The 131,287-nt window shown below is 42.2% G+C and overlaps 8 protein-coding genes and 9 non-coding genes across 22 annotated transcripts; 6 read left to right on the top strand and 11 right to left on the bottom strand.

The window, feature by feature from the left end:
- Positions 1-1,140: 1,140 nt before the first annotated feature.
- LOC115147033 (probable G-protein coupled receptor 34) lies at positions 1,141-4,367 on the bottom strand. The gene is made up of 2 exons (XM_029689024.2): positions 3,919-4,367; positions 1,141-3,680 (listed from the first exon to the last, which is right to left on the bottom strand). The coding sequence occupies exon 2, from the start codon at positions 3,591-3,593 to the stop codon at positions 2,595-2,597; it is 999 nt and encodes a 332-aa protein (XP_029544884.2). The 5' UTR covers positions 3,594-3,680; positions 3,919-4,367; the 3' UTR covers positions 1,141-2,594.
- A 19,776-nt stretch (positions 4,368-24,143) lies between these two features.
- LOC115101296 (55 kDa erythrocyte membrane protein-like) lies at positions 24,144-42,705 on the top strand. 2 transcript variants are annotated; one of them, XM_029620666.2, is made up of 12 exons: positions 24,144-24,583; positions 35,840-35,968; positions 36,122-36,200; positions 36,377-36,462; positions 36,608-36,676; positions 38,026-38,222; positions 38,761-38,864; positions 39,003-39,083; positions 39,199-39,279; positions 39,374-39,576; positions 39,687-39,761; positions 39,941-42,705. In XM_029620666.2, exons 1-12 carry the CDS (start codon positions 24,461-24,463, stop codon positions 40,115-40,117), a joined length of 1,404 nt encoding a protein of 467 aa, XP_029476526.1. In that variant the 5' UTR covers positions 24,144-24,460; the 3' UTR covers positions 40,118-42,705. The 2 variants fall into 2 exon arrangements, with proteins under 2 accessions (XP_029476526.1, XP_064860901.1); XM_065004829.1 differs by lacking the exon at positions 24,144-24,583 and adding an exon at positions 26,592-26,656.
- LOC115101295 (H/ACA ribonucleoprotein complex subunit DKC1) lies at positions 41,077-49,003 on the bottom strand. Its single transcript, XM_029620665.2, has 15 exons — positions 48,906-49,003; positions 47,782-47,843; positions 47,583-47,669; positions 47,139-47,230; positions 45,368-45,552; positions 45,190-45,254; positions 44,679-44,805; positions 44,448-44,578; positions 44,025-44,168; positions 43,792-43,912; positions 43,475-43,593; positions 43,156-43,259; positions 42,771-42,810; positions 42,474-42,626; positions 41,077-41,554 (listed from the first exon to the last, which is right to left on the bottom strand). The coding sequence occupies exons 1-15, from the start codon at positions 48,919-48,921 to the stop codon at positions 41,498-41,500; spliced, it is 1,503 nt and encodes a 500-aa protein (XP_029476525.1). The 5' UTR covers positions 48,922-49,003; the 3' UTR covers positions 41,077-41,497.
- Positions 43,665-43,742, bottom strand: LOC115101494 (small nucleolar RNA SNORD83). The gene has a single exon (XR_003859298.1). It is a non-coding gene; the product is annotated as a small nucleolar RNA SNORD83 (small nucleolar RNA).
- Positions 44,256-44,388, bottom strand: LOC115101500 (small nucleolar RNA SNORA36 family). Its single transcript, XR_003859304.1, has one exon. It is a non-coding gene; the product is annotated as a small nucleolar RNA SNORA36 family (small nucleolar RNA).
- On the bottom strand, positions 44,878-45,062 carry LOC115101505 (small nucleolar RNA SNORD17). The gene has a single exon (XR_003859309.1). It is a non-coding gene; the product is annotated as a small nucleolar RNA SNORD17 (small nucleolar RNA).
- Positions 47,012-47,091, bottom strand: LOC115101495 (small nucleolar RNA SNORD83). The gene has a single exon (XR_003859299.1). It is a non-coding gene; the product is annotated as a small nucleolar RNA SNORD83 (small nucleolar RNA).
- Positions 47,316-47,528, bottom strand: LOC115101504 (small nucleolar RNA SNORD17). Its single transcript, XR_003859308.1, has one exon. It is a non-coding gene; the product is annotated as a small nucleolar RNA SNORD17 (small nucleolar RNA).
- A 513-nt stretch (positions 49,004-49,516) lies between the features above and the next one.
- On the bottom strand, positions 49,517-58,920 carry tmlhe (trimethyllysine hydroxylase, epsilon). 4 transcript variants are annotated; one of them, XM_029620667.2, is made up of 9 exons: positions 58,808-58,920; positions 58,602-58,700; positions 58,250-58,427; positions 54,813-54,989; positions 53,865-54,144; positions 52,947-53,066; positions 50,819-51,055; positions 50,351-50,489; positions 49,517-50,174 (listed from the first exon to the last, which is right to left on the bottom strand). In XM_029620667.2, exons 3-9 carry the CDS (start codon positions 58,419-58,421, stop codon positions 50,043-50,045), a joined length of 1,257 nt encoding a protein of 418 aa, XP_029476527.1. In that variant the 5' UTR covers positions 58,422-58,427; positions 58,602-58,700; positions 58,808-58,920; the 3' UTR covers positions 49,517-50,042. The 4 variants fall into 4 exon arrangements, with proteins under 4 accessions (XP_029476527.1, XP_029476528.1, XP_029476530.1 ...); XM_029620668.2 differs by having other exon boundaries at positions 58,250-58,424; XM_029620670.2 differs by lacking the exon at positions 58,250-58,427 and having other exon boundaries at positions 58,808-58,919.
- A 9,038-nt stretch (positions 58,921-67,958) lies between these two features.
- LOC115101294 (uncharacterized) lies at positions 67,959-78,947 on the top strand. Of its 2 annotated transcripts, XM_029620662.1 has the most exons (6): positions 67,959-68,383; positions 75,234-75,332; positions 76,094-76,151; positions 76,405-76,437; positions 77,586-77,743; positions 77,932-78,947. In XM_029620662.1, the coding sequence occupies exons 2-6, from the start codon at positions 75,240-75,242 to the stop codon at positions 78,601-78,603; spliced, it is 1,014 nt and encodes a 337-aa protein (XP_029476522.1). In that variant the 5' UTR covers positions 67,959-68,383; positions 75,234-75,239; the 3' UTR covers positions 78,604-78,947. The 2 variants fall into 2 exon arrangements, with proteins under 2 accessions (XP_029476522.1, XP_029476524.1); XM_029620664.2 differs by lacking the exon at positions 75,234-75,332 and having other exon boundaries at positions 67,963-68,383.
- A 239-nt stretch (positions 78,948-79,186) lies between these two features.
- Positions 79,187-79,268, top strand: trnal-uag (transfer RNA leucine (anticodon UAG)). The gene has a single exon. It is a non-coding gene; the product is annotated as a tRNA-Leu (tRNA).
- Positions 79,269-79,734: 466 nt separating this feature from the next.
- trnat-agu (transfer RNA threonine (anticodon AGU)) lies at positions 79,735-79,808 on the bottom strand. The gene has a single exon. It is a non-coding gene; the product is annotated as a tRNA-Thr (tRNA).
- A 399-nt stretch (positions 79,809-80,207) lies between these two features.
- On the bottom strand, positions 80,208-80,289 carry trnas-gcu (transfer RNA serine (anticodon GCU)). Its single transcript has one exon. It is a non-coding gene; the product is annotated as a tRNA-Ser (tRNA).
- A 339-nt stretch (positions 80,290-80,628) lies between these two features.
- Positions 80,629-80,762, bottom strand: LOC115101493 (U8 small nucleolar RNA). The gene has a single exon (XR_003859297.1). It is a non-coding gene; the product is annotated as a U8 small nucleolar RNA (small nucleolar RNA).
- Positions 80,763-91,146: 10,384 nt separating this feature from the next.
- On the top strand, positions 91,147-101,205 carry LOC115101292 (vesicle-associated membrane protein 2-like). Its single transcript, XM_029620661.2, has 5 exons — positions 91,147-91,434; positions 96,339-96,441; positions 96,689-96,847; positions 97,027-97,078; positions 97,259-101,205. Coding segments are annotated over exons 1-5 (333 nt in total). The 5' UTR covers positions 91,147-91,432; the 3' UTR covers positions 97,276-101,205.
- Positions 101,206-108,433: 7,228 nt separating this feature from the next.
- LOC115101289 (period circadian protein homolog 1-like) lies at positions 108,434-118,133 on the top strand. Its single transcript, XM_029620654.2, is given in 18 exon segments — positions 108,434-108,607; positions 109,662-110,294; positions 110,427-110,680; positions 110,793-110,914; positions 111,036-111,237; positions 111,359-111,598; positions 111,601-111,738; positions 111,853-112,006; positions 112,160-112,400; positions 112,570-112,684; positions 112,832-113,101; positions 113,200-113,358; positions 113,483-113,791; positions 113,917-115,037; positions 115,140-115,305; positions 116,048-116,225; positions 116,451-116,601; positions 116,767-118,133. Coding segments are annotated over 17 exon segments (4,467 nt in total). The 5' UTR covers positions 108,434-108,607; positions 109,662-109,965; the 3' UTR covers positions 117,085-118,133.
- A 6,663-nt stretch (positions 118,134-124,796) lies between these two features.
- Positions 124,797-129,716, top strand: LOC115101290 (procollagen C-endopeptidase enhancer 2-like). The gene is made up of 9 exons (XM_029620657.2): positions 124,797-125,062; positions 126,467-126,575; positions 126,675-126,933; positions 127,085-127,209; positions 127,405-127,541; positions 127,997-128,373; positions 128,469-128,546; positions 128,915-129,085; positions 129,238-129,716. The coding sequence occupies exons 1-9, from the start codon at positions 124,959-124,961 to the stop codon at positions 129,366-129,368; spliced, it is 1,491 nt and encodes a 496-aa protein (XP_029476517.2). The 5' UTR covers positions 124,797-124,958; the 3' UTR covers positions 129,369-129,716.
- The last annotated feature ends 1,571 nt before the right edge of the window (positions 129,717-131,287 follow it).

The following is a 131,287-nucleotide window of genomic DNA, read 5'->3' as shown; positions in this document are numbered from 1 at the left end:
TTAACCCTTTTTTTTCATTTTAGAGAGATGGAGAGAGCTGTGTGAGTGCGGAGTCCATCTGATCCCGAAGTACGATTCAGATAAGCATGAAAACAAAGAAGGTTAGTGGACCTATGTCTCTGGTGTGGACAGATTAATACTCCAGAGAATTGGTCCGAACAGTAATGAAAAAAATTATGGTAAAATATTATGCCACATGCTGATTTAAAGACCGTATGAACAACCAGTAGGGGGAGCTGAAAGTCCAGAACTGGTGTTACTGTTAACAAAAACACAAGAAACAACCAAGATTAGTGCTGTGACTGATTTAACAGAAGGGTTTTAATTTACCGGTTATTAGATATTGTACTCCATAGTCAACTCATCCGAAATGCAAATATCCTAAATATGCACCAATCAGTATTTATCCAAGATTTGAAATGTCTTTGTTCTCTGTAATGAAAAGCTGCTGATCATCTGGCAGAGAAATCATCAATGTGAATGTCTGGCTTTGAACAGCGGGTATATCACTCTTTCCTCTGCTCCTCCATTTCAACTGGTAAGTCTCTGTGATCAATCTATGCTGTCAGTCGAAGCCGAGCTTTTTGAGCAGTAGGTAATAAAACAAACTAATTCAAGCCATAATTGACTTGATAAATCAGTGAATAACAGAGTGAATCCTAACAGTATTTGGATAAATCTACTTAAAACGTAGATAATGTATTGCCTCTACTATACAGACTACTCACATACTTACTTAAATTGATCAGTACTCTCTTATCATTTAATATCAATGTACTTTAATATAAATGTTTTGAAAGCAAGAGAACAATGATTCCATAATAATTACAGAATCTCAAAGTGTTTTCTGAGGAGATAATCCATCATGAACATCAAATTAAGTTTAATTCCAAAACACTACAGTGGGGAGAACAAGTATTTGATACACTGCTGATTTTGCAGGTTTTCCCACTTACAAAGCATGTAGAGGACTGTAATATTTATCGTAGTTACACTTCAACTGTGAGAGATGGAATCTAAAACAAAAATCCAGAAAATAACATTGTATGATTTTTAAGTAATTCATTTGCATTTTAATCTGCAAAATCAGCAGTGTATCAAATACTTGTTCTCCCCACTGTATATAGCCATTTTCAGGACTGTTGGTAAATTAGCTTTTATTGTTTAAAGAAATTCTGAAAGAGATTGGTGTGTTTTTTTCCCTATCCAGTCATTACATGGGGTTGTTCAATGACAGATATGTTTTTGTTTTAAACCTGTCACTTGATGGTTCCATTTCAGTGAGACAACTAATCATAATAGAGAAATGCTATATGTCCACCTCACTGTCAGAGAAATAAGTAGTACTGCTAGGTTTTACACAGTAACAAATATTAACTTTTTAAAAATAAATATACAAATTATACATTTGTGCCATCAACATTAAAATGATGAAATACAATACTATGAGATCTGTATGTAAAACGTTTATTTTTCCTTCTCTTTTCCCACTAGCACTGACTTTGATGATAAATATATGTTGAGGGAAAATGTACTTGATACGAATGTGATGTGTTGTTGTCTCACCTAGCTGTCTTAAGATAAATGCAGTCATTTTAAGTCGCTTTATAGAAGAGCATCTGCTAAATTACTAGAATGTAAATGACATGTTAGTCATTTAGTAGATGCTCTTATCCAGAGCAACTTACAGTGAATGCATTCATCTTAAGATAGCTAGATGAGACAACCACATATCACAATCAAATATACATGATACAAACATTCCATTAGAGCTAAACAATGGATTTATAGCGTTTTGGGAGAAGAAAAAAAACGTTTTTATACATACAAAAAAATCTGAGAACGATAATATTTTACACAGACATGAAGGTACACCTAAGCAATCCTTCTGATGAAAAACACAAACGTGGGAAATTGGTTGATATAGAGTTTTGGAAAGAAACTCTTCAAATGAAAGCAACGTTGGTGAACTTAACTAATGCAATTGCAAAAGACAAATAACTTCACGGCTCTCTATCGTGTGAAAATATAAATGTACTGATCCCATGTCAGAAAAAAAACATTATTTTAAAAAGCGCACAAGACTGACACAAGCCTTTGTCAGTGTACTTAATTTAATGAATACATTTTCCGACAGCATAGGGTCGGAAAATCATAGGGTGAGTATGTAGGTCATTTACATGAAATGAAACAGCATACTCGTCTTGGGGAATCCTTGTGCGTAAGACATTTAAAAGGTCATGTTGTATATTGCCCTTTTAACCATGAGAACATAAGGTCACCCTCCATAAGTGTGAGTAACATACTCAAACAAAAAAGATTGCACAAATTCTCATAAAAAAAAAAAACATTCTTACTGGACCAAAAATTATACAAAGTCCAGTAAGAACTTGATAACAAGAGTTCATATTTATATATATATATATATTTCATAATGTACATTCAATAATATCCTTCTTTTCTTATTTTATAGTCAATAGTATTAACAGTATTAACGCCTATTATACATGATCTTTTTCAGTTAATCCAACTTGTCCATTATCCAAATTAATTTGTGCAAAATGTTAAAACTCCCTGCCTTAGATACTGTAGCTCTATATCTCTGTAATAGATCGGTTAATACTGATGCGTCTGCGGTTAACAGCGTACATGGTCTTGAACTGCCCCTGCAGGGCAAAGAGGATGGTCCTCCTGTAGGTACAGGACATTAAGTAGTAGATGATGGGGTCCAGACAGCTGTTGAGGGCAGACAGGAGCAGAGTGAGCTCGTTGAGGATGTGGAGAATCTGCTTACTGCCCAGGGCCTGGATCACATCCATTTGGGCCAGCACGTAGGGCACTCTCACCAGGTGGTATGGCAGGAAGCAGAGTGTGAAGATTACCGGCACCACAAAGGTCTTCAGGATCACCCTGCTCTTCCTCTGCTGAGCCTTGGGGTCCCGGTTGCCTAAAGACATGTTTCTCAGCTTGGTGGTTATCCGAGCATAGAAGCAGATAAAGAGGAGGAAGATAGCATAAAAGAAGGCCACCACGGTGAGGTTGGCCATGCCCCCCAGGAGTCCTTTGTGGTGGAAGTGGAAGCAGATCTTATCACAGGGGCGCTCCTTGTCTTTCCTTAGGGAAAAAAGAGACATGGCCAGGACAAGACCTGCCCACACGGAGAAGGACACCCGGTGGCTCCACCGCACCTTGTGGATTCTCAGGACCCACACAGGCTTGATGATCTTCAGGTAGCGATCCAGACTGATCAGGCTGAGGAACAGGATGCTGGCATACATGTTGACGTAGAAGAAGACGCCCAGTACCTTGCAGAGGTAAAAGGGGCCCGGGCTGTTGTGGTAGTAGACCCGCAGGGGAAGACACATCACCAGCAGGAAGTCAGCCATGGCCAGGTGGTTCATGTACACAGCCATGGACGAGTCAGAGTGTTTCCTCAGGAAGAATACAAATATGGTCATGATGTTGCTGACCAGGCCGAAGAAGCAGATTATTGAGTAGAGAATTGGTAAGGCAGGAGAGAGGATGCTGTCATGGACCTCACAGGAGGTGCCGTTCACATCAAGCCCACTGGAGTTGTCTCCTAGGTGCCTCATCGTCCCACTAACAGGGTGGTATTCAATCTAGTCCCACTGGCCGAGACACAAGCCGAATCACAAGGACGACGCACTCTGATCAATCACCTAAAGAAAGGCAAAGGTGTAATTAAAACCCATGCATTTCAAGGACAGCATTTTATAAACACCATGTATATGTGGATTTTCTTTCAATGGAAGGAAACAAATGTTGATCAAATCAAATCAAATGTTAAAAGTGATGAAAGTTGCAATATTTGTAAAATATATGCTGTGCTGATTGAAGTCTGCAATAAACTATTATCAAGCCATGTTATTACAACAGGACATTTAAGTGAGAACTTACCTGGGTAGCTGCTCTGCCCTTCGCTCCGCTCCACTCTCAGTCTCAGACTGAAATGAATGAGTTCCTGTCCATGAGCAGTGCTTTCGACAAAACTAAGTCCCATCAAGGAAGTACTGAAGTGAGTCAACCATCAAATATCCCCTGTCGCGGTAGCATCTGTGACTTCCTCTATCGCACAGCTTTCAGCAAAGGGAAAATGACACAAATGTTTCTGAGTGCCCTGCCTTGACGTTGACATAGCTAGATGTGGAGGAGTAATTACTTGAAGAAAAAACAACATTGTCTTGACATCATTGTTTTGGGGACAATAAAAGGTTATGATATTCAGCTCCTGGGTCTATGGAGTACAAACATTATGCAGCAGATTCCTTTGCTTGTCATATGTAAATATGATTATTAAATAATATTACACATTATTGGAATACAGGTTATGTTTCACCAAGGGAAATACTACATTTACAGAAGTATGACAAGGCACAACGATTTACCATAATCAATTTACCTCTGCTGAGAACACTATGGTTCATATTCCATCAGCACAACTACCTCTTATGTAACTTATTCATAAAGAACAGTGATTTTGTATGTTGTTGAGGAACACAAGAAGAGCATACTGGAAGTTCTAACTTCTGCTCAAGAAATGATTGGACTATCATATGTCATATTTAAATCTCCACAGGACTGGCCACCCCTCAGAGCCTGGTTCTTCTCTAAGTTTCTTCCTAGTTTCCTGCCTTCTAGGTAGTTTTTCCTAGACACTCTGCTTCCACATCTGCATTGCTTGCTCTGGGATTTTATGCTGGGTATCTGATGTAAAAAAGGCTTTATTTAGGACAATTTTATTTGACTGATTTTGAGTTGGGCCTCACAATTCAAAGATTGTGTCAGCTTTTTCAAAGACCGTGACATGATGACTTGATATCTGCCTTATTCAGACAATAGTATGTCCTATCAAGCATCACTAACAATGAATGACCAATGGCACACAACTATTTATGAATAGGAGGAACAAGAATATTACTTCCTATGCTTATTAAATACTAAAACAGTCTCAATAGTAAATCTGATCATGTAAAGGGAAGTTGGAGATTTGTGTGAATATTTGGATGCTTCAAGTGACTTCCTACTTCATGAACATTTCATCAAGATATCATGAGAGACTAAACTATGAATCTTCAGTGTCTTGTTACAGGATGTAGCAGCATGCTGTTTTCTAGATACACAGTCTCACTTCCCGTCAAGACAAAACCTCAGACCCTTCACCACACTAACCTGATAGAAGATATAGCTGGACCTGCAGTGACCATCCTATGTTGCCTAGTTAAGTAAAGGTTAAATAAAAAATACATTGGGATATAGAAGGGATACAGCTTTCGTCAGATTAACGTCAAAAGCTGTTTTTTTTTTGCATTTTAGCTAACCATAACCCGAACACTTATCCTAACCTTAACATAATTATCCTAACCTTAACATAATTATCCTAACCTTAACATAATTATCCTAACCTGCTATGTTCATTTTCCTAACCTGCTGAGTAAATTCTCCTAATCTGTTACGAAATGTCAAATCTGACAAAAGCTCAAATTTCTATAGGAGTGTTTCCCAACTCCGATCCATGACTACCCCCAACAGTAAATGTTTTGTTGTGGCCCCCGAACAAGCACACCTGATTCTACTTGTTGACAACTAATCATCAAGCCCTTAACATGTTGAATCAGGTGCTGTTGTCCGGGGCTACAACAAAAATGTGTGCTGTTGGGGGTACTGGAGAACTGGAGTTGGAACATACTGTCTTATAGGATCCAAGGTGATGTCCACATGCTGCCATCCCTCCAGTGTAGTCTGATTAATCCAGCTGTAATACACAATTCATTGGTTTATACAGCCTGAAACGAATACCTCCAGAATCGTGTAAATGTTCCTTAAAAGCCAGAATGTTGAATAAAATGACATTTAAAATGACTCTTACGCTTGTCTGTGCAGTTTGTCCTTCAGCTGATTAGTCAGACTACCTCCAGAGTAGCTACTGACCCGAGTGGCGCAGCAGTCTAAGGCACTGCATCTCAGTGCTAAGAGGTGTCACTAGAGTCCCTGGTTTGAATCCTGGCTGTATCACATCTGACTGTGATTGGAAATACCATAGGGTGGTGCACAATTGGCTGGGGTAGGCCATCATTGTAAAAAATAATTTGTTCTTAACTGACTTGCCTAGTTAAACAAATCAAAAATACAGACAGAAGGCCAACAACCTTTGTGGTGGGTTTGATTCTGCTGATGGTGCATCACTTTACGTGCCGGGTAATGACAGACAGATTTCCTGTTCAAGAGGATGTTAAATGGAAGTTTTCAGGGGTTTTTCATTTGTGGTATAGCAGCTTGAACCTTAAACTGGATTAGCAAACCGCATATTGAAAAACAAACATGTAAAAGGAAAGTACATGCCCTAGCAGTCTGCAAAAGCACAAAAAAACGAAACATTAACAACAGCCCACTTTTTGTTATCTTTAAGTCTGGTTTCAACACCCTCACCACCCACATGCTAAAACTCCCCGAGTCACCTAACGCCAAATTCAGTCATCAGATAAGTCTATGTTATCTATAGTGCCTTGCAACTTTCCTTCTCATAGTATTTACAAGAGGTGAAACTACTTCATACACCAGTATGTTTTCAGCAGTTTCTCTTCTCAGTGGTCTTCTGGAATTCCGGAAGCATACTTTAGGCATCTGGAAGCATTTATCATTTGTCATCTGATAGAATGGACTGTGGTCAGGGAAGTATCTATATTCGGTGGGGGGACCTCAGTCGGCAACTCAACAACTGTTGAACGCTAGAATAGTATAATATACAACATGCAATTTCTAAACTTGGTTGCTCATCAGCAGTTTTCCTCGTTATATATCAGCCACTGATAGTCATTCAATTAGTCCATCAGTTAAAGGTAGACTCAGCGATATTACGTAGATGCAGAAATTAAAAAACATAGTGGGTAAAGCGTGAGGCTCAACTTCTCCACTGTTTTGGTCCCGTGGCAACCAAGCTACGAACAGCATGAAGCAAACCCTGCTCATACACAGATACTGTGTGTGACTGTGTGAGAGTGACGTCTTGCATCTCACTCATCTCAATATCTGCGGTCCTGCTCGTTGCAATGTCATTTCTCTGAGTCGACATTTAAACATTTTTAGATTGATAAATTAGCCTAGTTAGTCTAGCCAACTATCTAAACTTGTAGTAATCATGGTCGAATTACCGATCAGGCACGCAGGGCAGGTGCCCAGCGGACCCCCATTGATTTTGTTAGTCACTCTCACTCAGATATCATATTAACATGACATAAGTGATGGCAAAATGTGTAGAATTGCAAGGAATTTGCGCTAAAACTGCAACAAAAAAAGTTATGCAAAGCAAAAATACCTCACTAAAACTCAGACCCTGGCTACAGACCTACGACTGTGACTGGGGATTCAACCTGTTTACACCTTGGTCTGCACTGACACACCCACAGAGGATGGCCACCAATCTTTTTAAGATACACCTACCCGAGGTAGAGCAAAACACAACCATGTTTTTTCACATCTCTAATGTCTCCTATGTATGAAATAAATGGTTGTGTAAAAAATATTTTACTGCAAAGTGGTTAAATTGATAGATATTGTGACACACCCCCTAAACTAAAAAAAAACAGAATAATGCCTGGCTGGAGGGGGGATGGGCCACATAAAGAAGTGTAACCCAATATTCCAAGCTCTGATCTTGATAAAATGTGGAATTCAAGTAGTCAGTTGTCTGCACTAAATACACAAACAAACAGCATCAGGATATCTTAATGCATCTTGGAATTACAGTCCTGTAGACACAGAGATACAATAGGCAGAAATTTCAACCATTAATATTTATGATGAATGTAAGCTTTACGTTTTTGGTGGCTAATTAATAGGCAGGTCAGATTTTCTATCTTTCAGTACTGTTTGGTCCTGCCTGACAAAAATACACTGTATTTTGATGTTGTGGCTATTGTAATCGGGTCTAAGGAAAACAAGTGGGCTCAGACATCGGAATTACCTTTTTGGGGCTCCAAGGTTCCTTGAAGGGTTTTCTATCTTTAGCCGCTACTCCTGTAATTTAGTCAGGGGGCCATCACAGATTATCTTTGGGGCCACCCTGCCTCAAATCCAATATGGCATCTAAAATGCAATATGGCTGCCATAATATCATTTGATGGAAGTCAAATAACATGTAAATATGAATTTTATTGATGAATTGTGTACAACACTCATGCCCTTAAAGACTGTTTTGGTGTAAATACAATATGGCCAACATAATTACACTCAGACACCTTCGCATGCATATAAATTGCCCTGGCTTATTTAGTATTGTCATGACATCCACTGACGTCGGCTCCTCTCCTTGTTCATTCGGTGTTCGGCGGTCCGGCCTGGCTTTCTAGCCATCGCAGCTCCATTTTTCATGTATCCATTTGTTTTGTCTTGTTCCCTGCACACCTGGTTCATTCCCCAATCAATTCATATGTATTTATTCCTCTGTTCCCCAACATGTCTTTGTGTAGGATTGTTTGTGTTACGTGTATTTTGATTTTGTGGATATTGTTACGCGCGTTACTTTTTGTCTATGTTCCATGTTTTGGGCACATTTTTACATTATTTTGTGCTGTCATAATGACCGGAATAAAAAGTGCTCCTGTTCACTACACTCTGCTCTCCTGCACCTGACTTCGCCTCCGATACACACTCCTAACAGGATCCTACACCTAACCATGGAGTCAGCAGGAACAGGTACCCCGGTCAGAGGAGTCGACGAAACCGGCTATGTTACATCATCTCGGTGCCATGATGGATCGCGTTGTCCAGACCATGGACCGCTGGGAGAGACAGGAAGTCTCGACCAGCTCAAGTGGAATACGTCTCTCCCTTCCCAGGGAGTATGATGGGACGGCCGCACAGTTCCAACTGGACCTATACCTCGCCACTGTTCACCCAGCTCCCTCAGGAAGAGAGAGAGTATCCGCCCTCATCTCATGCCTCTCGGGGAGAGCTCTGGAGTGGGCAAACGCCGTGTAGGGAGAGGAAGACGTGGCGTTGGACCACTTCGAGGAGTTTACCTGTCTTTGACCATCCGCCCGAAGGTAGAGCGGCGGGTGAACGACTCTTCCATTTGAGGCAGGGGATGGGGCAGGATTTCGCACTGGAGTTCCGGACCTTGGCCGCCGGTGCAGGATGGAACGACATGGCCCTCATCGAACACTATCGATGCAGCTTACGTGAGGATGTCCGACGGGAGTTGGCCTGCAGGGATGCCACCACCTTTGACCAACTGGTGGATATGTCCATCCGGTTGGATAACCTGCTAGTCATCCGTGGACGTCCTGAGGGGGCTCTGTCGGTTCCATCTCCCAGCACTCCTGCTCCGATGCCCATGGAGTTGGGAGGGGCTGCAAGTAGGGAGGCTGGAGGAGGGGCCTTCACATGCACCATCTGTGGCCGCAGAGGGTACACTGCCAGTCGGTGCCTGGTTGGTCCCTCTGGGAGTCGAGGCAGCAGGCAGGGCACTCTGACGTCACACAAGGTGAGTATGCCCCACTCTCATCCAGAGTCCTCTGTTGTCCACCTGTTTGTTTCACGCCGGTGGCGTGCGGAACTATGATGTGGGGGACCGGGATCTGTTGGCTGAGGTTAAGGCTTTCAAGGCGTGGAGACATTGGCTTGAGGGGCCTAAACACCCTTTCCTCATCTGGACTGACCACCACAACCTGGAGTACATCCGGGTAGCTAGGAGACTGAATCCTCGTCAAGTTTGTTGGGCCATGTTCTTTACCCGTTTTGTTCCCAGAATGTTTAGGCAGACGCATTGTCCCGGCTGTATGACACAGAGGAGCAGCCCATGGATCAGTCTCCCATTCTCCCTGCCTCCTGCCTGGTAGCGCCGGTCATGTGGGAGCTGGACGCAGGCATTGAGCGGGCATTGCGTACTGAACCCGCTCCACTCCAGTGTCCCGTCGGACTTCAGTACGTTCCGTCTGCTGTCCGTGACCAGTTGATCTATTGGGCCCACACATCACCCTCCTCGGATCATCCGGGGATCGGTCGGACGGTGCGCTGTCTGTCTGAGAAGTACTGGTGGCCCAACTTGGCTCGGGACGTGAGGGTTTATGTTTCCTCCTGCTCGGTGTACGCCCAGTGTAAGGCTCCTAGACACCTGGCCAGAGTTAAGCTGCATCCCTTACCCGTTCCACAACGGCCTTGGTCACAACCTGTCGGTTGATTTTCTAACGGATCTTCATCCCTCACAGGTTAACACCACGATCTTGGTCGTTGTGGATTGTTTCTCTAAGTTCTGTCATCTCCTCCCTCTGCCCGGTCTCCCTACGGCCCTACAAACTGCAGAGGCCCTGTTTACACACGTCTTCCGGCACTACGGGGTGCCTGAGGATATAGTTTCTGATCGGGGTCCCCAGTTCACGTCTAGGGTCTGGAGGGCGTTTATAGAACGCCTGGGGGTCTCGGTCAGCCTCACCTCAGGTTTTCACCCCAGGTGGAGAGAGTTAACCAGGATGTGGGTAGGTTTCTGCGGTCCTTCTGCCAGGACCGGCCGGGGGAGTGGGCGGCTTTCATCCCCTGGGCAGAGATGGCCCAAAACTCCCTCCACCACTCCTTTTCAATGTGTACTAGGTTACCGTTGCATCAGAGCCAGATTGAAGCACCTGCAGTGGACGAATGTTTTCGGTGCTCGGAAGAAACATGGGACGGTGCCCATGTGCGCCTGCAACGGGCCATCAGGTGGCAGAAGGCGAGCGCCAACCGCCACCGCAGTGAGGCCCCAGTGTATGCACCGGGGGATCGGGTCTGGCTCTCGACCCGAAACCTACCCCTTCGCCTGCCCTGCCGGAAGCTGGGTCCGCGGTTTGTGGGGCCATTTAAAGTCCTGAGGAGACTGAACGGGTTTGTTACAGGTTACAGCTCCCTCCTGATTACCGTATCAACCCCTCGTTCCATGTGCCTCAGGCTTGTCCGCTCCAGCAGTCTGAGGTGCGGCAGGTTCCTCCACCCACTCTGGACAACGAGGGGGCCCCGGCATATACTGTGCAAGCCATTATGGACTCGAGGCGTTCGGGCCAGGGGCCTTCAGTACCTCGTGGAGTGGGAGGGGTACGGTCTGGAGGAGAGATGCTGGGTGCCGGTGGAGGACATCCTGGACCCTTCCTTACTGCAGGAATTTCACCGTCTCCACCCGCATCGTCCTGCGCCTCATCCTTCGGGTCGTCCCCGAGGCTGGTGTCAGCACGCTGCTGGAGCCATGTGTCAAGGGAGGAGGGGGGGTACTGTCACAACTTCCACCAAAGTTGGTGCCTCTCCTTGTTCTGGCAGCATTCAGCGGTCGACGTCTCCGGCTTTCTAGCCTCCACCGATCTACATTTCTTTTTCCATTTGTTTTGTCTGTATTGTACACACCTGGTTCCCATTATGTTTGAATTATTTCCCTATTTAACCCTCTGGAGCCATCGTGGTTTTGTGCGTGTTTATTGTTGTCAGTTGTCTCATTTATTTTCGTTCTCCTTGTTGGAAGATTGTTTTTGAGTAAATGTACTATTATTACTCATCTCTGTGTCCTGCGCCTGACTCTGCCTTACCCACATCACCTAGACTCTGACAATGCCATAATTGAATAGATCATGCTAAACGAGGTTGAAATGTTGTTATATAGTAAAATCAACAAAAGACAATCATTTCTCTGTTGAAATCACACTGGATGTATTTGACTTTAGAATTGCATTGGGGGCATACTAATTTCACTGTACAGCCTTGCCTATGAATTATGGATCAATGACATGGGGTATCAGTCTACTCAGTGACACCCAGAGAACATTAGCATTGTAGCTCTTATTGCGGGACTCTGAAACAACTGTGAATTGAGCCACATATATTGTCAACCTACTATGTGTATTGAACACTATTCAAGAGAAAAAACAATACTGAGTGGATGTTTTGGAGTCTGATAACTCTTGAGAAGAACGATGGGTAAAAATATATTTGGTATTGAGTGGACTGATACCCCATTTCATTGATCCCCAATCCTTAGGTAAAGCTGTACAGTGCAATATGAATGTCAATACACACAATAGGCTGACTGGGGAGGTGATATTTGCGTAAACTCTTCACAGTTGTGTTCTGTGGATGTCACCTAGTAGACTGATACCCCATTTCATTGCTTCACATTCCAACCTTGTTTAACATTATCTAGTCTTAATATGACATGATTCCACCAATTGTAACCTTCTGCATCACTTTCAAAGAGTTCCTTTTATTTTGAAGGCAAACCTCAAATTCCACTATTGTGCCTAATCCTTATTGTGGCTAGCTTCACAACACATTACCCGGTCCGGTCGTGCCTCACTAACCAGATGAAGCTAGCTGGCTGCTTATAACATTAGCTTTTGGCAACAGGATTAAGTTGCTGGCTAGCTATTTATTTTCATGAACTGAAGTTCAATGTCAATAAGCGAACAACAAGTGGCTACCTAGCCAATACTACGCACAAGGATTCCTAAATCATTGCTAAGAATAATGAAAATGACTGCAGTTTCTAATGGTCATTGTTTTCAGGCTGGTAGTATTGGTGCTAGCTAGGTACCAAGCTAAAGCTAGCTAGCTACCCCAGAAGTTGCGGTCGAACAAATAATGTCATATTTCCAATGATCGTGGCCGGTGTGTGCTTGCAGACGCCTTTTTTTGTACAGCTTTGACAGTGCTATTGATAGTAGTGGTAGTGCTTGGCTTGCACATGCAAATTCGGCACACATAACATCCTATAATAGTGTAACGCTGGTCGGTTTGGGTGGGCCAGTCTCGGACAGCCCCCACATTGTCCTCCATGGTGCTGTTCCTTTCCTTCCCCACTCTGTGGCCCAAGAAGGACACCTCTCTCCTCATGAAGTGGCACTTCTCTGGGTGGAGCTTGAGACCTGTGGCCTCCACCCGCTCCAGCACACGCCATCAGCGCTGACCGGAAGGAGCTGCCATGGGCCAGGATGTCATCGAGGTATACCAGACACTGCTGTCGGGGGATGCCATCCAGCACCCTGTCCATCAAACGCTCAAAAGTAGCTGGAGCATTGGCACAGGCAGAAAGAAGCACAGGACCTTGAACTGCCAGTGTCCTCTGTTAGTGGAGAACGCAGTTTTGGCTCTGGCCTCTGTGGAGAGGGGCACCTGCCAGTAGCCACTGCGGAGCACAGAACCTCAGCTTGCCCCCCTTCTTAGGAACCATGAGGACTGGCGCCGCCCAGGGGCTGTCTGAGGGCTCGATGAAGTCTGCCCGCTGCATCTCCAACAAAGCCTTGTCTGCAGTCTCCTGGCGTGCCAGCGGGATACGGCGGGGACGCATCTCTATGGGTCGAGCATCACCTGTGTCGATCTCATGCTGCACCAGATGAGTCTGACCCACATCTTCCTCACTCAGCGCAAAGCTGTCTCTGAACTCAAACAGCAACTGCCACAACCGTTCCTGCTGCTCGGGGTCAAGACCAACACAATTCCTCCCCCATATCTCTCTCACTGCAGACAGTGTCCTCTCCTCTCCCATCTGGGGTAGCTGGGCTGGGGGGGCACGGCCCGGGCTCACAGAGGGCTGTGTCGTGGGGGTAGCTGGGGGAATTTAACACACAGCCATAGGTGACAGGGGGTTTGTGGAAAAGTCACACAGATGTGGGGGAGGGGGGGCAGCCATGAGTCTCTGCTTGCTTTAACTGTTGGAGTAGGGTTTGTTGGGTTGAGTGAATGTGACATTAGGGGGGCCATGGTGACTGCCGGCCCTCCCTGGAAGCTCAGTGTGCCCCCATTTAGGTCTAACTGGCAGCCTGTGCTCCTAAGAACGTCCAACCGCAGGATACAAGGGTTCTGCACAGCCGCCACCCACACAGGATGATGCACAGTCCTGCCCCCTACTGTCAGAGTCATTATTCCTTTCCCTTTCATGGGTGCCAGCTCACCTGTGACTGTGCAGAGCTGCACAGTTGTGTGCTCACACTGAGTCCAACCTGGCACAATATCCAGCCTCACCAGAGTTACTGCGGACCCAGTGTCCACCAGGGCAGAGCAGGGCACCCCCTCCACAGTGACAGTCCCCAACACAGGTCCAGCCCACCACAACAACAGGCTCCAGCCGCTTGCCCTCGTCTGCTTCTGGGGAAAGTGGAGCCTTGCTTACCTGTCTGTGCCGGTGGGCTCCCCCTGAAGATGATGGTGGTTGGGAAAGAAAGCCAGGGGTCCGCACTACCCGGTCTATGCAGACCCCGAGCCGTTTCCCTGAGCTCTAGGGAACATGGGGCAATCCCGGCGCAGATGGCCTGGCTGGCTACAACCCCAGCAGACTCTGGGACCAGGGTGTGTGTTTAGTGTCGCCTGTAGCGACACAGCACGAATGAGTTCTGTCATTTCAGCCACCCATGCAGGCTTTTCCAGCTCTGGGCTGCTCTGCCCCACAGCCCGCACAGAGGTTATGTCTCCCTGCACCCCCACCAAAGCACCAGCTGAAGCCCCAGCCCACACCAGATCCCTCTCCAAAGCAATCTCCAAGTCTATCTGCGATGACTCAGGATGAGCCAGCTGGATCTGTATGCGCAGCTCCGTAGGAGAGAGCGCCTGTATGAACTGGTCCCGTGCTAGCTCGCTATGCACGGAGGGGGGCATGTGAGCATATGCCCACCGAGACAGGCTCTCAATGTCATTAGCTAGCACCCGTAGAGGCTCTCCAGGCTGCCTGTGTCAATTACTCCGTTCGGAGCGCAGCAGCCCGGGATGTACACACTGTCCATAGCGCCTCCTCAGTGCTCCCACTAAAGCACAATAATCATGTCTGTCCTCGGGGCTAATCAATATCAAACAGGCCAGAGCATCATCCGTGAGGCATAAAGCCAACTGCAGTGCCCTTTCTTCATCCGACCACCCGCTAAAATGAGCTAACAGTTCAAAGTGGGCATGAAAAGCTTCCCAATCCGCCTTACCGGAATACATCGGGGTTTTAACTGATACGGACACAGCCGGGAACTGGGCGCCGCCATGTTTGTTTACATCCTGAGCCCCAGATTCCTCGTCCCGCAGCGTCGATGTCACCCCTTCGGTCCGCCCACCAGAATCCGCGTGAAGCACAGTCGACGAAGGACTCATGCCCACTTCAGCCGCCATCACTCTAACGTCCTCCCTCAAGCGGCCTCTGGGCTCCGACACCTTGGCGATCTCCTCAGCCAGATCCTCCGACATCCATGCACACGCACCTCATTGGCCATAATCATCCCCTACCTACACCTTCACTTTCGGATTCCCTCAAAAAATGTTCAACCCCCGTTCTCACCTACGGTAGCTAGCCACAGAAGCCACCTACCTAGCTGACTAACCTTTAACAACATTTTTACTTCTGACACCAATGTAATGACCTGACTAGATCATAAAGGAACAATTGTCCAGACTGAGGATTGAGTTTACGAATTGACGGTTTATTAACCCAACTTTACACAGGCTACTGTTTGTCCGTAGCCCACGCCAAATAAATGAAGGATACTCCACAAACCAACCGTGACCTTCTCTTGTGAAGCCCAGACGTAAGAGAGAGAACAATGGCTAAACCTGGTCTTAACTTCCAATGCTCCATCCCCCTGCCCAACCCCCCTCCACGCCACTCCGCCAACTGCCAGGATGCCCGGCATCAGAACATTCCAGGCATTCCCGTGATTGGCAGATAGCAGGTTGATTGGCATGTTGGACACCACGAACACTGGTAAGTACAACACAACCCACTAATAGCCTAACAGAGAACACACAGCTGTCTGTGCGGGTCGCTACAATAGAATTTTGTTATTTGACGTGTCAAATTAAAAGCTTATTTAACACGTCAAATATTTGACGTGTATCTTTTTTGACTGGCAAAGACCAAACGGCGTTCCATATTCCAACTCCTAATTGACCTGCGGTTGGAGTTTTTAATGTTGAATGTTGCAAAAAGTCCTGCCATTACTCACGTTCGAAATATTCCTTTGGAAGTCGGGTAGGATGATTATGATGCTAATATTTGCTGTGGTTAGTTGGCTGTGGTCGGGCAGGAGATAAGGAGAGTGACAAAACCAGTAAGGGCAACCTCAGGTGAACTAGAGATTACTTCGATCGTAGGTCATAGAGTACGGCTAAGAACCATTGTGAGGCACGTAGCACAGCTCCACACACATACATTTGAAGATGATCGCTGGGCTTTGATTGACAGCAAAGGGGTTGCAGAAGTGGTGGAGCCTATCAAGCAGCCACCATACATGATGACATACAGCATCTTTGTTTATGTTTGTGTCATGCCCTGATCTGTTTCACCTGTCCTTGTGCTTGTTTCTACCCCACTCCAGGTGTCGCCCATCTTCCCCACTTATCCCCTGGGTATTTATACCTGTGTTTTCTGTCTGTCTGTGCGAGTTTGTCTTGTTTGTTCAAGTCAACCAGCTCCTGTTTTCCCCAGTCTCTCTTTTTCTCCTCCTCCTGGTTTTGACCTTTGCCTGTCCTGACTCTAAGCCCGCCTGCCTGACCACTTTGCCTGACCCTGAGCCTGCCTGCCTGCCATCCTGTACCTTTGCCGCTACTCTTGATTATCGACCCCTGCCTGCCTTGACCTGTCGTTTGCCTGCCCCTGTTGTTGCAATAAACATTGTTACTTCAACACAGTCTGCACTTGGGTCTTACCTGAAACCTGATAGTACGAACTGGCCATGACTGACCCAGCAGACTTGGACCAGCTCTGCAATGCCATCTCCTCCTAAGGAGCCATCATTAGTAGACACAAGGAGTTGCTTTGCGGTTTGATGGAAGGGTTCCAGGACATGGCTGAACATCACGACCTAGCATTGGCCACATTGCGGGAGCAATTTCATGGGTTTCCTACCAGGCAGCCTACCACGATGGTAACCTCCCAGCCCCTCAGTAACCCGGCTGCTAGCATCGCTTTGACCCCGGTTTCCCGGGAACCCCGCTTACCTCCCCCGGAGTGCTACAATGGTGATTCCAGAACGCGCCGGGCCTTTATCTCCCAGTGCTCCCTCGTTTTCGAGCTGCAGCCTTCTTCGTTCCCCTCGGACTGCTCAAATATTGCGTACATTATTACGCTGATGTCCGGGAGGGCACTCGCCAGGGCATGGCGGTGTGGGAGCAACAATCCACCGTCTGCCTCAGTCTGGAGCCTGGGATTTGTGGCGGAGGTGAGAAAAGTTTTCGAGGCTCCGGTGTCCGGGAGAGAGGCTGCCAAGAGGTCACTCCAGCTTTGGCAGGACACCCTCAGTGTGGCAGATATTGCGGTGGAGTTCTGCATGCTAGCAGCGGAGGGTATCTGAAACCCGGAAGCGCTGTTTGACACGTTCCTGCGCGGATTATCGGAGGAGGTAAAGGATGAGCTGGCAGCCCGAGAACTACCGTCGGATCTCGACTCATTCATGTCATCGGTTTAACCATCCGGATCGATGGTCGGCTACGGGAACGTAGGAGGGAGAAGAGTTCCGATTGCAGTCCCAATCGCTCACTCAGGGATCCCACCTTGCATCTGATGAACTCCGGATGTCCCCAGTGTCTGCACCCTCTGCGTATGTAATCTGGTTTCCGAGCTGGTCATGGGTGCACCTCAGCCACGCTCAAGGTCCTAAACGATATCATAACCGCCATCGATAAGAGACAATACTGTGCAGCTGTATTCATCGACTTGGCCAAGGCTTTCGACTCTGTAAATCACCACATTCTTATTGGCAGACTCAACAGACTTGGTTTCTCAAATGACTGCCTCGCCTGGTTCACCAACTACTTCTCAGACAGAGTTCAGTGCGTCAATTCGGAGGGCCTGTTGTCCAGACTTCTGGCAGTCTCTATGGGGGTGCCACAGGGTTCAATCCTTGGGCCCACTCTTTTCTCTGTATACATCAATGATGTCGCTCTTGCTGCTGGTGATTCTCTGATTCACCTCTACGCAGATGACACCATTCTGTATACTTCTGGGCCTTCTTTGGACACTGTGTTAACTAACCTCCAGGCGAGCTTCAATGCCATACAACTCTCCTTTCCTCATGGACTCCCAACTGCAAGTAAAACTAAATGCATGCTCTTCAACCAATCGCTGCCCACACCTGCCCGCCCGTCCAGCATCACTACTCTGGACGGTTCTGACTTAGAATATGTAGACAACTACAAATACCTAGATGTTTGGTTAGACTGTAAACTCCCCTTCCAGACTTACATTAAGAATCTCCAATCCAAAATGAAATCTAGAATCAGCTTCCTATTTTTCAACAAAGCATCCTTCACTCATACTGCCAAACATACCCTTGTAAAATTGACTATCCTACCGATCCTTGACTTTGGCGATGTAATTTACAAAATCCAACACTCTACTCAGCAAATTGGATGCAGTCTATCACAGTGCCATCCGTTTTGTCACCAAAGCCCCATATACTACCCACCACTGCGACCTGTATGCTCTCGTTGGCTGGCCCTCGCTTCATATTTGTCGCCATCTTAGCTCACTGGTCACCATAGCAGCACCCACCCATAGCACGCGCTCCAGCAGGTATATTTCACTGGTCATCCCCAAAGCCAATTCCTCCTTCGGCCGCCTTTCCTTCCAGTTCTCTGCTAATGACTGGAACGATCTGCAAAAATCACTGAAACTGGAGACTCATATCTCCCTCACTAGCTTTAAGCACCAGCTGTCAGAGCAGCTCACAGATCACTGCACCTGTACATAGCCCATCTGTAAATAGCCCATCCAACTACCTCATCCCCATACTGTTATTTATTTTACTGTAAATATACTATTTCTATGGTATTATTGACTGTATGTTTGTTTGTTTATTGTTTATGTGTAACTCTGTGTTGTTGTTTGTGTCGCACTGCCTTGCTTTATCTTGGCCAGGTTGCAGTTGTAAATGAGAACTTGTTAGTAATATATAGTAATGCCCTTATTTGGCAACAGTTACAACACGCCTATCTGATCTAATTCAAATCAGTTTGTTCTACATTGTATATGTGGTGTAGATTTAAAAAAGACAATAGAGTTCTCTTTGAGATGCTCAGCTATATAGAATGAATAAATACTGATTATTTATGAGGTGGAAATGTAGTCATAATTCATGCTCAAGGGGAAATCCTGCCGATTCCCGTCTTTCAATAAGAAACTCATTTGAATTTGATCCGATAGGTGTGTTGCAAATGTTGCCAAATAATGACACTCAAATATTTTGTTAAGTGTGAGAGTAGGGTGATTCCCCTAGCGCAGAGTTCCCCAACGGGTGACCCAAGGGCCAAATTTGGGCTGTGGGTCATTTTATTTGCTCCCCAAAGTTTTCTGAGCCCCTCCCAAAAAAGTGTTTACTATTTATACTTTATTGTCGGACATACAATACTTTAAAAACAACAGCAAATCAGCTCCAAGTGATTTTAATTTTAGAAATCTGTTCCAACGTATTCCCACCCATAATAGAGAGATACACTGAGTATATCAAACATTAGGACACCTCCCCCTTTTGCCCTCAGAACAGCCTCAATTTGTCGGGGGATGGACTGTACAAAGTGTTCCACAGGGATGCTTGCCCATGTTGACTCCAATGCTTCCCACAGTTGTGTCAAGTGGGCTGGATGTCCTTTGGGCGGTGGACCATTCTTGATACACATGGAAAACAGAGTGAAAAACCCAGCAGCGTTGCAGTTCTTGCCACAACCAACCAGGCATTGTACTGCACGTTTTGAGTTTAGGGGGTGTGTCACAATATCTATCAATTTAACCACTTTTTCAGTGAAATATTTTTCCACAACCATCCATTTTATAAAGGAGAGACATTACAGATGATAAAAAATCATGGTTGTGTTTTGTTTTACCTTGACTACGGGTATATCAAAAACTAAAAGGCCTTTTTTAGGATTGGCCACTAGCATATTTTATGTGGTGGTCACTGTGACAAGCGCTGACCATGGGTGCATTAACGTAATTAAACCACAGGATGGCAGACAAGGGTTAATTACCAAGAACAATCGGATATGAAATAATGTGACAGGGCTTTTCTCAAATCAAAATCGAATCCAATTTTATATGTCACGAGCTTCGTGAACAACAGGTGTAGACTAACAGTGAAATGCTTACTTCTCAACAACGCAGAGAGAAAACATTTGAAATAATATAATAATAATAACACTAGGTATAAATACAAGAGTAACGATAACTTGGCTATATACACAGTCGATGTACAGGGGTATGAGGTAATTGAGGTAGATATGTACATATAGGTAGGGATAAAGTGACTTGGCAACAGGATAGATGATTAACAGTAGCAGTAGCGTGTGTGAGGAGTCAAAGAAGTTAGTGCAAAAAGGGTCAGTGCAGGTAATTAGTTAACTATTTAGCAGTCTTATGGCTTGGAGGTTGAAACTGATCATGGTTCTGTTGGTTCCAGACATGGTGCATAGATACCGCTTGCTGTGTGGTAACAGAGAAAACACTCTATCACTTAGGTGGCTGGAATCTTTGACAATTTATAGGGCCTTCCTCTGACACAGCCTGGTATAGAGGATCTGGGAGACAGGGTGCTCTGACCAATGATGTAATGGGCCGTACGTACTACCCTCTGTAGCGCCTTGTGGTTGGATGCCAAGCAGTTGCCATACCAAACGGTGATGCAGCCAGTCAAGATGTTCTCAATGGTACAGCTGTAGAACCTTTTGAGTATCTGAGGCCCCATGACAAATCTTTTCAGCCTCCTGAGCGGGAAGTGGCGTTGTCATGCCTTCATCACTGCTGTGTTGGTGTGTGGACCATGATCATTCCTTAGTGATGTGGACACTGAGGAACTTGAAGCTTTCGACCCGCTCCACTACACCCCCAACAATCTGGATGGGGATGTGCTCGGCTCTCCATTTCCTGTAGTCCACGATCAGCTCCTTTGTCTTGCTGACGTTGAGGGGAGGATGTTGTTCTAGCACCACACTGCCAGATCACTGACCTCCCTATAGCCTCTCAAATAGGCTTACTTTGGTAAACTCATGAAATCCTTGGTAATGTTTCATAACACACTTACTGAGTTATTTATCATAGGGTCTATTTATCACACTATTTATTAACATAGGCAGCCGATACTGGGCGCTAGATCTGCACTTGTCACGCCCTGACCTTAGTATTCTATGGTTTCTTTATTGTTTTGGTTAGGTCAGGGTGTGACATGGGTGATGTATGTGTTTTTGTACTGTCTAGGGGTTTTGTAGGTTTATGGGGTCGCTACTATCTAGGTGTTTATGTATGCTTATGGTTGCCTAGATTGGTTCTCAATTGGAGGCAGCTGTTTATCGTTGTCTCTAATTGGGAACCATATTTAGGCAGCCATCTTCTTTGGGTATTTTGTGGGTTATTGTCTATGTCTATGTCTATTTGCCTGTGTCTGCACTAGTATTATTATAGCTTCACTTTCGGTTTGTTGTTTTGTATAGTTTGTTAAGTGTTCTTCGTCTTCAATAAAAGTATGTATTCATCTTACGCTGCGCCTTGGGGTATGCTTAGGGTATGCAACATTTTAGGTTGTCCGAAAATCTGAAAATGGTGGTGGAAATGGTGTTTTATTAAGATGGCTTGCCATTAAAGCTAGTTAAGGAAAAATATGCCTTTGCATCTTAAATGGAGGATGCTATACGAGTGTGTTACGGGCTAATCAATAATAGAAGACAGTGCAGATCTAGCTTCCACTATCGGTTGTCCCAAACTATTTATTAGTGTGGGGCACATTTGTGTAGACTAACCTACGCCTTTTCATATCCTAGGCATATTTATAATTTTCTAACCTCAAATTACATAAGCAGCTGCTTCAAATTGGCTGTTTTCAACAGTAGTATATACCATGGTTATTAGGCCTAGGCTATATGATGCAAATGTTTTGAAGGTCCCAAACAATCATTCTGAATCCCATGTAAAATAATATTTAGAGTGACTAAAATATCACTCATAATATTTTGGGGGGATCAAAATACTGAACTTTTTTTTTCATGTATGGCTAACTAAGGTGAAGTTTAAGCTCAAGCTGAGTGGGCGGGGAGCTTAAATGAATGAGCTTGCGTTGACTGACAGTTCTTTGAAAAGCCTACAGTGCCTTCAGAAAGTATTAATTTGTCCATTATTCCTTTCAAAATTCTTGAAGCTCTGTCAAATTGGTTGTTGATCATGGCTAGACAACCATTTTCAGGTCTTGCCATAGATTTTCAAGTAGATTTAAGTCAAAACTTTAACTTGGTCACTCAGGAACATTCACTGTCTTCTTGGAAAGCAGCTTCAGTGTAGATTTGGCCTTGTGTTTTAGGTTATTGTCCTGCTGAAAGATGAATTAATCTCCTTGTGTAATTGGTGCGTGTTGGTGGCAGGGAAGTCAGGTGCAGGAGAACGAACTTGGTATAAACGGAGTCGTTTAATAAGTGCTGACAAAACTCCAAAAACCAAAATATACAAAAATAACAAAAGTGGGTACAAAACCTATCGCACACCAACACAACTTACACATCACATTCAATCAAACAATCTCCGACAAGGACATGAGGGAAAACAGAGGGTTAAATACACAACATGTAATTGATGGGATTGGAACCAGTTGTGAAGGAAGACAAGACAATACCAATGGAAAATGAAAAAACGGATCAGTGCTGGCTAGAAGGTCGGTGACGTCGACCGCTGAACACCGCCCGAACAAGGAGAGGGACCGACTTCGGCAGAAGTCGTGACACCTAGTGTCTGGTGAAAAGCAGCTTTCCTGTGCCTAGCTCCATTCTGTTTATTTTTTATCCTGAAAAACTCCCCGGGACTTAAAGATTACAAGCATATCTATAACATGATGTAGCCACCACTATGCTTGAAAATATGGAGAGTGGTACTCAGTAATGTGTTGTATTGAATTTGCCCCAACCATAACACTTTGTATTCAGGACCAAAAGTTAATTGCTTTGCCACATTTTTTGCAGTATTACTTTAGTGCCTTGTTGCAAACATGTTTTGGAATATTCTATTCTATACAAGCTTCCTTCTTTTCACTCTGTCAATTAAGTTAGTATTGTAGAGGGACTGCAATGTTGTAGATCCATCCTCAGTTTTCTCCTATCACAGCCATTAAACTCTGTTTAAATGCTGAATGGTTTCCTTCCTCTCCGGCAACTGAGTTAGGAAGGACGCCTGTATCTTTGTAGTGACTGGGTGTATTGATACACCATCTAAAGTGTAATTAATAACATCACCATGCTCAAAGGGATATTCAATGTCTGCTTTTTTTGACCCATCTACCAAAAGGTGACCTTCTTTGCGAGGCATTGGAAAACCCCCCTGGTCTTTGTGGTTGAATCTGTGTTTGACTGAGGGACCTTACATATAATTGTATGTGTGGGGTACAGAGATGAGGTAGTGATTAAAAATGATGCTTGCCATAAGAAAGGGGTTGAATCATTTCGAAAAACATAATTCCACTTTCAAATGATGGAGTATTGTGTGTAGGCTAGTGACAAAAATGTTCAACTTAATCCATTTAAAATTCAGGCTGTAACACAACAAAATGTGGAAAAGGTCAAGGGAGTTGAATACTTTCTGAAGGCACTGTATCAAGAAATGTGGATGCAGTAAGCAGTATTGCAGTAAAATCACCTCAAGCAAATGTGTTGATACACAAAGCAATTCAAACAACACTGAAATTGCATCAATTATGTCATTTTGTTTCGCAATGATGTCACCTTAATCCTTTAATAATCATGCCTCCTGAATCCAGGTGTTTGACATGGGGGAGGGGACCAGTAACTTTATGATCAAACTTTATCAATGTTGTAGCAACATTTTTCCTACTTTGGTCATCATACTTTGATCTGGTTTAATCCAAATATCTTCTAATTTCATGAAAAACATGATTTTGACTGTTATTTACCTTAAACTTTCTTTCATGAGCATTATTGGTTTCAGTCTTTTGCCTTGCAACATTGGCGCACTTGTACAGTTTTTCAGTGTATGTGACTGGCTGTCTGCTATGGTGTCTGCTGCGCCGAGATGAGAAGAAAACACCATTTCTGAGGGGTATCCTCTCGGCTAAAGTGGTCTTTACTGGTGTTCGACATTTCCCAGGTGTTTCATATAGCAGTCCGATGTAAAAAAAAAACAAATGACGCTGTAATACCGCCTTTATGCATGAAGGTAGCCTCTCGTAGCGTATTCGCCTCTGCCCTCAGCAGCACGTAAGAGCTCTACCACTGAGGAAGCTGCATTGAGCCAGCCTTCTTTAGCACCGGAATGTTTTCTTGCTTTGTCAGCTGTGTCCTTGCAGCCTATAATGCAATATAGCTACCTCCGTATTGATCAAAACCACGGACTTTAAACTAGAACAGCAATTGATCAGACCGCCAGGGTTCGTTATCACTCATTTCCCCTGGCCCAGCTACACCTAGGACCAGCCTATTGCGGACCTTGAACAAGGGCGCTTCACGTTCACTTTTATTTTTTTGCTAACCGGTAAAGATGACTTTAAAATCCAATAAAAACGAACCTGCTGTCATACTTGAGCGGGTCAACAGCGCTCGAACAGCCCTCTCCGACCTGTACCTGGAGCAGCTCCTCCAAAATAAACCAAAGCCGGAAAAGGTAAGCGGTCTACTCTACAATACATTCATACCATTGCCATAATAATATAAAATGTCTTAATCAAATCAGCAGTAGGCCTATACGCCTATATGGAAGGCTGTATGTAGCCTACATTCATTCCTTGGTGATGTTGTAAAGCAATACAGATATGTCCATCAACTTCATTGCATCAGTTCAAGACGCAGGGGGTATGCGCAGGTCAGCGCTGATTTACAACCCGGTTTAAGACGATCATCTTGGTGTTCATGTGCTTTTTGTGTTTTTCATATACATGATTAAATATAGGTTTAATGCTATTCTTCACATTTTGCCATGAGGATGAGAGAACATTTTGCATTTTTTAAGTAACTGTTCAGTGAATATTCTGTTAACTCATTCTCAAATAATGTTGTTAGGAAAACGGCTAACGTCTTGCATTTCAACACATTTTGCCATGGAGCAGAGAGAAAAATGTGCAGTTTTATTGCTCATCTCATGCTGTTCTACACATTTCGCCATGAGGATGAAAGAACATTTTCCATATTTAAAGCAAATGTCCTGCTACTCTACAAATTTGGCCATGAAGCTAAGAGAACATTTTTGCGGTTTTAAAGTAACTGTCCGGTGAATATCTTGTTAACTCATACCCAAATAATGACCCATCCTATATTCATATTTGTGGCCAAAGCATAAATTGTAGAAAAAAAACACTTAAATAAACCCATCTCAAGCAGACCATTTAAAAAATGCTTGTTATTTCCTCATAGAGGATGGCGTCATCCTCCTGAGGAAGTTGAGCTGGCCAGTCAGCGGTCTACTCGCATTAATATTTTGAATGGCCGGTATAAACCCACACCATTCTGGTGTTGGAGTACACCCACGCCATTCCATAACAGAAAACCTGCTTTTAACATAATTAATTACCTTTTTTGGAAGGAAAACTGTAATTAATTATAGGCATATTTCATAAAAATCTGGAAACACTGGACAGGTACTTTATAGGTCGACTTTGGGCAAAAACGCAAGAGTAACAGCTTTAAACTATATTTTTTAATACATTTTTTATTTCACCTTAATTTAACCAGGTAGGCCAGTTGAGAACAAGTTCTCATTTACAACTGCGACCTGGCCAAGATAAAGCAAAGCAGTGCCACAAAAACAACAACACATAGTTACACATAAACAAACGTACAGTCATATAACTGACAAATGCGTCTTCATACCAGGTCATTTAATGCAACAACAAAAAAAGGTAATGAATAAGATATTTGGCTACAGATCTTATCGATCTCTACAGCTTCCATCCAAAAACAAATGCTGTGAAATGACGTCAACACATACTGGAGGAGTTACTGGCTAGCTACAAGTGGCTAGCTTAGCTAGCAAACTAGCTACGTCGGTCGCGGTGCGCATTACCAGAATTACACATCACTGAACCACCAAAGGCACACTCCATTTCTGTTTGGAAATTGAGAAGTAGGGGGGCGTCAACTTGACCTGAATATCGGGGCGGGACATGTGGCAATTTCACCTATGTCATGCACAAGTTTCAGTCTAGGTCACTCCCAAGACATTACTGCATCATGAAAAATTCAGTGCTTGTCAAATCCCATCTTAATTTGCACCAGACAAGTCATAATAAGTAAGATTCAGTTCTGCTATTTCTCTAACAAGGAACAGAAACCACACACCAGGCACATAGAGGAAACAGGTTAACTGTTTCACAGCAATAGAGAAGATACATGTGATGTCTACATAATGGATAGTTGTATCCTTTAGAAGAGGGGACTGACATTGGTACTCATAGACAGTATAGGCCTACTACTGTTTTTAACACTTCTTTCCACTTGTTTAGACATGTACATTTGTTGACCATGTACAGCATCTCATTTCAACAATGTGTTACGCTCCTATAATAATTACATCAAGGGATGTTTTCCAAACTGAGACACCTGCTCTGGATGTTTTAATATGGATTTTCATCTGTCTTCTTAATTATTTGTGATAGACTTCCACTTGTCTTTTAAGGGTCTTACAGTACTAGTATGATCCCATTCCAACCACACAATTCACCATGGACCTTTGACCCCACAGGTGAGGACTTAATGTTATCAGCCTCTTGATGAGGCACTACTGTAGTAGATTAGCCAGGCAGATTGTTAATCCCCTCAGTCCCCTAGATCAGGTTGACATTCTCAAATCCTTGTCTTTGTTTGCTTGCTTGAGTGAAATGCAGAGCCAGGTGTACCTATTCAACGCAGGCAGGAGGTTAACAAACAAACCCCTCTTCTCCTTTGTCTGTCTCAAGGGGGGATTTCTTGGCATGTGATGATTGGACAATAGGCCTGGTCAGGGTCAGAGGATTAGGGTTAGGGTGCATGGTAGAGCTGGACGATAGGGACAAAAATCCATATTGCGATAAATTGCCTGAATTGATGCAATACTGATCGATATAAGGATACATGTATTACATGAATGTGCACCCCATTAATGTGCTACTACTAGTTTGATGGTTGTAGCCATCAGTTGTCCTATTAACAATCACCCATATTCGCAAACTCTAGTGCCCTGTAGGGCCCATACTGTCTGGAGTTTGATGGGATTTACTTGAGGAATGGGTCACCCCTCTATTTTAGGCTCCTGAGTGGCGCAGCGGTCTAAGGCACTGAATCTCAGTGCTAGAGGCATCACTACAGACCCTGGTTTGAGCCTTGGGCAGTGCAAAATTGGCCCAGCGTGGTTAGGGGAGGGTTTGGAGGGGTGAAATAAGAATTTGTTCTTAACTGACTTGCCTAGTTAAATAAAGGTTCAATAAAAACATTTTTAAATGGACGTTTATTGTCCGCGTACACAGTTTAGCAGGTGTTGTAGCGGGTGCAGCGAAATGCTTATGTTACTAGCTCCTAACAATGCAATAAAATGTCAACCAATTCAAATGCAATGGACAGAAAAAAATACAAGAAATCAAGAACGATGGGATAAATCTGATTAACAAGCCAAATAGCACTTGTAGGAGTAATCCAATTCAATCTATATGTATGAGCACAGGTGTCTGTATATAGCCTTGCTACTCTTTTTTCAAATGTCTTTTTACTGTTGTTTTATTTCTTTACTTACCTACACACACACACACACACACGCATACCTTTTTTTTCTTTTTTCGCACCATTGGTTAGAGCCTGTAAGTAAGCATTTCACTGTAAGGTCTACACCTGTTGAATTCGGCACACGTGACAAATAAACTTTGATTTGATTTGATTTGAGAATTGATACAAGATCAACTAATAATGATATGGACAGCAGAAGACGTATTAGAGTAAGCAATGTCAAGAATCCAGTGTATGAATAAATGTACTGTGTGTATAAACAGTGTAATTAAAATACAATGTACAGTAGTAGAAATATTCTGATGATCTACGTCGGGGATACAATATTTAAATATGCAGTGTGAAACGGGAAATGACCCGTGGTTCAATGTCTCTATAACATAGGTTCCAGTGGCTCACTCTGCTTGATCAGTGAAGGAGGAGCAAACGAGCGAGGGAGAAAGTCATGTTCGAAAGAAGTCATGATACTTCCAAAAAGGAAAACATGTCCTCTGATTGATACGTTAAACAAAGTATGTCTGAAAGTGACATTGAAGTAGCAACTTCAACATTGTGAAACGTTGAGTGCTGAGAAGAGAAGCCTTGCATGGACTCTTTCCCTGACATCATGGGTAATAACCTAGTGCAGAGCCTCATGTTAAAGTGTACCTCAACGAGAAGCTGAAATGTGAAATCTGCATCTATTGTGAAATCTGGAATATCATAGAGATGAGTGCTGGTGTCTCGTTGTTTGCATGTATGTGTGTGTGTCCAACGTTGACTTTACTTTTCCATCTTTGTGATGCTTGCCTTGGACTGCAAGTGTGTATTTTGTGTCTGTAGCTGAACTGAAAAGCGACTCTAGCCAGATCGATTAGAGTGCAGTATGTTTGTAAGGCTTCCTGTGTGTGTTACCCACCTGCCGTGTGCAGACTCAGCCTGCTCCTGCCTGCCACACACTGAGTCATGTTTCACTAGAGACTAGCCTAATCATCCAGGCTAAAGAACTGCAGCTTTCTATAAATAGACACATAGCCACGTCTGCCTAACACACAATGTCTCCCATCCTAAACCCCTGTGTCATTGGTGCAGTTTAACCCTATCAGTCCCGAGACCCCAGCAAAAATCGTCTTTTCATTTCTCTGACTTTCATTTATCTGCATGGTCCAGCCCTTATATTTAATAGTCATTTTGGAGGTGCTTATATTTGTCCTGTTATAGACAAGTGTGTAATGGATATGTGTTTTTTCCCATATCCCAACTCCCCCTGAGACACCCGCAGAGAGTGGGGTCACGGCCAGGGTCGCCATTGTACAACAATTAGGATTATAAGTGCCGTGCTCAAGGGCACAGCAACAGATTTATCACCTTGTTGGCTCCGGTATTCAAACCAGCAACCTTTCAGGTACTGGCCCAACGTGCTAACCTCGAGGCTACATGCCAATGAAGTCCTTTTCAGGACAACCATGGCTGCAAGTAGAACACAAAACAATTTGACATAAACAGTTGCAGTCATGAGTATTATTGACAAATGTAAATAAATCAAAAATAGGTCCGCCAAAGCAAAAACCTGATAAAAATGAATTTATTTGAATGCTGTAAGTATATAAATTGTTTGCTCAATGGGAAATGAATATCCAACTAGTTAGTGACAACTGTTTGGAGTTTGTGACAGCAACTATGTGAGCTTATTGCAAAATTAGAGACACTATTTCCTGGGACTTCCTATGAACTTCTATAGAAGAACCCCTTACTTTCTAACGACTCTTGTGTAGCTTGTGAGCATCATAGAGCAGAACAAGTGCAGGTTCGTCAGCCTCAGCTTTTCATAGTGACAGTAGCTTTTAATAGTTCGTAGCTCAAACCATTCGGGCCTCTACAGACTTTTTGTACATACTTACGGGCCCCTTCGGGATCCGTCCTTGTCTCACAAACACCACTCTAGCTCAGCCCCCGTAATCACACAGACAAATGTTTGGTATCTACAGATGCAGAAGAAATAGACAAATCCAATGGTACAACAAGTTAGAAGTCCAAAACGCGCAGGCGTTACAGTGGGACTCATTGGATTAAACAGGGACAGACAGACACTAGAACATTGTGAATGTGCTTGTGTTACATCCCCTCATTTAAACAAAAAACATGGCCCCATGAACAATGTGGCTCTCTGATTTCATATCAAACTTTGCTGGCCTTGTTATCCCTCAAACATGATTACAGAGACATTAGATCCAGTTTCCACCTTAAACTATTTGTCTAGCAGTATTGTGCTGTTCATGTTTCACTGGAACACTTATTCTTTCAAATGGTGTATTCACAGCCATCTTCAACACTGGATTAGATTATGGGAACCACAGACAAATGGTGTATTCACAGCCATCTTCAACGCTGGATTAGATTATGGGAACCACAGACAAATGGTGTATTCACAGCCATGTTCAACACTGGATTAGATTATGGGAACCACAGACAAATGGTGTATTCACAGCCATCTTCAACACTGGATTAGATTATGGGAACCACAGACAAATGGTGTATTCACAGCCATGTTCAACACTGGATTAGATTATGGGAACCACAGACAAATGAAAGAACACACAACAGTGAGCCTTATAGCTGTCTTGTAAAAAAAAACAGCCCTGTTGTTTTTTATACCCCTCCCCCACTTTTTCCTTTTCCCTTTCAATAACCAAGCTTCCTTCAGAGATGGAAGAGGAAGCGAGAAACCCCACTCACTGTTTTCTTTTCTCTGTTTTTTTTTCTGGTTCAATTAAAGTCAATGAACTTAGTCGACCAGACCTAGCTGCTATTGCATTGGTGTCTATGGGAGACACACCCAGTTAAGTATACCGGAACAGACCATTTTTTTCAATGGTAAATGGCCTGAGTGAACTATCTTCATTTGTGAACATGTTTACTTACATTGATCCGTACATACTTTGTGTCGGTCACTGGTGCACGACTACAACTCCCAGAGGCCTCTGTTCACACAATGAGATCAGGGGTCAGCACCAATGACTCACTTGTACAAAAAAAAACAAGGATTCAAGACAGCTTGTTTTTCTTTGACTCGGAGATCACGTGACCCCCCTCCCCTCTGACACGGCTCAGTGCAGTGGAAGTAGGAAGCCACAGAAGAACAGAGTGTTTTTCTTCTGGGAGACTGTGAGTGCCAAGGAACTGCCCAGTTGAATCCACCCTGGCACGTTGGAGCCTGTAACTGTTTTTTCAGATAGCGTATCAAACTATGTTGCATTCCTGACTCCTTGACTAGTTCAGCAATATGAGATAAAGGGGGTTATTGATAATACTTAGTCTCCAACATTAGGAGGGATAATACAATGAGTAGCTGTAATATTTTAATAATGCTATATTCAAACTTTGATACCTGCACGAGGAGGACTACGCAATGTGTTTACTGTTAAACTGCCAATACCTACAGTGGGTGCCTGCCTAATTTCACTGTAACAGCATAACGAATTCCATATTTCACATTAGGTAGTAGCAGGACTCTTTTGGCCTGAGGCACTGTTTGGCCTTGTCACCGGGATATGGTGCCAGTCATTTATTATGTTAAAATAAAAGAAGATACTTTAGCTTTAACTGGACTGGTTTGATAGCTCACTTGGTAAATTCGTTTTCAAACTTTATTGGGTATTGAAAGGTTGTAAGCTCTCTCTCCTGTTATGTCTCACTTTAGACGCACACCTTTTTGATTCTTGTTTGTAACTATGGAAATGGGATCTTGTTAAAAAAAAAACGAAATAAACTTGGTCCTCACTTCAGAAGTTCCAAAAAACGCTTCAGGAAAACTGGAGCTTGTCAATTATACAAAGGTGATCTTAAAATCCTAGCCCAGTGGACAGACAGTTAATTGACTATGGGAGGTAAAAGTGGGAACCATGTGTGCCTTGGTCATCATTAACACAACATTGGAAAGTAAAATGTTTTTGCAACTTTGTAAGTTCAGCTTATTCAATCAATTACAGTGCTGTGTGTTCTCCTGCTATTCTCGGCTGTTTTCTGCTATTACATATATTAATTATCCAGATGATACCAGTTGACCTTTAGACCAAAGTCTGACGGTTTCCTTTAGACATGTGACTTCCCTCTCAGTCCAACCAGGGTCAGCACTTCGCAGGAGGATTTATTGGAGGCTGAGTGAGCCCTCCCTGTCTCTTTATGACTCAGTTCTGTGTGCTGAACAATATGAGTAATGTAATGAACGTTCAAGGCTTCAACCTGTTTGTCTGTATGATGGTGAAACTGTTAAGCCCCAGGTGTCTCCTACAGGACTGGTCCGTCTTAGTGGATAAGCAGCATACTGCGCTCTATGCACTCTTTACTGCATTCTATGCCCTTGTGTGGGGATGTCTTTTCATCAGAGTTTATCGAGGGATGCAGTACAGAGAGAGCTCTACTACATTGATGACAGGGACTGTTTCTACTCTCCTATTACTGGTGTCCTGTAAATATCTATATTATGTTGCAAAGTAAACAACATGTTTACTTACATTGACCATAAGACACCTCTAAGCTTTCCTTGAACACTGTGTGTGTGTGTGTGTGTGTGTGCGTGTTTGCGCGCGTGTGTGTGTGTGAGACCTTGTTCTGTTCCATCTCAGACAAACGGTGAAGGGAAGAGGAGGGGGAATCCTGACTCTGCATGACTCATGTTAAGAGGAACCACCAGCTTTCATATGTTCTCATGTTCTGAGCAAGGAACTGAAACGTTAGCTTTCTTACATAGCACATATTGCACTTTTACTTTCTTCTCCAACACTTTGTTTTTGCATTATTTAAACCAAATTGAACATGTTTCATTATTTAGTTGAGGCAAAATTTATTTTATTGATGTATTATATTAAGTTAAAATAAGTGTTCATTCAGTATTGTTGTAATTGTCATTATTACAAATATATTTTAAAAAATCGGCCAATTAATCGGTATTGGCTTTTTTGGTCCTCCAATAATCGGTATCGGCGTTGAAAAATCATAATCGGTCGACCTCTGGTACATAGTGAGAGACGGTTCATAGTGAGGGAGGGTCCAAAGTGAGATAGGGTACATAGTGAGAGAAGGTACATAGTGGGAGAGGGTACATAGTAAAAGAGGGCACATATTGAGAGATGGTCCATAGTGAGAGAGGATCTGTAGTGAGAGAGGGTACATAGGGGGAAATGGTAAATAGTGAGTACTTAGTGAGGGAGGGTCCAAAGTGAGAGAGGGTACATAGTAAAAGAGGGTACATATTGAGTGAGGGCCCATAGTGAGAGAGGCTAGATAGTAAGAGAGGTCCCATATTGAGAGAGGGTACATAGTGAGAGAGGTGGTTCATAGTGAGAGAGGGTACATAGTGAGAGAGGGTACACAGTGAGAGTGTCCAAAGTGATAGAGGGTACATAGGGCGAGAAGGTACATAGTGAGAGCGGGTCCGTAGTGAGAGCGGGTACATAGCGAGAGAGGGTACAAATAGTGAAAGAGGGCCCATAGTGCGAGAGGGTACACAGTGAGAGAAGTTCCAAAGTGAGAGAGGGTACATAGTGTGGGAAGGTACATAGTGAGAGAGTGTTCATAGTGAGACAGGGTCCCAAGTGAGAGAGGGTACATAATGAGAGAGGGTCCATAGTGAGAGAGGGTCCATAGTGTGAAAAGGTACATAGTGAGAGAGGGTCCGTAGTGAGAACGGGTACATAGTTCAAGAAGGTACATAGTGATAGATGGTACATAGTGAAGGGGGGTACACAGTGAGAGAATGTACATAGTGAGAGAGGGTACACCGTGAGAGAGGGTACATAGTGAGAGAGGGTACATACTGAGAGAGGGTCCATAGTGAGAGAGGGTACATGGTGAGTGAGGGCCCATATTGAGTGGGGGCCCATAGTGAGAGAGAGTCCAAAGTGAGAGAGGGTCCGTAGTGAGAAAGGGTACATAGTGAGAGAGGGTACATATTGAGACATGGTACATATTGAGATATGGTACATAGTGAGAGGGGGTCAATTGTGAGAGAGGGTGCATAGTGAGAGGGTACACAAGTGAGATAATGTACATAGTGAGAGAGGGTACATAGTGAGAGATGGTACATATTGAGAGAGGGTACGTAGTGAGAGAGGGTACATACTGAGAGAAGGTACGTGGTGAGAGATGGTACATTGTGAAATACAGTCCATAGTGAAAGAGGGTACATAGTGAGAGAGGGTACGTAGTGCGAGAGGGTACATTGTGCGATGGTACATAGTGAGAGAGGGTAAATAGTGAGAGAGGGTCTGTGGTGAGAGAGGGTACACAGTGAGAGATGGTATATATAGTGAGAGAGGGTCCAATGTGAGAGAGGGTACATTCAGTTACAAGGAACAAGGAGAGACTAAAACAAATAAGATAAAGGAAATGCCTTTGTGAAATTATGAGGATGGAAGTAACAGGTCATTGCCATTGGAGTTGTTAATCATTTTTATGGCCTTGTAGTTTTCTCTCAAAGACATCATCGCCACCTCCCGTACCTTTAGCCAGTGGATCTGACTAGACTAGACAAAACTACTGGCGTATTGATTTCCATTCATATAAAAAACTATGACAGATTCCCCCTTCTTATAGGCTTAAATATTTTTATGTGAGCGGATAACTGTGAAAACAAAGCTGTCAGAGTCACTGAGAATTCATTTGTGTCAGCATTGTGTGGTCAAACACATTGAACACATTCTTAACCTATCTAAAAAGAAAAGTTGTTTCTGTTTGCATGGTTGACGAAGTCACCTTGTGATTTCTCTGAACTAATTTTATTACTTTCCATGTCCCTATACAGCCTGAGATCGCAAACAGTAAAGGAACACTAGCAGTTATCTATGAAAAGATAATCAAACGTATCTATGTTAGATAACAAACGTTTGCCGCCGTAGCTGGCAGCATGTTCCTACAGGGAGTATAGGAGACTTCATTTCATTATTGCACAATAATGCTGGTAAGTAACCTTTGTCACCCTGGGGTCCATGTACAGAACAGTCAGGGGCTAGATTAGTATGATGGCCATCCACGTGAGTGGTTTTACTCATCCCTGGCAGGGCTAGCAATGTGATAAGGCCCATGTGGCCGGGGGCAGTGAAAGGGATTTAGCTAATGTGATAAAAGCATGTGTAATGGAGGGACATCCAGACAGCAGAACAGGCCAAATCCCACAGGAGGTCCCACTTCAATTATTGCTGTGTGGAATTCAGGAAAGGAAAGACTCCAATCTGGACTAAAAGAGTCTCATGGTGTACATTTGGATCCATGCTTTGAATTTGCTGCTGTGGTATTTCATGGTCATAAAAAGGTCATTAACATAGTGTACTTTTGGTGTACTTAAGCATTTGGCATTGGATTCAATCAAACCTGGTTGAAATGGAACGGTTGGAGTGGAGGGATCACCAGTAAAGGCCACATTCCTTTGAGTGACATTACACACCGTTTAGTGTTCTCACAGCCAGACAGCGGTCAAATAGTCAAGGTTGTTATTTGTGGGTGTAATGTATGTCTTCAACTTTACGAGCGATTTGTTTTTTCATATCAATACTTTTCTTCTTAACACGATTTCACTCAGGCGTAGTAGCCATGACAACCTTTTGTGTACCAGAGTAGCGGACATGGGTTGTCCCTGCCTAATGAGCTGGTGAAAAAGTGGAGTTAATTTTCAACCTCGAACAGATGCTGAAACTGCAAATGAAACATGGCTGTTGGGGTGCAGACGAAAAAAGCTTTTAATAACGCCACTGGAAATGCCGGTGTTCTAATTATGAAACATCAGATGATCAGGACGTTTTAGCTCATTGTAACAATGTATTTATTTATTCCTAGTCCACAACATTTTACAAATTGTAGCTGTACTGCTGCAACTGGCAATTATTTATCATTTTGAGTTGTTTGGGTGCTTGGCACGAGATAGTAAAAACTTTTTTCATGATTGCACTGCCCCACAATTTATAAAAGAAATAGGGCCAACCATTGACACCTAGTAACCTTCCAAACTTGGATGTTTTGGACGGATTATGAGATTTTTGCCAAGATGATAATCCAAAATGGCATTTTGTATAGGAGGAGTGCATTCCAGTTGTGTGCACAGTGTGTTTTTCACCCCAGTTTTTCACCCCAGTAAGCCATGTTAATGAATCCATCTCCTATGCCTATTGATGTTAAGTGTTGACATGTTTTTCCGTAGGGGCTTATGCCAGCCTATAAGACAACGGGAGCTGAAGTATACACCAACGGCAGTGCTGGTCACATGAACGGAACTGAGCCAACCAGGATGCGTGAGGTGGCGTTTGAAAAAAATCCCTCAGAGCCCATGGTAAACCATTCAGATGCCAATTCCACTCTTTTTTTCTCTCTCAGTCCCTTTCTGGCTATCTCTCGACGTTATTTCCCTCGTCTCTCGTGTCTATCTCTCAGTGACTCAATCTGTCATCTTGAGGAAAGATTGTCATGTGTTTTTTGCCTTTAGGGGGTGACTCTAAAATTGAATGGAAAACAGAAGTGCACTGTGGCCAGAATATTACATGGGGGCATGATACACAGACAAGGTACAGAACTCAACCACACTGACTGACATACTGAAGTGATTGTAATGAATTTGTATTAGAAAAGGAACAGTATTCCCATACTTGTAAAGCAAATAGATATTAGTTATTTGCCTGATAACACTCTTTGGTCATTCTGATCCTCTGTACTGTGCTGATCATTTGTTGTCCATCTCCAGGTTATCTAAACGTCGGGGATGAAATAGCAGAGATCAATGGAAAGAGTGTGGCCAACCAATCTGTCGACCAACTGCAAAAGATCCTGGCAAGTCGCTACCATCTCTGTTTTAACACAAACTGTACTGAAGAGCATTCTGCCCCTGAGAGAATGGGTGACATGTTGTAATCTCACAATCCTAGTTTTGATAGTGTGGAGTGTAAGTAAAATGGTCGCCATCCTCCCATTACAGAAAGATACCAACGGAGTAGTCACAATGAAAATCATCCCCAACCAACCAAGGTGCTCTCCTGTGTGTGAGGTAAGCCAATAAATGACCCATTGGATCTGCACATTTTCCCCTTTATGAATGGACTGATTTGATCATTTTTATGCACCCTGACATCTAATTTCAACTGCATGCATGATCAAAGAAATGGTTCCTATTCAAGCAGGGTTACACTCTTTTTGTTGTACTAGTTCTGCCATGATATCCCAAATGATTTCATCAGAGAAATACACCAGGTATAGTACATAGTGTAATAGTATACCCTTTAGTTGACAAGGGGTTGACAGTCATTACAGAGGGCATCAGTCACTTTATTTAGTCATCTATTGGTGACTCATAACCTACTCTGGTCACATGTTATATCGTCATCTACATACTGTTCCTATTCTATTTTGACCATATCAGCAAATTCCTGGATTATTCACTACCACCATTGTAATAAGACAAATAAACATGGTTCCGCGGTGTTAAGGTTCTTTCTCTACGATACCATGCTTGAAGCGTAACCACGTCTTTGATACGGTACCATCCTGTACCTCCAATCATCTCTTCTCCCAAATTCTCTGGATTAAATCGAGTTTGTCCTTTTGTCAGGCGAACCCTACCCTTAAGACAATGAAAGACACAGATGACCATGCAACCATTAGATTCCCCTAATGGTCTAATATACAGATCAGCAGTCATGTTAGACTGGCGAACTGAACTGAAACACGTTGGCAGTGCTCAGCGTTTCACTCTGCCATCTGCTGGTCACATTATGCAATCATATCTCCCCCATCAATCTGCCTCTCAACCTAGAATAATTCAACATTTCGAGAAATGAGTTTCATTTATGAATGTGAACTAATTGGAAAACAGTGTTATAGCATGCATGTTTGTCAAATCCATAATAACAGAAGCATGTCCATTGTCCAGGCATTTTATGATAACTGCACGAATAGTGTGGTCAGTGATGAGAGTCTAATTCTATGCCCTTTGGCAATTGATATATTAGTAGCATGTCCTAAACTATATTGTAAATATATACAAAACAATAAACTTTTACAGACCCAATCCCTCCTGTGGATGCTGCTAGATCCTCTGTGGGTTGCATCATAGAGCATACCACAAGGAAGGATCAATAAATATTACTCACTAACATCTAGGATGCTGTTTAGACAGGTACATTTAATCTGATCCACAGTACTATCTCCTGAGTTCATTCAGAATAATATACCATTTTGCACCATATGCTGGAAACTGCAGTGCTACACTTCATTGCAACAACCATATCAACCACAATGCACAGATGGCGAACATGATTTCCCAGTTTCCCAGACAAGGCATCGTGTCATTTCAGCCATCTCTATGTGTGCAGCAGTTCTGTGTTACTTCCTCCACAGATGTACATGAGGGCTCAGGTTGACTACGACCCTGCCAAAGATGACCTCATCCCATGCAAAGAGGCAGGGCTGAAGTTCAAAACGGGTGACATCATTCATATCATTAACAAGCAGGACCCACATTGGTGGCAAGGCAGGGTGGACAGCTCTACCGCCGATTTCGCTGGACTCATCCCCTCCCCAGAACTTCAAGAATGGTAATGGTACACAAAGTAGGAGAGTACACCCACTCTGATTACCTGTAAAAAAGCTTGTGCCTGAACGTTGCTTTAAGCACTGAAATTGACATGCATATTATTAATGTTAGCTCTCTGTGTACATCCTAGGGCCAGCCGTGCTGCCCTGTTCTGAGCCAATTGCAATTTTCCTAAGTGCCTCTTTGTGGCACGTGACCACATGACTAAACAGTAGTTCAGGTGCGATGAAACTAGGGCCTGTAGGACCTGCCTTGTTGATAGTGTTGTTAAGAAGGCAGAGTGACGCTTTATTATGGACAGACTTCTCCCCATCTTAGCTGCTGTTGTATTAATATGTTTAAGCACTGAAATCACTAGAATCCTAATTTAGTTTGTTGAGTGAGTCAGTGACTGACATAAGAGAAAAACTGCTGACGCACAACTAGAATTAGAAAATGCACCTTGTGTATTATATTACTCTAACTCTCAACATTACGTTGAGACCCGCTCTAAAATATTCAGTGTGTGAGTAACCCCCAGTCTCTCCTCTCTGCTCTAGGCGGATGGCAAGTAAAAGCAAGGCCACAGAGGGCACCCAATCCTGCAGCCCCTTTGGAAAGAAGAAAAAGTGCAAAGACAAGTATCTGGCCAAGCACAGCTCTAGTAAGACTTGCCATTTGTTTATACCCAATACAATCTTGAGAACTACCTATACTAACTAGATGTATAATGTTTTTGACATTGCATGGCATTGTTTTAGATCCCTAAACCACCAATTTATATTATTTTCTCCCTTGTTAGTCTTTGACCAATTGGACGTGATTTCCTATGAAGAGGTTGTTCGGCTCCCTGCCTTCAGCAGAAAAACCTTGGTGCTTATTGGTAAGCCCCATATATGATCATCATAAGCGAGACCTGCCTGCCTTAACCCTAATTTTAAACCCAATATTTGAGATTGTCACACTAAAAGTGGTTAGATGAACCTCTCTCTGTGCAGGTGCACCGGGTGTAGGAAGGAGCCACATCAAAAGCCTGTTGCTGACCAAATACCCAGGGAAGTTTGCCTACCCAGCACCACGTAAGTAAGGCCTTTACTTCTAATGGTCTTCTATCTGGTTTGAGAGCAATTGGTTTTCCAAAACCCACCATTAACTGTGGCTCGATCCAAACAGACACCACCAGACCCCCACGTAAGGACGAGGAGAACGGGCAGGAGTACTACTTCATCTCCAACGACACCATGACCAAGTGCATCACTGAGAATGAGCTGTTGGAGTATGGCAGCTTCCAGGGGTTCATGTTTGGAACCAAAATAGAGACTATCCAGAAGATCCATGAGCAAGGAAAAATCGCTGTGCTGGATGTTGAACCACAGGTAGGCATAGAAATAACTATTTACACAAACCCAAGGTTAGCAGAGCAAGGTATTTGTTTCAAGTGTCAGATGAATAACAAGATGGTTTGGCTTCTTTTGTTGTTATGCAGACATTGAAACTCTTGCGGACGGCAGACTTTGCACCTCTGGTGGTTTTCATTGCACCCACCAACTCAGCTACTCAGGTACGCTACTGCTCATTTCTTACATCCAGGAATGAAGGTGATTTCAGTTAAGGACCATTTACAATATGGCTCTCTCCAACCAATCACACTACGGCATCAACATTTTCAGTCTGTAATGAGATGCTGAACCCCTCAGGAGTTTGACTTTGTAGTCTGATAACTTGTACCTTTCCTTGTAGTCAGAAGCGGTGCAGTTGATCCAGAAGGAGTCAGATGCCATCCTCTCCAGCTACAGCCACTTCTTTGATGTGCAGCTGGTTAACAATGATGTTGATGAGAGTGTGAAAGGAGTGGAGGAAGAGATGGAGCAAGCCACCTCCACCCCACAATGGGTGCCTGTTTCATGGGTCTACTGACCTGTGTACCCCTGAACAACTATCATATATTTAACAAAACCTGGGCCAATATCCAGTGTCTCTGCGTGCTGATCTAGGTTAAACTGCCTTTTAGATCAGAATGGGAAAAGATTATGGCCAGACTAGTAACCGAAAGGTTACAAGATCAAATCCCCGAGCTGACAAGGTCAAAAAAAAATCTTTTTCTGCCCCTGAACAAGGCAGTTAACCCACTATTCCTAAACCACCATTGAAAATAAGAATTTCTTAACTGACTTGCCTAGTTAAAGATAAAATAAATCAGCACTCCTACTCTTGAGCGGCTTTGTGAATACAGACCCTGGCAACTCATACACCATTCTTTGCATAGCAGCTAATCACTACGTAATTGTAACTAAGTTTCACACAGAAGCAAAACAAAAGAGCAATAGATATTTTATTTCAGAGAAAGGACAATGAACCCAACCAAGGGGATCATTTAGATGTTTGTAAAAACCTTAGTGAATCAGGCTTTTTAGGTGCCAAGTGATTGGTACCATACGACTGCAGATAGGATTGTTAGTCTATTAACAATTAAAGTGGACCACTACTGTGAAGGCAATGCCACTACCTGACAAGATTATCAGTATCCTTAACTCTGGTTTAATAGTCATGAGATTTTGCATAGCTGTATTAATATATGGTAATGTATCAAAATACAGGGAGACAGGTTCTACATGAAATTGTCAAGTCTGTCATGTTAAGTGAACAATTTTTTTGACAACCTCAGTACTGGTCTCAACTCAGAAATATATACCTGTCATGATGTAAGGCACTATCAAACCCCCACCACCCCATATTACTGATTGAAGTTTCACACTCATTTGGTGCGAAAGGTAGGTCCGAATAAGAAATTACATGAATTATTCACTCCATCCTTCATTACACTAGAAAATAGCCTCAGATCCCAGCAACTGGGTAGAAAAACGACACAAAGGCAGTTACAAAAAATAATATTCATTTCAAACGACAATTTATGATCATAGCTGGTTTCTGTATTTACAGTACAATATAAAATAAAACCGATCGCATGTAGAGGTACACAAATACTGCTGTCAACACAGGGAGCACTTAAAACATTTAAAAATGAAATGTCACTGCCATGAGTACAAAAATATGGTCATACCGTGGCGGTTGAGATGGCAACCATTAACCGCATGATCACAAGCCTTACCTAGTCCAAGCCCCTTATGATTATCCATGTGCGGCCATTCTGGACAGACTTGATTAACATAAAAGGTTTAAAACTCTGGGTTCTTGCTATGCCTGCTGCCTCTTCAGCGCCCATTGCATCTGTTAGGTAAATATCACCAGGCATTCATTCTATGGTCCTTTTCATTGTCCGTGTGCTTCATAAGCTTTTCACTCTGCTTCTGCTTCCTTCTTTTTCTTCTTCTTCTTCTTGGCACTCTCACCAACCTGTGCATATAAGAGATTTGTTATTCCTTTGACTAATGTTTAAAGCAATTCAAGTGTCCTAAGTGAAAATGCCCTCTACAGTTTGAGGCATGTTGGGTGTAGCTGTAGTGACTTTGCTAACAAAATAGGTGTAGACAGCCACCACTAACATTGAGTGGCTGCTGCCAACACACTGACTCAACTCCAGCCACTTTAATAATGGGAATTGATGGGAAATATATCAGCCACTTTAAACAATGCTACCTAATATAATGTTTACACACCCTACATTATTCATCTTATATGTATACGTATACACTGTACTCTATATAATCTACTGCATCCTTATGTAATACATGCATCACTAGCCACTAACTATGCCACTTTGTTTACATACTCATCTCATATGTATATACTGCACTCAATACCATCTACTGTATCTGCCTATGCCGCTCTGTACCATCACTCATTCATATATCTTTATGTACATATTCTTTATCCCCTTACACTTGTGTCTATAAGGTAGTAGTTTTGGAATTGTTAGCTAGATTACTTGTTGGTTATTACTGCATTGTCGGAACTAGAAGCACAAGCATTTTGCTACACTCGCACTAACATCTGCTAACCATGTGTATGTGACAAATAAAATTTAATTTGATTTAGAAGATGTAAGGAACCAACATGACCAAATGCGCATGCTAGAAAAACACCCGCAATAATGTAGCAGACTGACTCCCTCTGAAGACAAGTAGGTTGGAAAGGGATAACTTTCTGCATGGGATATATAAATATTCCAGTGCAAGCACCAGTCATAGGGAAGGCACTCCATTAACTGGATGTATATTAGAAAAATACTGCTGAAAACCACAACATGTCTCTCCCTGTGACCAGAGCCACAAGGTCATACTGCTGTCTATTCAGACCAGAAGGAGAAACACACCTCTCCGTCCGTCTCTGCTGCTGGCTCCGTATCAGCTTCTAGTTTCTGCTTCTTTTCCTTCTTTTTCTTCTTCTTCTCTTTCTTCTCTTCTCCCGACGGAGTGGAAGGAGCCGAGGGTGCTGCTGCATCACTGTCACTGTCTTCGCGCTTCCTCTGAAAGACAGAGACAATGTTTAGTCCATCTCATTGTGCGCATAAGTTCATACATGGAATAAACTATACCTTCTTTGGAGTGTGTCCCAATACTGATCAATATCAAATCAATCAATGCCAGAGTATCAACTCATGTAAGCATACCTTTGCTTCACCATTTCCATCAGCCTTGGATTTGGACGCACTGAAAAGAAGAAGGCAACATGTCACTCTGTGTATTAGACTTCCTTAAGAACGATTAACAAAATGCACCTACACGCACAAACTACTAAACAACTGTTGACAAACATTTGGATTGCAAGTTACCACACATGAGTGGAAATTAGTAGCTATGAATGTTCACACAGCTCAGCTGCCAGCCAGGCAGAATGCATGACCAGATCTCTGCTGAGCTACGAGAGTTGATGTTGCAGACTGACTCCCTCAGAGACCACAGGGCAGACCAGAAAGGGATAACTGTCTGCTGACTAGAACCACAACATGCATACCAAACTGCTCCCTCAAGGCCCCTACCAGACTGGTTTCACACCTGTAATCTACGTAGCCCTCCTTCCAGTCTGATGGAGTGCTGCCGTTGGCTTTGCCATGTTTGTCCAGCAGACCCTTCTGGATCATCATCTTCTTCTGGCTGGCCTGTTCATTACAAATCAGAGTTTGAATCTTCCTGATACAGGACTAAAAGCATAAACTGTTATAGTTCCATGTGGCTCACACACCAGGGTCGTGGGTTTGAGTCCCACGGGGGACCAGTATGCACTCACCACTATCAGTCACTCTGGATAAGAGCAGCTGCTAAAAAGACAAATGTAAATGAGTAGACTACCAATAGTTTGCACAAGAGACATTACCTTTGGGCCTAAGCCCCACTTGCGGGGATAGGTGTCTCGTTCCATGATGACTCTCTTGATCTTGGCCACCACCCCATGGTCACATGTGGAGATCACTGCAGTCGTCATGAGGGCAGTAGCTGGAAAATTGAAAGGAAACAAACTTGAGATGGGAACATAAATATGCATATGGAGAAATGTGGTTTTTCAAAGCCATCAGTCAAGGGTGATAGATAATAGGTCATCTTTGCACATAGTGCTAATGCCATCTACAAGATCATCATGTGGCCTTTCGAAAAATCACCTGCGTTGCAGAACAGCATACTTCTATTGCTCACCTATACAAATGGCCTCTCCTTTGGTCGTTATAACCACAATATCCTGGTTGATCTCAATGCCATCCTCATATCGCAGGACACCAGGCAGCATGATCTTTGCGCCATAGCAGATCGCATTCACCTGGGGAGAAAAATCATACAACTCATTTAAAGACTTGTTCCGTCCTCTACACAGGGTCACGCTTGGAAAATGACAGTGACTGTCAATTAAGAGTCAGAAAACAAAAACTTACTGCACTGTCTTTCATGACCAGACGCTTGTGAGATATTAGAAGCTTTTCCAGTGGGTAGATGACTCTGCGAAGGTACGTCTCGTCCTTGTTGTGGTCATACTGCCATTGAGCATCTAGCACATCGTGCATGGTCACCAAATTGTCCTGCAGAGAACACATTCCAACATCGAATGAGTTCAAAATACATGACGCATTAAGCAGAACATAGGCCTAAGTATCAACATTCCCATAACATGTTGGCTAGAGTGGAATCAAGTGGCTGGCATGACCACTTTCTATTCAGAGCCACTCTATGCCATTTCTGTGCCAAAGAATAATTACCAGGACTGGGGAGAGGCCCAGAACCGAACTCAACACTTTGGACCGTACAATGTAACCAGACAAAACACAGCCAAAGGAGTATGAAAGAGGTACGAGACTCACCCTCTCTCCCAGAACACCAGAGCGAACTCTCCTCAGCTCCTGCATCTGACCACCAACACCCAGGAGGAGCCCCAGGTGGACACACAGGGTCCTGATGTAGGTCCCAGCCTCACAGCTCACCCAGAAAATACCTACAAACAAACAATACGGTTAGATTAGCATCTCTAAAACAGCAGTACTGACAAAGATTTTTAACCTCCGCATAGGGAAATAAATAATTGGATTCCTCACCTAATCTCCTCTCTGGGTCATACTCAATGAGTTTGCTTTCATAAACGGTCCTAACTCTCAACTGCCGCTTTACAGCTGCGATGAGTGGTGGTCGCTGGAACAAAGCTCCTGTAAGGGTTTCAATACCCTAAAGAAAAAAGCGCAGGATTACTCACTATGTCCCACAACACTGGTATAACACCAATTTCTTTACTAATGTGTGATCAGGTGTGTCAACTCGTCTTTGTTATCGCAGGGCCCTCCAGTCCTGCCTCTTTCTCCACCACAAGCTGCCCCAGTAGAACACTGAGGTGGCAAGAGTGGCTAAAACAGGCATGAGCACCACAGAGAAAGTAGGACCCTAGCAAGCACTCAGAGAATGGATAAACACGTTCATCATCTCACATCCATGTCAAGAGGCAGTAACTACGTATTAAAAAAGCAGTCACCAATTTATTGGCATACTTTTACAGTTAAATTACAAACTCTGAACCATGCTAAGAGTAAAAACTGCATTAACAAGAGAACTCACCCTAGCAAGTGTGTGCTCATTCTCAATAGCATTGTGCAGCCGAACAATTCCCACATACTCTTTGCCTGAAACAGACGGCAGAAGAGTAGTAAGTAGAGGCCAATCTTAATGTGTTTACATCACCATCAGGAAGTAAACATTCAGAGCAGGAAGGGGTTGGGCATACAAAGGATCTCACCTGCACTCTGCTGGGACTTGACCAGTCGTGTGGCTCTGTCCACACACACAATGAGGCAACCTGTCACCTTGGGGTCCAGGGTGCCACTGTGGCCAGTCTTCTCCACTCGCAGGATACGTCGGATCCAGGCCACCACCTCATGAGAGGAGGGATTGGCAGGCTTGTCCAAGTTGATGAAGCCAGTCCTGAAAGTCACATGGATCGAGATGGGGTTTAGAGTGGAGCCAAATGAAATCAGACAACGCTTCAATATTTTAAAAGGGCATCAGTTGCAGAGCCTAAAGATCGGACGATTATTATTTTTCAGCACCGATGCCGATCATTGGAGGACCAAGAAAAGCTGATATCGAATAATTGGCCGGTTTTTATATACATTTGTAATAATGACAATTACAATACTGAATGAACACTTATTTTAACTTAATATAATACATAAATAAAATCTACTTAGTCTCAAATAAATAAACATGTTTGATTTGGCTTAAATAATGCAAAAACTGTGTTTGATAAGTAAAAGTGCAATATGTGCCATCTAAAAAAGCTAACGTTTAAGATCCTCGCTCAGAACATGAGCATATGAAAGCCGGTGGTTCAATATTCCCAGTTAAGAAGTTTTAGGTTGTAGTTATTATGACACGTCGACTATTGCTCTCTATACCACTTGTATTTCATATACCTTTGACTATTGGAATTTCCTATAGGCACTATAGTACTGCCAGCCTAATCTCAGGAGTTGATAGGCTTGAAGTCAAACAGCGCTGTGCCTCAAGCATTGCCAAGAGCTGCTGGCAAAACGCAGTAAAGTGCTGTTTGAATGAATGCTTACGAGCCTGCTGCTGCCAACCACCGCTCAGTCAGACTGCTCTATCAAATCATAAACTTAATTACAATATAATAAACACAGAAATATGAGCCTTTGCTCATTAATATGGTAAAATCCGTAAACTATCATTTCGAAAACAAAATGTTTATTCTTTCAGTGAAATATGGAACTGTTCCGTATTTTTACGAACAGCCGGCAACTCCCAAGTCTAAATATTGCTGTTCCGTTGCACAACCTTCAATGTTATGTAAAATTCTGACAAATTAATTACGTTCTTCACACAGTTCACAACAAGCCAGGTGGCCAAAACTGTTGCATATACCCCAACTCTGCTTGCACTGAGCGCAAGAGAAGTGACAATTTCCCTAGTTAAATATTGCCTGCTAACACTAATTTCTTTTAACAAAAAACACGGGTTAAAAAACACTTCTGTGTGTTGCTGTTAAGGCGAGGGGTTTATGGTTAGGTACATTCGTGAAACGATTGTGGTTTTTCCGCAAATGCACTTTTGTTAAATCACCCGTCAATAATAATCAATGCGGTGCCTGTTAATTTATATGCAGCGCAGGACAAGCTAGTTGACCTAGTAATATTATCAACCATGTGTATTTAACTAGTGATTATGTTAAGATTGATTGTTTTTTTTACAAGATAAGTTTAATGCTAGCTAGCAACTTACCGTGGCTCCTTGCAGCCACAAGGTCCTTTTGACGATGCACTTGCAGTTTCCTCGTGGACCGCAATGTAATCGGCATCCAAAAAAGACGATTACCGATCGTTATAACTTGAAATAGGCCGTAATTAAAACCGACCTCTAGTGGAGCCATCAGACAAGGGTGATAGATAAGGAGTCATCTTTGCATATAGTGCTAGTGCAATCTATTTACATTCATCATGTGGCTCCATAACTGTTTTTACAAGACTGAGCCAAAAAAGACCAAAAGTTACCTGACATAATCCTGAATGTTCCTCTTCAGAGGGTTGGAGCCATTTGGCAAGGGTGTGTAGTGAGCTGTCCTGATGTTGAGTTTGTCAAAATTCTGCATGACAAAATTAGTCAAGGGGGGAGAATTAGAATTAAGAATTTACCTTACAAATAACCAAATGTAACTGCATGGAGGGGATGTGATCAGGAGTTTATGCTCGTCTTAGTTGTGGCCGGTCCCTTAACCATTGCACCAGCACACCTGCCCCCAACGCAGTTAACCCCAGTAGAACACTGGGGCAAAAGCATAGAGTCAGGCCGCTGAACCCCCTGAGTCAAGAACAGACACAGGGTGCTGCAAGGCCAGGGCCCAGCAGCACTCAGCGAATGGATAAACAAGTTCATCATTTCAAAAACAACATCCTGCTTTTACAGATAGATGACAGGACAAGAGTAGGCAAACTCACTTTTAGCAGCAAAGGCCATTGAGACGTGTCCAGACTAGCAACTCTGGACTCTGGTTTGATGAGGAAATCTCCACTCTCCTGAATATCCTGTATCCCAAAAATTAGGAATTTAGGAAAAATGTACCCAGACGTTTATACCATTTGAAGTGAACAAAGCTTGTAGCAACTGGTGCATCAGTCAATTACTGTAAGGACTTACCCCAACGTCATCAACAGCAACTGTCTTTTCCTTCTTCTTCTTCTGCTTTTTCGCAGAGTTCACTTGAAAAAAACAAATGGATAATATTACTTGCCAGCAACAAACATGTTTTGTTCCCTGACGTTTCCATACTGGATTATTCCCCTTAGTTTTCAACAGAAGTGAATTGTCGAGAAGAAACTTGTACATAATGTATGCACTTCGTTGGATGTATACCCATGCACATCCCGTAAATACGACTAATACAACTAAACCCAATCCGGAGGGTTGAGTTTACCCGGCTAATTGAGATAGCTAATAACTGTGTCACCAGCATACCAATACTCGATTTGGCAACGCGCTCCCACGTGGCAGACACGACCGGCACGTGGTACTTTGTGTGAATGTGCCTTCACCGGTAAATTTTACCCAATTATGTACGGTGTCCGCAGTTACAGAAACGTGTATAACGACACATATACAACTCAGATATTGCAAGTAAGCAAGTTAACTTAGTCGTTAATTAATATGAATGAATTCGCGGTACCGTTTCAGACCACGTGGCCACCATGCTTTCAGCGTCTGGATGAAACCTTTAGTTGCGTGTGATTATTAACAAAATGGCGTAACGCTAGCTAGCTAGGATAAAGTTCCGAGGCTGCCGTTGAACACGACTGTTACACAACATCGTGTACTTTGATAGTTAGCTAACTTCGTCATTAGTTACTTCCCACCTAGATGTGTACAGTGTACTAACGGTATTACTTACGGTATTTAGTAACTACGTTACCTATGACGACTTAGTGGTTAAAGTTAGCTAGGCATCTTACCATCATAATTCAGCACTATTGCAATACCATGATCCGGGAGTATGCGCATGTAACTTAAACTAGATACATCAATTAATATACTGCTATAAGTGTAGCTAGTTTGATAACCACATGGTTTACGATGGGTCATGCGAAGTTAATGGGAACGTGGCCGCCTGTTTGATCATGCCTCAATGTTGGGTGCAGTGCTGCTAGTAGTATTTCACAATTTCCTAGTAAATAAACATATACAACAAAGACCTAAAATTCCACAGCAGTTGTAGCTGGCTACTTTGAAATAAGATTGTACTCTTAGACTGTGCAGGGGTTACTTACTTTGTACGTCCGCCATCTTCGGTCTGCTGTGCAACTGACTTGAGACAACGTGCGTGTTCAATGGGATCCCGGATGGCACGGAACGTGTTCAGTACGCATGACATTTAAAGAAAAGGCCCTAGCGCCTCACCAAGCCTCGCGATAGTTCATTCCAAATCCAACCAAACGAGAAAAAAATAGGTCGAACAGTGAGCGTCGCTTCAACAAATATGGTAGTATGTGTAATGCTATGCGCTCGAGAGACAACATAAAATAAATGTTCTGTTAACATGCTACCTTTATATATACACGGTCTATGCATGACAATCAGACCAAATAACTAATCTGGGGCGCGTTCAGCAGGATTTAACGTTTTGGAACGTTCAACTTCTGATAGCCTAATTCAATGTAGGTCAAACATGCCTCTCTGACATGTAGACTAAGGAATCACATCGGCTCTATACATGGGTTTGCGACGTTCGAGAACATTTTGCCAAGTTAACATGGCTCTGTACTTTCCTTTTAATGTTGGATATGGCTTCATCAGAGATATGTATAACCAACTCCCTTGTTTTGTCTGGGAATGACGATTTTTTTTTTTAAAGTCACCCAATATAAATCAGGAAAAAAGGTGCTGAAAAAACACCCAATTTATTTCATTAAGTAAACAAGGCAACATTTCCTAATACATTCATAAACAAATGACTAGCAAAAGTACTTCAGAAATACTAGAAACTAATCCCTATAAAACAAAGCCAAAAATGTATTTAAACACCTCAATATGTTAATAAGTTCCAGTTCAAAAGATGATTGTTGTGACAAGAGCATAATGCATGTCAACAAATCTTAAATCCCAAACAGATCACAGTCCATTTTCTTGACTCCAACAAGTCTTAACAATATCTCATGTAAAATATTTTTGGGTGGAGAATATTTCTAAAGTACAGTACAATTTAGTTCCGCATTAACAATATATAACTGCATTCATGCAGTGGAAATACTTGATTTCACTCAGTAAATGCTCATACAAAAACAATTTGATTCTACAAGACTTTTCGATCTCCTTAAAACATGTATGACTGATTAGGTGATGGTGTTTTATTTCTAAAGGACTTTGGTGGTGTCTGGAAAGGTTGAAGACTCAGGGTGGCTCTTCACTTAGGCGTGCAGACCCAAGGAGCGGGCAGTGTTCAGGAAGTCGTCTCTGGTCAGGTAGCAGCCACACAGTTGCCGCAGGCCTGTGAAGGACTCCCGGCCATGCAGGACACGCCAGTTATCAATGAAGAAAACCTTACAGAAGAAGAGGGAACATATTTTTTGTAAGACTGCACCCATCACCTACAGCTTAATCCTGGTTTACAGTTAAGTGTGGGAAGGCCCCCCCAATGTCAATATCTAGCTCAACTGATCAAGTAGTGCTAAATCTTTTGTCTCGATCAATGAAAAAAGCAACTATTTTTCCTTACCTTTCCAGGCTTCAGTTTGATCCACAATTCATTCTCCGGCTTCCTCAGCTCTGTGGTCAACTCTCTGTGAGCCACATACCATCGCTTGACAATGTCATGGGGAATTGTGTTTATGATTGCACGGTCGTAGTTATTGTATCTGTACGCGACCAAACAGAAGGTGATACCATATTAATACTCAATATCAGATCATATAATTCATAACATTGATCTCAAAGGAGCTGGAATAACACAAGTTTCGCTGCGTATGAGCGCCAGATCCTGAGCCTTCTACTAAGAACCTTCCAAAGTGAGTTAATTTGTATTGATGGGTGTATAATTTTTCAAACGCATACAACATTGTAAGTTAATAGGTAACCAAGGCTGGTTAATGTAAGGTTGTATGGCCAATGACGTTGGAAGATATATGTTTAAAGCAAGACATTCAGGGAGACATACACATCTCAAATGACAACAGACTGGTCATACCGGATCATGTACACCTCATTGTTCCAGGGATACACGTTGAGCACAGGGCCAATGCCGATCATGTGGTTATGGTGGTCGCTGACATTTTCAATGTACTCGTGCTTGATAGGAACCTGTGCTAGCAGCTCAAAGTTCTCAGGCGTCTTCTGGAGCACTTTGTCAGCAGAATAGAATCCATCTACAAGTAGTGTTCTTCCTCCTGTTCCCTCATGCCTAAGGCAATGGAACACTTGGATCCTGCAAGTCAAAGTCAATGGCATCAAAGTAAGTCACATGTTATTATGAAATGCCCAGTAGGTGGCTATTGCCCTGTCATTTGATGGGAGGCCAAGGGAGAGCTTAGTTTCATGTTGTATTATAGCTTATTTTATCAAGATGTCTGTGGCATAGCAATGTGCGTCTGGCTTGTGTCTTATCAGTTGAAGAGATTCTCCGGTACTTTTGTATACTTTTTAGCCAGTAGTTCAGAAAGTAGCGCTCACAAGCCAAAAGTGGTCCCAGAAAATGGCCTACCATATCACATATGTGCACCACATCATTGCTCTCGCTCTGCTGTGTGTGCGTTAGTCTTTCTAGCGGTCACTCAAAATGGCGAAGGGCTAAATCTCATTGGCTAGAACTCAAATCGCTAGTAGCTGGCCCACGTGGGGGAAAAAGCAGGGAAAATGACTTCCAGAAAATAGTCCCTTTCAAACTAGGGATTTCGTGGCTAATTGAGATAAGACAGTAATGTATATATGAACTCCACATTGACACATTCAGCCCAAAGTGGGAGGTTTTAAAAATACATACAAGTCGCCAAAGCTCTGGAGCATGTCTTTAAAAAGCCAATGCTGGATCTGTTGTTACAACTGTCAATTTTTGTAACATCACTGTAATAGCCTAACACAATAACCGATATACATACACTGCCTTCAGAAAGTATTCAGACCCTTTGACGTTTTCCAGGTTACAGCCTCATTTTAAAATATATTAAATTGTCCCCCCCCAGCTACTTTCAGGTCTCTCCAGAGATGGGTTCAAGTCGGGGCTCTGGCTTGGCCACTCATGGATATTCAGAGATTTGTCCTGAAACCATTCCTAAGTTGTCTTGGTTGTGTGCTTATTGTCATTGTCCTGCTGGAAGGTGAACCTTCGCCCCAGTCTGAGCAGCAGGTTGTCATCAAGGATCTCTGTACTTTGCTCCGTTCACCTTTCCCTTGATCCTGACGAGTTTCACTGTCCCTGAAAAACACCCCCACAGCATGATGCTGCCACCGCCATGCTTCACCATGGGGATGGTGCCAAGTTTCCTCCAGATGTGAAACTTGGCATTCAGGCCAAAGAGTGGAATCTTGGTTTCATCAGACCAGAGAATCTTGTTTCTCAAACTCCAAGCGGACTATCATGTACCTTTTACTGAGGAGTGGCTTCTGTCTGGCCACTCTATCATAAAGGTCTAATTGGTGGAGTGCTGCAGAGATGGTTGTCCTTCTGGAAGGTTCTCCCATCTCCACAGAGGAACTCTGGAGCTCTGTCAGTGACCATCGGGTTCTTGGTCACCTCCCTGACCAAGGGCCTTCTCCTCCGATTGCTCAATTTGTCCGAGCAGCCAGCTCTGGGAAGAGTCTTGGTGGTTCCAAACTTCTTCCATTTAAGAATAATGGAGGCCACTGTGTTCTTGGGGACTTCAAAGCTGCAGAAGTGTTGTGACCCTTCCCCAGATCTGTGCCTCGCCACAATCCTGTCTCGGAGCTCTACGGACAATTCCTTCTACCTCGTGGCTTTGTTTTTGCTCTGACATGAACTGTCAACTGTGGGACCTTATATAGACAGGTGTGTGCCTTTCCAAATCATGTCCAATCAATTAAATGTACCACAGGTGGACTACAATCAAGTTGTAGAAACATCTTAAAGATTATCAAATGGAAACAGGATGCGCATGAGCTCAATTTTGCGTCTCATAGCAAAGGGTCTGACTACTTACGTAAATAAGGTAGTTTTTTACATTTTTAATACATGTGTCTTTATCTGAGGAATCTCAACCTAACCAATAGACAGATGTACTGCCTTGCTACTTTGACCTGACATGATTACTCCAATACAGTTCAAATAACACCCATCTATGTGTGAACATCTAAATACATACCCACATGGCTCCTGGAAGTATGAGGTGTCTGTATGACGGTCCAGTGCCAGTTTGGTGTAGGCAGTGTCTCCTCGGGAGAAATCAGATGTGAAGTTCCACATCTTCCCATACATAGTCTCCCTAGTAGGAAACAAAAATGAAAACAAAAAGTAGAGTCAAAAGTGATACCTAAAACATTATACAGTACAATAACAATACAAACAAGATTATAATGGCAACTGTGATCCAAATAGTGAGTGATATTTTATTTATTTGGGGTGTCAGGAGGGCGGCAATTACTTCTGATAACCAAATATACTCACTGCTAGAATAAGAAAATGCCCTCATCTGGCAACCACGAGCAATGCATTTCTTATAACACGCTGCTTCCTCCCTCCCTTCACCCCAAAGTAGAGTCCAGTACAAAGAGGGATTAGTGCGCTTGCTCAGGCGTTTGAAACTTCAAAACCACACCACCTGCAGAGTCCTTAATGAACAGACCTGGTGGATTAATGAGGGCAAAGTACCTCTCCTTTCTCACTGCACTGGCAGAGGAGACACTGTCAAAGTGCAACAATGCCCATTCTTTTGACAATTCTACCCTCCATTCCAACTGCAGAGAGAAGTCTGTTGTGCATGTTAACTTGACAAATGTATCAAAGTTGATGTTAAGGAAACCAAAACCCTTCTCTGTAGCACTGTTACATTGCAAAACAAAGAGTGTAAACAAGCCAACCCTGAGAAATATCAAGCTTCTTTAATGCCTTCCAAAAATAGATATCTGGGGTGTTTATTCTCAATCCTTATTAAATAATCCCCCACTCTAAAACCATGCATCTTTTGTATGCATTGTGGTGGGTGGTATGCCATTACCTTTAAGCCCCCTCAACCCCACTTCTCATTCCCTACCCCAGGCAATCACAGAGGGGCTTACTATACCTGATGAGGCTGACCCTCTGGGTAAGAGTCTCTGTGGCCTCAACAGTCGGCGGGACGCCCTCCACAAAAGCAATGCCGTACAGCAGAAAGCGCCCAAGGAACTTTTTCAGTTCATCATCACAGCTCATAAACTTGTCCCAGTTAGCAGAGGGCACCTTGGCACTGGTATAGATGTCAGAGTTCCAGATGATGTGTGGCTGCATGGCACTCTGCTTCTGTCCCTCATAGCTGTTCTGAGCAAGCCAGCTCAGGTTGTACCTTGTCACATGACCATCAGGCCCTGAGGTAAACAAAAAGACAATTCCATCTATTATAGATTCAATAACGGTTAAAAAGAATGGATGAGTAACAATAGGTGCATAGATCACAGTTCTGCCATATAGAAAATGGGATTGCGGTTCACCATTGAAAATTATCAAATGATAGGCTTAACTACTGGCATTGATTTAGAGTTCTTGACAACATCAAACTGACCTAGATTCAGTACCTCACTGAGTAAGTGAGAACGGTTACAGTTTAACCAATGGCTTGTGAAAAGATGTACCATTGTACAAACATGTAATTCAAATAAAGCATATGGCAGCAATATCAGCAGTACATTTACAACCTTTTTTTGAAGAGTCAAAGGTCTCCACAAAAGATACTTGTTTTTCAGAAGATAACTATCTCAGGTTTGGCAGTGGAGAAGATCATTTTTAGGCTAGGCTACTCCATAATGTGGCCTTCCAACAGGGTCTAAAAGGGAAAAGAACAAGCTCAATTCTTCACTTTGGTTCCAAAGAAAACGGTTTCTCATGCCAAAACCACCTGTAGCTATTGGAGAATTATTATTATTATTATAAAAAATAAAAACAAAGAAAGCCACCTACTGTATGTGATGTGAGAAACTGGGTAGAAAATATTTTCCATCCCTCAGTTGGGAAAATACATCTTCAAACCAAGACTTACATGTGAGGAAGATATTCTCGTCATCCACCCTGGTGTTGGCAGGACGTATGTTTAGCTCCACATTTGCTGTATCCAGGTTCCTCTGGTTGGTCTTGCTGTTGAAGCAGGAGGCAGAGTGGCAATGATCCCGTAGCCACACATAGGCAAAGTGCATCACAAGCCCTCCATAGCTGAGCTCTGCCAAAACCAAAATGTCCGATTTACAAGTACATATTAGCCTATAATGTAAAAACTGGCCAATTCAAGTGTGAAGTGCCAGTTCCAGACTAGGATTTAATATGTAAAATATATATACACAAACACACAATAATGATACATTATGATGTCAAAGCCTATAGGAGGGTATATTAAAAACAAGAAAAGGAACAGGAAGGCTGTTGGTATCTGGCACTGTGGGTCCTGCATGAAGACTGTTGCTGTAGGCGCCTGGACATACAACACAACGTCTGCAGTCACAGTGAAGTCGGCCATCAGGAGACTGAAGGAGCTGAAAGACCAGCAGACTGTTACTGGAGGATCAGACTCTCACTGTTGTGTACAGTTTGACCTGGACACTGTGTCGAACATCTACCACAATAAAAAGCAGTCTAGAGCGAGAAAAAAATTGTTAATAAAAAGAAAAAAAAAGAAAAAAGGAACACTCCTCATTGAGACCTGCTGAGGCAAGAGTGCCCAAGTGGTCCATAAGTCATTTTCCCCCATCTCCTCCTCACATTGTGGTTGCGAATGGAGCTCTTATACTCAAAAATCCTTGTCTTAAGTTCACGTTTGGTCTTCCTTATCCACATAATAAAAATTCAAAGGAACAGTACAGGACTAGAATAAGATGAAGACGGCATTTGCTTCACTTTATGAAGATTGAATGGTTATGGGTCTGTAAATAACTGCTATAGCCTATCGCCATCGCGCATTCTCCCCACTGGGCAAAAACTGGTTGAATCAATGTTGTTTCCATGTCATTTCAACCAAAACAATAATAATGAATATATATATATATATATATATATATATATATATACATACACGTTTTTCTATTGGGTTCAGGTTTGGAGACTGGCTAGGCCACTCCAGGACCTTGAGTGGCTCCGTAAGAAGCATCCCCTTAGTTGCCCTGGCTGTGTGTGTTTCCGGTCGTTGTCATGCTGGAAGACCCAGCCACGACCCATCTTTAATGCTCTTACTGAGGGAAGGAGGTTGCTGGCCAAGATCTCGCGATACATGGCCCCATCCATCCTCCCTCCCCTCAATACGGTGCAGTCGTCATGTCCCCTTTGCAGAAAAGCATCCCCAAAGAATGATGTTTCCACCTCCATGCTTCAAGGTTGGGATGGTGTTCTTGGGGTTGTACTCATCCTTCTTCTTCCTCCAAACACAGTGAGTGGAGTTTAGACCAAAAATCTCTATTTTTGTCTCAGACCACATGACCTTCTCTCATTCCTCCTCTGGATCATCCAGATGGTCATTGGCAAACTTCAGACGGGCCTGGACATGCGCTAGCTTGAGCAGGGGGACCTTGCTTGTGCTGCAGGATTTTAATCCACGACGGCGTAGTGTGTTACTAATGGTTTTCTTTGAGACTACGGTCCCAGCTCTCTTCAGGTCATTAACTAGGTCTTGCCATGTAGTTCTGGGCTGATCTCTCACCTTCATGATCATTGATGCCCCACAAGGTGAGATCTTGCATGGAGCCCCAGACCGAGGGTGATTGACCGTCATCTTGAACTTCTTCCATTTTCTAATAATTGCGCCAACAGTTGTTGCCTTCTCACCAAGCTGCTTGCTTATTGTCCTGTAGCCCATCCTAGTCTTGTGCAAGTCTACAATTGTATCTCTGATGTCCTTACACAGCTCTCTGGTCTTGGCCATTGTGGAGAGGTTGGAGTCTGTTTGATTGAGTGTGTGGACAGGTGTCTTTCATACAGGTAACGAGTTCGAACAGGTGCAGTTAATACAGGTAATGAGTGGAGAACAGGAGGGCTTCTTAAAGAAAAACTAACAGGTCTGTGAGAGCCGGAATTCTTACTGGTTGGTAGGTGATGTCATGCAATAAAATGTCATGCAATAAAATGCTAATTAATTACTTAAAAATCACACAAATGTGATTTTCTGGAGTTTTATTTTAGATTCCGTCTCTCACAGTTGAAGAGTACCTATGATAAATATTACAGACCTCTACATGCTTTGTAAGTAGGAAAACCTGCAAAATCAGCAGTATATCAAATACTTGTTCTCCCCACTGTATATATATGATGACTTTGAATCAATGTGGAATTTAATCAATGTTTTACCCAACTTTTAACCTAAATCCAATGAAACGGACATGTTTTGTTGATTTCACATTAGTTGACTACTCAACCAAATGTAAATTAAAACTAGACATTGAACTGACGTCTGTGCCCAGTGGGTCTCTTCTTTCAAAAACTCTGTGTTCCTTTGGCTGCTGTATTTAAACATTCAAATGGACTATTACAGGGTTCCCCAACTAGCGGCCCGAATTTGTCCCACGGTCGGTTTTATTTGGCCCCCCCAAGAGTGAGCAAAGCTGTCATCAAAGCAAAGGGTGGCTACTTTGAAAAATCTCAAATATATTTGGATTTGTTTAAAACCTTTGGTTAATACATGATCCCATATGTGTTATTCTATAGTTTCTATGTCTTCACTATTATTCTACAATGTAGAAAATAGTCAAAATAAAGAAAAACCATTGAATGAGTAGGTGTGTCCAAACGTTTGACTGGTACTGTATATATATTTTTTAATATAAAAAACATTTGGGACATACGACTAAAAAGAAATCAGCAATAAGTGATTTTAATTTAGGAAACCTGTTCAAATATTCCCACTGATGGGTTCTGACTTGAAAATATGAAATATATAAATATTAAGTCTAAGAAATAAATGCCCGCCGCCAAAAAAGTCAACAATCTAGTCTAGATCTAGTCTAGTCTAGCGTTCAGAGACGCAGGTAGCCTAGTGGTTAGAGCGTGGAACTGAAAGGTGGCTGGATCGAAACCCCGAGCTGGCAAGGTAAAAATCTGTCGTTCTGCCCCTGAACAAGGCAGTTAACCCACTGTTCCCTGGGTTCCCTGGCAGACCGTCATTGTAAAGAAGAATTTGTTCTTAACTGACTTGCCTAGTTAAATAAAAGGTTACATTTTAAAAAATGACTCCACAAGCGCTTAAGAGAGAGGCCAGCGGAGAGCAAGTGCGCAAAAGTGAAGTTGCATGCTTATGCTTATGAATATACATACAGCATATTTAAGGTCCCTCAGTCAAGTATTGAACTTCAAGCACAGATTCAACTACAAAGACCAGGGAGTTATTCAAAAGCCTCAAAGGGCAGACACATATGGAGCTGTATTCAAAAACAGACTATAGAGCAAATAAAATGTTCATTTAGAGTTTGGTAAAGGGCTGATACAACGAGTAATACTTACCAAGGCTGTCTTCCTGAAGCTGCCAGTGACAACTCGTCGATTGTGGAACAATATGCAGCCAATGTCTCACTTCAATCTGGGTTCGTATGAATCCAGAGACCAAAGGAGCCCGTGCTTTCGATATGGGTTGCAAATAGCCATTTAAACGGCAAAACATCCGAGCCAAAGACATTGTCTGCTAATGGAAAATCAAATGTAGATGGAACACTGTTCATGGACAAATTCCGAACACAACTATAGGAGTTATTTGATTGAGTCTGACATTGACTCCGCACAAATGATAATTTCCCCATCTTAATTGCTGTGGTTAATAACAATTCAGCTTCTGTTGATCTGATCATGCAATACTCACACAACGGAGCTCGTGTGGATTCCAGTCAGTTGTGTTTATGTAGCTAGCAGCACTAATTACTGTGACCTGGAATGAAGACTTCTTGGACCTTCGATGAAGCTACATTGACAATCGATGAGATAAATTATTGAGCAAGTTAGTTTTTTCCAAGTCGTTTATACACTTTGCAGGCTAGCATTGCAGGATAGTAAACATTGGACACGTACCTTGCTAACGTTGACGCTAAGAACCGCTAGTTAGCTACTACCAAAGAGGTACAGTAGCTACCAGCATAGAGGAAGAGACGAAGCGAGAGGATCCACTCTTCTTCTTCTTCTTCTTCTTCTTCTTCGATATAATGGCGGTCCGCAAACCAACGTTAAAGGTATATGCCGCCACCTACTGTGCTGGAGTGTGTGGTCAATCACGGTTTACAACATTCCTAAATCCTCCTACCTAACTCAGTACTGAGAAAATAAAAAAGAGCCTTACTAACTTCTAAGACCCTCCACCATCCCCCAAATCCCTTCCAACTGACCTCAATGACCCTAAACTTCAATCTTTCCCTCTCTTCAACATACTTACAACAATATAACAACACATGATCCACTGTTTCATCGACCATGCACTCCAGGCACAAACCATTCATATGCTTGCCAATCAAATGTAATGAAGAGTTCAATGTACAATGTCTTAAGCGGAATTGAGAGAATGGGTGTAGTAGTGGCATATTACATAATTTATGCAGCACCATACAATACATTTTTGGACTCACCTTGGCGGCAGACCGTGGGCAAATTTGTCATCAAAGTCTGCCATTCTCTGGATTTATGGTGCTTTCAAGACAACTGGGAACTCAAAACGTATTTTCCCAGTCCTAGCTCGTTTTTCCCAAGTTCCCAGTTGTCTTGAACTCACTAAAGTCAGATTTTGCAGTTCTGAGTTAACAGTTGTTTGGAGTACGGCACAAATCATGCTCCATTGACAGCATGGCCAATGTTGAATGTTTATAATTTTAAACTAGGAAAAGAAACCCTTAATCTTAGACTTGGGACCACACAAACACAAACACAATAGCAGGCTAATGATTGCTTTGCAATGCTTGCACTTAGCCACTGATTCCTTCCAAACCACTCATTGTTGAATTTGCGATTTCCAACTTGTTGTGTAATGTTTATGTCCATGGCCGATGAGCACCGATACGTTTTATCTATAAATTCTCTTCATTATTTCTCTTCATATGATAAGGATTAAAAAGGATTTGTCAGTAGATTGTCGACTTGATTCATGATGATGACTGCTAGCTAAGATTTAGAAAGTATGATGTTGACATGATCCGTCCAATCAAAGCTACTGTAGATATAAAGTGATTTGGCATCATTTTATCTGTGGCCAATGACTTTGAGCCTTCTTGGATGGGCACTTCTAATGTAACTCTATGGCAGCACCCAAGGAGCTAGAATTTTCGAGCTCTACCTTCGACTTGGCGTTGCTAATCACGGTGCAACGCTCCATATTTTTTTGCAAACTGATATGTGACATGTATTAATGCCAAAATATCATGCAAAACAGGCCAAATATGTAGGGCTCAAAACTGTCCTGAATGACGGGTCACCACTGGTAATTGTCAACCAGTTTTCCTATATCACTGACTTCTGACCAATCTTTCATTTTCTATACCAAGGTTAGATCAACAACAGGATCTGGGAGTAACCATGGAGGAACATCCTCTATCACCACAGAAGGGCCAAACTCCATCTCCCTCAAACCACTCATCAGCAAACTTTCCAACTTTCCAACCAAAACCACTGCCTTGTCTACTAGTATATTCCCAACAGTCATCTAGAACAGTAGCAGTGGGATGCTCAACCTCACATCCTTTCAACCTAACCCAATAAGCTAATTACATTTTTTTTAAGCCATATATCCAAAGGCATCTCACCTGCATCCACTAGTAAGGCACATACATATGTTGATTTAAATGCACCAATACATATCTTTAAAGCCATATACTGGATCCTGTCCAGCTTCTGAAACGAAGTCTTTGCTGCTGTTCCATAAACTATACATCCGTAATCAATTGTTTTCCTGATCAGAGCTCTATAAATATCCATCAATGATTGTCTGTCAGCACCCCATTCATAACCGGAGACCAAGTGCATAAGATTCACCACGTTCTTTCACTTTGTTTAAACATTTATGACATGATCTTTCCATGTATATCACTCATTGAATATTTGTACTTAGAATATTTGCACTCCCCATAGATTATCCATACAGAAACAACTGTATATTATCAGCAACTTTTATTCTTCAAGAAGAATATACAGCAAGACTTTGCCACAGACAATTTAAAACCCCAGTCAATTGACCATCTGTCAACATCCACTGTAGCTTGTTGAAAAGATTTGATCACACAAGAGACATTCCTTCCCCTCTTCCAAATAGCTCCATCATCAGCATATAGGGAAGCCCCAATACCCCTGCCTATATTTGAAAACACATTGTTTATCATAATGTTGAACAAAATAGGACTGATAGCACTGCCTTGAGGAATTTAATTGTCAACTCCATAGTCATCAAATAAAATGGATCCAATTTTAACTCAAAAAGAGCGATTAAATGAGAGGACCAAAACCCAGTTATATAATCTCCCACCAATACCAAGTCTTTCCATCTTAATCAATAAGCCTTCTCTCCACATAGTGTCATATGCCTTTTAAATGGAGAAAAAAAACCAGTAGCCATCACTTTTTTCATGACCTGAGTTTTTTCAACTTCATTTCTCATCTTTACTAATGCATCCAAAGTAGATCTACCTTTACTGAATCCACTTTGACATTGACTCAATAAACCTCTATGCTCCAGGAAATATGACAATCTATTGACTATCATCTTTTCATAAGTTAGAGTCAGTGCTATTGGTCTATAACTATCAGCACCATGAAGGGTTCTTACCAGGCTTTACATAAGGTAATATTACTGCACGTTTCCAACCAGAAGGTATAACCCCCTCACTCCAAATCTTATTAAATAATCCCAGGAGAACAATTGGCATGACCTCATCAGGTAAATGCTTAAAAATTACAGCACAACTGATCACAAAATGGGGCTTTATCTCCAAAGCCTATTAAGGCTGAACGCATCTCATTTTTGGTAAAAACAGCATCCAAAGAAGAGGCAACAGTAGCACCATATCTCTCTAGAGCCCAATTCTCCTGCTATTTCATCAAACATTGCTTCAGGTAGTTGACGACAAGGGTTGTAAAAATTGTGTAACTTAATATTACTACCTGCACTGTAGATTTCCACCGTCACACATTCATATTCAAATGGGGCAGTTATATTACGATATACAAGACCTTCTCTTATGAATGTAGAAAAAGTACCACCCTGTCCAATTGATATATCAGACCTGATTGAAAAAAAATAACCAGGGATAATACAATCAAGATGTGGTCAAAGTCATGTTATTGAACACAAATCACATCAGGTTGGATCTCTAAATCTATTACATATTTCTTACAACTCCTGACCGTTAGCAATAAGGCTTCTGGCATTCCACTGAAGGATAACAAAAACCATAACTCTTATTAACATCATACTGAGACATTCTATCATTAGAAGTCAACATATCAACTTGGCACGTCTGATAACCTTTCCAGTGAAGGCTATTGAAGTCAATCTGATGAACTATTAAGGTGTCCTTTGAAACGACACATTTGTGAGAGCAAGATTTCTGAGCAGGTCTCGTATCCGTGTCTGGACCAACATAAGCAACATTTCCTACAGTAGGTCCACTTATTCCAGGACGGACCCTATGGTCTCCATCATTCTGCCTAATAGTTCCACCAATCTGCCTTGCAGCCTCTGCATAAGAGACATTATGAGTGATTTTATATCTTTGGGCATCTCTTGCTTCTTTCTTCACCTGGCATCCACCAAATGCTAAACTGTGTTCCCCTCCACAATTACAACATTTAACCTTAACATTGTTCCCACATTCACCATAATCATGTTCCCTTCCACACTTTGCACATCTTTTATTTCCTTTGCACAGAGCCGCTACATGTCCCATTCTTCGGCATTTAAAGCACCTTAGTGGAGGTGGGACAAACTCTCTAACAGTGAAAGCCAGGAAGCCTATCTGTACTTTCTTAGGTACAACCTTTTCAAACATTAATAATACTGACAAGCTTTCACTCCTCAAATCAAATCAAATTGTATTTGTCACATGCACTGAATACAACAGCTGAAATGCTTACTTAAAAGCCCTTAAGCAACAATGCTTAAGAAGTTTTAAGAAACAATAAGTGTTAAGTAAAAAATAGATAAGTAAAAAATAGAAAATAAAAGTAACAAATAATTATACAACAGCAGTAAAATAACAATAGCGAGGCTATATACAGGGGGTCCCGGTACAGAGTCATTGTGCGGGAGCATGGGTTAGTCAGGTAATTGAGGTAATATGTACATGTCGGTAGAGTTAAAGTGACTATGCATAGATAATAAACAGAGAGTAGCAGCGTAAAAGAGGGGTCTGGGTATCCCTTTGATTGGCTATTCAGGAGTCTTATGGCTTGGGGGTAGAAGCTGTTTAGAAGCCTCTTAGACCTAGACCTGGTGTTCCGTTACCGCTTGCCGTGCAGTAGCAGAGAGAACAGTCTATGACTAGAGTGGCTGGAGTCTTTGACAATTTGTAGGGCCTTCCTCTGACACCGCCTGGTATAGAGGTCCTGGATGGCAGGGAGCTTGGCCCCAGTGACGTACTGGGCCGTACGCACTACCCTCTGTAGTGCCTTGCGGTCGGAGGCCGAGCAGTTGCCATATCAGGCAGTGATACAACCATGCTCTCGATGGTGCAGCTGTAGAACCTTTTGAGGATCTGAGGACCCATGACAAATATTTTCAGTCTCCTGAGGGGGAATAGGTTTTGTCGTGCCCTCTTCACAACTGTCTTATTGTGTTTAGACCATGATAGTGTGTTGGTGATGTGGACACAAGGAACTTGCAGCTCTCAAACTGCTCCACTACAGCCCTGTCGATGAGAATGGGGGCGTGCTCGGTCCGCATTTTCTTTCTGAACAGCCTTTTGGCTTCAACCACTATGCCCCCCTCTACATTTGATTTTATATCCTCTATGGACATAGATAGTAGAACCCCAGAAATGACCCCCCTCAAATTAGCTGAAGCTCCAGGGACATGACTTGTGATTTTCTTCCCATTGAGAGTTTTCATGTTCAGAATCTTCCCTTGCTGAACATGGTCAGAACAAAATATTATATACATATATAGTATATACATTCTACCATTACCAATGAACTGGGCTAATGTGACTTCCCCTATATCTTTCTTAACAGCATTGGTTAATCAAATAGGGTGTAGATGAGACCCGTGGTCGCATCAAACACGATTATAACTTTCCACTCCGACACATCATTACTTCTGTTTTTCACTTCCTTCACCCTCTTCACGTCCTCAACACTAGAAGTACCACTGCTGTCAGCAGCGCTTATGGTAGGGCCATTTTCTTCCCCTTTTCCTTTTCACCACAGACCATCCAGGTCCATGACTTTCATCATCCCACCCATACCATCAGAACTATCTGTCCAAAACCGTTCAAATCAAATCAAATGTCCAGCACATCAGCTGATATCTCAAAGTGCTAAAACCCAGCCTAAAACCACAAACAGCAATATGGGTGTAACAATAGAACAATGGATTATATTTTGCTTCCTTGTTTGAAATCGAACCTGTGTGTCCAAGTTTTCTGTTACAGGCTTTTGAGTTTGTAGTTATTATGGATCCCCATTGGCAGCAGCCACTCTTCCTGGGGTCCAGCAAAATTAAGGCAGTTAATACAATTTTAAAACATTACAATATATTCACAGATTTCACAACACACTGTGTGCCCTCAGCCCCCTTCTCCACCACATATCTAAAGTAATAAATTAATGTGTATGTATAGTGCATACGTTATTGTGTGTGTGTGTGTGTGTGTGTGTGTTGTCACTCTGGCCGAGAAAAACGTCCACTCCAGTCAAAATCGGCCCAAGCGGGAATACACCGCGATAAACAAACGACCTGCCTTCCCGCCTTTGGGGCAACGACTCCCATTTCTATGGAGGAGACAAGATCATCTCGTTATTATATGCAGCATCTCTGCTATCAGTTAAAACATTCCATAGTCCTCCGGTTTTCTTCTGCCTCCCTCTGGTATACTACACTGGCATAATCCAGTTTTGGTCCAGGTTCTGAAATGTTTATTACTTAAATGTATTTGAGGCAGGGCTGATATTAAAAGGAAAATGAAAAACTATTCTTGAATTTCTTAAACATTTCAGAACTGCGCCTCTAGGTTTCCACTAGTTACCACAGCCACAAAGTCTAAATTGGATATATCGTAAAAATTGATCAAAACACAAATTCGAATTTTGGTCTTAATTTAAGAGTTAGGAGTTAGGGTTAGGTATAAGGTTAGGTTAAAATCACATTCTAAGAAGATAAATTGTAGAAATGGGCGGGGGCTGTGACCCCTCTAATTAGATTAGCATTACTTGGGGCCAACCAAGTGGCGCAGTGGTCTAAAGCACTGCCACTAGAGATTCTGGTTTCGAGTCCTGGCTCTGTCGCAACCAGCTGGGTTGTCCGGGTTCGGGGAGGGTTCGGGGAGGGTTTGGCGGGCAGGGGTGTCCTTGGCCCATCACGCACTGCCGGCAGCAGTGCCCGCTGACCCGGTCGCCAGGTGTACGGTGATTCCTCCAACACATTGGTGCGGCTGGCTTCCGGATTAAGTGCTGTTTGGTTGGGTTGTGTTCCGGAGTACTCACGGCTATCGACCTTCACCTCTCCGAAGTCCATACAGGAGTTGCAGCGATAAAACAAGACTTTAACTACCAATTGTATACCACGAAATTGGGGAGAAAAAGGAGTCAAATAAATATGTATACTAGATTAGCATTACTTGTCGAATACATTGCACGCTTTCGCTCTACTATAGGCCTAATGGTAAACAAATGATCTGCGAAAATAGTCTTAATTGAATAGTGGGCGAGTGAGGGTAGCCTATGTTGGAGCCATCATTCTCATTGACTGTTTCCCACAGGTATGAAGCACGCACGAAAGAACACGAGGCCAAAATCAGGCTTATTTAAGCGATTTTTCATTAATATGTAACTGTTAAGGGAATTTTTTATCTATAATGACTAATTATGTATACATTTCAATCAGGATGTACTAATCAGAATACTATTATGTTACTGTATATGTACTAATCAGAATACTAAATGTGACTGTATATGTATGCATTTTCTTTCTTGATCCTGGTACTGAATATAATGTGTGTGAATGTGGTCAAGAGTAGAACAATGACTGTCTGTTCCTTGGTACAAATTAATCAGACTGGCTAGAATGCTTATCTCATATCAAAACCTTGATCTCCTAATCCTGTATTAAATTGGTAGGGGACCGGATGTGGAAGGCTATTCTGGCCCCGGTGGTGTTGGAACTAATGACGTCATTTTCAGTATATAACCTGTGGTAACCTGTATCGTGGCAGTACTCTCTTGAATAAAGGCTGCTATTTGACTTTAAGACCGGGCTCTGTCCATTCCTATAAAATAAGGGTCTTACAAATTCTTATGAATTGACAGAGTGTTTAATTTTAATTGGGAATTAAAACAGAGGAATTAAATTCCTTCAATAGTAACATATAGAAACCATTATTGTCCTATATCCTATTATCTCACACAACAAACACTTGGTATGCCCAAGAAAGATTCACAAAATAAATGTTTAAGTGCCCCACAATATAATTTTACAAATGAGAGAGGTGCCAGAGGTACTTAGTATTTTAAGGGACTGCAATTAACTGACTTATCTCATATCAAAACATATAAGATCTCCTAATCCTGTGTTAACATCAGACCTTAAACACTATTCTTTCCCCGTAGGAATGGCCGAAGAAACTCTTTTTTTAGGACTACTAAACTGGCGAGCTGTATAGAGGATACAATATTGGGAATGTTTGAATGGTACGGCTGAAGCACCCGACTGCAGACTACAGTCGAGTGAAATCGGGGAAGGTGCATAAGCTACAGCTGAAAGTCGGACACTGATGTGTTTTTTTCAACAGCAAGGCTCAGTGCTGCCATTGTTGATACACGTTTTTCTTAGTAATGTCATAATCAACATGTCTCCAACCCCCATATCACAGACTCCCGATTTTGTGCCCAATAGAAATGGTCATTTTGGAGTATATAAGAAAATAATGTTTCTAAACACTCCTACATGAATGTGTAATGAATACTCAGGGAGAAAAAGGTGTAGATTCACATGCAGGGGGCAGCAGGTGTTTATTACACATTCGCAGAAAGCTGGCAATGGCCATAAACAGGCAGGCGAATCAAAACTAGGACTGAATGCTATAACTGGTTCTCACAAACGAGCTAGGAAAAGGTTTAGTAGAGTCAAAACGAACAATACCTCACAAAGGCACAAGTAGAATGAATCAAACTAAATAAGGAGCTGATGAGACCAGGTGAGTAACTAACACAGGTGAAATCAATTAACAAAAATGAAAGACAGGGCTAAGTTCAAGAACCCAAAGAAACAGAACACAAGTTTGACTAATAAAATAAATACAGAACCTTACAGAATGTGGATGCCACCATGACTACGGATAGTCCTGAATTCATTTTGAATAATGATGAGTGAGAAAGTTACAGATGCCCAAACACAAGTGGATGCTATTGTGATTATGGATAATCCTGAATGGGGGATTCAGGATTATCCATAATCACAATAGCATCCACTTTCATGTAGAAGTGTTTCTTATTTACAATAAAAGTGACTCCAAAAGGACATAATGTACCATTATCTTCACAAAATAATCTGAAACACAACCAAAACAAAGAGCACAAACTCGATGAGGTCATTACGGGCTACATATATGAGACCAAATACTACTTTAATAGACATACCTTTGTCCCAATACATTTGAACCTCTAAAATGGGTTAAGAACATTATTTGGGAATGATATATTGTTATTAGGGGATGACCCGCGAGCGATAAAATGTATTTAAAAAAGTACAATCGAAGTGTTGTACGTAGTTACTGACCCTATGCGTCACTCTGAGGAAGTTCGATTAAGTGCACCGTGACATTAATCAAATCCCCTCAAGATCCATCCTGTACGCGCGGGCAGGGATCTCTGCGGACGACTCACTGCTCGCCCTGGGGTGTAATTCATCACGCTAATTATGTTGCAAAACGTTTTGTCTGTTGGTTTTGTAACGGAAACATTATACCATTTACTTTAGGAACCAAACGGAAGCAAACAACGTCGAACGGAACCGGGAGGGGTTTACCTGCATTTGACCCAATATAAGCTATCGTTTCCGTTTGAAGTAAACGGGTTCTGTTGCCAAATGTTTGGCAACGGAATCTGAGTAATGAATACATTCCTGTTTTGCAACATGGAAAAAGCATTTTGAAGACGTTTATATTTTTGCAAGTAAAAATGTATTGTTTCGTTGATAAAGTACGGAAGTTTCACTAAAGCAACATGTTTTGAGATGTCTGAAAGGTCAAAAACATTTAGAGTGCAGATACTAGCTATTTGATGAGCGGAAGAAAATAAGAATATCGCCATGGTTGTGAAGCCATGTGCTTCTTTGTTTACCAAAACAGCGGCTGTTGGAGCGATTGTGTGAATGGTTCTGTGAAGAACGTGGAATTTGGGCTGGTAAGAAGTGAGCCGCACAAACGGCGGCAAAGTCTGCGTTTTTAAGTCAAGTTAAAGGTTAGTAACGAATTGTTTTTGGTTTGGCATGCGCGCCTATTTTCGATTGTTTTTGTTGCCTCGATGTTGCTTTGATCATCAAACTAAATTGTTTGCACGCTCAAGTCTTTAGGCAATTTGAGCTATGGAGCTTGTCCACAACTTGGTTGTATCAGGCGTGTAAACCTAAACGCGCCACTATCCATCTTGCTAACGTTAGCTAGCTAGCTACACAACAAAGGGATCTCTGAGCTAGGAGTGTAACGTTAAATAGCTACCCCTGAAGAAAGTGGCACAAATGTTAGCTGAATTTGTAAGGACAAATCTCAATAATCCCAACGTTTGTTTAGGTCTGAAAGTGCATCACCAGGTTAATTTCATCTAGCAAAAATTACCTAACGATAGTTATATTGTTTTATCTGTGATGTGTAATCTATTACCTAATTTTAGAAGTGTACTTTCACAATCAGTGTGTTGGCAAATAATTGACTGCTCACTGAAACCTATTTATTCGAAACCAGCTAGATTTTCGGAAATATATATACTGGCGCTCTAATAAGGTTGCATAGCGCATACATTTATTACTACATGACTGTCAGGTAGATATATGCGAGAGGGAGGGGATAGTCACGTGTGTGAAACGCTTGTTTTACAATCAACCTCTAACCAACTCCCCACCCCAATTAGTTCAAGCCAGGTTCATGGCTACAACATTTTTTTTTTACAATGAATGTTGTATTATTAAGGTTCTTTGAGATTGTGGTCTCATTAAATGCTATTCAGTCCTAAACATGCCCAATGTTGTGGATACAATATTATTTCCCCAGTACCTGCACCTGGCCTGGATCTGTGGGACATACAGTGCTTTCAGACAGTATTCACACCCCTTGATTTTTTCCCACATTTTGTCTGTCATAGTTGAAGTGTACCTATGATGAAAATTACAGGCTTCTCTCATCTTTTTAAGTGGGAGAACTTGCACAATTGGTGGCTGACTAAATACTTTTTTGCCTCACTGTATCTTGTAATTGAACAAAATAGTAAGGTGGCCAATAACTGGGGATCATATGCCAATAATGTTTTTTTTTTGTGTTTTTTTTGGGGGGGTAAACCGTTTATCAAAAAGCTTATAGTAGTAATGTTATTTCCACTGACATTTATGACATCAAAAATCACAAAACATTGATGGCTTGATCACAACACTATTGAAGGTAAAATATTTCTTAAACGCTGTTGAATATGCCCGATGATACGTGGTGCTACGCTAGCTAAAGTTAGGCTCTGTGTGTTTAGCTTGCTAAATAAATAGATACATAAATATATATGCTAGCCTATTAGCCACATGAATGACTTGTGATCATTGCCTTTGCTAGTTTCATTGTATTGACAATCCCAAGCTTTGTTACATTTGTCCGTTTTTGTCCAATATATTAAGTCATTGAAACCGTGCATCCCAAATAGGTGAAGGCAGCAAACAATGTACCAGGCCAGCTGTGATTTACAACCCAACAGCAATATTTGTTGGACTACCAAGAAATGTAGTGGTGAATTATATTAATCGTGCATTGAACTGCATCCATCTATTCTGCCAACAGTGCCCTACTGTACGTCATGGAATTTTTTGTCAAATATAATGTATTTTTAAAACCTCTTATGAAGTTGGTTTTGTAGCATCAACTGGGAATTGGATATTGTTGACTGGTATTATGATTGTCTGTTTTGTTTTATTTCTGAAATGTAGTTAAAACACTTTCAGTTCCTCTTTAAAGGCACCATTCTCCTCATGGTGAAATCCTTGAATGGTTTTCTTCCTCTCTGGCAACTAAAGGAAGGACGCCTGTATCTTTGTAGTGACTGGGTGTATTGATACACCATCCAAAGTGTAATTAATAACTAAACAATGCTCAAAGGGATATTGAATGTAGGCTTTTATTTTTTTTACCCATCTACCAATCGGTGCCCTTCTTTGCGAGGCATTGGAAAACCTACCTAGTCTTTGTGGTTGATTCTGTGTTTGAAAATCACTGCTCGACTGAAGGACCTTACAATTATCTGTATGTGGGGTACAGAGATGAGGTAGACATTCAAAAATCATGTTAAACAATATTTATTGTACTCCACAATACTTACTAAACACTATCATGCAACTTATTGTGTGACTTGTTAAAACCTCTTAGTGTTCCCTTAACGCGCCAATCCTGTTAGCGGGATAGATTTGACAACATCCGGTGAAATTGCAGAGCACCAAATTCAAACTACAGAAATATTAATATTCAACATTCATGAAAATATAAGTGTAATACATCAAAATAAAGCTTAACTTCTTGTTAATCCGTCCACTGTGTCAGATTTCAAAAAGGCTTTATGGCGAAAGCACACCATGCGATTATCTGACGACAGCGCCCCGCAAACAAACACATGAAAATAATTTTCAACCAGGCAGGTGTGACACAAAAGTCAGAAATAACGATATAATAAATGCCTTACCTTTGAATATCTTCTTTTTGCAATCCCAAATGTCTCAGTGACACAATGAATGGTCGTTTTGTTCGATAAATTCCTTCTTTATATCCCCAAAAGGTCCATTTATTTAGCGCGTTTGATTCAGAAATACACCGGTTCCAACTCGCCCAACATGACTACAAAGTATCTAATAAGTTACCTATAAACTTGGTCAAAACATTTCAAACAACGTTCCTAATCCAACCTCAGGTATCCTAAAATGTAAATAATCGATAAAATTTAAGACGGGATAATCTGTTTCCAATACCGAAGAAAAATAACACGGAGCGCGCTCCTGATCACGCGCATCAAAATACTAGAGACCTTCCGAGTGTTGTTGACATCTAGTGGAAGCCATATGAACTGCAATCTGGGCCCTAATAAATCAGGTTTCCCATAGAAAATCATTGGAAAACACAATGACCTCAACAAAAATGTTTCCCTGGATGGATTGTGCTCTGGGTTTTGCCTGCCAAATCAGTTATGTTATACTCACATACATTATTCTAACAGTTTTAAAAACTGTGTTTTCTATCCAAATCTACTAATTATATGCATATCCTAGCTTATGGGCCTGAGTAACAGGCACTTTACTTTGGGCACGCTTTTCATCCAGACGTGAAAATACTGCCCCCTATCCCTAAGAAGTAAGCACATTTCTACTCCTAAATGTATGTAGGCTTGCCATAACAAAGGGGTTCAATACTTATTCACTCAAGACATTTCAAAAAACATAATTCCACGTTGACATTATTGGGTATTGTGTGTAGGCCAGTGACAAGAAAATCGTAAATTTTATCCATATTAAATTCACAACAATACGTTTTCCACAATACGTGGAAAAAGTCTCAAGGGGTGTGAGTGAATACTTCCTGAAGGCACTGTATCTGCCAACTCGATGCCTGGTTTCAGATTCCTAGGATTGGTTCAAATTGACCATCCGTAAGTGTTGTGGACTGTGGAAAATTGGAAGAGTCTATACATAAAACATTTCCTTTCATCTTTTTAACACTTCACCCCCTAATTAGATGACATTTCATTGAATGAATGTGTGGAGACCCCTGATGCTTCACAAGGTTTACTGAGAATGTTCTGTGCTGGTGCTTTGTGGGGAGCGTGTCTACTGTGTAATAAAGTGCTTACAGTGCAGGTAATGGTTATTCCCTATACCTACCGCAATGTGAGCACTTCTGTCACAAAGCAGATGTCCTATCTGCTAAACTCTGACGTGGTCATCCAACAAGAAGTCTACTTCATTCTATTTGTCCAATTACATATTTTCTGAAATTGATGGCATCCATTGAACTAGTTCATTATGCCCCTTGGTGTCCAAAGTGCTGTTTGTGCAAGTAGATAAACTCATCAGACCTAGTGCAAAACCAGCATTTTCTGACTCATAAGGTGCACCACTCAGCCAGTTCCACCAGAGGGTAAGAATTCCTTGGTCACAGTTGGCGCAAATAACATTGCCAGGGATCTCTAGTGTGAACATCCCAGCAGTCATTTCTGTTTTGTCTAATTTGTTGGAATTTAGTGCAACTAGTTGCTGATCATGTGCTATGCTTCTAACTATGCTTCTATGTGGTTTTACATTCTAAATGGGGCCACTAAGACTAGCTTGTGTTGAGAGGCGGAGTCGTGGGCAATTGCCAGCAATCTTAAGGGGCATTGCACTTGTCTCGGTCTGACGGCACTGGCCGAGCACGACCACTGGAGCGGAACTACAGCTGTTGTTTACGAAGCATGTGACCAACATGGGAAGGGACAGCGCAAACAGGCCCGTAAACTCATACAGATAGGAGTTTAGTGTAAGACCGTAAGATCACATGACAAACACTACACAAGGTATTAGAAATGTGAAGTGTATGTTTGGATGAAGAAGTGATAAATAAAGTGTTTGTTCAGACCCTATCCATCTTGCATTGAGACTCTGTCTAGTTGTAGTTTACCACCCCAGGTGTTGTCGAAGTATGGCGTGAACTCGACTGTAGCTGGAAGGTATTTTATAATAATACAGCTTTGAATGTTGACTCGTAAATCAAAGTAGCACTTATTATTACGTTGACAACTAACCAAAGTTTTCGCAATAACAATCGATTCCCTTGATCGTGACGAGGATAGCAGTCTCCTTGCTACAACATCCCAACTTGTAAGGCCAGTGACGAATAACATATTTTGAACTTCATTCCATATTGATGTTTATATCTATCAATCAAATCTAAAAAAGGTCTTTTAAAATACATCAGCAGTCACAAAGTGCTTTACAGATACCCAGCCTAAAACCCCAAATACTATTGACCCCCAGTGTTTTATCCCTAATGTGAAGCATTGTAGAGGTATCAAAAACACATGACTGGAAAAGACTACCTTTTAACAGTATTATCACAAAAGTATATATTAGTCATCTCTACTGTCTGCCATATAATGGTAGTATGTTGTCTTATTGTACGCCCCAAACATTTCCTTGGAATGTTTGTTTTTTGAAGGGGGTGGGGGATATACTGGTTAGGACAGGTTGGCCATGAAAGTGGTTTATAATCCACTGCTGTATCATTACAGGATATTATATATGATTATTATGGTGAGAATGTTTCTTGTCAGGGTCTCCCCACTGTTTCAGTGCATATCTCAGATTCCTACCCCACCCCCCTCACACCTGTTTTAAGCACCTCTTTGAGATGCCTCCGCCTCCTTAAAGTGCCTCTCTTGCCTGTTCAGGGGGCCTCTGCCACGACTACAACCCAGATGAAGTCCCTTACTGACATATTGCCACCCCTCAGTCCCGCTTTTCCATTCATGTAAAAATACATTTTTTAAGAATCATTTCTATAGGTTTACAAATAGGCCTAATACTAATTTTATGTGTTTTAGATTGTAGTGACTGTGTTATCAAAGTAAAGATGTAAACATGGAGGCCCCTTGCCACAGCGCCTGTCTGGTTTATGAAGAGTAGTGATTCACTGTGCTTTCTCAATTCCCGGTGGAGAACATGATGACAAGGTACCTGTATTTTCCTTAAAGATCACAGACGTACAATGTTTTTCTGTGATATTTGTCTCCCTCAGGGTGATCGTAAAGTAGCGCAATGTAATCTCTGACAGCAATTTGACAGAAGCTTGCTGTGTGTGTGTGTGTGTGTGTGTGTATCCTTCTATGCTCATTTCTCTCATGTAGACTCCTTTCTACCAATGCCCCAGGGCAGTGATTGGGGACATTGCCTTGTGTAGGGTGCTGTCTTTCGGATGGGAGGTTAAACGGATGTCCTGACTCTCTGTGGTCACTAAAGAGCCCATGGCACTTATCGTAAGAGTAAGGGTGTGAACCCCGGTGTCCTGGCTAAATTCCCCAAAGCAAGGGTAAAAAAGAAACGTAACCTAGAGCCATAGAATTTGAATGTCTGACAGTGCAAACTGTTACTGATGACATATATGGGTGCTATGTGGTTATGTTCGATGTACTTTTAGCCGGTCTTAAATATTTACTTGACTATCAAAGAAACGCAGGTGTTGTCATTTCTAGTAACAAGGTGGTAAAGAGCGGTTTTGATATACTTTTTAAGCAGTATTTACTGAAACAGAAGTCAACCGTACACCCACAACCAAATGTTTCATTTGCCAAGTAACAGAAGTTAAAACGGAAAACTCCATCTGTTTTGTGAGAAGGGGTTACTTTTGCCGTTCAACCAGGTTTCATCAGGAAAATAGCTGTTTTGTATTACCCCCTTCCGAGTCCAACACACATCTGAACAGAGCTTAAAGGCCCTGTGCAGTCAAAAACACGATTTTATTGTGTGTTATATATATTGTCATACTATGAGGTTGCAATAATATGTGAAATTGTGAAAATAATGGTAAATCCCTTTTGTTTGAGCTGTTTGAAAAGACCGTCTGAAATGTCATGGTGGAAGGGAGTTTTGGCCTTCCATGGTGACATCACCATGCGGCAAATTAGTTAATAGACCAATAAGAAAGATGGTTCCAACCCCCTCTGCTAATAACAGCTAATTTTCCGTTTTCCCCTCCCCACTCAGAACACTCCCTGACAGTCCTAGCAAAATTCTTGCTTGAGAAATTGCTTGCTAAGAAGCTGTTTTTGTTTGTTTTAAATTAAAATGGTCAAAAAGAATCACAGTAAGATACTTAATTCTTACCCAGAAATGATTTGATATTGAGATAAAAATGGCTGTATTTGACCTTTTTGAAAAACTTGGGAAAGTATTCTGTATTGGGAAATGTATGAACAAATTTGACCTACATGCATGCGTCAGGTGATGAGGTTCATGCCATACCGTACTGGTAGTGATATGACATAAAGAGGTGGCCTACAATGTATTTGTGAGTTGAGATCTTCTTCTGAGTATTTCTAACAGGACCATATGCTGCTGGAGTGGGGCCATAACATCAAGGAACCTTGCCTCCCCGTGCACGTTTTCAGCCCTCCGCGGGTGCCTGGATGTCACCATTGTACAGTGCGTTGGATTTCATTTGAAGTTTGACTTCATTACCCTTGTGTACGCACTTATAATAGCGCTTAATGAGCGCTTTAATAATTTCCACATATCAAGAAGAAAATGATGGTGGAGGTACAAGGGGTGGAGTTACTTGGGGTCAATAGCCAATGGAAAGCACCCAAATTATGAGTGGTGTTGAGTACAGTATTTATGAACTGTAAAGTTGTCTGGCTGAGACTAGACTGTGAAGAGATCCAAGTACAGGTAAGTAAGAATATGATTTGCAGATGATGTACTTAATATGATATATACTTTGATCATTAGGGTGGTCAAGAGGCCTGGCTAGGTTAATTCAATTCATATATTTATCATTATTGGGAAAGGTTGATTGCGTACCTAAAACAGCCTTTTCTGTAGTGAAGTGGGAAAATCTTTATATTCCAGTTTAGGCTCCTGTGTAATGTAATTAATCTGTTATAAGAACAACAATGATGATTGAAGTGATTTGATTCATGGGGTAAATTAAAATCTTGTTGTGAAGTCATCTAGATTAGCTATTATTTTATGCAGGTAGTACAGGCTAATGTCGACGTAGTTTCAAATATGAGAGGAACTGGAGCATTGTGAATTGTCAGTTTATCTCTGATCATCCTGGCACATGCAGCTGGTCTGTATACCAGTACAACTCTACTGGGTGAGCATGTTAGTGTGTTCTATAATCAAAACAGAATTCAAGCTATATTTTACGCCAGTCATGCTTCTTCCTGTGTCTTCTCCAGGGCGCAAGGATGATTGTTCAGGTTCTCCTGACGGGGACACTATACTGCCTACTGCCAGGTCTGTTTCCACATTAAACCAACATTTATGCCTAGATGGCAACTAAATATAGCCTATAGAATGGGGTATTATCTTTCTATTGCAAAAGTAAGATTCTTTCAGTAGATGCAAGTGATAATGCAAAGAGATTTTTATGAAATAGAAAATGTTATATTGTTTTCATAAAGTTCTGAGTGCAGATATTTCCGGAGCAAAAGCCACCTCTCCTCCTCTGACCCTGTTTGTTTCCTCTACCCCTGATCCCTCTCTGCAGGTTTGCTGGATGCTACACCTCTGAAGGCTAGAAGTAATGAGTCGTTCCACCAATTGTGTGCATTTTGAGAAGTGTAACTTGGTCAAAAAACTTGATTGGAACGTTCTGTCATAATGAGCACATATTCAACTTAATAAAAAAACACATTTTCCCATCTCAAAAGGTTGAAAGACTTAGTGCCTTTTAAGTGCTAATTAAAGTAACCATTGACTGCAAGCTGCACAAAATAAATGAAATTGTGAAAACATTTCTAGCCTGTCTATGGGTAACAGGGTTGATGTGTTAGCATGTCTATGGGTAACAGGGTTGATGTGTTAGCATGTCTATCAATGGGTAACAGGGTTGATGTGTTAGCATGTCTATGGGTAACAGGGTTGATGTGTTAGCATGTCTATCTATGGGTAACAGGGTTGATGTGTTAGCATGTCTGTCTATGGGTAACAGGGTTGATGTGTTAAGCTTGACACCCTCAGTTTCCCACCACAAAACACCAAAAAATGGCCAAAACAGCTCACCTGCATTTACACTATGATTTGACTATTAGATGTTCAAAGTTTCTTTTGAAAAAATGAGAAAATGTTTCACCATATTAAAACGAGAGTTCAGTTCACAAAACAGGGTTGACCTTAAAATGAGGGAAAAACGTAAATGAACACTAATCACATGAAATAAATAATAATCTTCAGAAATAACTTTGTCAAAGCAAAATAATAACTAGGGCTTTACAAAGATGGTGAAACTTTGGGGATTAAATGGGTTAAAATCTTCCTAGAAGTAACACAGGGTTGATGGAGGGACATGTCAAAATGCTAAATGCTTTTTCGTATTCAAAATCAGATTTATTGAATTCTCCATGTAGTCTATATTAAAATGCACTTCATTTAATATAGCAGGTGTTTAAAATTCGATATATTTTTCTACTTAAAATATCTAAGGGATGCAGAAGGCACTCATTTCGTGGAATGACCCTAATATTAGAAAATACAACATCGGCACATGCTTGTTTTACTGGGTAGCCTACTCTTTGATTTGTGTGTGTGTGTGTGTGTGTGTGTGTGTGTGTGTGAGAGAGAGAGATTGTTCACGCGTGTGAGAAAGAAAGAGGTTTTCTAATTATTTTGCTTAAATGTTTTGTCTCCATCCACCCTCTCTCCCACCATGATTCCTGTCATTAAATGCAGCTGTAGGGGAGGTCAGCATCGACTCTGCTCAGGCTCATGGCTTCCTGTCTCAGTCACGCTCCAAACGGAACGTCAACCCGGACCCCAAGTGGCACCGCGGCACGCCTGATTTCCAGTCCTACTACAAATTCTACAACAGCATCGGCCATATTGAAGGAGTGAGTAAAGGGAGCACATCATGAGATTTATTTGAATTTTATTGCAGCATTATAATGAATCTTAAACCATATTTAATTCAGGTTCTTGTCATCTGTCCATCCCTCAACCAATCGGATTACTTATTTTCTCTTTCCCTCCCTCTCATTCTCAAATCCTGTGTGGATCTCTCTCTCTCCATTTCTCCCAGCTGTATGAGATTGACAAGATCAGGATACTGTATCAGCAGATGCGTCACCTAGAGCAGGTCTATGGGCCAGACGCCTCCAGCTACCAGAATGCCCTGGGTGTGATAACCCCTCCACCTACCACCACCACAGTGCCTCCTACCACTCAGCCCCCTCCTACTACACCAGCATCACTTTCTCTAACTGAGGCTGATGTCCTTTATCTGTGTAACCCCAAAGACCCCCTCTGTAAAGCTCACATCGTTTACCTGCCTTCAGGGGCCATCCCAGTCCTCTGTGACCCACGCTACAACCCTACCTGCAAACCCCAAACCGGCAAGGTGGTCATAGCCGCTGCCGGACCTGCGGAGCCAGCTGTTGAATCACCTCTCCCACCTCCACCCCCTCCTAAGAAGTCTCTCCCACCTCCTTCTCCCATTGTCATTAAAGGGATGGAGTATGACTGCGACCCTTACTGGGACCCTGACTGCCTGATCGATCACCCACCTCGCTCTGTCCAGGTGACTGAGCCACCACCACCCCCTACTTTCCCACTTGTTGTGGTGGCCCCTGTTGAGGAGGAGGAAGAAGAAATGGCTACCGAGGAGACAGTAGCACCTTCTGACCCTTATGATTGGGGGCGTGACCTTTTTGACCCTTACCACTATTCCGACCCAGCACCTGACCCCCAGTAGACATTTTTTTGTTTTGTTTATCTAAGTACAAACATAACACATTAGTACTGCAATACAACAGAAGGTAATTTAGGTCGGACTGTGAGCAAAACCATAAACACAATTGTACACAAACACAACAATTTCCCCACATGTTATGACATTTCTCAGTTCCATCAGAGAATATTGTTTTGAGTTGTAGAGACAACGGACTTATAATATATTGTATTCAACTTGTGTGTCTGTTATCAATTAATATTAACAAAAATTAAGTGTCACGTCCCATTTGAAATTGTTTGTGGTAAAAGGTCGCCCTCCAGCGGTGAGAACTGAAAGTATAAATTAAACGATCTATCTGGACAGTCTGTTTTGTAGATTTAAAATGTGTAGGAATAGTACTACTTTTTTGTGTGCATTTTGTTAGATTTGGATGCTGTTTCTACAAACTAATGCTAGCTAGAGTAATTAGCAGGACGACATACAGTATGTGTGTGCCAGTGAGTATGTAATAAGGGACAATGAAGCAACACAAAAATTATTAACTTATCATGAAGCTAGCTGACTGACTTGTGTTTTGAAAAACATTTCTCCTGACTTTCTGTAAGGTAGCGTGGCCGAGCGGTCTAAGGCGCTGGATTTAGGCTCCAGTCTCTCAGGAGGCGTGGGTTCGAATCCCACCGCTGCCATTTGAGTTTTTAGGCCAGGCCACCCGTGATTCAAGTCATTATTCGACCGCCATTACATCTCCGAGGACGTCGGGAGATTGGGGTTTGCAGTGTGTTATTTTGAGTAGGTATTGTTTTTGCTGGGGTAAACTGCTGTTTCCGGTTGTATGTTCGAATCCAGTGATAGAAAGTAGTTTTTTTATATTTTTGTTTTAAACCTAAATCTTAACCCTTACCTTACCTTAACCATTCGGAGTTCATGCCTAAACATAACCTTAAAAATCCGGAGTTAGTGCCTAAATGTAACCTTAAACACTTCGAAATTTGACGTTTGAGAATCATAGATGAACATATATTTCTGTGAGAGTTTGTTCGTTCAGTACCATGTAAACATGGTGGAATACATATAACAGCGACTGTAGGAATATAGCTAGTGTATACTTCAAAGCACTTAAAAATGACTAATTTAGCAACATTCTGTTGTAAAAGGCACCGCTGAGATTCGAACTCAGGATCTCCTGTTTACTAGACAGGCGCTTTAACCAACTAAGCCACGGCACCACTGGTGAAAAAAAGAAGCGAAATGTTTTTTGTACGCTGTCCATCCATTTAAATTTTACGACATTATAGCGTAATTCAGTCTATATTTATTAATATAATGTTATTTATTACAGGTCACGCAATAAAGTAGCCGTCTGCATTTCAATTGTATCGCTATGACCCAGTCTTGTAATTGCCGTAGTCAAATATAGAAAATGTACCTGATTTATAAAGGTTTTGAGAGGCCTACATTGCATGTCGATAGAGGTAAATCACCGCACTGTTTGCAAAAATCACCATGAATTTAATTTCCCTAAATACTCGTTTAGAAATTGAGCTATTACGTAACATTAACATGCAATGTGAAACGAAAACAAACTACAATTCCAGATCTCACATCCAAGACAAAATCTATTCTACCGACGAGGATGGGATTCGAACCCACGCGTGCAGAGCACAATGGATTAGCAGTCCATCGCCTTAACCACTCGGCCACCTCGTCACCACATACATTTCTTGCATATTGTTTATGAATATCTCACAAATGACATTATTTTTGCCTTCTAACGAATTTGAGACGTCAATACTATTTCCCATAACTTAATTCTCCAAACCTGCTGCGTAAATTACAACCTGCTGCAAAAAAGTTTCGAAATGGCGTATTTTTAGGGAATCTTATATGTGTGCATGGGCGGAAGTCATCAAGTTTTCAAATCAGTTCGCTAGAATTGGCTAGATGTACCGGGCACTTACATTTATTTATTACAAACTATTGCGAAAAATAACTACCGTTTTAAAACGTGTGATTTTCATTTAACAAAACGTTTAACGTCGTCAATTAATCAGAATAGGATCCTCGGAGTGTTGCGTTTCTCCGAGGACCAGGTGAGAATAATCATTTCTCATCTATCTCCATTCATCATGTTCTGATACTTCTTTTCTGAAGTAACAGGTAAGGATATACCTCACTGACGATGGATTGAGAACACGGCAGCAATGGTCAAGTATGCGTGGCAAGTCATTTTAGGTCATGGTTACAAGGTTAAAACACTTTTTTTTAGACGATTCTGATATATGTCTAATTTTAAGTCCACGTCAGCAACATCCAAAAGTTGATATTTTGTATGCCTATCGTTATATATACGCACATGTCATGAAACATCAAGATCCTCTGCTTATTTGATGAGAATGCTTTGCGGCGAATATTAGCATAATCTCAGCACCACCAGCCTTCCTATTGGTGCTTACTCCAGTTCGTTTATTTGTTTTTTAAATGTAACATTTGTTCTATCATATAGTACAACCACTTATTTCTGCAAGCAAACCTTAATTACTGTGCTATTTCGGGAATAAATACAAAAGATAAAACACTAAATAAATTAGCTCTCGCGAGACTGCTACTCCAGCACTGATCCCGTTTACTGGTGATGGCAAAGGTGCTCTGATGCTGTACGTAGCAGAAATGTACAAACACAACATCAAACTCGCAAGACTGTGCTCCCATGGAAATGTATTTTGCACTTGCTTATCGTGACAGTGACCGAAAGAAACACACTTCGAAAACAGATTCAACAGTTGGACCCAGAAAGCAGTTTTAGCAGCAGCCAGTGTATTTCAATATGAATTTACTGATGAATTAAAGTTACAGATAATGTTTTCCTTAATGTTTTAATTCCTATCTGCTCCTAGCCTATATCACTCCCTGTCGCCATGCCACATTAGGTATTACACTACACATACTTGGGGAGTAGCGCCACTACATAGAATTCAACTAATAATTCAGCTACATTTTGCAGTGGCTTGATGGTAGTTTAACTAAATTCAAATCTTTGCAGTGTTTTCAGTAGTTAATTACAGTGAATAAAAATACACACGCAACATGCAACAATTTCAAAGATATTACAGAGTTACAGTTCATATAAAGAAATCAGTCAATTGAAATAAATAAATTAGGCGCTAATCTATGGATTTCACATGACTGGGAATACAGATATAAGTATGTTGGTCACAGATACCTTTAAAAAATAAAAAAGGTTAGGGGCGTGGCTCAGAAAACCAGTTAGTATCTGGTGTGACCACCATTTGCCTTATGCAGCGCGACACATCTCCTTCGTATAGATGTTCAATGGCTGTGCAAAGTTGCTGGATATTAGCGGGAACTGGAACACGCTGTCATGCATGTCGATCCAGAGCATCCCAAACATGCTCAATTGGTGACATGTCTGGTGAGTATGCAGGCCATGGAAGAACTGGGACATTTTCAGCTTCCAGGAACTGTGTACACATCCTAGCGACATGGGGCTGTGCATTATCATGCTGTAACATGAGGTGAAGAGCGACGGATGAATGGCACAACAATGGGCCTCAGGATCTATTACCGTATCTCTGTGCATTGAAATTGCCATAGATAAAATGTAATTGTGTTTGTTGTCCCTAGTTTATGCCTGCCCATACCATAACTCCACCACCTTTGGGAACTCTGTTCACAACGTTGACATCAGTCTGCCATCTGCACGGTACAGTTGAAACCGGGATTCATCCGTGAAGAGCACACTTCTTCAGCATGCCAGTGGCCATCGAAGGTGAGCATTTGCCCACTGAAGTTGGTTATGACTCCAAACTGCAGTCAGGTCAAACCCCTGGTAAGGACGACGAGCACGCAGATGAGCTTCCCTGAGACGTTTACTGACAGTTTGTGCAGAAATGATCTGGTTGTGCAAACACACAGTTTCATCAGCTGTCTGGGTGGCTGGTCTCAGACGATCACGCTGGTGAAGAAGGCGAGATCCTTGGCTGGCGTGGTCACATGTGGTCTGCGGTTGTGAGGCCGGTTCGACGTACTGCCAAATTCTCTAAAACAGCATTTGAGGTGGCTTATGGTAGAGAAATTAACATTTAATTATCTGGCATCAGCTTTGGTGGACATTCCTGCAGTCAGCCTGCCAATTTCACGCTCCCTCAAAACCTGAGCCATATGTGGCATTGTGTTGTGTGACAAAACTACACATTTTGTGCAGCCGTATTCATTGATCTGGCCAAGGCTTTCGACTCTGTCAATCACCACATCCTCATCGGCAGACTCGACAGCCTTGGTTTCTCAAATGATTGCCTCGCCTGGTTCATCAACTACTTCTCTGATAGAGTTCAGTGTGTCAAATCGGAGGGTCTGCTGTCCGGACCTCTGGCAGTCTCTATGGGGGTGCCACAGGGTTCAATTCTTGGACCGACTCTCTTCTCTGTATACATCAATGAGGTCGCTCTTGCGGCTGGTGAGTCTCTGATCCACCTCTACGCAGACGACACCATTCTGTATACTTCTGGCCCTTCTTTGGACACTGTGTTAACAACCCTCCAGGCAAGCTTCAATGCCATACAACTCTCCTTCCGTGGCCTCCAATTGTTCTTAAATACAAGTAAAACTAAATGCATGCTCTTCAACCAATCGCTACCTGCACCTCCCCGCCTGTCCAACATCACTACTCTGGACGGCTCTGACTTAGAATACGTGGACAACTACAAATACTTAGGTGTCTGGTTAGACTGTAAACTCTCCTTCCAGACCCATATCAAACATCTCCAATCCAAAGTTAAATCTAGAATTGGCTTCCTATTTCGCAACAAAGCATCCTTCACTCATGCTGCCAAACATACCCTTGTAAAACTGACCATCCTACCAATCCTCGACTTTGGCGATGTCATTTACAAAATAGCCTCCAATACCCTACTCAACAAATTGGATGCAGTCTATCACAGTACAATCCGTTTTGTCACCAAAGCCCCATATACTACCCACCATTGCGACCTGTATGCTCTCGTTGGCTGGCCCTCGCTTCATACTCATCGCCAAACCCACTGGCTCCATGTCATCTACAAGACCCTGCTAGGTAAAGTCCCCCCTTATCTCAGCTCGCTGGTCACCATAGCATCTCCCACCTGTAGCACACGCTCCAGCAGGTATATCTCTCTAGTCACCCCCAAAACCAATTCTTTCTTTGGCCGCCTCTCCTTCCAGTTCTCTGCTGCCAATGACTGGAACGAACTACAAAAATCTCTGAAACTGGAAACACTTATCTCCCTCACTAGCTTTAAGCACCAACTGTCAGAGCAGATTACTGCACCTGTACATAGCCCACCTATAATTTAGCCCATACAACTACCTCTTTCCCTACTGTATTTAATTTATTTATTTATTTTGCTCCTTTGCACCCCATTATTTTTATTTCTACTTTGCACAATCTTCCACTGCAAATCTACCATTCCAGTGTTTTACTTGCTATATTGTATTTACTTTGCCACCATGGCCTTTTTTGCCCTTACCTCCCTTATCTCACCTCATTTGCTCACATCGTATATAGACTTGTTTATACTGTATTATTGACTGTATGTTTGTTTTACTCCATGTGTAACTCTGTGTTGTTGTATGTGTCGAACTGCTTTGCTTTATCTTGGCCAGGTCGGCAATTGTAAATGAGAACTTGTTCTCAACTTGCCTACCTGGTTAAATAAAGGTGAAATAAAAAATTTAGAGTGGCTTTTTATTCTCACTAGCACAAGGTTGTGCACTTGTGTAATGATCATGCTGTTTAATCAGATTCTTGATATGCCACACCTGTCAGGAGGATGAATTATCAAAGGAGAAATGCTCACTAACAGGGATGCAACCAAATTTGTCCACAAAATCTGAGTGAAATAAGCTTTTTGTGCATATGGAACATTTCTGGGATCAGCTCATGAAACGTGGGACCAACATTTTATGTGATGCATTTATATTTTTGTTCAGTGGACTTTTTTGCCATGTGGCGGTTTAGCAAACTACTGGATATTGTTAATTCTGGCAGCTATTTTAGATTTAGTTTTAGTATTAGTTTAGTATTAGCTTGAGTATTTTATATTTAGTTTTAGTCTTAGATTTAGTCTTAAAATACCTTTAAGCCTTAGTCACATTTTAGTAATTTCATCCTTCGTAACATTTTTATTATCAGTCGACTAAAAGTCTGGTCATTTTTTGTCTAGTTTTAGTCACAGTCATTATAGTCAAATAATAGTCTGTGCATTTTCTTTCCATTAAATAATATTTACCTTTATCTTCCATCTTGTGCACAGATAGCCTTGTCCAACTAGGCCTACCATCCCCTCGTATACCTTAGCTGGCAACATTGTTATTATGGCAGATTTGAACCAATGCCAGCCATAATTAACCATGTATAGGCTATATAGCCTTGGCTGCAGGTTAAACAATTTACAGCTCTGATTTTCTCCCCATCATATCCCTCTGAGTATGGTAAACAACAGTGCTTTCACTACTAGTATTCAGCAAATAGCATTCGTTTTTCCAATTGAACAAAGAAAAACAACCGCAACTCACATTTATGGATCACGAGAGCAGCAACAAAGATAAATGAATAACAGCGGACATGGCAAATAGAGCTTCTGATGTGATTAGAGCAAAATTGGCCTATATGAAAACAAAGATGATCAAAAACATGATTGTTTCTTATTTTGGTCAATTACAATTGACGTTTCCTGGCTGCGCATATCAATTCAAAAGAGAGAGAGGATTGACTGATGTGACCGCTTGCACAATTGAAGGGCATTTTACCCACCAATGAGAAGATTGCACAAAATATTCTGCGAAGGCATGCATTTATGATTGGACAAAACAGATTAAAAGGAGCTTCATGTCAAATTGAATGTCCATTAGTCTCATGTGGATTTCTCATCTTGTTACATTTTCGTCAAACAAAAATTAAAATAAATTGTTATAGTTATCGTTTCTTTCAGGGCATCTGGTCTCGTTATTGTCATTAGTTTTCGTCAGGAAAAATAGGTTGTTGACTAATATCTTTCATCACAGTTATTGTTGACAAAATGAATACTGCTACTGGAACTACCCACTACAATTTTAGCAAAAATAAATGCTTTTTTGCAACAAAAAAAAGGACCCACTAATAGCACACCCTGCACATTAACGTTTATATTTTTAAGGGTTATGCAGGTTGATAACCATATCAACCAAATTATATTGTATCAGACTTTCCAAACAACATTCCCAGCGAATGAGAAAACAGTCATGGTATTTAGTTTAAGAGAGTGAACAAGATTTAAAAAATAAAACATTGGAGGTCATTTGAATGAGAGCCAAATAGAGAACGACCGATAATCTGTCGGGTTGATCTTTTTGGTAGCCCTTCTCTAGTCTATCAACTATCTAGACTATCAGTGCAGCCGATGTCCCTTTACAGCGCGAGAGCACGGTGCCTCGTGTCAAACTGCTGCAAGGTACAGCCGGCGCCACTCATTTCTAACGAGCCTCTGTGTTGCAACTGCTAGCTCCTCACTCATGCTGCACATAATTTGATAACACACTTCAGTAATGTGACACGCATGTAGACATTTTGAAACTGTTAATGAATTTACTGTTTGGCAAACAGTGTTGGGGAAGCTACTCTGAAAATATAGTTTACCAAGTTACCAATTACTTAACACTGGAAGAAGTAAAACTAAACGAAAGCTACCATGAAGAAAAATATAGTTTACTAAACTAAAGTTCATTTGTAAAAGTTGTTCACTACATCCATACTGCTTTGGGAAAAATGGTCATATGTAAATCTCAAATGTCATAGACTACAAATTGTAAGAACATATCACTTTGTATGTTGGGTCATATGGGTTATATGTTAACAGAATGTCATTTTGCCTATTATACACAAAAAATATGTTTCAAACACGAATTAGGTAGGTCTGATGCCCCCCAAAAAAGAAAGGAAATCATTGCCTACTACACCCATATTTCTTTGTCTTTTTGTTTAAAAAAAAGTATTGTGTAGTTCCAGTAATTAGCTACACTGCTACATGGCAAAAAAGTAATTATCAACTGAAGACACTACCAAGATTTCACTACCAAGATTTCAATTTAGTTTATTACTATCAAGCTACTGCAAAATGTAGTTCAATTACTTGTTGAACTATATGTACTGTAGTTCACTACTCCCCAACAATTTTGGCAAAACAATTTCCATACAGGCTACAACACTTTACAAAGCAAGAAGATCCCAGGAGATTCCTAGCCCTCTAAGAGTTTCTTCTCAATGATGAATGTATGGAGCTATCGATAGAGCAGTGGAAATAAGTTCAGAGTGAGTCATCAGTCAACCCCATCACTGTGTTTAATGTACTGTATTTAGCCAGAGTTAAGTCATTGCGTTTAACTTTTCAACTAAGTTGCTGTCTGATGAAAACCAGATTTAGAGCAATATCTCATTGTACCCAGCCTTATATACAGCTGAAGTCGAGTGATGGTGGCACCCACCTGGACACCCAGTTGGACACCCAGTTGGACATGCACGGCTAGTTACCATTTTTAACAAGACATAGCTAACCAATTATGTATATATAAATAATTGTAGCTAGCTAGCGAGCTAGTTAGTTAGCCTAACAGTACGCTAGCCATGTTCGTGCCATTTACAGCCCACATTGTTGGGTAATTAGGCCTGGCTCGCAGGCGGCGTTCAAATTAATCCCAAAGGTGTTTGATGGGGTTGAGTTCAGGGCTCTATGTGCAGGCCAGTTAAGTTCTTCCACACCAATCGGGTCAAACCATTTCTGTATAGACCTCGCTTTGTGCACTGGGGCATCGTCATACTGGAACAGGAAAGGACCTTCCCCAAACTGTTTCAACAAAGTTGAAAGCACAGAGTTGTCTAGAATGTCGTTGTATGTTGTGCATTAAGATTTGCCTTCACTGGAACTAAGGGCCCTAGCCCGAACCATGAAAAACAGCCACAGACCATTATTCCTCCTCCACCAAACTACACGGTTGGCACTATGCTTTCGGCCAGGTAGCGTTCTCCTGGCATCCGCTAAACCCAGATATGTCCATTGGACTGCCAAATGGTGAAGCGTGACTCATTACTCCAGAGAACGCATTTCCACTGCTCCAAAGTCCAATAGTGCCAAGCTTTACACCACGCCAGCCGACACTTGGCATTGTGCATGGTAAGGCTTGTGTGCGGCTGCTCTGCCATGGAATCACATTTAATGAAGCTTCCAACAAACAGTGCTTGTGCTGACATTGCTTCCAGATGCAGTTTGGAACTTGGTAGTGAGTGTTGCAACCGAGGACAGATGATTTTTATGCGATAGGTGCTTCAGCACTCGCGGCTGAGCCGTTGTTGCTTCTAAAGGTTTCCACTTCACAATAACAGCACTTACAGTTGACGGGGCAGCTCCAGCAGGGCAGAAATTTTACAAACAGACTTGTTGGAAAGGTGGCATCCTATGACTGTGCCACGTTGAAAGTCACTGAGCTCTTTTCAGTAAGGCCATTATACAGCCATTGTTTGTCTATGGAGATTACAAGGCTGTTTGCTCGATTTTATACACCTGTCAGCAACGGGTATGGCTGAAATAGTCGAATCCACTCATTTGAAGGGGTGTCCACATACTTTTGTATATATAGTGTAGGATGGTAATGTAGGATAGGGTGCTATAAAGGCCACTGGCTGGTATATGGAGCCAGATAGCTGCCAAAAGGTTGAACGTACGTATCGTTAGGATCGTAAGAAAATCCATACGTAAATTGTTAGGATCGTAAAAAAATCTATACGTAAATTGTCAGGAATCATAAGAAAAGCCACTTGTGAAAATGTCACCTGTGAACATCAACATAAAAAGCATACATGACTAGCTAGCTTCGACTAGCTACGTTTGTTTCATGTCCAAGGCAGATGCCTCATTACTGACAATAGTTTGTGCGTATAAAAAAGGTCTGTAACCAAGTAAAGGGAGGCGTAAAGTAAGAATTGAACATGTAAATGTTCATTCATAGTTGTAACATAGGGTTTGTACGTTTACAGATCTAATTTAATGTTTACATTTCATGTTTCATGCATGGCTTTTCATACAATCTTAACAATTTACTTATGGATTGTCTTACGATCTTAACGATACATATGTTCAACCTTTTGGCCGCTATCTCGCTCCATACTGGTAACCTGTCAAAATTCTTGACTGTCAGCAGCATCCTTCAATCTGGAGTCTTCATTAGTCACTCAAACACAATATAGCAGTGTATGTGAAATGTATTGCCAATATATTACGATGTAGTTATTAGTATTAGCGTCTCACAATAAATGTTTCTGTGATCTGGCCATACTTTTTCCCAGCTAGATAACTTGGCCTATAATTTAAAAATGTTATTGTTAACTTCAGGGCTATCCGAGTGGCGCAGTGGTCTAAGGCACTGTATCTCAGTGCTAGAGGTGTCACTACAGACACCCTGGTTAGAATCAAGGCTGTATGTAGGCTGTCATTGTAAATAAGTATTTGTTCTTAACTGACTTGCCTAGGTAAACGTAATAAAATACATTTTAAAAGCGCATCGTTAATGTCAAAAGGGCACCCTTGTGCTCAAAGGAAGTGTGGCTCTGGATAAGGAGGACACTAGTGTAGTGAGTGCCTACATTTTTCATACTTGTCCCCCATGGGAATCGAACCCACAACCCTGGCATTACAACTCTGGTCTGCTAAAATGACGACAACAACAAAAACAGAGTGGTGCACATGTCATTTTACTGTTCTAATTACATTGGTAACCAGTTTATAATAGCAATAAGGCACCTCAGGGGTATGTGGTACTCCGCGTTGCATCGTGCATAAAGAACAGCCCTTAGCCGTGGTATATTGGCCATATTTTTTTATTTATCTAGGCAAGTCAGTTAAGACCCGCTTGGGCTTTATTGCTTAAATATACAATATCAATCAAAAGTTTGGACACACCAACTCATTCCAGGGTTTTTCTTTATTTTTTGCTATTTTCTAAATTGTAGAATAATAGTGAAGACATCAAAAGTATCAAATAACACATATGGAATCATGTAGTAACCAAAAAAGTGTTAATCAAATCCAAATATATTTTTAGATTTTAGATTCTTCAAAGTAGCCACCCTTTTCCTGGATGACAGCTTTGCACACTCTTGGCATTCTCTCAATCAGCTTCATGAGGTAGTCACCTGGAATGCATTTCAATTAACAGGTGCATCTTGTTAAAAGTTAATTTGTGGAATTTCTTTCCTTCTTAATGCGTTTGAGCCAATCAGTTGTGTTGCGACAAGGTCGGGGTATACAGAAGATAGCCCTATTTGGTAAAAGGCCAAGTCCATATTATTGCAAGAACAGCTCATATAAGCAAAGAGAAACGACAGTCCATCATTACTTTAAGACATGAAGGTCAGTCAATACGGAACATTTCAAGAACTTTGAAAGTTTCTTCAAGTGCAGTCGCAAAAAAATCAAGTATGAAGTACATTTACTTTTGATACTTTTTTTTCTTTTGGAAAGTTTTTATTGATAAATTTCCTTTAAAAACAGCTAATTTTCGTTTACATCGTTTATACACATAAAAACGTCATAAAATCATAAAACAGCATTCGAGTATTACATTTTAAAAAAATTAAGTACATGTTGTTAAAAACAATAGAAATAACCATGAATAAAAGTAATTTTTCTTGTAAAAAACATCCAATTCTGTAAAAGCCTTTAAAATGTGTACAAATGATTTAACAAAAGTAAAAGAGTTTTAAGACATGAAAAACATGTTAAAAAGTAACTTTGTTTAAAGGCTGTCTTCGGTCCTTTTGATACTTAAGTATATTTAAAACAAATAACTTTTTGACTTTTACTCAAGTAGTACTTTATTGGGATACTTTCACTTTTACCTGAGTCATTTTCTATTAAGGTATCTTCACTCAAGTATGAAAATTGGATACTTTTTCCACCACTGTAGACTATGGAAGTGTTGCCAGGCATTAATATCAGGTTAATATCTGATTTGCCTAGTTAAATAAAGGTTAAATAAAATTAAAAATTAAAAAATATCCAACCTGTAGACGCCACAGTAGTTAACCCTAGTTAAATAAGGGTAAAAAATATATAAAAAATGTATCCAACCTTTATACACCAAGGTAGTTAAATCTCAATTCTCGGGATTAACCTGCTGGTTTCAATGAGGCTGGAGTTTCATCCCACCCCTTTACAAGGAACGCCATTTTGTTGACGTTCCATCCACCTTTAATGAGGTCCACCCTCAAAATGACAATAGGCCACTCTGCATTTTCAACTAATACATTATGGTTTTCAATGAGACATAGTTTCCCAACCATTAAGATTTTATGGATTTTAAAACTGATCAACCCCTGGTAAACCTTGACCGTATATGGGCACACTGCCATATGTCTTCCGTTCCTTTGGCTTGACCACCCCTTTAAACCTGCGGCTCCCTTGATGACGAATGACGTCATCAAGCCATTTTCGTTCCCCTAATCCAAGTGTCTGTTTATTACATGTTCATTACAGTACTGACACAGAGGAGTCTAGCTGTAGCTCAGTTATAATATAACGATATTGGCGAGGTGCGGCATAAAAGAAGCACACGAACGGAGAAAAGGAGAACATTTACAAGGGGAAATAAACACATATTGGTGGTAAACATTATCACTCCCTCCTATATAAAACGCCAGAAGAGGGAATCAATTGAGAGGGAGCGAGAGGAAAAAGAGCGCTGAAGGCAGCCCACTCAATAGCCACTTATTAGGCGAATAGCCTACATTCCAGTCGGATTTGCGTACATTAATAAACCATCATAAGAAATGTGAGTATCACCCTGTTGCCTAACCTACCGGTGACATGTATTTTCTTTGTGTGCTTGTTGTCTAATGTGAATGTATCATTCAATGGTCGGTGGGCAGCAGGGTGCAAGCCTATTTGTTGTTCAGAAATGGTTTTAGAAAGCCAATTAAATTAACAATTGTCTCCAAGGCATATATGGCATTTGAATCGTGCGTCAGGGTTAAAGACCACTGTAATTGCATTATCAGTGTGTTGATTAACTATATTTACTATTTGATGTTTATTTATCAACATTTACTGACAACACATTATAACACACATAGGTTAAATGGGATATATCCAACATTAGCCTATAGGCTATTCCATAGGCGTCGAATAACGGTTACTCATTGGCCCCTGTTGTCAGCCATATTTCTTTACAACATATTTCAGTCACGTTGGCTATTTATAATTAGGTATATTTATTCACATTTAAAATATGTATTTTCTTATCATTGGAATTGGACATGCACGCGTTTTCTCCGGGTTGAACTGGTTTGATTTGAATGGGTTGACGTCCGTTTATTCGTCTGTAGGCTATCTGAATATCCATTTGTAAAATTAAATTGGAATTGAAAGTAGAAAACCTACACATTTCTAATTTGGTTATTTGGATTGGTTTCTGCTATTCCTTTCTAGACAAATGAATGGATACTGCTCAAAAGACACTTATTATGAGCAACTTCGACCTAAAAACATATTTTATTTCATTCAACATGTTTAACATCTTATTGGAGAAGCAACACATCCATATTATCTTGGATGTAATGGATGTAGAGGTGACTATTATTAGCCATTTTATGGGTTTAGCCTACTTGATATTGCTAACCAACGGTGGGGGTGGGGGTAACTGACGCTCATATCTGTCGATTGTCGCGCGATTTAAGTATTTTATTTGAGGACTCGAGGCTACACTGGGGATGTGACCGTTTTCTGATCCTTTCCTTGACAAGCTATAGCCCTATTATGTTCACTCGTCTGTATTTTTTGTTTTTTTGCGACTGCTAGGTTACAGGACGCAGGTGTTTCACTGTCAGGGAAGATGGCCGTGTTAGTCTTTTTCTCTGTTGATTCGTGCATACAAACAAGGTGTTGAAACAGACTACCGGTACATCTCGTTGAGGCCAGGCAACAAATGTCAATGTTACATCTTCAACATGCTGTTGATAAACACATGTAGCCATACCATTGGTTATGCATGTATCCTATTTTCTCACTGTAACGCCCCCGATAAATTGGTGGTGACATTGCTTTCAGACGAAACTCAGGACCACCCTCACCTTTTCAACAAACATGAAACCCCCTCTCTTTATGCTAACTGAAATGGGAGAAATGTTGGGGAACCATGCAACCCCCGTGCCAATCCTACTTTTCAACACTGGACAGCGCTGCCTTTCGTTGTTTTCCCACGGTGCTGAAACCGATTTACAGGCTAGTCCACTTTGTGACTATGGTGTGTGTGAGCGCTGTCTCGTAATGGATGAAAGACTATTTGTAAATGCTTCATTTGAATGTTTATGTCAATCGGTCATTTAAAGTGAAGAAAGACGTGTATTTAGGCCTACTAGTTAATGTAGTTGCCTATTAATAACAAAAGGCTAATTGTCGTGTGCGTGTGTGTAGAATGATCAAGCAGAGCATGACAGCTGTTTTTCAAAGGGAATATGAACTGTTAACTGGCTGATATGCTGATTTGCTTGACAAGGGACGTTTTTTCCATCATATTGGTTGAGGACGTTGCCAATGTGAGTTAGGCCTGCACTGTAAATAAAACTGTAATTAATATAGTAATTTGAGGTATTATCAGTAAAACAACTCTGAAACATTTTACTGCAGCATATTGTAAATTATGGAGTCTTGTGGGGAAATGGCTCTATTTCGATTCTTACTGTAAATCCATCCCACAGAATACAGTACCGTACTGTATCTTTAGACTGACAAAACCCTTTGACCACTAGTTTGATGCATGGTATTGTTGTTTCTGGCTCATTAACATATTTTGAGGCATATTTGCTGCACCTGCTAGTGAGAATGTTGTGCCAATTTAACTTCTATTTGGTTTTAGAGCCAGCCCCATCAATTTAAACGGAATAGTGGAGAGATTGGAGTGGCAGCAAGTCTTAAACCTTAAATGGTTGAGCGTTTTGACAAGTTATTTTGCTCTGTTTTGCCCTGTAGTCACTGCCAATTTAGAAGCCTCTGTTAAGGCCTTTAGAAGTGCAAGTGATATAAAACACCAAATATTCATTAAAATGATGTAATGTGTGAACACTTTACCTAGCAGTAAACCTGCTTGCACCAATCCGTTGTAATAACAGCAAAATACGGTGAAATACAAACCCCTCCCATCAATTCATTCCAATCACGGTAGCATTGACTTTTCTACAGTATAATACAGTAAAATGTACGGCACTGTACTGTGTGTCATTACACAGTACTTGATTTGATACCATATGTATATTACAGTAGGTGTACTTTAATATGATATACAGACTTTTAATTGCCACCAAGCTGCCTGTACTACTGTCAAATTCATGACCCTTTACAGTGTGATCTTGCCCTGGATTTCCCCCAAGGCTGCTGTCCTCACTCCATTAGTCTTATTTCCCAGGCTAGCTTACACAATACATTTTGTCGCTCACATTGAATATTTTCCCCGTCACTGTGCACACAATCCACCCTCTGCTTTTATCTCGAGTCCCTGAGAAAACAATGGTTGTTGTAGGCAAGGATCTACAAAACACACAGGGTGAGTTGCCAATAACCGTCCTCATCCATCGTTCATCTCGCTTTTCCTCGCGGCACAGTGACGATGGTCCCTTCTGCAGTGAAGGTGAAAGAGACTGGGCAGGATTTGGCCTATAAACAAGATGAGAAAGAACACGACCAACCTAGACATCACTAACATAATGGAGGCTCCCAGTAAAGTACATACGATTTGGGTAGCATAATCATTCATGTGGCAAAATGGCACAAGCCAGAAAATGTATGTTTCCAGACAGGGCTTGCTTTGGACTGATAAAGCCTGGCAAACAAAAACATCAGGAGTGTACAGAAGGATTTGTAGCCACATGGAGATTAGCTGTGTGTGACGGACTTAAAGGTGACCTTTATACTGAGTTTTGTCTCACTCTGCTGGAGGAAGAGGGTCACTACCGACAGGAGGCAGCCTCAAGATGTAGTTGAGAAACAAGATTGAAAGCGGTTCATACTCAACGCTGTGTATGAATTATTTCCCACTTATCCCTATAATACCCCTATGATTATACAATAATAAAAAGGCTACACAACTATTGCTCTACTTGGGTGCTGGAAATACTGGCGAGACACAATTACACGCCATCATCACACCGAAACAAAAAAAAGTTTACATACACTTAGGTTGGAGTCATTAAAACTTGTTTTTCAACCACTCCACTAATTTCTTGTTAACAAACTATAGTTTTGGAAAGTCAATTAGGACATCTACTTTGTGCATGACACAAGTAATTTTTCCAACAATTGTTTTGACCGATTATTTCACTTATAATTCACTGTATCGCAATTCCAGTGGGTCAGAAGTTTACATACACTAAGTTGACTGTGCCTTTAAACAGCTTGGAAAATTCCAGAAAATAATGTCATGGCTTTAAAAGCTTCTGATAGGCTAATTGAGATAATTTGAGTCAATTGGAGGTCTACCTGTCAATGTATTTCAGGGCCTACTTTCAAACTTAGTGCCTCTTTGCTTGACATCATGGGAAAATCAAAAGAAATCAGCCAAGAACTCAGAAAAAAATTGTAGATCTCCACAAGTCTGGTTCATCCTTGGGAGCAATTTCCAAACGCCTGAAGGTACCACATTCATCTGTACAAAGAATAGTATGCAAGTATAAACACAATAGGACCACGCAGCCATCATACCGCTCAGGAAGGAGACGTGTTTTGTCTCCTGGAGATGAATGTACTTTGGTGCGAAAAGTGCAAATCAATCCCAGAACAACAGCAAAGGACCTTGTGAATATACTGGAGGAAACAGGTACAAAAGTATCTATATCCACAGTAAAATGAGTCCTATATCGACATAAACTGAAAGGCCGCTCCGCAAGGAAGATGCCACTGCTCCAAAACCACCATTAAAAAAAGCATTTTTAGAGAAATGTCCTCTGGTCTGACGAAACAAAAATATAACTGTTTGGCCATAATGACCATCGTTATGCTTGGAGGAAAAAGGGGGAGGCTTGCAAGCCGAGGAATACCATCCCAACCGTGAAGCACAGGGGTGGCAGCATCATGTTGTGGGGGTGCTTTTCTGCAGGACAGACTGGTGCACTTCACAAAATAGAAACAGAGAATGTGATGGTTTGGATTCATTCAGAACCTCACTGAATGTGCTTCAGTAGTGGGTGTTATGAATACAGTGGAAAAGAGTTGTAAGCACAGCTGATTTTTATCATTGTATTTCATGCTTGGTGGATCCTTTTATCTAGGCCCTTGGATCCTGGTGTTGGATGTTACTGTTCAGTATTTATAAACCATTCAGCCTGTTGAGGCTCATTAAAGAGATATTCTGCCTACCTTTCCCATCATCCAGTCAAGCTGTTGACTTGATCCAAACCTATAAGGTTGAGATTCAGCCTCAGTGAGTACTGTGATGTTGGATAATTCCAAGCAATCTGGAGGCGAAACAAACGCACACCTGTTTAGGCGAGGTGCTGGCTGGCGGAGTAGAAGACTTGAAAAAGAAAAGGATAATTCCAAGCAGCCATGATTTGATAGTAACTTATTTGACTTTTATGTACCAAAGGGATTGGTTTGCCTATTTAGTAGATGCATGCATTACTACATGTTCATTCTTACACCATTGAAGGTGAATAGACTGACTGACGAGTTGTGTTTGATTGACAGGTCTGTCCCAGCTGCTGCCGGCGCCCCCGCAGATGGAGCTGCGCCCCCTCCCAACCTCACCAGCAACCGCCGCCTGCAACAGACACAGGCTCAGGTGGATGAGGTGAGGAACATGCAAACACACTCACCTTGTATTACACACGTACTGACCCACAGAAATATCTTTACATTGCTCACATGCTGTGAATAGTCACAAGCTGACATGAACTGGATGAATGCGTGTCCAACACACTAATGTAAACAATACATTACTCTATGTGACACCGTGGAGAACACACAGAGCCACTCAGTCTGAGATGATTGAGTGATTCACCCTGTCCGCTTTCGGCCCATGTTTCTTCCCTCCCCAGGTGGTGGATATCATGCGTGTAAACGTGGATAAGGTTCTGGAGCGTGATCAGAAGCTGTCAGAGCTGGATGATCGGGCCGATGCTCTGCAGGCTGGAGCCTCACAGTTCGAGACCAGCGCGGCAAAACTCAAGAACAAGTATTGGTGGAAGAATGCCAAGGTAAGGGTATAGACTGGGATAGATAGTACATTAATTCATGATAATAGCAATTTCCTTTGAGGCTTTTCAGACTCATGTTAAAACATAATTAAATGAATTAAAAGTATACTTTGTGATTAACCTCATGTTTCATCCCCCCTGATTTACTGCCTCTCCATGTCCAACTCTGCTTCCTCTAGATGATGATTATCCTGGGGCTGATATGTGCGATTGTCCTCATTGTCCTCATCGGTAAGGTTCACACCCACACTCTTCCTGCCATGGCAGTTTGAATGAAGATATACTCTCTGCTTCAAAATGATATATATATATTTCTCTCTCTCTCTCTCTCTCTCTCTCTCTCTCTCTCTCTCTCTCTCTCTCTCTCTCTCTCTCTCTCCTCTTTCTCTCTCTCTAATTATCTCTCTCCAGTCTACTTCAGCACCTAAGATGAGTGGCTCCTACCCCAGTCATCAGTCAAGACTGCCTGCTTCCTTGCAACAGAAAATCCTTTAAATTGATGAGGAAATGATCCACTAACGTTGAATTCATTAAATTGCTCCTAAATAGTCTCAATATGACCCTACCCTGAACGCCCTGACCCCCTCAACCCCTGCTTCCACCGTCTCACCTCTGGACTCCTGTCAGTCTATGTCCTGTAAATCTGTGGACCTGCCTCCTTTGTAAATACTTCCTGCTTTTCTAATCTGTCGTTCATACTCAGACTCCAATACTTGTTGTGATTGTTACCGATGACAACAACAGAAAAGGAAAATGATGACCCTGGTGAAAATTGTTATATACCAGACATATATATATAGTTCTTTGTAGAGTTTTATTCTGATATAATGTTTTTGTAGGTTGTGTGTGGGTGTGCGTTTTGTATTTTTTAATTTTTGTATTAATTTGACTTATGCTTCAGATTTGAACTACTGCCTATTAATCAGAGTGTGTATATCTTGCACATTCTCTCTCACTGTCTCTGCCTGTCTCTGGATTTCTCTCTCTTGCTCTGTCTCACATTAGAGTATAGGTGCATCTTTGCACAGTGACATAGTCTCCTTTAACCGATGTACTTCATCAATATTCCCATCCTCTTCTCCCATCTTTTGCTTCTCCATCACTTTCTCTCTTCCATACCATGTAGCCATACTGTCTCTTCAGAATCCTTTCACCCTTTCTCTTTGTTTTTGTTTCTGTTTCCCTGTCTGTTGTTTCCTAGTCACATACCTTCTCTTTTTAAACTACCATTAGAATTGGACCAATGTCTGTAGATGTTTTTTTTTATTTTACTCAGTGTCTTATTTCGAGAACATTCCTTGATGGCAGTCTAGTACAAATGCTGTCACTGTAGCACATGTATGTGTGAGTATCTTTGAAAACAGAAAATAGATAGCCTGTATAAAGTAACCGTAAATATTATCGTAGAGATCAATATAACAAGCCAGAGTGGGGGAAATAACATTTTTGATAGAAAGGAGGGCTGACTAGTTTTTGTTTGGTGGATCATAATTTGAACCTGATTCATTTGTTCATTTCAGCAACATAAAATTGCATAAAGTTGCTGTGACAATGGACCAATCCTACAGAGGTGTCATTACTAACTAAATAATCACAATGACACAGTAAAGCCTTAGTCTCTAATCAAAACGTATCACCTTAATGGTCAAATTGTTCCCATCCACTCTTTATTTTGTGTAGAGGGAATGGCTGACTGAAAACGGTTAGGTGGTGTGAAATGCACAAAGAACTTTGATATTGATGGCGCTGTCTGACTGGTCAACAGAATGACCGCTGTCTGACTGGTCAACAGAATGACCGGCAGAGAGAGAACCTCTTGCAGCAAAACCTCACCTATTGATGAGCACACACACAGACAACTCAGCCTTATTTGAAAGTGAAGGTACAAGTATTAAGATAGATGAAACAACTGGCATAGACAAACAGTAGTAGAACAAGAGGATCTAGAGAAAGGGACTAACTTGGGTCATGGGTACCAGCTTCATCGAACAGATTCAGAGTTGCTGTAAAACATAAGTGAACATTCCTAGAAATGTCATGAAAAACGTCTTAGCATTCCAGCACACAAGATAGAGTGAGCGTTTAGCTAGTGCTGTGGTTCTCTCTCTTTCTTTCATTTCTCCCTAGTTACTGCCTTTTTCTTTTTTAAACATAGTAATAGAGTATATTTTATATAGCATATTTTTGTGTTTGTGTGAAGCAGACAGGTAAAGAGGAAACTGAACTCAAGCAGGGCTTCACTAACTGCTGTGAGCAGTGAGCTCCTCTCTACCTTTTTGCATGTATGTGTCTTTTTGCGGTTGACCTCTGTAAGATAAACACTGCCAAGAAACTAGGGAGAGGCTTTTATTTTCTGTTATTTTCTCATTGGTGCCCTTAATGGTATGGTCTTAGTGGATTGCTCTTGCATGGTCACCTCTTGTCCCATGTCCCCGTAAAGGCCTACCTGTTGCTAGTGCTATCGATCTGCCAGCTCTGTTAGCCCACGTTATGAGTAGTAACAGAAAGACCCCTGGAACTGTGGGATATATAGTTGTTCCCATAGGTTATGTCACTTCAACATGACCTCTTCCCCTCTGTTCCACCGGATCTGCATACTTCCTAAATCCTCCTGTTTCACCTCCGTCCCCAGCTCCCCCCTCACTGATTCAGGATCCTACACTGTGAATGTGTGTGTTGGTGAAACACTGCCGCCCTGGGAATATCCCTAGTTTATCGTGACAGATTAGGCCACTTAGACCTCACAGATGTGGGCAAGCTGTTTCCATGACAACTGAATTCGATGAGCAGAGTGGTGAGGTAACAGATTAGCCCACTGACTCTTTCAGACTGGTCAAGTTTGCCATTTTTCCAGGTATGCTCAAGGAATATTAAATGGCAGAGCCCCCCCCCCCCCCCCCAACCACCCATCACTTTACGAATAAACGACACAGATATTCCCTTGCTCTTTCTCTCGCCCCCCTCACTCTCTCTCTTCTCTCTCTCTCTCTCTCTCTCTCTCTCTCTCTCTCTCTCTCTCTCTCTTATCACACACATGTTAATGGGAATGGCCTTATCCATTATCTCCCTGTGAAGCATATCCCCCACCCTCCCCCTTTAATCCATTTAAGTAGAGCAAACTAATTCAGAGGGAAATTACCAAAGACCAGGTCTTCTTGCTTATGCTGCCAACTGCCATCAAAAACAAGTAGAGGAACACAACATATTTTACCCGGGTCACTTTAACAGCAATAGTACTGGTACCTGTTTTTGAAAGCATACCCTAAACCCAAAATACCTAGTCACATGACCTTTTAACCCTTTCAGATCTTAGTCAACATGTCATACCCGGCAAATAGATGGTGACATTATGTGCTATTTGAAGATATGCAAGAGAAACCAAACCTAAGTAAAATGTGCTTCATCCCTCTCCCCCCCCATAAAACTACTTTAATCTGTACCAAGTCTTTAGACATATGCTCCTATAACTAATAATAGCACAACTTATCTTTTGTGTGTCTCTGTCGTGCTGACAACAATTTAAAGATAAAAAAAAAAATATGACCGTTATCTATAGCTGTTTAACAAAACAAACAAAACATGTATAAAAACAAGTCTGTATTGTCTGGTGTTGTAGTGTGGGGGTATATTTGGGGGAAGGGGGTTCCTATTTCCTCAGGTCAGGGATTATAACAGTTCATGAAAATCTACAATGTGAAAACGAAAAACTACATGAAGCTATATAAACATTTGAATAGCAAATAATCACAATTTTGAAGGTGACAAAAAATTGAGGGCTGCCTTCGAGTTATTATTGTCTCAGTGGATTGGAGTGACATGACACGACGGGTCGGGGTAGGACTACTGTGTTGTTCACAAATCCAAGGGTTGACCTAAGAGTGCTCAGTACATTTAGATACAAAAATAGACAACTTTATGTTCTGTGAGTGCTCATTTTCTGTTGCTTTTTTTCTCTGTGTCCAGGCACTTTTTCCTGTTGTATTCTGGGTGCATTTTGCGGGGCTAGAATATGATGTGGATGAGAATATTGTGTTATTGCCAACCCTTAGAGGTGTTCGGTGGATTCAACATAGGAGGCAACCTTTTGAGGCACTGGACCGTCACAGGTTGGCAATAAAATCACAATGCTCTAACTAAAACACATGAAATTTATAAAATATAATGTCGGACCCTATGTTTTCTTTGTAATTTGCATAAAGTTAGTAATAACTTAGGTATGATGTCAATGGCTTGGGTTGTGTGTACATTGGAAGAGGGAGGGAAAGATTAAATAAAGACTTGTTCTCTATGTTAATCATGTCAGACAAGTCAAGAAAATGGGATGTTACTGGAAAAATAAATTTTATTTTAACCCTCTAGTCAAATTTCCAGAATTCTTAGAATGGTGTCACGATTCGAAACAGATTCCTCTGTTGTTAATATGATTATTTTTGTTTGAGCTGTTCATTTTGGGGAGGGAATATTATTTTGTTCTTTGAGGACTGTGGTTGGGGGAAGTGACAGTCAACATTGCCTCTTTTTGCCTTGCCTTTCAGGAGGGAATAGACTGGGGGATCATGGGTAATGTGTTCTGTTCAGTCTGTTTTATTTTATTTATTGTGTTTTTGTTTTGAATGGGATTGTATATTCAACAAAGTGGATTGCAATGTACCAGAGGAAACCAATTTAAAACCAGAAGTACATAAAAAACTATTGTAGTGTAAATCTATCAATCTCTTATTATATTGATGAACATCATGGAAATATATATATATATATATATATTTCCATGATGTTCATTGGTTTTCCAATATATATATATATTGGAAAACCAATCATTCTGATGACCTGTGTTTATTGTTCTGAGTTTGAAACTAATGATGAAATTAAATTAAATCTATGATAAAATGGGTCCAAATAGAATTGATTTATGTACAACTGCATTGCAAACCAGATATATTTGTCATATGTCACCAAGTCAGGATGGCATATCTCACTTGAATTTGAGCAAGATAGAGATTAATCACACACCAAAAACATGAACCTAAAATAACTATAAATTGTCTTCACAAAATATTTTAGCAGACAGCCATCGCATAGTTTTCATGGAATGTATGAATCACACACATAATCTCTCACCAATTTAGGGTTTCATCATCCTGGAGAGAAGATGTGGATTATACAATTATATTTAGGCTAGCTAGGGTTACTATGGAAAGGTGTCCATCTATGCTAGTAAAGACAACATTTGTTGAGTGTTCAGATCACCAACATTGTGAATCCACTCCAAAAACAGGAACCAAAGGCCAGGTCAGAAGAACACTGTGTGTGAACTGTACACTCAGATGAAGTTGTATGTACAGTTGAAGTCGGAGGATTACATACACCTTAACCAAATCCATTTAAACTCAGTTTTTCACAATTCCTGACATTTAATCCAAGTAAGAATTCACTGTTTTAGGTCAGTTAGGATCACCACTTTATTTTAAGAATGTGAAATGTCAGAATAATAGTAGAGAGAATAATTTATTTCAGCTTTTATTTATTTCATCATATCTCAATTAGTATTTGGTAGCATTGCCTTTAAATTGCTTAACTTGGGTCAAACATTTCGGATAGCCTTCCACAAGCTTCCCACAATAAGTTGGGGGGAATTTTGGCCCATTCCTCCTGACAGAGCTGGTGTAACTGAGTCAGGTTTGTAAGGCCTCCTTGCTCGCACATGTTTTTTTCAGTTCTGCCCACTAGGATTGAGGTCAGGGCTTTGTGATGGCCACTCCAATACCTTGACTTTGCTGTCCTTAAGCCATTTTGCCACAACTTTGGAAGTATGCTTGGGGTCATTGTCCATTTGGAAGACCCATTTGCGACCAAACTTTAACTTCCTGACTGATGTCTTGAGATGTTGCTTCAATATATTCACATCATTTTCCCCATCCTCATGATGCCATCTATTTTGTGAACTGCTCCACCTGCAGCAAAGCACCCCCACAACATGATGCTGCCACCCCTGTGCTTCATGGATGGGGTGGTGTTCTTCAGCTTGCCAGCCTCCCCCTTTTTCCTCTGAACATAACGACGGTCATTATGGCCAAACAGTTATATTTTTGTTTCATCAGACCAGAGGACATTTCTCCAAAAAGCACGATCTTTATCCCCATGTGCAGTTGCAAACCGTAGTCTGGCTTTTTTATGGCAGTTTTGGAGCAGTGGCTTCTTCCTTGTGGAGCGGCCTTTCAGGTTATATCGATATATGACTAATTTTACTGTGGATATAGATACTTTTGTACCTGTTTCCTCCAGCATCTTCACAAGGTCCTTTGCTGTTGTTCTGGGATTGATTTGCACTTTTCGCACCAAAGTACGTTCATATTTAGGAGACAGGAAGCGTCTCCTTCCTGAGCGGTATGACGGCTGCGTGGTCCCATGGAGTTTATACTTGCATACTATTGTTTGTACAGATGAACTTCAGGCGTTTGGAAATTGCTCCCAAGGATGAACCAGACTTGTGGAGGTATACCATTTTTTTTCTGAGGTTTTGGCTGATTTCTTTTGATTTTCCCATGATGTCAAGCAAAGAGGCACTGAGTTTGAAGGTAGGCTTTGAAATACATCCACAGGTACACCTCCAATTGACTCAAATGATGTCAATGAGCCTATCAGAAGCTTCTAAAGCCATGACATAATTTTCTGGAATTTTCCAAGCTGTTTAAAGGCACAGTCAACTTAGTGTATGTAAACTTCTGACCCACTGGAATTGTGATACAGTGATAAGTGTAATAATCTGTCTGTAAACAATTGTTGGAAAAATTACTTGTGTCATGCATAAAGTAAATGTCTTAGCCGACTTGCCAAAACTATAGTTTGTTAACAAGAAATTAGTGGAGTGGTTGAAAAACAAGTTTTAATGACTCCAACCTGAGTGTATGTAAACTTCTGACTACCACTGTAATTGAAATGGGCACAGCACATTCATAGAATTATTATAACACAGATTTCTACACTTTTGCCATAGGAAATATAGGTTTGAGTCAACATTTCATTGTTTTGACATTAGTGTTTATAGGTATATCCCCTCACAATGCCTAGAGATTGCAAATTAAGTCTTGTCAGGAGAAGGCCTCAGCAGGGGTGTATTCATTACGGAAACAGTTCAAGAACCAAATGGAAACAAACAGAGCATACAAGAGTTTCTATTGGACAAATTCAGGTAGGTCTATCCTTGTTTAATTTCCGTTTGCTTCTGTTTAAAGGTGCAATATGCAGAAATCAGTACACCATTTCCTGGTTGCTAAAATTCTAAAAGTTAGCTTAATTTCAGTTTACGTGACAAAACAAGCAAATGTAGATAATCAATGTACCATCTAAACCACTGTTATTTTTTTTGCATTTTGTGTAACTTATTTTTTTATTTATTGTGTACATAATGCTGCTGCTACTCTCTCTTATGACCGAAATAACTTCCGGACATCAGAAAAACGATTACTCACCGTGAACCGGAAGAAACTTTTTCCTTTAATGAGTCCGACAAGAAGGATATCCTGCTTTCACTGGAACAGGCCCAGATCCACGCCTTTTGCGTAAAACAAAAGATGCCAGGAAAGGGGGCGCAGTTCGGGGATCCTTCTGAGAATCCGGAGGTGAGCGAGCAAATTCCCAATGCCTTCCATTCTTCATGCTAACTTGCAATCTTTATTAAAAAAATTGATGACCTACTATTAAGATTGTCCTACCAACGGGACATTAAAAACTGTAACATCTGTAACATCATATGTTTCACCGAGACGTGGCTGAACGAAGAAACGGACAATATAGAGCTGGCGGGATTTTCCATGCAACGGTAGAACAGAGACACTACCTCTGGTAAGACGAGGGGTGGGGGTGGGTGTCTTTTTGTCAATAACAGCTGGTGTGCGATGTCTAATATTAAAAAAGTCTTGAGGTATTGCTCGCCTGAGGTAGAGTACCTAATGAGAAGCTGTAGACCACACTATCTACCAAGAGAGTTCTCATCTGCATTACTCGTAGCCTTCTATTTACCACCACAAAGCGAAGTTGGCACTAAGACCGTTCTCAACCAACTCTATAAGGCCATATACAAAGAAGCATATGCAGAAATGGTGTGGCAGGGGACTTTAATGCAGGCAAATTTAAATAAGTTTTACCAAATTTTGTGCAACCAGGGAAAAGCCAGGGGAAAAAAAATCCTAGACCACCTTTACTCCACACACAGAGATGCATACAAAGCTCTCCCCCCGCCCTCCATTTGGCAAATCTGAAATCCTCCTGATTCCTGCTTACAAGCAAAAACTAAAGCAGGAAGTACCAGTGGCTCAATACGGAAGTGGTCAGATGACGAGGATGCTACACTACTGTAATACCTACAGTCTGTAATACCTACATGTTTCAAGCAAACCACCATAGCACCTGTGCCCAAGGAAGTGAAGGTAACCTGCCTAAATGATTACCGCCCCGTGACACTCACGTCGGTAGCCATGAAGTGCTTTGAAAGGCTGGTCATGGCTCACATCAACAGCATCCTCACGGACACCCTAGACCCACTCCAATTCGCATACCACCCGAACAGATCCACAGATGACGCAATCTCAATCGCACTCCACACTGCGCTTTCCCACTTGGACAAAAGGAACACCTATGTGAGAATGCTGTTCATACAGCTCAGCGTTCAACACCAGAGTGCCCACGAAGCTTATCACTAAGCTAAGGACTCTGGGACTAAACACCTCCCTCTGCAACTGGATCCTAGACTTCCTGACGGGCCACACCCAGGTGGTAAGAGACGGCAACAATACGTCTGCCGCGCTGATCTTTAACACTGGGGCCCCTCAGAGGTGTGCACTTAGTCCCCTCCTGTATTCCCTGTTCACCCACGACTATGTGGCCAAGCACGACTCCAACACCATCATTAAGTTTGCTGACAACCCACGACAATGATGAGATGGCCTATAGGGAGGAGGTTGGAGAACTGGCAGTGTGGTGCCAGGACAACAACCTCTCCCTCAATGTGAGCAAGACCAAGAAGCTGATCGTGGATTACAGGAAAAGGCGGGCCGAACAGGCCCCTATTAACATTGAATGGGCTGTAGTGGAGTTGTTCGAGAGTGTCAAGTTCCTTGGTGTCCACATCACCAACGAACTATCATGGTCCAAACATACCAAGACAGTCATGAAGAGGGCACAACAAAACCTTTTCCCCCTCAGGAGACTGAAAATATTTTTGCATGGGTCTCCAGATCCTCAAAAGGTTCTACAGCTGCACCATCGAGAGCATCCTGAACGGTTGCATCACCGCCTGGTATGGCAACTACTCGGCATCTGACCGTAAGGCGCTACAGAGGGTAGTGTGAATGGCCCAGTACATCACTGGGGCCAAGCTTCCTGCCATCCAGGACATATATAATAGGCAGTGTCAGAGGAAAGCCCATAAAATTGTCAGAGACTCCAGTAACCCAAGTCATAGACTGTTTCCCTGCTACCACACGGCAAGCAGTACCGGAGCACCAATTCTAGGACCAAAAGGCTCCTCAACAGCTTCTACCCTCAAGCCATTAGACTGCTGAACAATTCATAAAAATCGCCCCTTGTATCGCCCCTTGTACCCCCCTTGTACACTGTTGCTACTCGCTGTTTGTTTGTTACCTTGTCATAGTCACTTCGCCCCAACCTACATGTACAGATTACCTCAACTAGCCTGTACCCCTGCACACTGACTCGGTACCGGTGCCCCCTGTATATAGCCTTGTTATTGTTATTGTTATTGTTTTACTTTTTATTGTTACTTTTTATTTGAGCCCACTTGGTAAATATTTTCGTCTTCTTGAACTGCACTTTTGGTTAAGAGCTTGTAAGTAAGCATTTCACGGTAAAGTCTACACGTATTCAGCGCATGTGGCAAATAAAGTTTGATTTGATTTGTTTTGAAGCATAGAAATAACACACATAGAACATAGTGGGCTCACAAGTGGCGCAGCGGTCTAAGGCATGGCATCTCAGTGCTAAGAGGCATCACTACTAGTTGCTGGTTCAAATCCAGGCTGTATCACATCCAGCCATGATAGGGAGTCCCATAGGGCAGCACACAATTGGCCCAGCATCATCTGGGTTTGGCTGGGTAGGTTGTCATTGTAAATAAGAATTTGTTAGTAACTGACTTGCCTAGATAAAGGATGGTAAAACATTAAAAGAACAGATCAACTGTTTCCTAGACTTTGTTTCAATGAGAATGACAGATATATAACTCAGGTAGGGTTGCCCCAAAAGCTACATATTGCAGCTTTTAGATGTTGTTTTGCAACAGAATCGGCTGAATGAATACACCCCAGGTAGGCAGGTCCAAAAAGTCAGTAGCACCACCCAGTGGATGTTTACCATAACAATTACTTCATTGAATTGTGAATGCATGTCACCCCATGTGTCACCCCCCATAGCTGCACCACATGACACATGTTGTTGGTGTTACTGCCCGAGATGAAATGATATTTCATTTTAATGCCCAAAGGGAAATGTAAACAATACAAATAATTAAGATATCATAAGGATCTAGAAACAATTAGAATCTGAAAACAATTAAAAGGGATGGAACTGAATGAATTATGGCTTTTGAAGCTAGAATCCTTAGTTGCTACGTCAATTTTTGGACGTATAAATGAATGATACCCATTGATTCTTGAAGAGTATAATGTATAAATGCGTCATGAGCTTAGCTCAACTGTCATACCCCATCAGAACCAAACATATGAGCTTGTTTTACTCCAATGTTTATAAACAATGTACATGTAAACAAACACTGTATAACCTCAACACATGGTTAAAACTATTTGATGGATTTAATGGATGGTCAGTCCTTGCCTCCATAGCTCTGTCTATGAATTTGAGAGGGGTTATATTTCTCCAGGCCCATCCCACATTTTTTATTTTTTTAACCAAAACAGAGGCAGGGTTTAATACCGGTTCAATAACGGTTCAATTAAGGACATTATTTGAATAGTAGGCTAGTGTTATCAGGGGATGGGGGTTCCTCCTCTGGCAGTAGTGTAGACTTTTGGTGAGGAAATGATTTATGTCTGTGCAAAGGCTTGTCATACTGCTGCAGTAGAATTTGTAAGCTCATTTAGTCGGCCTTTGGATAACGTACAGTATGTCTGGAATTGAGTTCAAATGTGTCTTACCAATTTCCATGCATTGTTTCCTTTATTATTACCTGGTTAGTATGGGGAAACAATTTGATATAAAGAAACCCCTACAATGGTTCACATGCATGTGTTGTGGTTAAGTAAAGTACACAAGGAAAGGATGGGGTGAGGAAATGTCGCCAATTCAGAGTATTGATGGAGGCACGTTGCCAACAAACGTTCTAGCATGCTTTTGGAACCGACAGGGCACCGCTGGGGCAACGTGATAGAAAAGCATAGCAGAGCCCCGTGCAGCCAAGGACACCGCCCTACTCAACCAATGAATGCATTCGCCAGGCCTGGGACACTGCACTAGGGCGGAGTCAGTGTTAGTTGAGGACCAATCACTGCAACACATGGGAGCAAGCACGTGTTATTTTCCGTGTTCCCTCCCAGTCATATAAAGCGAATGTGCAGTTCTCTACACATTCTGTGTAGTTATAGGCGATCCACATTGAGTTGTTTCGCTAAAGATGTCATTCTAGGTTTCTGCAATTTCAATAATTTTAAGCCTAACTTTACAGAATACATTGTTGAAGACATTAAAACAAAAAATACCACGGAGCGTACTTTTTCTTCATGGAAAAAGGTGAGAATGTCAACTTTGATCAAAACCTTGCTACCTAGCTAGCTAACTGGTAAAAAAAAAATAACGCTACTTTGCTAGCTATATTATTAGTAGTACAAGAAATAGTTCCTACATAGCTAACTTAGCTAGCATTAAAAAAATATATATGATCAAGCTATCTGCAACAGCATTGACATTGGCTAGTGTAGCTAACATTGTTGTGGCATGCTGGCAAGAGTACTGACACGTTAAAGGGATTTATGTTGTATATCGATACACATTTCAGTATACGGTCAGATATCGTGGTACAATTTAATGTTGTTTTGGTCAATTCGTGTTCCCTACAAGTGAGACCCATGTGTTGCCAGACGTGTGTCAGGTAGAATAAATGCTTGAGTGCATGCGGGTCGTGCCATAGCCAGTCGAGTTGAGGCACGTTGCCTTCGCTGTCGTCAACACAAACATCCCCCACCGGGGTCGTCCTGCCCACGTTGTCTTCTGTCGTCAACAATAATATATCCCAACGGTGTCTTCCTGCTGCTTACAGTAAACCACCTCAAGACATGCCAGATAGTGAAATGGGCTGTGAAGTTAGTTTACCCTATGTCACCTGATATCGTCGGTTAACTGTTCTTCGAAGTGATGAAATGATTTATTATGGTCAATGGAATATATGGAGAGCAAGTGTTTTGAGCCCCCCAAAAATGAATGTGAGGTTGTTGGAAAAAGGATAGTTCCCCTAGCTAGCTATATTATTTGAATGTCTTAATAGATTGACATTAGGCTATGTACAACTTTTTGAGTATGTTTAGAGCCTAACGTGATTATTTTTTGCAATTAGTTAAATCTTTACTAAGAAAGTCCTTACTTGGATGCTTATATGACCTTAGATGATTTAAAATCAAGCCATTTTGTTATGTACATTCGTAGTTTGGGTGAACACTAACTTTTACAGCAGTGTCATTATATGAATGTTTAATTGCAGATGAGATGTAACACTGTCTTTACACAGATGTATGACTCATGATGTTATGTTACTCACCACTCATAAATTGGGAATTGTTTCTTCCATCAGGTATTCTGTCAAAACCATTTCGCACGCTGACTGTGCACATGAGGAAGAGCAAACGGATAAAGGTTTCACCCATCTTCTCTTCAATTGGCTTATCAGATTCATAAGCTTAGAATTTACAGAAAAAATACAATCTCAAAATCAATGAGACACAGTAGTTTATCTTCTGGCTCATTTTTACTTGACCAAACCATGACTCTATCTAAGTCTAGTAGACCCACCTAGTAGCAGTATTAGTGTCACAGTTCTTTGTTTTGACATATCATTTTTGTCAAACAGCAATAGTAAATCACTCATACTGGTTATTATGAGTGATGAGAATGCATATACCACTTCTGTAAATGACACTAGTGGAGTAGGTGTAGAAGAAAATGTGGTGGGACTGAAGGCGGGCTGCCAGTCCCCCAAGTCTGGACTGAGTCAGACTGGCAGCTCTGGTAGCTCCAATGGAAAGAGAACTCGGTCTGGGGGCAAGTCCTCCCCCAAGTCCTCAAACTCCGATGACACCGATGCCCACTCGAGTGGGAACGACTCAGCCGAAAGAGAGGTGGAAGGTCACATGGGACGTGAGACATCAACCTGCAGCAGCTCCCATAACGGGAAGGACTCTGCCATGGAGACAACAGAGAGCAAAAGGTAACACATTTAACAGAATTCATATTTGAAACACCACAACCATTTTCAGATGGTAGGCAGTAGACACCGCTTATAATACTATAAAAGTGTCTGCTCAGCGGTGGTAATAACATGTTATTTTGCCCCTGTCAGCGCCAACTCCCACAGCTCTTCCCCTCCCAACAGCTCTATGGTCTACAGCCTGCTGAGTGGCAGCTCGGAGCAGGACCACCCGTCCACCAGCGGCTGCAGCAGTGACCAGCCAGCCCGGCTGCAGACCCAGAGAGAGCTGCTCAAGGCTCTGAAGGAGCTAAAGATCCGCATGCCTGCAGACCACTGGGCGAAAGGCCGCTCCAGCACCCTGGCCTCCCTGCAGTATGCTCTCAACTGTGTCAAACAAGTCCGAGGTAAGATGCTGCTTTTTGAGCCTGCCTTTTGCTAGATGTACTGTATACTGTGTGGCTTTAGCATGAAATAGCAAGCTTACTATCTATATACTATTTATACGTGTGTGTTTAGCGAATCAGGAGTATTATCACCAGTGGAGTGTGGAAGAGAGCCACGGTTGCAGTCTGGACCTCTCTGCCTTCACCACAGAGGAACTGGACAACATTACTTCTGAATACACACTCCAGAACACGGTAGGAACTAGAGCACAATCTTCATCTACTAGAACCAGACCAACAGCTCTCAAACAGACAAAAAGCTAAACCCAACAAACCATTGTTCTAACCTCCCTTGTTTCTTCTCTCTCTTGTACAGGACACGTTCTCAGTGGGAGTGTCCTTCCTATCTGGGAAGTTGGTGTACATCTCCCCCCAGGCCTCTCCCATGCTGCGCACTAAGCCTAATCGACTCCAGGGGACACTCTTCTCTGAGCTGTTGGCCCCCCAGGACGTCAGCACTTTCTACAGCAGCACTGCTCCCTGCCGCCTGCCCCCCTGGGCCTCCTGTACTGGTTCCAGTAAGTCTCCTACAGAAGTCCTTTAATTTAGCTCTGAATTCAAATGGAAATGGATGATCACATTCTTGCATATCTATGTGATGTTAATGTACCCCCCCCCCCCCCCCCCGATCTCGCTCAGTGACCTCCCCTGTGGACTGCACCCAGGAGAAATCCATGTTCTGCCGTATCAGTATTGGGAGGGACAGTGAGGGGGAAGTGCGGTACTACCCCTTCCGTATGACCCCCTACCAGCTAACTCTACGGGACTCCGACATGTCTCAGCCACAGCCCTGCTGCCTGCTCATCGCTGAGAAGGTGCACTCAGGATACGAAGCTCCCCGCATCCCAGCGGACAAGAGGATTTTTAACACTAGCCACACCCCGGCTGTCTCTTTCAGGAAGTGGATGAAAGAGCTGTGCCGTTGCTAGGCTACCTGCCCCAGGACCTGGTTGGGACTCCTGTCCTCATGTACATCCACCCTGATGACAGGCCTGTCATGGTGGCCATACACAAGAAGAGTGAGTACTCCTGTCCAACAGTCATGCCTTATATATTCTGTAAAGATTTAGAAACCAGCAAATAGATGACTGGTTATGTAGTAATAGTTTGAACATCTGTGGTTCTCCGCTCAGTTCTCCAGTCAGCGGGGCAGCCCTTTGAACACTCTCCCCTGCGTATGTGTGCCCGGAACGGGGAGTATCTCACCATAGATACCAGCTGGTCCTCCTTCGTCAACCCCTGGAGCCGCAAAGTGGCCTTCATCGTGGGTCGACACAAAGTCAGAACGTGAGTAGTCCACCTCTCTGCTACGTCAATGACCTTCACAAGCTTGCAATATCCACATTTTAACTGAACTGTAACCTGTTTGTGTAGCTATCAAGCAGTACATATTGCATTGTTCCAAACCCCATTCCCTTGTCCTTCTCCCCTCATCTGCAGGAGTCCCCTGAACGAAGATGTGTTTACCCCTAGTATGGAGGTGGAGGTGCGGGCCATGTCTCCAGAGATCCCCAGGCTCAGTGAGCAAATCCACCGTGTGCTGGTGCAGCCTGTCCACAGTGGTGTCTCCCAGGGCTACTGCAGCTCCCATGGATCCCAGCCACACAGGCCCAGCCCGGGCTCCTCAGGCAGCAGCAGCCCCTCCACTAAGGGGATCATCCAGATGACTATCCAGAGACCAGTGAGTACTAATACAATCACAGATGTTTTACGCAGATTTTAACAAGGTACTTTATAACTTGTGGTTACAAAATAGTAACAAACGACATTATTTTAATTAGTGGAATTGACTCAGAAGAAAGTTGAGGTGTCATCGTCTAACTCTTTACCCTCTCTTATCTGTCCTACAGCAGCAGATGACATTCCAGCAGATGTGTAAGGATGTCCACATGGTGAAGACCAATGGTCAGCAGGTCTTCATCGAGTCCCGCAACCGCCCACCGCTCCGCAAACACGCCAGCGCTGGTAAACACTTGACTTTGTCATATTTGTAGTAAAATGTCTTGTCACGGTGTGCTCTAAAATGTCTGGAACGTTTTCATTACAAAAGTATAACCACAAGGATCGAGATGAAAATGAAATTCTAACAATTCTTCCTTTTCCTCTTCTCAGGAGACCTCGTGACGCCAGAGAATTTAAACAAAGACTTGGGACCTATTGGCGCTCTGGGGCCAACTAAAACCCTGGCCTCCGTGCAGTCAAGGAAAGATCCGTCGGCCAACTACTCCTACCAGCAGATCAACTGTCTGGACAGCATTGTACGCTACCTGGAGAGCTGTAACGTCCCCAACACAGTGAAGAGGAAATGTGGCTCCTCCTCCTGCACCACATCATCAACGTCAGACGATGACAAGCAGAGGGAGTTGTCTGGAACAGCTAAAGGTATACAATACAGATCCTATTGAAATCCTATTATGTATATTTATGCCTCTTTTAAGGTCTGCATGTATTTTGGACCAAATATCTGTGTTTCCCTACAGATCTCGAAGGGTCACAGGGTAAGGAAGGGTCTAAAGGGGGGCCACAGATGAGTCCTCTGGCGCTGCACTGCAAGGCTGAAAGTGTGGTCTCTCTCACGTCCCAATGCAGCTTCAGCAGCACCATCGTCCATGTAGGGGACAAGAAGCCCCCAGAGTCAGGTAGGACACATCCCTGTTATCTGACTGACTGTCTGACTGGCTGGACTGTCTGACTGGCTGTTATTTACCTCCCTCTGTCTCTTCTCTCTAGTCTCAAATATAGTGTCAACCTTATTCCCTGCAGATATTATCATGATGATGGAGGAGACACCACCCACCACCACCCCCCCAGCCATTAACAACGCCATCACCACGGCAGTGACCCCCCGTCCCTCAACCTTTCCCAGCCCAGCAACACCCAGCCCTGCCCAGCCTGAGAGGGATAGCCGCAGGTCGGCTGGATGCTCAGGCAGCCTGGGTCTGACCAAGGAGGTGCTGTCTGCCCACACCCAGCAGGAGGAACAGGTGTTCCTGAGCCGGTTCAGGGACCTGGGACAGCTCCGCATGCTGGACCCCGGTTCTCCTCTGAGAGGACACACCACCACACCCAAAGGTAAGATGGACACTTCAAGTGGAGATTTAGTTTCTATTGTGTCTGAAAGATGATGTGGATGAGAATCCATTGTTTTTCCATGCAGCTCACCCGTGTGTATGTGTGTGTGTGTGTGTGTGTGTCAGGAGTGCACACCTCGAAGGACTACCCAGCAGGTGGTAACAGACGGAGGAGGGGCCGGGGGGCCAAGAAGCCGAAGCACCAGCAGGAGGGCTCCCAGCACGGGGGCCGTCCCAAGACAGGCTCAGGGATGAACAGAAGTTCCAGAAGGGAAGGGCAGGGGCACCAAGGCCCCATGTTCCCCATGGGTCAACCCCTAATGAGACAGGGACCTCTGACCTCGTCCTCTTCCTGGCCCACCTCTGTGGCCAGCCTCCCTCCTGCCGTGTCCCAGTACCCTCCAGGAGTCCTGCCCTTCTTCCCCCTCTACCCCAACGTGCAACAACAACAACTCCTGGCCCACACCGGGGTGAACCCCAATGCCATGCAGATGGGTTACCCCAGCCCCCAGCCAGGCTTCCAGTACCCCCTGCATGCCAATCAGATTTCCATGCCAATGGCTCCCCCGATGATGGTTGTTCTGCCCAACTACATGTTCCCTCAACTCAATGGAGGTGTACCACAGCTCAACCAGCTCAATACAGCCATGCCTCAGTATAACACAGCCATGCCTCACCTTAACCCCAGTATCCCTGGTATGGCACAACTTAACCAGGCATTACCTCAGTTCAACCAGGCTATCCCACTACCACAACTCAATCCTGTCTTGGCTCAATTCAACCCTTCTGTGACGCAGATGAATGGCATGCCTCTAGCTCAACACAACCCGTCACAGGTCAATCCTGCATTACAGGTCAATCCTGCTTTGTCGATGATCCCACAACATTTTCACAATCCCAACCAAACATTACCTTTCCCAAATCCCATTACGGTGCCCGGGCTTCCTTGCTTTGCCTTACCCAGGATTGATCCCACTTTTGTCCCACGTGGCAACTCCCGCTCCAGCACCCCTCAGTCCACATGCCAATCCCCCCTGGAGGGGACCAACTCGCCCCTCTTCCAGTCACGATGCTCCTCCCCCCTCAACTTGCTGCAGCTGGAGGAGTTGCCAGGCAACAGGCAGGAGGGCATGTCAACAGGGGCGCAGCAGACCCCACCCCCACCTGGCTCGTCGTCTCAGGTCGGAGGTCAAGGCTCTGTTAACCGCAACAGCAACATGAAGGGTGATGCCAAAGAGTACGATAATGTGGGTTTTAAACTATTTAAACAAAATGTAATTCTGAAAAGGTTTTGAGTCTAGTGAGTTCTTGTCATTAACCGCTGTCTCTCCTGTGTTCCCTTCCTCCAGGCTGATGTTGATAACCAGGACGCCATGTCCACCTCCAGTGACCTGCTGGACCTTCTGCTGCAAGAGGACGCCTGCTCAGGCACTGGCTCGGCTGCCTCTGGCTCCGGGTCCTCTGGCTCCGGGTCCTCTGGCTCTAATGGATGCAGCACTTCAGGGAGTGACACAAGTGAGTTTAACCTCTACAGGATCGGTCAGTCCCCCGCGGGACGGTTGAGCTAACGTAGGCTAATGTGATTAGCATGAGGTTGTAAGTAACAAGAACATTTCCCAGGACATAGACATCTGATGTTGTCAGAAAGCTTCAATTCTTGTTAATCTAACTTCACTGTCCGATTTACAGTAGCTATTACAGTGAAAGAATAACATGCTATTGTTTGAGGAGAGTGCACAATTATGAATTTGAGAATGTATTTATTAACCAATTAGGCACATTTGGGCAGCCTTGATACAAAATTTTGAATAGAAATGCAAAGGTTCATTGGATTAGTATAACACTTTGCACATACACTGCTGCTATCTAGTGGCCAAAATCGAAATTACGCCTAGGCTGGCACATTATGGCCTTTCTCTTGCATTTCAAAGGTGATGGTACAAAAAAAAACATGTTTTTTTCTTTGTATTATCTTTTACCAGATCTAATGTGTTATATTCTCCTACATTATTTGAAAATGTCCACAAACCTTTTAGTGTTTCCTTTGAAATGGTATCAAGAATATGCATATCCTTGCTTCAGGGCCTGAGATACAGGCAGTTAGATTTGGGTATGTCATTTTCAGCGAAAATGGATCCTTAAAGAGGTTTTAACACCGGCCAGATTTTCTTCTTCGCACTGTGATGGTCAAGGATATTTGTATATAATGACTGATGGCTTCAGGACATAACTGAACATGTTTCTTTCTCAACCACAGGAAGCAGCAACACCAGCAAGTACTTTGGCAGCGTTGACTCGTCGGAGAACGACCATAAGCAGGCAGCAGGCGGGGCTGAAGAGGCCCAGCTCATGAAGTATGTCCTTCAGAACCCTATCTGGCTCCTCATGGCCAACACAGATGACAAGGTTATGATGACGTACCAAATGCCCACCAGGTAAGAACCCGTCGTAGTCATAGTTACCTTAACCTGTCATGATTAGTAATTAATGCTACAGCTATTTAATTGTATTTATGATTGATGTGCATGGAATGCAAGTAGTATATTTGTATATTATTTATTAATGCAGACTGAAAAATAGAAGCTCTCCACACACCATTATGCTGCTAATACAACATTTTAGACTATGGCTTATCTATGGACATGTGTATGATTTTACAGGGACAGGGAGACTGTTCTAAGGCAAGATCGTATGGTACTGAGGGCGGTGCAGAAACGGCAGCCGCACTTCACTGAGGAGCAGAAGAGAGAGCTGATCCAGGTCCACCCCTGGATGGGCACCGGACGCCTGCCACAGGCCATCAACAACCCTGTAAGTCAGCACACAGACACATACTGGAGCTAGTAGCTACACCCTGTCTCTCTGACCCCAAAGATTCACAGGAATCAGTATAGATGACAGTGGAGAGTAATACAAAAAAGAATGTACTTGTAAAAGATGTGTTTATTCATCTCTTGTCCCTTTGCTTGTGTTTAGACTTGTACCGGGTGCGGTTCTCCTCCAGCTACCTCCGCCCCCCGGACCTTTGATGTGGAGCTGCAGGACATGGATCTGACTGGGGTCCTCCAGCTACAGGAAGAGGCTACCGCACACACAGAGACACATGTTACCACGGCAACAGACACTTCCATCTCTCCACCACAAGCCCCCCAGACAGAGACTAAGGGGGGTGAGGCTGAGAGGCAAGGGGAGCAGGAAGGAAACTGTAAGGACACCAGAGTGAAGGAGTTGGAGGTAACATCCTCATCATCTGTAACAGAGAAAGGGGACTCTGTGGCTGTAAACGGCAACTGAGGACTTCTATATGGCCAATGACTAAACCACAATGCATTGGGACAAACGGGGGCCAAGCTCACGGTCAATGTGTTGTGTTGGAACAAAGAAGTGAAAATAAGGAGTCAAAGAATACCTGTTCCTGTCTAAACACATGGAGAATGTAGCTCAATGTAGATTGCATCTAAGAAGGTGTAAATATTTGATGTATTTCAAATGTAAACTGGAAAGAGATGTATTTAATTGGCATGTTTGGTGCCTGGTCCGCTGGACTGGTCCGCTGGACTGAAGACATGTTCCATTTGTAATTCACTGCTTTGGGGTTTTTCTTCCCTGTAGTGACAATTTGGTAGTTTACAATTTATTGCGTGTATCAACGCAATGTAATTTAATAGTCCCAATGTCCATATTGGAAAATTATGTCAAATCAGTCTTAAAAAAAATTACATCCAAAATTCATGTTGAAAAATATATTTGGTAGAATTCTTTTTAATATTTTCAAAGTAATTTCAGTTATTGTACAGTGTATTTATTACAGTATACCAACCAAGAGCAGGCATACTACAGTTTTTTTGTGGGCTGTAATGTAATGTTCTGAATGGTTCATTTTATTGTAATATAATTTTACACTGCAATGCTTGTAACAAGATGTCACGTTTTCAGCATTATTGGGCAAATATCCTGACTATTTTGTCTCCTCCAGAGAAATACACATTTTCTAAAGACCATGTTATTTGTTTGCATCGTTATGGGTATTTCTGTACAAAAAGGTATCTTTGATTTGTCAGGAGTAGAGATGGGTGTTCCCATGGTAACAGACCCGATGGAGCCAGTCTTGTTGATTGGACCATACAGTGATGTGAGAGCGTGGGGAGGAAAGGAGCAGGGGCTGACTGAGCTTTACAAGAGCAGGCCTTGATCATACAGAGTTGGTGAATGCCAATATGTTCTGCTGTCTCTTATTCCCCCACTATTTCTCCATTTCATTAGTGTAAATAAAATGATTTGATAGTCACTTATTACATCTCTTTGGAGGATTTTGTTATGTAATATAAAAAAATGAAATATAATTGGGTTCTGTTTTTTTTTTTTTTGTCTCTCGTGGTGTGCAGGATATGAGTGTAGATAAAATCTAGTCATGTGTTCTGCCTTCTCTGCCACTAGATGGTGTTGTGACAGATTTGTTTTAGGCTCATTTTAAGGGCAGCATCCTGATGGGTGATACAAAATGGACTTTCTGAAGTTGGCCACAGTGGTTGATCTAGGTATTTGAACACATTGAAGTAATTTAAAGATGCCACCAATATATTCCTAAGAATGCTGTTTTATTGTCCACCACCCAGGTCCTCCACAGCTTGTTAGAGGGGGCATCCCTGACCCTCGCAGCAGGCCACACTCCAGTCCTCAGTAGTATTGACATGGGTCAAAATAATTCCTGGAATCTTCCGCTCCAAATCCACAGGTTAGGTGCAACAGGAAGTGGGACTTAGAGTAGATTAGAGCAGCTTGGGTCTTAGGTCAGATAAACCCAGTGTGGCGGCTGTGAGGGGCTCCACTAGGACCAACAAATAGCTAAAAGACCTCTCTTCTTAAATCAAATCGTCTGTATTCTCCCTTTCTGGAATTGCAAAACGAAGTGCAAAGTGTTTCTGAACATTACACTGTCTTTTCCATGTGCAGGAAGGGACTGAGAACTGCTGGACACTGGCCCAGTGAGTGAGGAGGCAGAGGGACTTTTCTTATACTGGCCATCACCTCCACCCACGGATGGACTCATGGTCAAATGGTTAGGGCCAGTCAACTGTACTTTCAACAGATGCTAGACTGTTCACCATTGGGCTAAAGAACAGAGACTCAAATGATTGTCTATTTCGTTGTTAGCCTAGTAGTAGAGTCCTCTAGAAAACTTTACCTATACGCTAGAATGCACTCATGTTAATCTCTCTTGAAAACTATAAATATCAAGCCATTTATTTTAATATTTGCTTCGTCGGCTATTATCTGTTATGTGGTATTCAAACATTTTCAGCGTGGAGCCCTTTTTTTTTTCCACCAGAATTTCAATCATATTTTTTCCCCCCAATAATTTCTTGCAATCCCACCCCAAATCAAATGACACAGCCTTAAAATCTGTAAATTTAGATTTTTACGTGCACAAATAACCTTAAATTCATTGCATTTATATCTCTTATCAAAATGAAAAGACACCAATTAAATACATAAAATTGTATCTTTCAAATTGTCTTTCTGAAAAACGTTGTACAGTGCCTTCAGAAATAATTCATACCCCTTGAATTATTACACATTTTGTTATAGCCTGAAATCAAAATACATTAAATATATTTTTTCTCACCCATCTACGCACAAAAAGTCAAAACATTTTTCTTTTAACTTTTGCAAATTGATTGAAAATTAAATATGGAAATATCACATTTACATAAGTATTCACACCACTATTCAATATTTTGTAGAAGAACCTTTGGCAGCTCTGAGTATTTCTGGGTAAGTCTCTAAGAGCTTTCCACACCTGGATTGTGCAACATTTGCCCATTCTTCAAGCTCTATAAAATTGGTTATTGATCATTGCTAGACATCCATTTTCAGGTCACGCCATAGATTTTCAAGTAGGCCACTCGTGAACATTCACTGTCTTCTTGTTAAGCAACTCGTGTAGATTTGGCCTTGTGTTGTAGGTTATCATCCTGCTAAAATGTTAATTAATCTCCCAATGTCTGGTGGAAAGTAGACAGAACCAGGTTTTCCTCTAGGATTTTTCTCTGTACTTAACTCCATTCTTTTTTTTTTTTATCCTGAAACTCCCCAGTCCTTAACAATTACAAGCATACCCATAACATGATGCAGCCCCCCCTTTGCTTGAAAATATGGAGAGTAGTACTCAGTAATGTATTGTATTTTCCCCAAATATAACAATGTGTTTATGACAAAAAGTTAATTGTTTTGCAACAGGATCCATGTTGTAGACCAGTGGCCAGTGACAAAAATATACATTTAATTAATTTGAATTTCATGCTGTAATAAAAACAAAATGTGTTATTCTAAAAATGATTACATAAAAAATGTTTATCATCAATCTTCACAGAATACCCCATAATGACAAAGTGAAAACAGGTTTTTAGACATTTTTGCAAATGCATTAAACAGAAATACCTTATTTACATAAGTATTCAGACCCTTTGCTATGATAATCTGTTTCCAATGATCATCCTTGACATGTTTCTACAACTGTGGTAAATTCAATTGATTGGGCATAATTTGGAAAGGCACACACCTGTAATACGGTCCTACAGTTGACAGTGAATGTCAGAGCAAAAAACAATCCATGAAGTCAAAGGAATTGTCCATAGAGCTCCGAGACAGGATTGTGTCGAGGGGAAGGGTACCAAAAAATGTCTGCATGTCACGGGTGTCGTCGGATGAAGGATAAGAACAAGGCGCAGCGTACTTTGAGTTCCACATAATTTATTAACAAAGTGAATCTTTAGAAAAGACAAAAGAATACAACAACTGAACAGCTTCGTTGTGCAAAACTACCTGCACACAAACAAAGACAAGATCCCACACAGGAGGGAAAAGGGCTGCCTAAGTATGATCCCCAATCAGAGACAACGATAGACAGCTGCCTCTGATTGGGAACCACACTCGGCCAGAAACAAAGAAATAAAAAACATAGAATGCCCACCCAAATCACACCCTGACCTAACCCAAATAGAGACATAAAAAGGCTCTTTAAGGGCGTGACACTGCAGCATTGAAGGTCCACAAGAATATAGTAGCCTTCATCATTCTTGAATGGAAGATGTTTGGAACCACCAAGACTCTTCCTAGAGCTGGCCGCCCGACCAAACTGAGCAATTGGTGGAGAAGGGCCTTGGTCAGGGAGGTGACCGAGAACCTGATAGTCACTGTGACAGAGCTCCAGAGTTCCTCTGTGGAGATAGGAGCACCTTACCAGAAGGACAACCATCTCTGCAGCACTCCACCAATCAGGCTTTTATTGTAGAGTAGCCAGACGGAAGCCACTCCTCAGTAAAAGGGACATGACAGCCCACTTGGAGTCAGCCAAAAGCACCTAAAGGACTCTCAGACCATGAGAAACAAGATTTTCTGGTTTGAGGAAACAAAGATTGAACTCTTTGGCCTGAATGCCAAAAGTCACGCCTGGAGGAAAGTGACTGGGTGACTAGTCAAGATCGAGGGAAAGATGAAATGAGCAAAGTACAGAAAGGTCCTTGATGAAAACCTGCTTTAGAGCGCTCAGGACCTCAGACTGGGGAGAAAGTTCACCTTCCAACAGGACAACGACCCTAAGCACACAGCCAAGACAATGCAGGAGTGGCTTCAGACAAGTCTCAGTGTCCCAGCCAGAGTCCGGACTTGAATAGCTGTGCATCGACGCTCCCCATACAACCTGACAGAGATTGAGAGGACCTGCAGAGCGGAATGGGAGAAACTCCCCAAATACAGGTGTGCCAAGCTTGTAGTGCCATACCCAAGAAGACTCGAGGCTGTAATTGCTGCCAAAGGTGCTTCAACAAAGTACTGAGTAAAGGGTCTGAATACTTACGTAAATGTGATATTTCAGTTGTACATTTTTCATAAATTTACACAAAAAAATTATTAAGCATTTTTTGCTTTGTCATTATGGGGTATTGTGTGTAGATAAATAATTTAATATATTTTAGAATAAGGCTGTAATGTAACAAATTGTGGAAAAGGCCAAGGGATCGGAATACTTTCCGAATGAACTTTTCTATACAGTTGAAGTCGGAAGTTTACATACACCTTAGCCAAATACATTTAAGCTCCGTTTTTCCTGACATTTAATCGTAGTAAAAAATTCCCTGTCTTAGGTCAGTTAGGATCACCACTTTATTTTAAGAATGTGAAATGTCAGAATAATAGTAGAGAGTATGATTTATTTCAGCTTTTATTTCTTTCATCACGTTCCCAGGGGGTCAGAAGTTTACATACACTCAATTAGTGTTTGGTAGTATTGCCTTTAAATTGTTTAACTTGGGTCAAACGTTTCGGGTAGCCTTCCACAAGCTTCCCATAATAAGTTGTGTGAATTTTGGCCCATTCCTCCTGACAAAGCTGGTGTAACTGTGTCCGGTTTGTAGGCCTCCTTGCTCGCACACGCTTTTTCAGTTCTGCCCACAAATTTTCTATGGGATTGAGGTCAGGGCTTTGTGATGGCCACTCCAATACCTTGACCTTGTTGTCCTTAAGCCATTTTGCCACAACTTTGGAAGTATGCTTGGGGTCATTGTCCATTTGGAAGACCATTTGCGACCAAGCTTTAACTGATGTCTTGAGATGTCGCTTCAATATATCCACATCATTTTCCTACCTCATGATGCCATCTGCAGCAAAGCACCCCCACAACATGATGCTGCCACTCCCGTGCTTTTCTAGCTTTTTTGTGTACTTTTTGAATTATGTGTGTATTGTTATCGTATTGCTAGATATTACTGCACTGTTAGAACTAGAAGCACAAGTATTTCATAGCACCTGCGATAACGTGTACACCACCAGTACACTTTGATGGTTTTTGATTCTTCTGGGAACAGCAGTTGCAGTTTGTCACCCTCCTCACTCATTCTTCATGGAAGGCTGTTGTCACTCCCATTTCATGCATCTCTCTCTATCGTTCCTTGACGCATCTTATTGAATATCCTTGCCCCCCCCCAATTAGTTCCAGAGATGTTTTGAGTGTGCAGGGGGGATTGAAATAAACATGACTCAATCTACACCGTAAATACTTGGCACTGTTGAGTATCCCTTGGTTGTAGTGGCATTTAAATCTCATTCTCCCACCCCCTTCGTTCCATCGCCTCAGTTCATGTCTTGTTCACTGCTCCAGGAACCTTCCTTTCCATCCATCCAGCTCTCCCTCCCCCACCACAGACCCATAATGCCCCATTGCAGGGATGTGTGTCTATCGTGACGGACTGTTCTGGAATCCTGGCAGAAACAGAGGTCTACACCCTTGGACTCCAGCCAGGTGTTTGGGTTACTCATACTGTACTCCGACAGTCCAGCAGCCCTTAAACACAGACACCATCTGCCCCCCCAAGCGGACTCACTCTGCAAGTCACCACATTCCTGCGCTCTGACTCTCAGAAGGAGGCTGGTGGGAGGACGGCTCAGAGGACTATAGGAGGACGGCTCAATATAATGGCTTGAATGGAATAAATGGAATGGTGTCCAACATGTGGTTTCCATATGTTTGATGTGTTTGAGACTCTTCCATTTATTCCATTCCAGCCATTACAATGAGCTCCTCCCACTTGCCTCCACTGCTGCCTCACACGCAGATGTAGTATCTTAATTTGAGCCAGTTTGCGTCAGCAGGAAAATAATCATGCGGCAACAGGAAATTTTAATTTTTAATTACAAACTTTAAAAGCCTTTTTATACCTTAAATACACTACACATGAGCATTTCCTGTAGTGCAGGAACATTCTCAGCAACAAAAGAGGTGTCAAATTAAGCTCCTACATCTGTACAACATTCAGCAGACACTGACTTGGGAGTCCAAGGCAAGCTAATGAGCAGCTGTTCCATAGCATTGTTGATAAGAGGGCACATCATAACATTATAATTACAGAACCATAACAACATTTCAAGCAGACCCCTGGCTCTAGCTAGCTTATATAAATCAATCAGTAAGTCATGAATCCATGTTAAAATGAGAGACCATCTGTCTATGACTACGGGATGTGAAAATATAGACATATGTCAATGCCCCTCCTCTGGGCTCCCCTGTGCTTTGATCATGGTTCTACTGCTCTGTCCCCCTGAATGAGGCTGTTTTTATGGTCTGTATGAAACGGCATTCCCTCTACAGGCCCCAGCCGAGCGATGTGGGTTAAAGGGCCATGATGGAAAACACTCCCCCAGCTCTCTCTGGAGTGTTGTGCCCTATCTCGTTGCATTGTGGGGCAGATAAAGCCGCTCTAACTGGGAGTCTGTCTGTATGTGGAGCTCTAGGGGGCTGCAGATACTGGGTGTAGCTTTACATTCTTCCGACTTTGGGAATGTTGCTTAGATAAAGCTGTTCTAATTGTCAATGATATTCATGAATATCAAAACTGTCATGATTTTGATAAAGAACCATTGATCTAAATACATCAGTCAAGGTACATTCTTAGAAAAAAAAGTGCTATCTAGAGCCTAAAAAGGTTATTTGGCTGTCCCCATAGGAGAACCCTTTGAAGAACCCTTTTTGGTTCCAGATAGAAACCTTTTGGTTCCAGGTAGAATCTTTTCCACAGAGGGTTCTACATGGAATCCAAAATGGTTCTATCTAGAACCAAAATGGGTTCTAACTGTAACCTGAAAGGGTTCTCCTTTGGGGACAGTGGAAGAACCCTTTTGGAACCATTTTTTCGAAGAGTGTAGTGGTCACTGGTCAGATGGCCGTACTGGTATGTAAAGAGAAGTGACCTTGTTTGTAAAGGTGCAGTTCTTTATGCCTTTGAATAAATCCGTTGCACAAACATTTGTCCAGCCATTGTGGGAAGTTAGTCTCTGTTGCTCTCTTTTAGTTCTCTCTTTCCTTTGTGCCCCCCCCCTCTATGTTTCATTGAGGCAAATGTTAACATTGAGACAGCATCTGGTTCTAATTAAACAGTCCCCTCCCCCTTCTGCTGTCTCCCCCATCATGACTCCTTCTAGTTCCTTCTACCCTCTTAGCATCTCTCTCTCTCTCTCTTCCTGTGGCTCCCTCCCCACGTCCTCCATCTCTCCCCACTCTTTCTCTCTCTCTCTCTCTTCCTGTGGCTCCCTCCCCACGTCCTCCATCGCTCCCCACTCTTTGCTCCCGTCTCTTTCTTCTGGTTTGCCCTCTTACTGTGTCTGCTTTCGGCATCATGAAGTGCGAGGATTGTATCTGGGGTCTTTCTGTTCTCCTGGCTCTCTGTTTAGGATGGGCACAGGGCCAGAGCCAGAGCCAACCAGGGACTAACTACACCAGGTAGGGAATCTGGGTGTATGAGGTTGTTGGTGTGTGTGTAATGTCTGTTTGCAAGAGGCTTTACAGTGATGGCTCCATTTGGGCAATATCTACAAGGATGAACTTTACATTATTTATATGGTTCACAATATACCATAGTCGTTTCTAGAGAGTGCACAGAGTACTTCTGTTAGTGTGCCATGTTCAGATTTCACGCAGTGTGCTTGGAACTCTCTATCTGAGCTTCCTGCATGTGTATATTTGCTTGGGGGTATGGCAGTGTTGTTGTGGTTGTGACTGACTGGTCCATGATGTTGATGTGGTTGAGCTCCCCCAGATGTTAATGCTTTGGGGTCTGTCTGTATGTGCCTGTGTGGGGTTGGATCAGGACTGCCCTGACTGGACACCTAAGGCTCTCATCAGCTGGCCTCTCTCTCTGCTGGGGTTCTGCATGAGCTCCGATAATGTGAACTTTCTCAATGAGCTCCAGATTCAGTCTGTGTTGGCTAGAACCCTGGAAAAGTGATTTGGTCCTCAGATTGGAATAATGGTAATTGACTGATTTTCTTAACAAGAGGCCAATGAGAACAACGTTTGTTTCGTTTCTTGTTGAGAATGTCTTTATTTAGCTTTTTTGACACTCCATAAAAGGGATGACATGTTTTGCTTCAGCCCAGTTGACAAGACCCAGCTGTTAGAAGTGCACCCAGCAGCTCTGTCTTCTGTCAGACAAGTCTCCAATGTGTCTGTCCCCATGACTTTCTGTGAAGCCTCTGGCATAAAATAATATATTTATCCATGAAAGTATTCTGGCAATAGGCTAGCTTTGGGATTTTTCCGTTGTATAAAGCAAGCTTTGTGTTATTTTGAAAAGGAGTTTGAATTACATATTGGAGCAGACTTGGACCTCCCGGGGTTAGAAACTGGGACAAGCAGAAGGGAGAAATTAAAGCACACATTTAAGGGGAGGTCTCCTTGAGGAAGCTCCAGTCAAGGACACCATAACCCCCACTATCTTTGTCCAGTCCCCATCCTGTCTATACCCCCCCCCCACACACACACACACTCCCAACTCTCATGAAACCAGTGTGCCAAGGGGAAGCATTATCATTGGGGTGTCTCAGGGATTTAGAGATTTTCTGTTGAGGAAGTGAGTCACAATACTTGTACGTCAGGATGTGTGTGTGTGTGTGTGTATGTGTGTGTGTGTGTGTGTGTGTGTGTGTGTGTGTGTGTGTGTGTGTGTGTGTGTGTGTGTGCGTGCGTGCGTGCGTGCGTGCGTGCGTGCGTGCGTGCGTGCGTGCGTGCGTGTACATGCACAAGCACAAGAGTCACAAACTCAAGGTTAATGTATTATATACAGCATATGATAAACGCTGGCTAATGCTTACCACAACACTGGGTTCCCACCCTGCTCTCTCTCAGGCCTGTGTTTCACTGTGGAGGAGACATGGCTGCAGACTCAGGCTTTGTGGGCAGTGAAGGATTTCCAAGCTACTACAAACCCAACAGCAAATGTACCTGGCGTATTACGGTGAGTCACTAACCCTGCACTACATATCACTCCTCTATTACTCTGAATGTTGCCTACAGACTGACTTAAAACCTTTTCTGCCCTCTCTCTGAACTCCAGGTCCCAGAAGGCAATGTGGTCATGCTCTCCTTCCGCATCTTCGACATGGAGGCCGACGCCATGTGTCGTTATGATTACCTGGATGTGTACAATGGCCACTCCAACATGGTGCAGAAACTGGGGAGGTTCTGTGGAACGTTCAGGCCGGGTACTCTCATCTCCACCACCAACACCATGATGCTGGAGATGGTGTCTGACTCTGAGACTGGAGGGAGGGGCTTCCTTGCTTACTTCAATGGAGGAAAACCACATGTGGATGGTGAGCTTTACAGTATAACTTGGGCTCTTTTCTAAGGAACAACACATTTCTAATTTCCCATGTCCATTAGCTCACTGTAACAAAGGATAATACCAATGTCAAATCCTGTATTCACTTGATTATTTATTGATCTGTTTATGAATAATTTCAGATCACCAATTCTGTGGAGGCAAGATGACAAAAGCCCAGGGTGAAGTAAAAACACCTAACTGGCCTGAGAAGAATTACCCAGCTGGCATCAGCTGCTCCTGGCTCGTCACAGTAGAGCCTGACCAGGTCATTCCTTACCCACGATGCTCAGATTTTCATGCTCCTTATTCTGCATGGATTTCTGCAAATTATGCTGTCATTGTGTTGCACAAACCACAGAACCGAATGCATAAATATATTGGAGATTCAAGTGACGTTCAAGTGACGTTCATAGTGAGTAACAGTGAGTTGTCATTCTGTTTCTTTCTGTCTGTGGGTTAGGTGATTGAGGTGAAGTTTGATAAGTTTGATTTGGAGTCAGACAGTTACTGCCGCTTTGACTATGTTGCCTTCTTCAACGGTGGAGAGAAAGATGACTCTCGACGCATTGGAAAATACTGTGGAGACGTCAGCCCCCAGTGAGTGGTACAAGAATGTACTCTGTTTGTGTGTTTGTCTGACTTCCTGTGTTTACGCTAATATTTATCTGTGGTCTAAGTCTGGGATGATATACAGATGTTGGATCTTAATTTGATCACCCTGTCTCAGGAGAACTTTCCTTCAATGCAGTGAATTTGAGGTTTAAAAAGGCTCCTGAAGTTTATAATTTACCCTTTGAAATTTCAGACTTGATTTTAACTTAATTAAGAAAAATGTATCAACCCCTACAAAAAATGTTTATTAATTTGAATCCACATAATAATTCACCTTTCCTGTTATTGCAGGATTCTTTTCCTGCTGTAGAAACTGGCTTAATTTAAGATCCTACACCAGTATTGTCTGTTTGTTTTGTCACTTCCTTTAGCTGCGAGCATACATCTCACTGTCCTCCACTCTGATCCAATCCTCCCTCTGTATCACTCTCCGCCCACAGAACCATTGTGACCAATGGGAACGTGCTCCTTGTGCAGTTTGTGTCTGACCTCAGCGTGACATCCGATGGCTTCATGGCCAGTTACACCAGCGTCCCCCGTGGATCCAGAACCCCCACAGTAGACAACACAGGATCAGGACCTCGTATAGAGTCAGTCCCCAGGAGGCCTGCAGTCAAACCCATCCTACCCGAGAGAACAGTCATCACAACCACCACCACCAAGCCACCCACTACAGACAGATACCAGGCCCCCTCAACCCCACAGCCCAAGGAGCCCACTGTCAAACCAAAACCAGTCAAACCAGTCAGGACCCGCCCACCAAATAAGCCAGGCTCAGACAGGACCAGAGTGACTAGACCAGATGGAAAGAGGCCAGGTAAGAGAAGCTGAAGCACTGGTTTAGCAAGAGCTGAGTTTATATAGACATAAGTCTGTGTGTTTGTGTGACCTATGTGTGTTTGTATTTTCTAGTTCCCATGAACCCACTGTGTGCAAAGGCATGTAAGAGGGATGGAAACATCAAGAGCAGTTTCTGTGCCAGTGAATTTGGTGAGTTCCACTAGACGGCAGCATAATTGCCAAATAAAAAATAGATTTTGTTTGATTATTGGATCGAGAGAGTTAGAAGAGAGAGAGAATGCTGAAAGGGCAGTGGGTCAGATTTAAACTCATGCTGGCAGCAGTACATGGAACATGTGCTCCAGCAGGAGTAGCTTAGACCCCTAGACCACTCCAGACTGCTGGATAGAAGAAAAAAAATCAAGCTTAACAATCTGTACCATCATTACACAGCAATTCTGAGTTCACAGCAAGTTCCCTGTATTTCTTAGGCAATTAAACACAGCAGTCACACCATATACAGTACATTAACACAGCTACACCATTGCACATCTAATCCATCTATCTCTCTCTTTCAGTGATCACGGGTAAGGTGACAGCGCTGACCCCTGGTCCTCAGGGCAGTGTCTATATCAGTGTGTCTGTCATCAAGGCCTACAAGGCTGGCCGGCTGACTATCACCCAGGCTGGAGAGAACATGTCTGTCAAACTGGTGTCAGCCTGCAAGAAGTGTCCTGTCATCCGCAGAGGTACCCTATTTGTCTTCCCAGTCAATCTGACTAGCATGTACAATATTTTGCACGCACAAATGCATACATACTGCTGACTTTCAATTCTGTTGTGTCATCATAGACAGTATTGCCGGAATGCCTAGTACATTTATTTCTAATCTATTTCTCAGGAATGCCCTACATCTTGATGGGCCATGTGGATGAGGATGGGCGTGGCACAATGGCTCCTGGGGCTTTCACTGCCCTATACAAGGCCCCATATCACAAACTGCTGACCAATATCAACAACCAACCATGCTAACCTCATACCCCAGTCCACCAATCAGGGGCCAGGAAATCCAGACTCATGCATAGATGCCTTGACAACCAAGGTTATGGTGCCAAAAAATGATCTTTATCCCTGAGAAGTCCTTACCGAAACGGAATGGTCTTGTTTTTTCACTTAATGTTTGATGACGCTAATTTAATTTCTGAAAACTCCTTTCATGGGTGTCACTGCTTCAGATTAAATGACAAGCATCACACAGCAACAGTTTTACCCACCTCATAATAGGGCTATATATGGTATTATTTTTGTAGTTTTATACACATGCAAATGTCAGGCCTTAAATGTGTAATTTATGTTTCTAAATAAAGGATTTATAACACATGGTGTTGGTTGTAGATATTTATTACATTGACTTTATATTATTTACAGCAACACAATGATGGTATGCCACCTAGTGGTCAGATTTACAATAGCGTAGACCTTCCAATGACACAAAACAGGTGCCACCACCCTCTCAAAGCATTAGTATACACAGTTGCTTGCTACAATTCACAGTCATTTAGGACTAGATTCAATCAGATCAAGCGTTAACTGAAAATAGACACCTGCAAAGATGCGGTAAAGAGGTCAATGGAATGCAGACAGTGGGGGACAGAAGAAGGACCCGGAATTGGCGCACATTAAACAGATCTGATCACACAAAGTGGATATTCGTATAGATTGAAATATACTTATAAACAATAGTCTAATGTAGGCTAATATTGCTAGGGGGGTAATAAAGAGATTCAGGATCTTTCTCCCATGCGTTTCCATAGCAATTCTATTGTTTTGGTCAAGTTCCAAGACCTCTTTACCGCATCTATAACGGATGTTCTGGCTGTGTTTTAGGAGGAACGGCATTGGAGCCTTCAAATCGGTGAGCAGATAATGTAATAATGTAGAATGGCGCCGGAGGAGTTGGCTGCCGTTTTACGGGCTCCTAACCAATTGTGTGTGTTTTTTCCACGTTATTTGTAACTTATTTTGTACGTAATGTTTCTGCCAACCGTTTCTTATGACCGAAAAGAGCTTCTGGATATCAGAACAGCGATTACTCACCTCGTACTTGACGAAGATTTTTTCTTTAGCGAGTTGGACGCAAAGGATTTACTTCAGACACCGGACAAGGCCCAAATCCCTGTCATTCACATAAAGAAGAGACGAAGATATAGGGGTCGTAGGCCGGGGTGCCTTATAAGAATCCGCGGGGATTGGGTAACCCGCCTCCAACATCAGTCCTATTAGCCAACATGTAATCATTGCATAATAAACTGGATGAGCTCCGATCCGTGCATCGGCAAAAGATTGAACAACTACCTCCGGTAACACAAGGGGTGGCGGTCTGTGTCTATTTATAAATAACAGCTGGTGCACAAAATCTACTATTAAGGAAGTCTCGCCTGAGGTAGAGTATCTCATGATAAGCTGTAGACCACACTATTTACCAAGAGAGTTTTCATCTATATTTTTTGTAGCTGTCTATTTACCACCACAAACCCATGCTGGCACTAAGACCGCACTCAACGAGCTGTATAAGGTCATAAGCAAACAAGAAAATGCTCATCCAGTGGGGGCGCTCTGTGTCCGGGGACTTTAATGCAGAGAAACTTAAATCCGTTTCACCTTATTTCTACCAGCATGTTAAATGTGCAACCAGAGGGGAAAAAACACTCTAGACCACCTATACTCCACAAACAGAGATGCGTACAAAGCTCTCCCTTACCCTTCATTTGGCAAATCTGACCGTAACGCTATCCTCCTCATTCCTGCATACAATCAAAAACTAAAGCAGGAAGTACCAGTGATTTGCTCAATACGGAAATGGTCAGATGACGCAGATGCTAAGCTCCAGGACTGTTTTGCTAGCACAGACTGGAATATGTTCTGGGATTCTTCCGATGGCATTGAGCAGT

This window comes from Oncorhynchus nerka, linkage group LG19, assembly GCF_034236695.1.
Source record: "Oncorhynchus nerka isolate Pitt River linkage group LG19, Oner_Uvic_2.0, whole genome shotgun sequence".
NCBI classification, from domain to species: Eukaryota; Metazoa; Chordata; class Actinopteri; order Salmoniformes; family Salmonidae; genus Oncorhynchus; species Oncorhynchus nerka.
Note: the sequence above shows the minus strand (reverse complement) of the source record. Positions and strands in the feature narration are given on the sequence as shown.

Excerpts from the sequence above, each read along its gene's own strand:
- LOC115101292 (XM_029620661.2), top strand. Across the intron at positions 96,442-96,688 it reads CACAGGCTCAGGTGGATGAG|GTGGTGGATATCATGCGTGT; the intron begins GTGAGGAACATG and ends TTCCCTCCCCAG. Across the intron at positions 96,848-97,026 it reads ATTGGTGGAAGAATGCCAAG|ATGATGATTATCCTGGGGCT; the intron begins GTAAGGGTATAG and ends TGCTTCCTCTAG.
- tmlhe (XM_029620667.2), bottom strand. The coding sequence starts at position 58,421 with ATGTCTTTGGCTCGGATGTTTTGCCGTTTAAATGGCTATTTGCAACCC. Across the intron at positions 54,990-58,249 it reads GCTTCAGGAAGACAGCCTTG|AGCTCAGCTATGGAGGGCTT; the intron begins GTAAGTATTACT and ends TGGTTTTGGCAG. Across the intron at positions 51,056-52,946 it reads TACTTCCAGGAGCCATGTGG|GATCCAAGTGTTCCATTGCC; the intron begins GTATGTATTTAG and ends TTTGACTTGCAG.
- LOC115147033 (XM_029689024.2), bottom strand. The coding sequence starts at position 3,593 with ATGAGGCACCTAGGAGACAACTCCAGTGGGCTTGATGTGAACGGCACC.
- LOC115101294 (XM_029620662.1), top strand. The coding sequence starts at position 75,240 with ATGCTGCTGGAGTGGGGCCATAACATCAAGGAACCTTGCCTCCCCGTG. Across the intron at positions 76,152-76,404 it reads ACTATACTGCCTACTGCCAG|GTTTGCTGGATGCTACACCT; the intron begins GTCTGTTTCCAC and ends CCCTCTCTGCAG. Across the intron at positions 76,438-77,585 it reads TACACCTCTGAAGGCTAGAA|CTGTAGGGGAGGTCAGCATC; the intron begins GTAATGAGTCGT and ends CATTAAATGCAG.
- LOC115101295 (XM_029620665.2), bottom strand. Across the intron at positions 45,553-47,138 it reads AACATTCAGGATTATGTCAG|GACTGGCTTCATCAACTTGG; the intron begins GTAACTTTTGGT and ends TGTGACTTTCAG. Across the intron at positions 44,169-44,447 it reads CTGGTGTTCTGGGAGAGAGG|GACAATTTGGTGACCATGCA; the intron begins GTGAGTCTCGTA and ends TGTTCTCTGCAG.
- LOC115101290 (XM_029620657.2), top strand. The coding sequence starts at position 124,959 with ATGAAGTGCGAGGATTGTATCTGGGGTCTTTCTGTTCTCCTGGCTCTC. Across the intron at positions 126,934-127,084 it reads AGGAAAACCACATGTGGATG|ATCACCAATTCTGTGGAGGC; the intron begins GTGAGCTTTACA and ends GAATAATTTCAG. Across the intron at positions 128,547-128,914 it reads TTTCTGTGCCAGTGAATTTG|TGATCACGGGTAAGGTGACA; the intron begins GTGAGTTCCACT and ends TCTCTCTTTCAG.
- LOC115101296 (XM_029620666.2), top strand. The coding sequence starts at position 24,461 with ATGACTTTAAAATCCAATAAAAACGAACCTGCTGTCATACTTGAGCGG. Across the intron at positions 36,463-36,607 it reads ACCAACTGCAAAAGATCCTG|AAAGATACCAACGGAGTAGT; the intron begins GCAAGTCGCTAC and ends CTCCCATTACAG. Across the intron at positions 39,577-39,686 it reads TGCTGGATGTTGAACCACAG|ACATTGAAACTCTTGCGGAC; the intron begins GTAGGCATAGAA and ends GTTGTTATGCAG.